We start from the raw sequence: 141,183 nt of genomic DNA on the forward strand, positions 1-141,183 counted from the left end.
GACTTTGGATATGGACTATGTAAATACCATAACCCATAATATAGAACTTTTGATAACAAAACATAAAGAAATCAAATAAAACATTTACGAGAGATACTCGTGAGAATATGAGTTGAACGGCAGAGCAAGCAGTAAGGGACTTGGATTTACTTTGTATTTATTATTATTATTATTATTATTATTATTATTATTATTATTATTATTATATTTTTTAAAAAAATCAAACAGTATTCGGTTCAGTTTAATTTTTTACCGAACAATTTGAATCGGTTTTCTATCGAACCGTTCGGTATACAAAAATCTAATACGTTCGGTATATTACCGAACCAAATTAGTTCGGTTCGGTTTGGTACGGTTCAGTTCGAGAAAACTAAACCGAATCGCCCACCCCTAAAGTTAATTACCAAAATGGTCCCTTGACTACAGCGAAATTACCAATTTGGTCCCAAGTTAACGGTTGACTAATGGTCAAATAAACAGAGGACCAAATTGGTTAAGATTTTTAAAGTTGAAGGATTTAATTGGTTAAAAAAAATAGTCAATGACCAAATTGGTAATTTTGTTATAGTCAAATGACCATTTCAGTAATTAACTCTATATTTTAGGATATAACTTATATAGTACTTTAATATATAATGTCTATATAATATTACCATTGAAGAAGATAATAAAATGTATGGTGGATGCATGTACATGACAACAATAGTTGGAAAAGAAAACGCAAGTTATAACGGTAGGGGTATTATTTACCAAAATATTGTATAGTACAACTCTTATAGCATAATGTATTTTTTTTAAGGACATAAATGAAGAGTATAACTTTCATTCACACTTATTACTTATTAGTTTTTAGATAATACATGTTCGACCTACTCTACTTAGCACTAGTGAAATACAAATTAAATACAATAGGGCATAATGAGGTCATGAAGCCGACTAGTGGTCCAATCACACAAAGTCGTGACTCGTGAGGCTCCGAATTGCGTGGTACAAGTTGGAAGTAAAAGCCCCCCTCAAATTAGGTATAATGCTATATGTATACTAAGTGGCAATAAGACATAACGATGGTAAATACTAACATAAGTGATGTGACATCCCTTGATTGGACACTCAGATCAGTCATGATAAGTGTAAGTTGTTGAGGTGACGATTGGTGATGTGACATCCAAGTTGGCCTATCTAGCTATGATGGTCAGGAAGTACACTGATATTTAAAGGTCGGTCAATATATTGACGTAGAGGTTAGTATGTCTATTGATAAGGAGGGTCGGCAAGTACACAAACACTTCGGGTCGGGAAATACATTAGGTCATGAAGTGCACTTGTAGACCTTTATGAGGTCAGGAAGTGTATTTGTAACCCCTTTTGAAATCGAAAAGTGCACTTGTAAGCCCTCTAGATGTCGGGAAGTACACTTGTAGACCCTTTTGAGATCGGGAAGTGCACTTGTAAGCTCTCTAAAGGTTGGGGAGTACACTCGTAAGCCATCCAAAGGTGGAAGTACACTTGTAAGCCATCTAGAGGTGAGGAAGTGCACTTGTAAGCCCTCTATATGTCGGGAAGTGCACTTGTAAGTCACGTAGGGCAAGTAGGGTTGCCCTATAACCTTATCAAGAGTCTTACTTAAAACTTGCTCCTAACAGCATGGTTGATGTTAAATCTCAGTCTCATTGTGTACAAAAGTATAAACCTTTGGAGGCGAATTCATGAGATCCAAGATATACTTCAACGAGGTCGAAAAACTTGAAGTCCCATTACAAAGTAACTTTATATAGAGTTAATTCTAGCAATGGTCCTCTGACTATATTGATTTTTCAAAAGAGTTAATTACTGAGTTGGTCCCTCGACTATGAGGATTTCACTAAGTTGGTCCTCGACTTCTAAAATTTCTCAATTTAGTCCCCCGACTATGTTTTTTTTACCCGAAATGGTCCTAACCGTTAGACGTCCGTTAACTCGGGACCAAATTGGTAATTTTGCTATAGTCAATGGACCACTTCAGTAATTAACTTTTGGATAAAATGGCTCACGTGATGACCGAAATGGTCCCTTGAATATAGCAAAATTACCAATTCGGTCCCGAGTTAACGGACATCTAACGGTTAGGACCATTTCGGGTAAAAAAAAAGCATAGTCGGGGACTAAATTGAGGAATTTTAGAAGTCGAGAACCAGATTGGTGAAATCATCATAATCGAGGGATCAAATCGGTAATTAACTCTTTTCCAAAATTAGTCCCCGACTTTTAATTTGGACACTTTACGTCTATTGACTTTCAATTTCTTTCCAATTGAGGTCTTTTCGTTAGATTACGGTAAGATGGACTTTAAATGAAAGGGTAAAGTAGTCATTTCATCTGCCTAATATATAATTTTTCGTATTTCTCCCTTGTATACGTGACTTCGGACATCAGATTCACTTAATTGCTTAATCCCTAAATCCACTTGAAGAACAAATTCCATTTGGGATTAGTTTCTTTTCTAATTTAACCAGGCCTTTGTGATACACTATGCAGACTGCAACTATACCGAAGGGGGTCTGTCAGAAGTTGGAGTCTATTACCAGGCAGTTTATTTGGGGAGGGGATGGGACTTCGCGACGTATTAGTCTCGTAAACTAGGAGACGGTGACAAAGGCAAAAGCCGAGGGAGGGCTTGGCTTGCGAAGTTTGCATGAGGTGAATATGGCCTTCATGGCGAAGCTGTGATGGCGTTTGCGTACGGAAAAAGATAGCCTATGGGCGCAAGTTCTAATGAGCAAATATGGAAACGATGATGGCATGCGGGCTGTAGGCATAACGCGACGCGCCTCGGGCACGTAGAGATGAGTGTGCAGTGCAAACCATCTTCTAGAGAGCGAGCTAACGAGGATTGTTCGAAGTGGAAGGGAGACAAGGTTTTGGATGGATAGTTGGATACAGGGGCGGCGATTGTTTGATTATATGTAGAAACCGATGAGCTTGTTGGAGTTGTATGCAAGTGTGGCGGATTACTAGGAATGAGGGAGAGGATGGAAGTGGGAACGGCTTCAGAATGTGTTGAGTGATTAATGGAGAATCAAACTCCACGTGCATGTGTTGTTAGACGAAGAGGAGGTGGAAGACGAGTGGGGCTGGGGGGATGGAATTAGATGGCAGGATTTCCAAACGATCAGCCTACAATGCTTTACATATGGAGGGTGAAGCGGATGTGGACAAGGACTGGCAAAAATTAAGGAAGCTTAGAGTCCCAAACAAAATAAACCACTTTATGTGGCTGGTGAAGCAAGGGAAGTTAATGTCTAATTGTGAACGTGCCAAGCGGGGATTTACAACAGACTCATGGTGTTTGTCTTGTGCAGGTACGCCAGAGACGTTGGATCATATCTTTTGAGCATGCGGGGAAGTTGCTGGTTTCTGGGAGTTGTTTCTGCCTCGAGGGGTGACGCAAATGCTTCAGGCGCTGGATTGGAACGACTGGTTGTCCGCTAATCTTGTCGTAGATGCCAAACTAGGTTTCGGAGAAGGCTGGCCAGAGAAGTTCGAGGTTGGCCTATGGTGGTGCTGGAGATGGCGGAACATGAAGATATTTGAAGGGAAACGCTTGAACCTTGAGCAGAAGAGGCATGGATCTTGAACCAACACGGCAATATCAAAGAGACTTTCCAGAAGAAGTGGATGCTGAGGGTGGCAGCTAAGGCCGATGTGACACCGACTGCATGGACTAAGCCGCCGCCTAGGTGGTGGAAAGTCATCGTGGATGAATGCTGCAAATGCGTGAACAAAAAGGCGGGATGCGGAGGAGTGTTGCGCGACCACCTGGGGCGATGGCTACATGGCTTCACGCACAATATTGGATTGTGTTCGGCTGAAGATGCGGAGGCTTGGGCGATCCTGTTGGGGTCCGGATGGCTGCTAGACACAGCGCGAGGAACCTCATCGTAGAAAGCAACTCCTTATCCATGGTCAAGTGCATCAACGAGAACCTTAGAGTGGGACGGGGAAGCAACATCGTTCAACTTTGTGTCAAGGAAATTGGCAAGTTTCAGGATGTGGAATTCAGGCATGTCGTTCGAGAGTGTAACAAAGTAGCTGACAACCTTGCGTTGGCTACCTTGGCACACGAGATGGGGACGCGGGTTCTTGAGCGTCAGCCGCCATGCGTTGAGGAGTTACTTTGGAAGATAGGGTCAGGGCCAGAGCTCGACGCGGGGGTGGACATGCTATTATGCTTCTTAGTGTTTCTCACCGGACTTGGTCCCTCTCTTTGTATCCAAAAAAAAATAAAAAATTAAGTCTATAGTTAATAGTCCTGGACTTTCAACTTGACCAAAACACATACCTTAACTTTTATTTTTGACAAAAAATGTTCCTTCCTTTAAAAATTATGTCAAAGGAGCGTTAAAAGCAAGGGTATTTTTGTCAAATCCAAGCATATGATGCCAAAATTGACTCGGAAAAGTCATTTTTTTAGGACTATTGACCCTGTTACATGTACTGAAACCCAACGAGACCAAACGAGTCAATACCATCTTCACGGAAACTCAAATCCATGAGTTCCCACTTGAAAGAGTCACTCCTTGACCACAAGGTCTCTGATGACTCAAAAAAGTCATATATTAACACATTTTCAGCACAATAGCACCAAGAAAGTTCTCAAGGGTAGTTTTATCAAATACAAACATATGCGAACGGATTTGACGAATCCCGGAATCCGTACTCACCCCTAATATATACTCCGTATCTATTAATAAATAATTCATGATTTTCCTCGGATCCGTATCTCTTGTCTATCTCTCTATTCTTATATTCGACTAGAGGACCGTCTTAATTCACCTCCATCAGTTCTCGGTGAACACCGATAGGATAGCGAGAATTGGTCGGGCTGGGGTTTCTGCGACTCCGATCCGGTTCTGGAGCCCGGCGACGAAGTCAGAGTGATGGTGACGTACTGCAAGTCTCAGATCGTCGAAGTCGTCGGCGGCGGCTGTGGCGTTTTCTACATCAAGCAGCGGCGGCCGCTTCAAATCGTGGTTGTGGCGACGGCGGCTTCCTATTCCTCAACGAGCGGCGCTAGCGTTTTCCTCCACGAACGGCGGCAGCGCTCGATCATATCGCCTAGTAACCTAGCCAACGCCCTGCAGCAGTCCGGCTATTTTCTTCTAAACCAATCATCCATCCCGGTGAACGGCAAAGAGATCTGAGGCCTTGAGATCCGAAAACGAATGGTACGGTGGTGGTCGACACCTCCACCGGCCGTGCACGTACAGCATCCCCGTCCACAAATCCAACTAAGAACGGGTCGGGATGTAAGACCCTTAGGGTCGGGATTCAATCTTTTGGGAAGAAAAAAAATGGATCCTCGGATTATTCTCACAAACTTATGGCCGGGTGCCACCAACGAGTGCTGCATTAGTTGATCTATTGGAGTTTGTACACGAATGGGTTTTTCATGCATGGTTAATATTCTAGGTCTTGCTGTTATGAGCTCAATCTTGGATTCTTGGAGAATAACTTATTCACATCCTCATTTACTCCCGACTATATTGAGAGCTAAGTACTTTACTTTTTAAGACATGTTATTTCAATGTCTTGCATGTCATATATACATATGCATAATATTAAATTGTATTTGATATATCTACATATAACGAAGTAATTTAACGTTGTATCTTAGCAGAAATAAGCTACTACAACAGTGATTCGTGAGAAGCGGACTTGTTAATCCTTTAAAGGTAGCAAGAGATCAGACCTAGCTAAAGTACAAGCTTGTATCTTGCAGGATATGCAAACTAGGTATCGCTATACGATATTTTGCGGGCTTAGCTCACTAGTTCAGTAGGTAGTATCTGACAGAAGAAATCAAGGTTCGAATCTCGATAGCGGTTAGTGTGAAATTATGCCCAAAGTGAACACATCTCTTGTACATTGTGTCCAATTTTAAATACAGTTTTGCCTATAAAGTAAATTAAGAGGCACTATTTTCCTTTGTCACCCCATTGACTAACATTGTCTTACTCTAGTAGTACTACCTCATGACAAAATTAAATCATATTAAGTAGTGTGCGAGTCTTATTGTCTTATAGGCTAGTCACCTAGTACACTAGTCGTAGTACTTAGACAAAATTATAGTAATGAGCATTTTGAGTGTCATTGATATTTGGAAGAAATATCAAATTCTATAAGTTCTAAACCTTTCATACTTGATAATGTGCCTGGCCATCATTAGAATATTAGTGTTTCTACATGTTACATGTTTTCCGTTAACAGTGTGCAATCTATATTCCTATATCACCACTATAGCGTACATCTAAGGGTGTCGAGGAAAGCCTACACTTTTTCAGCCACCCTCATCTACTACACCGCTATAAGTGTAGTGGAAACACTTGTACAAGTGTAGCTTATGTGCACCTTTGTACTAGTGTCTCTTTGAAGGAATTTTATGCACCAATTAGCTTATCTTAAAAAATGTCTTAGTGATGTTTTATATGAATAAATATCATTTACTATGGGCACTACTGTAGGACCAGAAGTTCTATAATCATATCAAGTTAAACCTTATATTATATCTCTGATGAACTTGCTAGCAACATTATATTTAGTGTTTATTTTACAATGAAACATTAGAAAAATGTTGAACATATCCTTAGTTATCTTTGAGGTGCAAGAGATTTTAACATTTTTTATGTAAGAAACCATGATATAGTTTTGGTGAGCTACTTGGATACTAGCTAGCTACTTGTCCAATCTCCATTAGACTACGTTCCAAACCGGTTTTGCATGTGATAGATTACCACCATTCTCAATAATGTTTTCCATTCCCAACCTATTTCATAAGCCAGCCTGTTAAATCTTTTACCGTGATATTGTCAATCCAATGATATCTTTAAATTTAATATTAAAAAATATAATAAATATACTTTTTTAAGAAAGTATTTAACTTTAAATTTAAACTTTAGTAATATATGATTTTGTTTATGATACACCCATATTCTAGAATGTTAGCCAGCTAATTTCTTTATACTTTTGAAATTAATAAAATCAAGAACGTTGATACGGCACTAAATGTTAAAATCTATTAAGTGACAATAGAGGTGGTTTTACCATATTGGCATATATTGAATTAGTAAATGCATGGTAACAAAATTATATTATTCTTATAATAAAAGGAATTAAAGATAGATGAAATCTTTCAATAAATACTGCAACCGATTTATGTCATAAGATCGCAAATTAAAATGTACATTCCAAAACACAAAAATAGTCAAATCTGGGGAATCGTATGATATCAAATAAGATTTGGTTTTGCCTTGAATGCATGCTTTTCATTTATCAACCCCGGTGAAACACCAGATTTGACATTAAATTTTTTGGACCCTTTTTACACCTGGATATCTTCATCGTAGATTATATACTAATTTTTACTGGCATTGTTATACACTCTGTGGTCCATTTCTCCAACCTATTTAAACCCCTCGCTGTTTCTTGTTTTAGTCATCAATTCATCAATTCTCTCTCTCTCTTGCACTTCATTTCCTCCTGTTGTCATCAAGTGTGGTACCATTTCTCTCTTTACTCTCTTTTTTCCGATGACGGAAAAAATTTGTAGTCATTATCAGAAAATGTGTATCGGGTAAATCTTACTTTGTGAACCTTAGTCGGCCACAAGGGAATAAAACAACCTAGGTTGTTTGCTGGCTCAAACCAGAAATGTCAATAGACAGTTTTAGTTGTGTTGAAAAAACCCCGCCTTTGACCGTAGCCGGTCACCGGCTCAAACCGCAAAAAGGTTAATGGGATAAATTTCTGTTTGTGACCATAGCCGGTAAATGACACAATGAACCAAACGAGTTTAAGTTGTCTATACCGGTTTAGACCAATAAGACCGCTCCGATTGAGAGTGGAACGTGTAACCTAAAGATTACCAAACTAACCGCCTGACCAATTTGGCGGGTTGCCCCCCTCTTTCCTTATTTGTTATTATTATTGCAGCGTTGCATGCAGGGATTATTGCGCAAGATTGGGGTGTTATTAATGTTTTCTTCTTTTTCTGGAATGAATTTATGTGTTTAGTTTAGGTTGCTGGAAATGGACATGGATTCGAAGAATGTTGGAAAGGGACTGACGGCGCTCGTGGTTGAAGACAGCCCCATTTTGCAGCTGGTCCACAAGACGCTGCTGAAGAAGTACGGAGTGGAAGTTCAGGTGGTCAACAACGGCGAGGAGGCGGTGGTGCTCCACCGCTCCGGCGCCCGCTTCGACCTCCTGCTCATGGACAAGGAAATGCCCATCAAGGATGGCGTCAATGTAAGCCCACTCTTCTTCCCTTTCAATTCCCTCTCACTCGATCTTGTTGAGCATGAGCATATAACTATTAATGTGCAATCCAACTATTAAATATATTATATTTAATATATCTTACAGATCTTATACATCTATTATTCCTAACACTAAAAAGGAAACTATATATGTTTGAATTAGGCAACCAAGGAGCTCCGTGAAATGGGGGTGAAGAGCATGATAGTTGGCGCGACTTCGCACGGGCCAGGTCCGGTGAGGGACGAGTTTCTGGCTGCCGGACTGGATGAGTGTCTGGTGAAGCCGCTGCGTGCAGAAGTGGTTCTGGGCGTCATTAACAAACTTGTTGCCTAAAATGAGTTTGATTTGAAGAGTATTTTCCTATCTTATTATGCCTTAGTGTGCTTAGCTGCAAATTGGGAAAATACTAGTGTGTGTTCAGCTTGATTGGTAGTTTCTGTGTAACTCCAATTATAATAATAAATGACATAGTCATATGTGATTGGTTAAAAAATATATTGTTATCTAATATGATTTGAATTTCTCTAATTCGATCTGTACCTCGATGGAAAACAACAAAGTCGATGTGCACCTCTTTCGCACGCCATCCAAAAAAGGATATATATATATATATATATATATATATATATATATATAATAATAATAATAATAATAATTAATGTATTAATTTGGATTATTAAAAATTCATTAACCTCAAATAAATGGTGATGCATTTGTGTATATGACAATTAATCAACTGACACCCTACATGGTCTGATACAATTTGTTTAAATTGAAATATTAATTTAACAAAATTATTGAATATATAGTTAAACTGCTAAAATCATTTTAAACTTTAATATATACAAAATGATCAAAATTTTCTTCCTAGGGTGGCTGAGTTTAATTCCTCCACAAATTTGGTGTGGTTGGGGTTTTCTTCCATTCTAAGGGGCGGCTGAGTTTAACTCTTCCACAATTCATATATGTTTGGGAGGGTGGTTGGGGGAGGGATTAGCGAACGTTAAAATTAGGGATGGCAATGTGCCCCGTCCTTGTCAGGAACGGGGACGGGAAAAAATTTCGAAAATCGGAGACGGGGACGTCGGTTTCGGAGATTGGAGACGGGGACGGGGATACCCCGTCCCCGATTAATTATAATAATAATAATAATAAATAATAATAATAATAATAATAATAATAATAAATAAACACACACACACACACACACACACACACACACACACACACACACACACACACACACACACATATATATATATATATATATATATATATATATATATATATATATATATATATATATATATATATATATATATATATATGTTAATTTTTTAAAATTAAAAGTTTAGTTTTTAAAATTAAAATTTACAATAAATTAAAATTTTGACTAAGAGTTGATCGGGGACGGAGAATCCCCACCCCCGCTTAATTCCCCGCGGGGCAGAGATATGGACAATTTTCAATTTTCCGTACGTCGAGGATGGGAACGGGGTCAGGGGTTTGGGGACGGGGACGGGGAGTGCTATCCCTAGCTAATTAAATGGAGTAAACACAATTATCAAATTGCCTACTGAATTAAAATGGCGTGCATGATATTTTTAACATGCATTAATTACATACAAAATTGTACTTAGGGCGGTTAGCGAGCTAAAAAATGGGGTAAACACAATTATCAATTGATGTATGACCGTTTCATGGATCCTTATTCATGAGATGTGTCGGATCGGGTCGGGTTGGTTTAATATATAAATGTAATACTAAATTATGAATAAAATGCATGTTTATTACTTATAAGGGAAAACATAATACGACAAATGTAATACTTTTATATTTTGAAGTAAAAATATTACTTTTTTTTTTATTATCAAAAGTATGACTGAATTGTAGACACATCTTTTGAGGGGGACAACTGACCTGGAGATTTAAGGCTTCTCCATACCCAAAGTCAAAGATCAAACCCTTAACCTTTGGTTAAGACTAAATAAGTCCTTTTTACTTAACCACACCCCCAAGTTATAACTATAGATTCTTGTAGATCGTGGACACGTATTTTAATTTGTTTTGGTTAGATTTTACTGTAAATGAAGCTGATAATTTTTTTCAAGACTTTAAGTATGTTCTTTTAATGTATTTGTATTCTTCAAAGTTAAAGACATATTTTCACTTTCATCTATTAATCAAGACTTGGTAATTAGTTTATCACAATTTGGACTCACGAAATTACGAGTGAGTTAATTTTGCTGAATAAATTGATAAATGTTTTACTGACGAAATATTAGAGTAAAGAAATACTAAAGTTTATATTTTTTGGTTTAAAAATAATGTATATATATAAACATATGTACGTACATGTGATTAGTCTTTGATTAATCAAATATTTAATTAATCCGTGATTAGTCTAATTTGGACATAAAATTAGACATTAAGGTGTATTTGGTTCATGGCTGGGTCACACAAGAAATGATAATGAAAGTCATAAATATTGTTTAGTGGACAATTTTTTTAAAACACATGGATAAGATTTGATTACCTCTATAATTAAAATAAAAAAGGGAAAATGACACTTTTTCCCCCTGAGTTATATACTTATAGCACTTTTTCCCCCTGAATTATTTAAGTGGCTCTTTTTCCCCCTGAAATGTTAAATGGACATATTTACCCTTAAAAAATATTTAAAAAAAAAATATTTCATTTATTTTTCTTCTCCAACAAATTATTACTATATTTTGGTTCAAACCAAACAGATACTATATCAACCAAACCAAAATATCCCAATTACAATTTATAATCAAAACGCGATATTTAGAGTTTATTAAAATAGTGAACCAGAATTGTCGGTTCATGTTCCGAACTGAAAAATAAAATACATTTATTGTTGAATTTAGACTATTTTAAAATAAAAAATAAAATTTTAAAATAAAAACGGTTCAAAATCGTGAACTGGATCCGGAACCGCCGGTTCACGGTTCATGATCAAGTTTTTTTATTCTTAAATTTAATAAATTGAAATCCAAATATTGGGTTCTAAATCCGAATCATAACCGAAAATTTTTAATTCGATTGCTATATTGTCTGGTTCAGTTCGTACCGAACCGTGGTAATCGCTACATATACGCAATAATTTGTTGGAGAAGTAAAATAAATAAAATGTTTACTTTAAGGGTAGAAATGTCAATTTAATATATTATGGGGAAAAACCACCACTTTTAAAATAATTGAGGGGGTTAATGTGTTTACATAAATAATTGAAGGGGAAAAAGTGCTATAAATATATAACTTAGGGGGAAAAAGTGCCATTTTCCCAATAAAAAATAAAAAGCAAAATTCATTACCTAATTTAAATAAGGTATCATTTCTTTGATTGAGCCTTTATCTCTACTCATTTCATCGCTTCCTCATTTCGTCGCCTCCCCACTGGCCACTACACATGATTAGTGGTTTTAGATTTTTGTTTTGATTTTTTTTTTTCATATTGGTGCTTTGGATGTTATTATAGTAGGATCAATTGTATTGATTTTTTGTTTTGTTTTTGTTTTTTGTTTTTTGTTTTTTTTTTTTTTTGTTTTTTGTTTTGTTTTGTTTTGTTTTTTTTTTTGGTTTTTTTTTAACATTTATTTCAATTATAGGGCCATACATAACTAAACAATCATTGGTAATCATCCCAATTCCACTCTACTACTAAACATGTAAAATATTTTCACCAAAACCTATTTCAATTACCAAATATTTAATTACAAACACGCTCTAAATCTGTCCAGAATTAGACATTCTAAGCAAATAATTTCTCCAAATTTGACAACTTGTAGTATGTACAATTTCACAGATTTTGGACAAATGGATAACTCCATGTCGATTGAACATTAAGGGTAAAACTTATCCTTAATTAAAATTCAAATTCGAATTTGTAACTTATCCATGTTGGTTGACATCTTAACTAACACTTTAGATTCCCTAAAAAAAAAAAGTAATAAAATAAAAAACTTTAGACACCTATTTGGCACTTTTTCCCCCTATGTTATATACTTATAGCACTTTTCCCCCCTTAATTATTTAAGTGGCTCTTTTTCCCCCTGAAATGTTAAATGGACATATTTACCCTTAAAATAAATATTTCATTTATTTTTATTCTCCAATAAATTATTACTATAATTTAGTTCAAACCAGATACTATAGTAACCAAACCAAAATATTTCAATTACAATTTATAATCAAAATGCGATATTTAGAGTTTATTAAAATCGCGAACTGGAATGGCCGGTTCATGTTCCGAACTGAAAAAATAAAATACATTTATTGTTGAATTTAAACTATTTTAAAATAAAAAATAAAATTTTAAAATAAAGACGGTTCAAAATCGCGAACGGGATCCGGAACCGCCGGTTCATGATCCAATTTTTTTTTATTCTTAAATTTAATAAATTGAAATCCAAATATTGGGTTCTAGATCTGAATCATAACTGAAAACTTTTAATTCGATTGCTATAGTGTCTGGTTCAGTTTGAACCGAACCGTGGTAATCGCTACATATACGCAATAATTTGTTGGAGAAGTAAAATAAATAAAATGTTTACTTTAAGGGTAGAAATGTCAATTTAATATATTAGGGGGGAAAACTACCACTTTTAAAATAATTGAGGGGCTAATGTGCTTACATAAATAATTGAGGGGGAAAAAGTGCTATAAGTATATAACATAGGGGGAAAAAGTGCTATTTTCCCTTCCCTAAAAAAAAAAAAAGTAATAAAATAAAAAACTTTAGACACCTATTTGGCAATATGCCTTAAAGAGGAAATGATCCTTCTATAGTTGCTCATCTTCACACATGCAACTTGTTCATCTTGTTGTTTATGGAATGGGATGCTGAGTTTAACTCTTCCACAATCTATGTATGTCCCGAATGCACTACTACAAAAGTAATTTAAGTAACATATAATGTTAAACTTATCTCGTCAATTTTAATAAAATCGTCATTAAAACATTAAATAAAATTATAATTAAAAAATGTTTTAACGTCGATTTATTAAAAAAAAATCGACATCGTTAATAATTACAAAACTTTTTTGTTTAAAATTTAAAAAAGATACAGCGTCCGTTAAACAACTACTTAGTGTAGTGGGAATGGGTGGTTGGGGGAGGGGTTAGCGAACTCTAAAATGGGGTAAACACAATTAACAATTTGCTTATTGAATTAAATGGCGTGCATGATATTTTTAACATGCATTACAAAATTGTACTTGGGGCGGTTAGCCAACTTTAGAATGGGGTACGTAAACACAATTAACAATTTGCTTACTGAATTAAAATGGCATGCATGATATTTTTAGCATGCATTACAGATTTGTACATTTTTTGGGGGGTAGGGTGGTGGGGAGTCGGTGGTTGGGGCCAGTTAGCGAACTCTATTATGGGGTAAACACAATTATCAATTTTCTTACTGAATTAAAATAATGACGTGCATGCTATTTTTAACATGCATTACAGAATTGTACATTTGTTAGGTTGTAATTTATGTCTAAAGTATAATTTTTTTAAGAGCATTTTTAAAAGAGATTTAAAAAAAAAAATTGAGAGGAGAAAAGATTTAGAGAGAATAAAATGAATTTGTAAGTAAATATATTTTGAGTAATAATAATAATAATAATAATAATAATAATAATAATAATAATAATAATAATAATAATAATAATAATATTATGCAATTTTATAATTTTTGAAATTTACTTTTAAATTACATTTATAAATATCGTAGTTTATTATTTGTATGATGCACTTTGAAGTATTAAAAAATACACTTTATAACTCCACGTAATGCACTTTATAATGCTGCCGTGCTGCACATTATCTTACCCATATATACCACCCATGTCACATAGGGATGACAATTCTACTCGCACCCAATAAATTTTCCGGACATCTCCACTTCTACGGGTTTTAAAATGCCCGCATAATTTGAGTAATGAGTGCAGATATGGGGAAAATTTTGTATACCCGCGCGGTGCGGGGGAGGTATCCCCGCCTCACACCCGCACTTTTTTTTTTTTTTTTTGGAAAGGAAAAACGAAGATATATTAATTAGCAAAAGCTAAATGTTGAATACAAGTAGGATAGAGTGAAAACCAACTACGAGGACCAGACTGGGAAGAAGCCTCCCTTGCCAATGCATGAGCAAACTTATTCGCGGATCTACGAACAAACCGAAACGACACATAATCAAATTGTCGTTTAAAATTGAGACAATCCTTGAGCACACAACCTGCATAAGAGTTATCCGGAGCAGAAGATATTAAGGATGCGCACATTAATTGACAATCCGAGAGAATCACTAGCTCTCTCCAACCACATTCCATTGCCCACGATAGAGCCTCCTTTATAGCCATAGCTTCAGCAAGATGCCACACCCGCACTTATATATATTGTTATTTGTATTTATTTATTATATAAGTTTATGTATATTTTATTTATAATTAAAAATGCATATTGCATTAAACTCTTAGTTTTTTTATTTATGAAAATTGAATAAGAACAACACAAATAACATAATGAGTAAACACTTAATACAATTTATACTATCAACACAATTTTAGTTCCAATTAAGGACTAACTTCATTAGCTCTTATTAAATTTTAGAGTTATGTTCAAACTTATAAAAAAATTCATGTGACAATTAAAATTGTAGTATAAAATTTTTATTAGATTTAAGTGAAATATTAATAATTATAGTTGCGGGTGGGGTATTACCTGCACCCACAAAATCTCTGCGGAAACAAATATGGGGCAAAAATCTCATTACCCGTGCGAGTGTGGGGAGTGAGTTGGGAATGCGGGGATATATACCCCGCACCATTGCCTGTCACATTAAATGTGTGTACACATACTCAATGTGACAAAATGAACATACAACTTTTGTCTTTTTTTTTTTTTTTTTTTTTTTTTGTTTTGTTTTTTTGGTAAGGACTAACCATTTGATCCAATGTTAGGAAAATCTTGTAGTTGAACTTTACTAATTCGATAAAACCTTCATTGGTTACCTACTCATTCCATCATACACTACTTCAAACTACAAGGAAAAAGGGGAATGAAAGGAATGAGACTAGTGTATGCTTAGTTTCTCATAGAAATGTATATACTAGTGGCTCCCCAATTCCAGTTTAAAAAAGGATGAAAGTTCCTCCATTCTCCTATCATCTTTCAATCTACACTATTGTTCCCAAACTTCACCCATGTGACCAATTGAGCTGCCCCTGCAGACTTCAGTCTACAAACATGACCACACTAAAGGAACACTATATTGAGCCAGCAGTTCCAAACCTTCACTAAAACCACAGCACCTATCAGAAATCAGTAGAATCACATGAAAAATAAAGATAAAAAGATACTCCCTCAAAATGTAAAGCATCACTTCCAGAGAACACTCTGCAGCATTTTGACCAAACTACCAATCTTCCAAGTGTCCCTCCTAAGCCTATTTCTGATTTTTTACATCTTGGGCTAAAGTAAAAGAGTGTGCCTCATCTCTAGCATGCTGAAAGAAGAGTAGGAGTTTGAGTGTTTAAAGTGAACAGTGCTATTTTCGATTCTTCACTATTATGGGATGCTTCCAGTGTTGCACTTTGGGTAGGATCAGGATGCAAATTCTGAGCCGTTATCACTACTTTCAGAATTCAGGTTGACATTGGGTGGTGATTTATGGCCCGATCCCTCCTGTTTCTGCTGCTTCTCGTTTTTCTTTGAAGTAAATCGACCACCACATCCTCTAGCTCTCCTTAGTGCATGCAAATGTCGCGATTCATGCAAGTAGGGCTGCAAATGAAAATATCAGTGAGGTGGTGGCCGTATAATTGATGTAGGTAATTAAAACACCCAAAAAACGTGTAGATAAGATTACCTTCCTAGCCTTGAGAAGTTTATTTTCCGACTCGGCTTTTGCACGAGATTGTCGGCGCCTCAAGATGCCATGATATTGTTTTGCATTAACAAAGACAGGTTCTTCAACTGCATCTGATGGCAAAGGAACGCCAGCTTGTTGAGTTCCCATCAATTGAAGATGGACCTGAGAATTCACTGTATAATTACAACTTCCGTAACTATGCAAAACAATTGCCCCACCTACCAAATCAACAATGTTATTAACAAGAAAATTTGTACCATTGGTTGAGATGGATAAGGCTGTGCAGCATAAGGCTGTGCATCATAAGGGGCAAAGATGCTTCTGTAATAAGGATCTGGATAAGGATACACAGTATGTGCCTGCAATGTATGACAAAAGAATCCCCACATACTCGTCATTAGTTCTGCCTGTAGTTAAATGCAAATAATATAGTAATCACCAAGAACTATAGGTCACATCTTCTAAAATGAAAAACGGATTCAAATAACATTATACCTTATGATGTCAGTGCCATTCATGTTCTTAGCTTACTGTGTATTTTTTTAGAAAGGAGACAAAACTATATATATAGGTCATGGTCATTAGTATGCAAAAAGTGGAGAGAACACAATCTGGACTCCAGTATGCAAAATTATCAAATTCAGAGTTCAGACAGCATTAGATATCAGAAGAAAAGGTAATGGTCCTTTCAGACCTTGGCGCTGGAAAATGTTGAAAACGTCAATTCTTTAATTAATATTTCAGCATAAATATGAAAAGGTTCTCTTGGCACAAAATAGTGTCTACCCACAGTCAGACAGTCTACAATGCAATAACAAAGTTGCTTAGCATCATACTCTTCTCAATATGATTTTGACGTTGATAGCTTTTTCATTGCATCTATTACCAGGAAGGGAACATTCTAGAGAGGATGAATGACTTCTTTTGCTGGAACTTAGCAATAGCTAATCTGAGTTTCTATGTAACATGTCAGGTTGGTCCTTCAAATGGAATCTGGAAACAATATGATGCCTTGGGAATCTTGAGAAGCTCTATTTTAATCAAATGTTGGCATAAGTTTGAAAAGAAAGGGGTAAAAAGAGATTATAGTTAATTTGTATGCCTGAATCAGACTCCTTTGGTTATGGAAATTACCAATTAAACAGCAATCAAGTGTGCAAGCATCTCTTCGTTTGATAATTTAGAAGTTATCTGAAAGTGAAAAAAAAATAAAAAATAATAAAAAATAAAAAATTCATGTGTCACAAACATTTTATGTACAAGTAGTTTTTATGTTTTACACAGCATTTATTTATATTTTTTAGCATTATTCTGCCATAGATTGATCTATAAATCAACATAACCAATTTTAATATCAATTCACAAAAATACTAACAAAGCATGCCCAAAAGTTCTTAAATCATTACAAATAAAAATTTATTCTAAAGGGGGAGCAGAAGATTGTGTTCCACGCTTCCACCAAAATTTTCCTATATTTGCAAATTAATAAGGTTAGCTACTAGGAACAACATCTGGCAATTTAATAGGATGGCCATCAGCAAGCATCATAGATTTGCTTGCACCCAGCACCACTACTACAGTAAAGCAAGAGCAGAACCATACTAGTAAAACTGAATATACCAAATAAGGATAGGGTAGTGTAAAGCTTAAAACAATGTTGTATCAGGGATATATTAAAAACATTGTGTTACTAGATTCTTATAATACCATAGCATTTCCATTTCCGTTTTGTGGAGGTATTCCATAATGCATAGCTGGTGCGATAGTCGCAGAATGAGGCATCAAATTTGACGGTGATGAAGACTGAATTTCATGCTCTGAGTGCTTTTGTTGCTGTTCAGTCTCACTATTATCTAAAATTCCACCAAATTAACAATAGTTAGAAACATGTCATAAATTGCACCTGAAAAAAGAAAGTAAGATAGGAACAACAGTATAACTTAACAGTCTAATTCACATTAAGAAGATCAACCCCAATATTTTTTACAAATGTCAAAATACCTCAACCCAACAAAACCAGAGTAATGGCAGCATAGTTGCCTGAATGGTTTCTTGTTTGTAGAATCTTAGTCAATGTTAAGGATCTTAGCAGAGAACATAGATTGATTGAAATTTTTAAAAGGTTAAATATTTAAGTTAAATAAGAATAAGGGATAATTGCACTGGATATGTGCTAGCATAATGAATTGTGGATAATAAGTCACACAAAGGTGACTTTTTCTTATTGATACACCTTGGGTAGAAAAGGCAACTATAACTTTAGAACACAGTGTTTCAATATTCAATAGCATACTTTCTGCATTTCTATTTGTTTCATAGATCACAGTAAGGGATATGGGAAAAACCTGAAAGCTCATGAACTGAAGAGGAAGTCATAATGCTGCTTGTCTCGAGACCCTTGAATTGATAACAGACCTAGGAACACACAGTTAAACGTGGGGCAACAATACATCTAAACAATATATATCACCCACCATAAATTATTATATGCCTGCAACCATTTATAGACACAGAATTATCACACTGCTAAACATATATAGCTTTTTATAGATATTTGGCAGCAGAGCACATCATTACCAAAAAAAAAAAAACTAACTGAATTTAGGCATTAGCAAATCACTTACAGAATTATGTTAAAACCAAATAACATTGATATACCATACCAACAGAGCAATGATAAGCTAAACAGACTCACTCAGCTTTTAACATAATCAGCTAAAATAAAGTTAAAAAAAAAAAACCCAATCAATCAGAAACTAAACTGTTACTCTGCATGTGGTGGAACAGCTGAAGTTCAGTAAAGAAATTGTGTCCGGAATTGCCAGAGAGAACAGAAACCTGAGTTATACTGAATTTTCACTCATTTTTCATTTTGAAATTCAATCTTGTTCAACGACACAAATGACCAAAAAAAAAAACAGCAAAGCATTGAAATTAGGGTTTCGGATATTCAAAAAAAAAAAAAAAAAACTACCTTTTTGAAAGAATTTTCTTGCCGTTTTGCACTGGAATCAGCTAGCACCTACCATTCCAATTCTCATCGCATCTGAATAATGTGAATATAATAGAATGAGAAAAACAAAAGGAATTAGGGATTTAGGATTGGATTGGGAAATTGAACAATTGTGTGGGGAATCAAAATTCTATCCCTACTGGATTGCTTACTGGAAACTTCTTATAACCCTCCAGAGAATCATGAATAGAGGGCACAATTTAAAATCAATAACAACAAAAAAAAAAAAAAAAAAAAAAAAAAAAAATAAAAGTCTGTGGATTGGAGTTGAAGAGGGCAAAGTGGTCCATAGCTTTGGACAGATAGTCTCAATCTGAGCCAGAAGTTTTTATGTTGGGCCCCTTTTGTCAGTGAAAATTGTTCTTTATTTAATGGTTTCAAATGTTTCACTAAAGCATTCATCATTGTGGCCCGTGGGTTCTATTTGGGCCACGTGACGTTTAGCGAAGCCCGCCAGTAAATTAATAAAAAATTATCTCAACTTTTTTGAAGAAAAGTTATCTTAACTAAAAATAGTGATTGACTGAGTAGTTGAAAATTGAAATAGAACGAGTGCGATTTACCTAGATTTAATTCAATGGTTTAGTAAATAATTAATGTTTGAATCTTAGCTGCGTAATGTGGGATTATGTTTATAATAGATAAATCTCTTGTGCGCATCGATATTTACAGGGCGTTTGGTTGGAGGGGGAATTATATGGGAAAAGAATTGTAATTCCATGGGAGTTGAATTACTATAAATAAAGTGAGAATTTAAATTCCAGTGTTTGATTGACAGGAATAGAATTACTGGAAATTTCAATTCCAATGTTTGGTATACATGGGAATTGAAAGGGAATAAGTAGTATAAAGTCAAAAATGTCTATTATTGTTGTTAGACATTAATTTTAGGTTAAAATAGGAATGGGTAATTTTAACTCATCACTATCTTTTTTTCCCAGGAATTAAAATCCCAGGGGGGACATGGGATTTTAATTCCATGAAAATGAGGGAATTGCAATTCCCTCCAACCAAACTACGGAATTTAATGGCCTTTGGAATTATGTGGGAATTAAGTGGGAAGGGAATTTAAAATCCCTCCAACCAAACGTCCTGTTAGGGTGTGTTTGGTTCGCACATGGGAATCAGAATCGGAATCGGAATCGGTATCAAATACTTAGTAATGGTAATGAGTTTTGGTGAAAGTATTTAACATGTTTGGTAGTAAGGTGGAATGAGAATGGTTACTAATAGTAGTGTTTGAGAATGAATAAGGGAATGAAACCCTTATTTTATTTGGGTATGGATTTTTCAATTGATGGGGTATTCGAAACCCATAGTAGTGTTCTAAAAACCTATCAACCAAACAACAACAATCACTTTCATACTCATTCCTATGTGCAAAACCCACCAACCAAACACACCCTTAGCCATGTCTGTTGTTTTTAATATGATTTTTTTTTTTTTTGGTGAGGAAAATTTAATACTCCGTATGATTTATTAATTATTGCATATAAATTAGAAAAGAAAACATTAGATTTCTGTTTATTAACTTTCTGACCAGAGGCCCTGCAGAACATGTCAAGACAATTCATGATAGTTCGCATTTGGTCCTCATTAGCTTCGGCAAACAGGACCATGTCATCCGCAAAAAATAGATGCGATATAGTAGGGCCTTCTTTGTTCACTTCTATTCCTTTCCAAAGGCCTTGGACCACCGCATCATTTATGATATGGCCCAATTTTTCAATACACAAAACAAAAAGATAAGGGGAAATAGGGTCTCCCTGTCTTATTCCTCTTTGGGGTTTAAAAACCTCAAGATTTTCTCCCTCCCAAAGAGCAGACATTGTAGGTGATTCCACACACTTCATTATGTTGCGGACCCAATCATTGTTCAAACCAATATCGCTGGAATCCCGATAACTGATGATCTCGGGAGATATCTTGGAGTTCCATCTCTTCATGGACGAATTACAACAGATCATTGCAAAGGCATCCTGGAAAGAGTTCGAGGACGGTTGGAGGGCTGGATGTCGAGACATCTAACCCTTGCAGGTAGACAAGTTCTTATTCAATCGGTTATTAACGCTATCCCTTCATATGCCATGCAGACGATGTACATCCCGAAGGGAGTCTGTGATGCAATTGACAAACAAACTTGCAGCTTCCTTTGGGGTGGGGATGGTCAAACAAGGAAAACAAGCCTCGTGAACTGGGAGATTGTGACACAACCAAAAGAGGAGGGCGGTCTAGGAATAAAATCCATGCGCCATATGAATGAGGCTCTTCTGGCAAAGATGGGTTGGAGAATATTAAAGGAGCAAGAGACGACGTGGGCTAAGGTGCTTACTAAGAAATACATGAAGGAAGGAGCTTGCATTGCAACAATGAAAAGGAGGAGAAATGACTCAAAATCTTTGGAAAGGAATTTGTGCTTCGGCCAAAATTCTTAAAGAGGGGTCGAAAAAGATTGTTATAAATGGAAAAGATACCCTATTCTGGACTGACTGTTGGTTAGGAGATTCGAATCTCCGATGCTGGGCAATTGGCCCTTTAAACAAGGATGAGGAAAGCTTGAAAGTGGCGGATCTTTGGGAAGAAAATGGAACGTGGAATTGGAACCGTGTAGGAAATGTTCTTCACCATGATAAAAGGAATCAACTAGCAGCCTATGTGTTACCGCAAGACAACGTGAAAAGGGATATGTTGGGCTGGAAACAAAGTGAAACAAATATGTTTACTACTAATTCTGCCTACAAAATGGCGAACCGAAAGAGAAACACGGAAGAAAGAATTGGCTGGGAAAAGGTTTGGAGTTTAAAGGTGCCAAGTAAGTTTCGAACTTTCATTTGGCTGGTAAAACATGGCAGAATAATGTGTAATGCGGAGAGGAAAAAACGTGGTTTCACGAATGATGAACACTGCAGTTTTTGCGGAGAAGAGAAGGAAGATGTGGAACATGTTATTAGAAGCTGCCCAGCTGCTAAAGAAGTCTGGAAGAACATTAACATTAACGACACACGAGGTAATTTCTTTTCCCTTGTTTTTAATGAATGGTTAGACACTAATTTGACAGGGGACAAGAGGGGAAGCTTGAGGAAGAATCAGAACGCAAGGTTTGCGACGACCGCCTGGTGGATATGGAGATGGAAGAACGCCCGAGTTTTCAACGGTGAGGAGATACATCTGCAAGATAAGATTGCCTGGCTAAAGACGCAATTCAGGGACATTGAGAAAGCCTTTGAGATGAGTTCGAATCCAGGAGTTTCGAATGAGGTAGAAGCAAGGAGATGCAACCCATGGTCTGTGCCACCTAGAGGGTGGATGAAGGTCAACACTGATGGGGGCAGTAGCAAGAGAAGTAGAACAGCTACATGCGGAGGAGTCATCAGGAATGACAAAGCTGAGTTCATGGTGGCTTTCTCAAAGAAGCTTGGAGCGTGTGACCCTCTAGAAGCGGAGCTATGGGGCGTTTATCTCGGCATCAACCAAGCATGGAGATTGGGATTCAGGTGTGTCATCCTTGAGACAGATAATGCCAAAGCAATCGAGCTGATAAATAAAGATGAAGACTATGTTGGTGCAGGAAGGAATCTGGTCGATCTCTGCAAAGCAGCCAAATCCTGGCACTGGGAAGTTATATTCAGGCATATTCCGAGGGAACAAAATAGAGTAGCCGATCTTATTGCCAGTCTGGCTTTCGACGATGCAAGAGATGAATGCTTTTATGATCATGCTACGGAAAACATGCAAAGATACCTCCGTCAAGATGAACTTGGTATTCTGGGTAGTAATAATACTGTAAGGGTCAGATATTGACCTGGGTTTCAACCCTCCTTTTCTTTCAAAAAAAAATTAGTGCATATAAATACTATTTACTGAATGTAAAACTTTTGATAATGATTGTAAATTTTTTTTCGTTTCAAAAAATAATAATAATAAAATAAAATTATACGGAAATTTAAATTCATATAAATGTTTGTTAACTCAATAAAATTGTACAAAATTTTAAAATTTAATATTCCATGTTTTTTTTTTTTTTTTTTTTAGTACCATTGACTCTATTACAAGTAGTATAGAATCATGTGACCTCCTTCAAGGAGAGTCACAGAGGTGTCATCTTAGTCTTTTAGATAGGGCGTACATTATTGAATTCGATTTTTTTTTTTTGAAAACTATAATTTTTTATTTTTAGTGGGTCATGAGTTATTGTATGTGAAATGTTTTGGTTGTTTTAATTCTTGATAAATTTCTACTTTTTAGATTATAAAAATTACAATTATCACACAAATGTACGAGTATATTAAATCTTAAATTAAAATTATAATATAATTAACTACATAAAGTTTTTTGACACTTAGTAATAACCCACTAAAGCTCAGTTTAAAAGTAGGAATAATCACGGTTCAGTTTTAACCAAATCGGATATTATAGAAATCAAACTGAAATTCAAAAAATTTCGATTTGTTTTATTTATTTTATTAATATAAGCATCAAAGCAAACGCATGCAAAAACACCAGAAAGTGTGTGTCAATTGTCAAAATGCCTCCATTGCAATACATTGTAGATGATTAATAAAGAAACTCCAAATTCCCTTGAAGCTACATTTCAATGCTCTTCATACTCAATGGATGACAATGGGTCGGGGAGAGCTACATCCATCACCCGAACCACCTTATATTTTCTCCACCCACCTCCATCCTCAACTCGCATTGAGTAGACTTTTTCAAAACACAATCCATTCTCACCGGGTGTGGATGCCCACTACGGGTACCCACCACTTATCATCTTATTATTATTTTTTAAAAAATATAATATTTAAATTACTTATACATAATAAAATAATAAAATTCATTAGTTATACTAAAACATAAAATAATAGAAATATTTAAATATAATAACTAAAATTTTAATTTTTAAAAGTAAACTTAGTTGTTTATTTAGATATAAAATAGTAGAAAGTTACATGAAGTTATAGAAACTTTTATAAATAACTAGGTACTAGTACTTATTTTAAAATTATTTATATATATACACACACATGGTGAGTCGGGTGGGGTTTTAAACGAGTTTTGTACATAGAATCCGAATATAACTCGACCCCACCGCGGGATTATTTTTTTAAGACCCACCACCCACTACCACCCAAAAAAAAACTGATCCATGCGAGGATGTATTCACGTGGATATCCGCAGGGCGGATTAAAATTGACACCCCTAATAGTCATGCATGCATTTAGATATAAAAATAATGAGTTAATACCCAAAATCATCCTCGACTATAGTGGTTTTTCTCAATTTCATCCTAAACGACTTTGGTGACCTAATATCGTCCCAGACTTTTGTGTGTTCGCTCAATTTAGTCCTCTATTTGTTATTCCGTCAAATTGGTGTTAAATTTAGGGACAATTCAATAATGTCAATATTGATCTCTCTTTACTTTCAACTTGTGAAGTGGGAAATTCCTCTTTCTTGTACGAATTACACCCAGAATTACTCCCGGACCTGCAAATCAAATTTTATATTCGCAGTTTTAGGAGTAATTCTGGGACTAATTTGTAAAAAAAAAAAATGGATTTCGCAGTTCACATGTTTATGAGTAAAGAGATGCCAATATTAAAATTACTTAATTGTCTATTCATTTAACACCAAATGGATAGAATAACAAATGAGGGACTAAATTGAGCAAAAACACAAAAGTATGGGACGAAATTGAGCGAAACATAAAAGTCTGGGACGATATTAGGTCACCAAAGTCGTTTAGGACAAAATTGAGAAAAACCACTATAGTCGAGGACGATTTTGGGTATTAACTCTAAAAATAATGGTGTCATTTGACATCCTGGATAAAGAGATGATAAAACTCATATTTGAAGATGTTAAATAGAGAACTCTATATGTTTTTCATATATTTCAGACTCAAGAATACACATATTTATATAATAAGATATATACTAAGGTAAGGATCAGAATTCAATCCCTAAGAATATGCACATTAGTCCCTAATATCATGCTAAATATAATCCTCAAGTGTCTCAGCAGGCCTTGTTAGTGAGGTAAGGGTAAGTTTGTAGCAATAGGCTCTTAAATTATTCAAATATGTCGGTGAACTTTAGGACCCCTCCCATTTGTCTAAAAAAGGTGAAATCCTCCATCACAAAAACCCCCCCATCCCCTCCAAATCCCCTACAAACTACCTCAGCAAATGCAACCCATTGAAATGTCCTTCCCAGGCCATTCAAATAACCATCCATCCATAACCCTACTTTTCCAGTAAGATTAACATAAAGCACATCTAAAATTTCATTTATAGGAATATGAGACATGAGGAAAAACCTTTAATACCTATTAATCCATAACCTAGGTTGTTCATAGTCAAATGGAAGAACTCAGCTTCGTACTTCATAAAGTGGTGATATGCAACTAACCTAGGTTGATGATCCTGAAATTGGCCCCTCCTTGGTGCCCAATCCCTGTTAGCTCCCCTAGGATCGGAACCACTCCCCTGCGGATTCATAAGCAGAGTTATCTTCCTCCAGATCAACCATGACACATGTACGATATGATCTTTGCCATTCCTCCTTCCTGGATGGACTTGATCCTGATGAGAACTAGTTGGGGAAACTTGGCCCCTATCATTGACTTAGGAACCATCTGGAGCTGAATCACAAGAGGTGGAGGTCTGTTGAGCCAAATAGTCTCAATCATTTCATTCTTCCAGCTAGTCACCCTGTTTTTCAATCTGAGCCACTAGTTTCTCCATAATTTCTTGTGTTACTTGCGACCTCACCTCTATTTGATTTCCTAGGTCGGCCACCATAGTCTCCAACTTGCTTACCCGTGCCTTCATAGATGGGGCTCTGATACCATATGGTATAAGAGCTTTACTCCATGGATGCGCGTATAGGTGTAAATGAGCCGAGCCGCTCGAGCGACTCATTTAATAATCGAGTTCGAGCCGAGCCTAAATATTTTAGGCTCGTGGCTCGTCAAGCCGCTCGCGAGTCGTGTAATATATATATATATATATATATATATATATAATGATTAGAAATTAAAATTTTGAATAGTCAAAATCCATAAAAAAATTAAGGGGTCGTTTACTTCATTTCTCTGTTTTTCCATTTCCAGTTTTCCATTTCTCCATTTCTCCAATTTTCCTTCTCCATTTCTCCAGTTTTCCATTTCTCCAATTTTCTAATTTTCATTCCCCATTCCTCTAGTTCTTCATTTCTCTAACTTTTTGTTTTTATTAAATACAATCATCTCATATATCATTTTTACATTTCTACAATAAAATAATAATAATAATAATAATAATAGTAATAATAATAATAATAATAATCTTCTGAAGAAGGGGGAAACCTGAAGCAATAATAATAATAATAATAATAATAATAATAATAATAATAATCTGAAAAAGAGGGGAAAAACTGAAGCATTAATAATATTATTATGAACTGGGAAGAAAGTCAAGAAACTGAAGGTGAAGAGGCGGAAAGCTAAAGGAGAAAAATTCAAAACAAAGAGCAAGGCAGGGTTCGAACTAGCGACATATTGGCCAAAGTTACTGTTCACCCGTTTTTTTTTCCATTCTTCCATTTGGAGATATCCAAATTTGCTTTCTCCAAAAATGTACATGAAGTGGAAAAATAGAGAAGAGTTAGGCAATTAGAGAATAGATTTTAGTAAACAAGTTTTCCATTTTCCATTTTTCCACTTCTCCAATTTTCTGTTTTTCTAGAAAATTTTCCATTTTTCCAGTTTGGTAAACGACTCCTAATCTTCCAAACCGTCGCGACTCAAACTTCAGACTTCAAAGACTTCGCCGACTGCAGAGAGTCATCGCCGCTATCGCGAGTCCAGACCGCCGTTAGTAATTGCTTCAAGCCACCATTGCGAGTTTAGAGTTTAGAGTCCGCGGTTGCTCCAAGCTGTCGTCGCTAGTCCAAACCTTCATATCGTCGTCGCGGTAATGACTTCTTCTTCATACTGCGATTACTGCCTACCTTTTTTTTTTTTTTTTTTTTTTTGAGATCAAGCTCAAGATCGAGCTCGAGCTCAAACTCGAACAATCGAGCTGTTCAAGCCGAGCTAGAGATCGAGCATCAAATCTCGAACTCGAGCTTACCCAAGTTCGAACTCGACTCGTCTACACCCCTAGATGCACGCATAAACAAGCTGGAAGATAAGCGAGTCAAGGTACTCAGTGGGTTCAACGACATTCATACCGTACTTCATTTAACATTAATTAATTAACTAATTACCCCTCACATAAATAACGTTATCCTCTCTCCATCCTCTTTGAAAACTATAATTTTTTATTTTTAGATGGTCATGAGTTATTATATGTGAAATGTTTTGGTTAATTTTAATTCTCGATAAGTTTTTACTTTTTAAATTATAAAAATTACAATTATCAAATGAGTATATTAAATCTCAAATTAAAATTATAATATAATTAATTACATAAAGTTTATTGACACATGTCTTAGTAACCCACTAAAGCTCGGTATAAGAGTAGGGATGACGGTTCGATTTTAACAAAACCGGACATTATAGAAATTAAACTGAAATTCAAAAGATTTCGATTCCGTTTTATTAAAATTAAGAACGGGTCGATTCTGATTTTGAATTGGAAAAATAAATTTTAAAAATAAAAAGTCTGGTTTTTAAGAGTTTTTTTTTTTTTTAATTTTTTAAAAGAAGAGTTGAACTAGGGCCGTCAAAGAGAACTGATAGCCCCGCAGTTTAGCGGTTTATAATGCCTTATTGCATACAAGAAGGCAATATAGAGTCAATAGCATTAAAAAAAAGTCATTTGTTAATGTAAAAAAGTGACGTGTATATTGGCAAAATAAATTAATTACATATTTTTGTTTACATGTTTTTTTATATAGTAATTTAAAAATATTGTACTCGATAACTTAATTATATAAATTTCGATTTATAAAAAAGTTTGCAACCGTCATTTGCAAGGACGCTCAAGAAGAAGTTCACATTTCATAGAGGCACTTTGAGTGTAATATGTTTTGTGATCTAAATACGTAAATGAAATAAATTAACTTATATTATTTATAGATAATTGAGTGACATTTAAGAAATTATTTATTCCACATCTTTTATTAAAATAAATAAATAAATATAAGTAATAGATGCTTTCAAAAAAAAAATAAATATAAATAATAGATGAGCGAGTCCGTGGGTTCAACGGCATTGCATGTGAATGATGATCATAAATCATAATCATTTAACGAGTTAATGAGCATTTCTTAACACGCAGAGTTTTAAGCATAATTACATTGTACTTCATTCAACATTAATTAATTAATTACCCCAACGTAACTAACGCTCTTCTCTCAGTCTTTCCGCCGAGTACGAGGAGGAAACCCAATCTCTCTCAACATTCCATTCCAACTGATAAGGTGCCACGATTCTCCACACTCTCCTCCGATCTTCAATTCTCTCATTTATGATTTTGGGATTGAATCACTAGCTGTGCATACTCACAATTCCAATTTAGTTTTTCCCTATTCCCGTTGAATTTTGTTAATTTTCGAATTTTTGATTTGAATAATTATTTGCTTGAAATTTCAGTTTTCTGAAACAGTTGGTGGTGATTTGGTTAATTTTTATAACTTCATTTTGTAAAAGTTTGGAGCTTAATTGTTGCACTGCAATTCTTATGCTTCTATTAGCGTGGCTAAATGCTGAAATGCTTTTTATGTGTTTGTTTTGGAATAGATTTGATGTTTTTGTTCTTGAATTAATGCATCTTACTAACTTATGCTTTGTGGGTGAGAAGCAGCTTTATTGGATTGCAGAAGCATATTGGCAGAGCGTTGAGCAAAAATCCATCCGGGCTTAGTAGACCAGCTTCCAGTATGGGCTTTTACTGTTTTTTTTTTTGAAATTATGTTCATGAACAATCATAATGTTGTCCTAAAATGAATTGTAACTGGTTATGATTTTTTACAACCAAGCTCCCCAAATTGCGTGGCTGGGGCACAATGTAACCAGTTTAGTGTTATTTTACAAAGTTCTCGTTTTATAATAAGTAGCAATATCATGGATACTAAATGGTTGAGAAATAATGGGAAGAAAATGTAAAGAACTTGGCACTGGAACCATCCATTTGTTGTTGAAAGGTGCCACAGAAATTATTAAATTATGCCAGTGAAAGCTTGCATATAAGGTTTTTGATTAGTCTCTGGGATTCATTTTGACAGCCACTTCTAGTGTGCAAAAACACGTTGTTCTTGTAATATTCAATGCTTTGGAGTTATAGCTTATACATTTCTCGTACTGAAATTCATTCAATTATGCTTGTCTAATTCTTTTATGTAACAGAAGAAAGACAGAATCATTGTTAGGGGGAACATACGAGAACGATTTAAAGTTGGCTTAAGTGAAATTATGTCCAGATATTGCAGACCAGATATTGTAGAAGCTTGCTACAAATTCAGAAAATTCTACTTATTGTAGGAAATAATCTTTGCTCTCCCATTGCCTTGCTCGTTTAAAGTGTGCTTGTGGAAGTTGGAAACAGAGCAAGTCGTACACTCAATTTCACATAATGAGTAATCAAGTTTTTGTGTGAATTCCTCCATTTCTCCAACCGTTTTACAATTTTACTTACTTATTTCTAATAAGAATAAGTTTTCTGTTTGTCCATGGTATTCAAATAGGTAAAAGAAGATTAAACGAACTTCTGCGCCAAAGTGATAATCGTGTATGTGCTGATTGTGGTGCTCCTGACCCTAAATGGGCGTAAGTTCTTGTACCTGGATGCCCCTTGACTTTGTTAATTTGTACACACACGATACATGGTTGGATTATATTTGGCATGATATTAGGGATTAATGTGCATATTCTTAGAGATTGAATTCCGATCCTTACCTTAGTTAGTATATATCTTCTTGTATAAATATGTGTATTCTTGAGTTTGAAATATATGAAAAACATACGGAGTTCTCCATTTAACATCTTCAAATATGAGTTCTATCATCTCTTTATCCAGGATGTCAAATGACACCATTATTTTTATGTCTAAATGCATGCATGACTATGAAGAGCATTGAAGTGTAGCTCAAGGGAATTTCGAGTTTCTTTATTAATCATCTACACTGGATTGCAATGGAGGCATTTTGACACGTTTTTGCGTGTGTTCTGTGTTTGCTTTGATGCTTATATTATTTTCTTCACTTCTAGGTCGGCCAATATTGGAGTATTTATATGCTTAAAGTGCTGTGGCGTGCACAGAAGCCTTGGCACTCATATCTCAAAGGTAAGTTTCATTGTGCCGCTCCGTTTTCCTCATTTCCTTCTAGAATTGAGAATATAATAAAAAGTGGATGACATGCCATGCAACTGGCTAGCATAGAAACATGTGGTATGCCTTATGTTTACGTGCTTTTCTTGATCGTGAAGTTGATGTGACTATGCACCTTAGTTTGATAAGTGTGTTTCTTCATTTTGACATATTTATTCCATGTTAATGAGGAAATATGACCTGAAAACTCATATTTGGTGCTTTCATTTTCTTCATGTCAGGATTTTTACGTACTAATAGTGCAATCTGGAAAATTTGTGAATTCATTCTTCGACCTTTCTTTTTATGAATTCATAAACATTAAATTTGGCTATAGCTTTAGATTCTCCTTTGTATTAAGTCACCTCCTAACTGAAGCTGACTAATCTAGATCCCCCAAGATTCTACTTACAGAGTATACCTTTACATTTCAAGCAAGGTGTGTTATTAATAAAGCTCTGTTTCCTTCCCTTGTGAATACGTATCACAGAAATATGCAATTCTAAGTTTATCTATTTTTTTTTTCCTTCTCCATCTTAGAACTGCAATGCTGCAGGTTTTGTCCGTGACTCTAGATGAGTGGTCTGATGATGACATTGATTCAATGGTTGAGGTTGGAGGAAACGCATCTGCAAATTCAATTTATGAAGCATATATCCCAGATGGGATTAGAAAGCCTAGATTAGATGCAAGTCACGACCAGCGTTCTTCATTTATCAGGTTAGATTATGGCCCTGTTTGGTAAATCTGATAGCGGTTAGCTGATTGTGTTATTAGAGAGTATAACTAGTTGATAACATTAGCTGTTGTAGAAAAGTGTTTGGTAAATTAGCTGTTAGCTGATAACTGTTTGATATAATTTCTTTTCTAAAAAAGCTAATTGAAAAAGTTGCTTGGAGTAGCTTTTTGAATTTTAGCATTTTGGAGTTGCAAAAAGCTAATTAAGCCAAAATTGGCCTATAGGCCAATTTTTTACCAAACAGGGCCTATATGAGGAAATGTTGCTTTTGATGCATCTTTACTTTTGAGCAGACCCTAACTATAGGAGGCACCTTTAAGCCCGTACCATACTCAGATTAATCCCCATTCGCACCGGGACAGCCTAATTAAGGGGCAAAGTGCTGGCCAGATTGGTTTTTCCATATGAGAGGGGGTTCGAACGCCCGACCTCTCTTAAGGGATGATAGTGCACGGCCACTCACGCCAACCAAGCTGGTTATACATATTTATTTTGATCAACTAAATATCATTCTGCCCTTTGATTTAAATTCATCACCTGTTATTTCAACCTTTGAATAATGATTAAAATGAAGCAACAAATACACAAGTTTTATCTAAACTGCACAGCATGTGATGTAGGCAGTCCACTGTTTATTGATTTTTAGGTCTAAATATGAGCTTCAAGAATTTCTGAAGCCTAGCTTGCGGATATCATCAAAAGATTCAAAACAAAAGAAGCAGTCCCTTCCAACTGATGGTTGGAGTTCAAGTCAGAAATCTGTAAGTTCTTTTTTGTTTGTATGGACACGCACCAAATTTTGTATTGGCCGAATGAAAAGAATCATTAATTTCTCTCTGCTTAGGTCTTGACTTCTATGCAGCTAATATTGAACTTTCTCACAGGAAGGCATGGTGGAGTTCATTGGAGTCTTGAAGGTTAAAGTTTGTAAAGGGACAAATTTAGCTGTCCGAGACATGCTCTCAAGTGATCCTTATGTTATTTTGAGTATTGGGCAACAGGTTAGTTATTCTCTACTATGGGGACACACAATTTCAATGAGGAATTATTGACGTAATTAGTTATTGAGAATTTGTCTCATGTCCAAACGAAGAAAAAGTAGACTTAATCTTTGTGACTCTATTTCTTCTTTGGCTCTCTCTCTTTCCCTTCTTTTACTTAAAATGCCTCAGCTCCTATTAGCTATATGAACTTTGCTAGACTGCCTAACCAATTATAACCACCTAGGTTTGTTTTACTAGTTGTGTTGTCGTTTATGTTATGTGTTCCATGACTCATGCTTGGGTCTTTGGTTCCTAGAAAGCACAAACAACTGCGATGAGGAGCAATTTGAATCCAGTTTGGAACGAAGACCTCATGCTTTCTATTCCTCAAGATTATGGACCATTAAAGCTGGTAATAGTTTTCCTTCCATCTTCTTTTTACAATCATGATTTATTTTCAAATTATTACAACTTTTGGTCCCTTGGTTTTGCCAAAATTGACTAAATTCAGTCCAAAATACCCTCATTCTCACCAAACGTCCCCCTTCTTCATATTAGGACATTTCAAACATTTTAGACTGAATTTGGTTAGTTTGAAAAAGTTGTAAGATCAAAAGTGGCTGAATTGATAGGTGATGACTAAAAGGGGAAGTGTTATTATAGTCAAAGTGGATTTTTTTTAATTTTTTTTTTTTTTTTGACAATTTCATACCGGACTTTTATATTTTGTGACAATTATATCAATTTATACTATTCTTCCCAAAAAAATTGACCTGACCCGACCATGTTGAGTTAGCTATTAGTTGACAAGCAAATTATTTTTTAAAAATTACATCACATAAGCTAAAGGTCTAATAGTAATAACAAAAGGAATAATTCAAATCTCTACACATTGTAATAATTATGTCCAAATTATTTTACATTTGATAAATAAATTCTAAACTACTTTTTTTAAAAAAAAAATCTTTTATTTTAATAATGAATATCAATTTTCTTTAATTTTTTCAACATAATGTATCAAAGTGGTTGTGTGATACATTTAAAATTTTTAAACTAACTCTCAAAAGTGACATTCATTGTATACTAAATTAGGTTTAAACATTGTTGTCGTCAACTCTAGCATAGTAGGGTCAAGTCAAGTAGAGTTTTTAAGGTCAAAGTATAATATAATTGGATAGGTTTGAAGTGTCCCACATTGAAAGATTAGAGAGGCAGAAATGGTTTATAATGCTATGGGTTCAAGATTCGATTCAACCTTTTAATTTTGGTTTGACTTAAATGTGCTATTATCCATTTTGTTTTGTTAAGCTGAGATTGGATGTTGGAGTTTTCCATAAACTTTTATGCCTATGCTGTGTAGTTATTATACATTGATCACATAGGCACATAGCCTCAATATATTATTGCATTCTTAAAGGTCCATGGACTCGTGTATAACTTCATCACCACTTTAATGAACCTTCTAATTTATATGCATTTCAGGAAGTTTATGACTATGACACATTTTCTGCTGATGATATAATGGGTGAGGCCGAGATCGATATTCAATCTCTGATAACCTCCGCAATGGCATATGGAGATCCCGGAATGTTCAGTGATATGCAGATAGGGAAGTGGCTGAAATCACATGACAATGCACTGATCGAGGACAGTCCTATAAACATCGTCGATGGGAAGGTGAAACAAGAAGTGAAGCTCAAGCTGCAGAATGTAGAATCGGGCGAGCTTGAACTAGAATTAGAGTGGATGCCTCTTGATCATTAGGTGTATATAGATTGTTTCATTTTGACTTCCCCATCTTTCACTTGGCCATTTGTAATAAATGCTTTGCATGGATTTTGATTCTGAATTACTGCACCATAACTTGCTGTGTTGTACACTTATTTTTTCATTGTCCACAGAAATAGCTGTGTTGTACACTTATTTTTTCATTGAGACAGAAATGACTGTAGCTTAATTTTATGCGGACAGAAACAACGGTAGCTTAATTTTATAAAACAATGGAGTAAATGTTTCATCTCTAGTCTCTGTATATTAATTGCCTAAATCTTCTATGCCTTACTGCAAATGGTTCATTGTCGCAAATGTATTATATCTCTACTTTACTCCAAATGATTCATTATCTTTGACGCAAAAGTATTATATCTCTACTATTTTTAGGTATTAGTTACTTTGTGCATCATGAGAGAATTATTAAAAACATCTAACCATGCCTTAAAACCCAATTATGAAAACTTTTGTATCTCTACTATTTTTAGGTATTAGTTAATTTGTGCATCATGAGAGGATTATTATGAACATCTAACTATGCCTTACAACCTAATTATGAAAATTTTTGTGTAATGGTGCACCATCAGGAAAAGGTATGATTGAGTGTCGAGTCTAAGTTCGTAGTTATATATAAAAGAAGTGTGATTAGTTCAAACTGGGCTAGTCTCGATAGTAATTGATAGAGAATGCCACGTGGACATGTGGTCTTTCAAACATGGTTCCTGCATGGACTCGTTAAATGGTATATCTCAAAGCTAACACTTAACTTTGTTGGATGGATTACAAATGAGTCCCTTGAGGGGTATTTATACTCATTCCACCTCCTCAATGGATGGTGGAGATCTATTTGATCTTATGGCTAAGATATGTTCTCTAGAACAACCAAAAAGATTCTATAGGGTTCTAGAATATTCTAAGTATCTCTACATCCTCTAGTGTTGTGTACATGCCTCTAGACTTTTCTACAAACTATGAGATGCTATGTACAAGTGCTAGAAAGTTCTACTAGAGTGGCGTAGCGTAGCAAACCTCGGAATCTCGCACGAATGTTGTCCAGGCGCTACACAATGCTCTATAGATTTTTTTTAAAAAAATAAAAATCAAAATCAAATTTCAAGTACACAATAAAAAATGGTGGGAAATACACAACAATAATTGCATTAATTCACAACTCGAACAGAGTACCATGATTTACAAGACCAACCACAATGAACAAGAAGGGTCTACCAAGAATTTTATGAGAAATTTAGAGCATTGGACCATTCCCAAATGCAAAGAAAAGAAAAGCCCTGGCAGCTCGTTAACTCACAAAACCAAAATTATTGTGGCAATTCAAGGTCTGGTCTGCTGTCAAGTGCTTGAGCTGTTGAATCATCTGGAAACGCATCAGGATAAGTAGCCAAGATCTTGGCCTTCATGCTCCTAAATATTACAGGAGAGAAGCACGTAAAAATGATTTTCATAATGACATTCCCCAAAAAAATTAACACTCAAATATTATCTTCAACATGCAACTCCAACTTTAAAGTCTATGATAAAAGATGCACAGTAATTAAAAGGTTTTAAAATCCCATTGCATATCAAAGGTCCTAATCGTTTGAGCATCAATGTTATAACATCACATTTTCAAGAAAAAGTTTGGAGCAAGCAAAATCCATTTAGATATTCTATCTGGTTATATTTCAAACCATACAAAGATCCTCTTGGAGGCAATAAGCAAACTCAATCATCAGTTAGAAGAAACTATGATTATTACTCCGTAGTCTATAATGGATAATATACTATAGCTACAGCTAAACAAACATGCAAAATTTCTTAGCAGTACAGTCTGCAAGCAGGAGGAAAAACAAATGAAAGAAAACGTCTCATTAAAACTGAAAAATTCTTAAATAAATGAAAATGATCAGATGCTGAAATCCAGTTCGCAACTTGCAACTACCTGCCATATGCATCTAAATGGGTTACTCTACGTGAGGTATACCTTGCACCTATATGGTGTACACAACCCATTTTAACCGGTTCACTATTACACTGTCTTAGATGCAAAAAAACATACCTCAACTTCAGAAATACGTAATCAAGATCCGACTTCATAGTTTTCAAGAGGCGTGTATTTCTCGAGAAATCAGCAGAGACCTCACCAAAACAATGCTCTGAATAATCATTAAAGTGGGAAAGAACTGCATTGCTGTCCTGCAACCGGCCCAATCTGCAGTTCCAAAGTCATAGTTTCAAAAATTAAAAGTATCATGGAAAAAAACAAACAAGAACAGAAAACATATCATTTACCAGACATTGGCCAGATTTAAAGTTAAAATGCTATTAAAAAATTGAGAAACAGTAGTGGGGGGAAAATGTCCAAACACATTTTGCCAAGTTTATCCACAAAAGGACTCATGATCATGATCCTTCCACCTCATACCCAATACACTGTAGCTAGTCAAAATAACAATTCTTTACTAGTAAGCTTTGAATTTTGTTTACTGGAGGGAGTTGTTTCCATCATTCCTATATCTAGCATTAATGAATGCAGTGTATACCGATGAGTGGAACCTTAATTCATCAAAACTTGACATTAGGATCATAGTGAACAAAAAGTTCCCAGAAATTCATCCCAAAAAAACAAAAAAGGATCAGCCTTTAGACAAATCCGAGGAAGAAGAATTAACAAAAATAAATAAATTCCAAACGCTGAAAGAAATGGGGGTTAAAAACTGAAAAAGTACATGAGAAGCTGCAACTGCTTGAGAGAATCCAAATCATGGGAATCGATTAGGGTTTTGACCTCTGTGGATATCTCTTCCGACGCCGTTTTGATTGATTCTTTCTCCCATTCCTCCATCACTTTCCTCTTCTCAATCTCAGTTGTGTGAGAGAGAGGGATGGAGGAGGGAGACAGACGTCATACACAAACGATATTGGGCTTTTTACTAGTAATGGGCTTAATTTAATAATACCGGCCTTTAATCAAATGGTCGCCCTGACAAGTGACAACCCATTATAGGCCCAAAAGTAAAGCCCAACAAAAAAGAGTTGTCATTATTCTCTTCTTATTTTATTTTTGTTTAGAATAAGGAAGTTCACCCTTATTAATCGATTGTAGTGGTGTTTTTTTTTTTTTTTTTTTTTTTTTTTTTTCTATACTTATTTTTATTTTAAAAACATTTTCATATAGTTGAGCTCTTCAATCCAAAGCAGGTAATTGCTGGGCACTACACCCACACTCAAACTTTCGACCACTGAATTGTGTCCTAGGGCCGCAATAACGCCTACGAAGATAACACAATATATATTTTTCCACGTACTTGTCTAGAAATAGACTTACAACTGTACCTGCTTGTTTGAATGTTTCGTTACTGAGATACTTGTAATTTGCATGACAATGAATTTATTGGATCTGTGCCAAAAGTTGTGTATTTTTATATAAAAGTACATTGAGATTTAGATGACTGAGTAAGAAGTTTATTATTAACTTACACACAAATTAAAAAGAGAAAATTATTACAAATTTTGCTCGAACATACATAAGCAGCCGTTCTGAATAATCAGTACAACATAAGAAAACAATAATAGAAGCTATAAATGCTACAATATATGATGCTATAAAACTCCACAAAAATGTCTCTTTGAATGGATCATCATTATTCTGTATAATTGGCTCTGAAGATAGTTCTGTGCTAGAGTTGCTGCAGCTTTTCTCCAACAGGTGTCCACAAAGTAAAGGGTTACCTTCATAACTGCTGTTGTTGAACGTTAAGAACTGTTTCTTGTCTGGTATTCTCCCTGATAAATTGTTGAATGCCACAGAAAATATTGCCAGAAAGTTCAACTCTATCAAGTCTTGAGGTATTTGGCCATTCAATTTATTGTGAGACAGGTCTAAACATTCTACCTGCTTTAAGTTGGAGAATGTAGTTGGGATAGAGCCTGCGAAGTGATTGTTTGATAAGTTCAAAGTGTGAATATCACTCAGGTAGCCGATCTCATAAGGAATTGAACCAGTAAAATTGTTGAAGGAAAGATCCATTCCAGACATGTACTTCAGTATATTTCCTTTGTATGATTCAGACCTGCTTTTTGTTACAAATTTCACTTCTTCCTCCTCATCCGATGATTCATAATCGTAGTGCAAGTATGGACTTATTTGAAGCCGGCTTTCATATGAGTATGTAAGTAAAGAAAGATACAAAACCCATCCGTATCCATTAGGCTCAAGTAGAGTGGCATCAAAGGTTCTTTTGCTCCCAAATAGTACGTTGTGCAGGCAAGAAGGCAGAAATGATGAAAGATTATTTGAGGAAAGATCAAGCATGCTGACATTTTTAAGGTCACAGAGTTGGGAAGGGATAGAACCTTCAAGTTGATTTCCACCAAGGAGAAGAAACCTTAAATTTGAGAGTGAATTTATCCAACTAGGAAGTCTGCCAAATAAGTTATTGTCCCTCATGTCTAGTGTCACAAGTGAGGAAGCTTGAGACAAAACTTTTGGCACAAATCCAGTAAATTTATTATCATGTAAATGCAAGTATCTCAGTGATGAGACATTCAAACAAGTAGGTATAGACTCAGTAAGTCTATTTCTAGACAAGTCTATAAAGCCCAATTCCTTCACTTTGCAAAAGCTCATTGGTATAGGACCTTGTAGAAAATTATCAGATAAAACTATTGACTCGAGGTTTGAAAGGTATCCAATCCAGTCAGGAATCTTGCCTGTGATTGAGTTGTTGCTCAAATCTAAAAATCCCAAAAACATGCTATTTAGTAGGCCACGAGAGAGCTCACCCGAAAAACGGTTGTTTGCCAAATGTAAATACTCAAGGCTACTTAAGTTTGAATGTGTAGGAAGAACTTGACCATGCAAATTGTTATTTGCTATCTTCAAAATTTGCAAATCAGTACATCCTTGGACAAAATCTCCTGGCAATTCTCCTGTCAAATTGTTGTTTGACAAATCTAACAATCTTAGTTGTTTCAATTCCCCCATAGAGGGAGGAATACCACCTTGTATTGCATTTGTAGACATGTTCAAATAGGACAGAGTTGGAAAAAAAAACCAATAGAATATGGAAGTACCCCCTGGATTTGATTCATAGAAACATCTAACCAACTGAGATATTCATTCTTCGTTTGATGGTTGTTGTATGTAAAAGGCCCTGTTAGGAAATTGCCCGCAAGGTTGAGAAATTCCATATTTGAGTTATTGATGAGCAACCAAGAAGGAAATATTTCTCTCACCCCTGTATGGCTAAGGTTAAGAATTCTCAACTCACGTTGCTTTGACAAGAAACTTGGTAGATTCCCTCCTGCAGGTTCATTGAGTTTACAGTTTGATAATCGAAATATTTTGATTTGAGGTTGAGGCATCCAAGGTGGATTTTCTGTGTCTACTGTCAAGTTACTATGAAGGTTGTCAAGTTCAAAGACCTCAAGTTTGGAATTGTTCTTGAATGAGTTGAACGAGAAATAACCTTCAAAGTAGTTGAAAGAAAGGGAGAGATATTCGAGTGAATTCAGAGTAGAAAAAACAGTAGAAGGAAGTGTTCCAGTCAAGTAATTTGATTCAAGAACAAGGGCACGAAGAGATGTCAAATTTCCAAGACATGAAGGTATTCTTCCATCAAAACTATTCTGAAACAAATCCAACTCCCGAAGGTTCCTCAACTTGCAAAACCCTGCAGATCGAATTACAAGTCAAGAAAAAAAAATATTCCTGTTTTATTTATATACTAGTATTAGTCCGTGCGATACACGGACTAAATATTAAAGATTTGTTTGTAATGTTAGAATAGGTAAAAGATGTTTTTAATAATGGTATTTGAAGTACAGAAGAAGAAAACATGAACCACAATTTAATTGTTTAAAATTACATTTTTATTATGTATATGACAAAATAATTATGATATTGTATTTACAATATTTAATTTAATAATTAAAAATAGTATGATACAAAAAGTTACTATTATTAATCGCAGCTAGCGGTATACATATTTGATCTTGAGTATGTCTACTCCTAGTATGCTACCCATGGCCCCATGCGATGCACGGAATGAATATTAGACAACATTATAATAATATTATTTATTAAAAAATACATAACCTAATATCAACATAGTTGCAATTCATATTCATATATATATATATATATATATATATATATATATATATATATATATATATATATATATATATACCATATGGTCTTGTGAAAATTAAATGTTGTTAATTAATATCAACATTTAATTTTCACATGACCATATGACTTTATTATAATTAAGATATAATATAATATAATAGTCTAGAACTTGAGAATGAAATGGATAGGCCCGCAAATCATGATTAGACGTATTCAATGAGAAAGGAATTGAAATTCACAACACAGATTAATGAAATACCTCCGTCTATCAATGACCCATTTACTAGATGATTGTCTGTGAACGACAAAAACTTTAAAGATGTCAATGACCCAAGTGAACCAGGAATTTTTCCGCTCAGATAATTATAACCAAGATTCAGCAACTCCAGATGTTTCAAAGTTGTTAGCTCTACAAAAACAGGCGGATTATTGTGTTATATATGCATCAAAATGCTAAATTAGAAAGTTAGACCATCAAAACAAATTGAATCAATAATTAAAATATTTGATGCACCTTCAAAGTGAGACCAAGTATTGATGTTGTTTTCTTCCATATTAAGGATCCTAAGTGAGCGCAATAAACCTAAACTTGGAATTTCATCAAACCAATTGAAACTTAAATCCAAAACCTGCAACTTGCTTAAGTTTAGTACCTCATGGAATCCTCGTATGGTGTTACCATCTAAGCTCAGATTCTGTAGTTCCCGGAAGGGAAGAAATAGCGAAGCATTTACGAAAAAACCATCAAAACTCCATAGCCTAATATCCCCAAGGGAGAGTTGTGTGACATGGTGATTGGATTGGTCACAGTTGACTCTTTCCCACATGCAGCAATCCGTTTCTTTTCCATTACCCCAAGAAGAAAGGGCAGTGGTTCCGTTAAAGGCATCTCTTAGTCTCAAAAGTGCTCTTCTTTCTTCTTCATCGCACCCCTGCACCTGAATTAGCAGCACGGAGGTTAACAATAATATCCACAAACAAAACACACAAGGATTCTCCATACAAATTATATTAATAACTAGAATTATTACAAGACCGAATATAATTCTGGTGGTACTTAAGGATGTATATGCAAATATATATATGCTAACAATAACACCAAAAGTTGGCATGTTTCTCTTTCTTTGATTTTTCTTTGATGTTGACAAATCAAAGTAGCGGGGGAAATTCATTCCAATAGTTTAATAAAACAGTTTGTAAGCAGATTCAACTTTAAAATTATTGTTTTACTTTACTAGTGAGCTAGAGTGGTACTTCTAAGCTTGCTAGCTACGGAGTATTTTATTTACAAGCAGTGGCGAGATATTGAACTCTTCTGTCTGTGCATCAAATTTAAATTACTCTAACATTAAAAAGAAAACAGTGAAAATTCAATTATTTAAAGTCGTAATTGAAATCACATTCAATATTCCGAAACCAATATTTCTTAGTTTCAGTTTTCAATTCGTTTGTTTGCAAAGAAAAGTTATAAATTATAAGCAGTATAAGAATTAATCACTTACCACGTACTACGTTAAAATCTATAATATAAGCGGTAAGAATTAAGCGCTTAACATTTTACTCCTTAATTGGGCGGGTTCGGTGCAAATGAAAATTTGCTCCTTAACATTTAACGTACCACGTACTACGCTAAAGTATATATGTACTGCATAAATTTGATATATACGGCGGTTATTATTCAGAACCGCCGTGTAAAGTACACTTTAGACGGCGGTTATTATTCAAAATCACCTTATAAAGTATATATGTAATGCATAAATTTATTATATACTGCTGTTATTATTTGGAACCGCCTTATAAAGTATGTTGTTTTTAAAAATCGTTTATACGGCGTGTATGCTTATAATTATACGGCGATTTTTTAACCGCCGTATATAGGTAACATACACTACAGTTAAGTATTTATTTACCACGTCAGTCGCTTAATTACACAACACTTCAAAAATTGTCGTGTATGTGTAAAAAACCGTTGTAGTAGCTATGTTTTTTTGTAATAGTGAGTTAGTAGCAAATACATAACTTTATTTTCTTATATTTAATTTGTTTACTAGTTACCAATTATTAGGATACCACTATGACAACAGTTATATATAGCTACTAGAGAATATGCAAATTAAATTTATTTTGTTTATACTTACATGACAATCACCGCCACATTTCAATTGATTAGTACAGAGTATTAGTTATGTAAATTTTCTTTTGTTAAATAAGATTTCTAAAATATAATCAAGCTGTTAGAACTAGTCAAATATGTCGATTGATTGACTAAGTCTAATAACATTAATGATCTTCAACAACGGACAAATTAATTTGTTGACCCACACTCCACATCATAGTTTAGTCCAAGTTATGATTGTGACTCTTATTGATCGAGTTCAATGTTTACATGGTTTAGTGTTATTATTAGATAACATTTTTGTATAAAATAATGAGATTTGCCATATATTTTTTTTATAAGAGTTTATTCAATTTTTTGTCTTAAATTTATAAGTACGTTAGTCCATTTTTAATCTTTTTTTTTTTAGATAAAAGTCAAATAGACTCTCCACTTATATCTCAAAGTGTAATTAGCCACCGAACTAAAAAAGTCTTCAATTAAACCATAAATTAACTTGTTAAAATAGTGCAATTAACATATTTGACATATAATAGCATGTTACCTTCAAGTCACCTGCCACGTATGATTCCACCTAACGCGCATGAGCAACTCAATTAGTCATAGAGGTAAAGTTTAGAAAAAATTATCAGAGATCAAATCTCACCATCGACGGGGCCAGATACTCTGTTGGAGATTCAACCTTTTTGGCATTAATGCAGTGTATACCGATGAGTGGAACCTTAATTCATCAAAACTTGACTTTAGGATCATAGTGAACAAACAGTTCCCAGAAATTCATCCCAAAAGACAAAAAAGGATCAGCCTTTAGACAAATCCGAGGAAGAAGAATTAACAAAAAATAAATAAATTCCAAACGCATAAAAGAAATGGGGGTTGAAAAAACTGAAAAAGTACATGAGAAGCTGCAACTGCTTGAGAGAATCCAAATCATGGGAATCGATTAGGGTTTTGACCTCTGTGGATATCTCTTCCGACGCCGTTTTGATTGATTCTTTCTCCCATTCCTCCATAACTTTCCTCTTCTCAATCTCAGTTGTGTGAGAGAAAGCAATCGTTATGCGTTGGACCCGTGTCCAGCATGCATGCTGGACACGGGTAACAGTGCCGTTAGGCACTATTATCTCCTTTTTTCTTTTTAAATTTCAGACCGCTTCGTTATAGGAGTATATGTTCATAATTTTATTACTATATGTTAATAACTGTACAGTCATAACTCAATAACTGTACATTCATAACTCCATAATTGTACATTCATAATTTTCGAAGCTCTATGTTCACAATTTTAGAGCTCTATATTCATAATTTTATCATTATATGTTCATAATGTCAGAGCTCTTTGTTCATAATTCGATCAATAACTGTACATTCATAATTTCATAACTGTAGATTCATAATCTCATAACTGTAGATTCATAACTCCATAACTGTAGATTCATAACTCTATAACTGTACATTCATAACTCCATGTTCATAATTCGATCAATAACTGTACATTCATAATTTCATAACTGTAGATTCATAATCTCATAACTGTAGATTCATAACTCCATAACTGTAGATTCATAACTCTATAACTGTAGATTCATAACTCTATAACTGTACATTCATAACTCCATAACTGTACATTCATAATCTTCAAAGCTCTATATTCACAATTTTAAAGCTCCATGGTCATAATTTTATCACTATATGACTATATGTTCATAATTGTAAGTTCATAATGTTAGAACTCTGTGTTCATAATTTCATAATTACATAACTGTACATTCATAACGGCATAACTGTACATTCATAATAAAAAAAAAAAAAAAAAAAAAAAAAAAACGCCGTTAACGGCAAAACGCGCGCGAACTTATTTATTTTAACTAAATGACACATTTTTTATGAAAAATGACGTCGTTTTAGGCCCGTGTCCACAATTTATTGTGGGCATAATTTGCCGAGAGAAAGAGACAGACGTCATAGTGAACAATATTGGGCTTTTTTTACTAGTAATGGGCTTAATTTAATAATACGGGCCTTTAATCAAATGGTCGTCCTGACAAGTGACAACCCATTCTAGGCCCCAAAATAAAGCCCAACAAAACTTTGAGAATGTAATATTACATTACAATTCACTAACCTTTGGACTTGAGAGAATATAATTGTATTGTATTGTATATATGTTAAGTAAATTAGTTCCCAGTCCTTTACATCTCTAACCTTCCAAGGTTTGTTAATTGTAATGGCAAATTATGCTGTGTATCCGTATGCATCATGCATGGTGCATACGAATGCAAAAACGACGTCGTTTTAATAAAACGCACGTCTCCCTTTAAAAAAAAAAAAATCAGGTTCGATTCTCAGCAACAACATATGAACTAAAATTCCATAATCGATGGACTATAATTCCATAATCGATGAACTATAATTCCATAATCTAATCTATGAACTAAAAATTCCAGAATGAATGAACTAAAGTTCCATAATCTATAAACTAAAATTTCAGAATCGATGAACTACAATTCCATAATCGATGAACTATAATTCCATAATCAATGAACTATAATTCCATAATCTATGAACTAAAATTCCAGAATGAATGAACAATATAATGTTGTTGCTGGGAATTGAACCTGAATTTTTTTTAAAGGGGAGACGCGCGTTTTTTAATAAAACGACGTCGTTTTGGCATCCGTATGCACCATGCATGGTGCATACGGATGCACAGCATAACGATTGAATTGTAATTGGCAACTCTAATCTAGTTTATAGGGGTTATAGTGCATTTAATAAAGGATCAATTATTTTGAGAAAATGAAAATGTTCCTAGTTATTTAGGGTGTGTTTGGTTCGCACGTGAGAATCAGATTCGAAATGAGAATCAAATATTTGGTAATGGTAATGAGTTTTGGTGAAAGTATTTTGCATGTTTGACAGTATGTTGGAATTTGAATGATTATCAATATTGATGTTTGGTTGTGTATGACCACGTATGATGGGAATAAAGGTTTTAAAAGTACAAAAACAAAAAAATAAGACAATTGATCCTAATATAATAACATCCAAAGCATCAATATGAATAAAAAAAAATTAAAACAAAACTCTAAAAGTACTAATCCGTACTTAACAATTAGATTACCAATAAAATAGAATGATACCCATTTTTAATTAGGAAATGATATTTTTAATTGAAGGGGTAATAATTCTCATAGTTGTGTTTTAAAAAATTGTTAACCAAACACTAATTATAATTTTAATTTTCATTCCTAATATGTAAACCCATGAACCAAACACACCCTAATTTAATTAGTAATATAGTCATAATCATAACATTGGACTATGGCTAAAGTATGCTATGGGTCAATAAGTCAATTTGCCCAGTGCAGACGATTACTAATGCTATTTGACTTGACTAATTCAATCAATCAACATATTTGACTAGTTAAAACAATTTAATTTCTACGAATCTTATTTAACAAAAGAAATTGTAAATGAATATATTATAGAGATTATATATGTTGGGATCCCTTGACTATTGTGATTTACTTATAAAAGTCTTTTGTTTAATTTTTTGTTCGATTTAATCTCCTAAAATCTTACCTTTATGAGTCCTCGGTTACATTTGTTGTTAACTCTCCGTCAAAGCCAGCAAAAGAAGGGGGAAGGATATACTTATCCTTTCGACTTCTTTCTCAACTTCCTATTTTCTAGGTCTTCCTAAGAAGAAGACCAATGCCTCACCGATGGCGAAGGCGGCTGACAATCTCTCCCTAAAGCCGCAGGTTTATACTCTGATCTCTCATCTCTTCTGGGTTCATTTTTTCTTTGATGGAGAGTTAACATAAAATGTAACAAATGATTCATTTAGGTCAGATTTTAGTAATTAGGAGATTAAATCGAGCTAAAAGTTAAACAGAAGACTTTTACAAATAAATCACATTAGTCAAAGAACCCTTGTTTGTATAATACATATTATTTTTTATTTTATTTTATTTTATTAAAATGATGAGTTAAAATTTCAAGTATTGTTATTTAAAAATTTTAACTTAACGTAAAAATGATCAATATGAATTATATTGGCTTATATGCTTGTGGTAAATAATAAGGATTGATTTATTTTTTAATTTTTAAGTTATTTGATATTTAAATGAATAAATTTCACTTTTAGTCATCAACTATTCTGATATTGGAAATGATGAGAAACGACATGAGGGATAATGTGAAATGGGTATAGTAGAGAGGAAGAATTGAAGTATATAGTAGTGGTGGTTTCCTTATCCGGACCCATGAAATCGACCCGACCATGAAGTCCGAATATAATTTTGTACTAAGCAGTCACTTCCAAGCTCCAAACGGGTCCCCACTCCAAGACTCATACCATCAAGCATTAAATTGTATCACACCAACTTGGTCAATATAATGGATTCCTCTTCTTAATTATTTTCACTTTCATACCCAATGGCCAATTCGATCAAGCTACCGCATATATCCTTTCAAACTATTGATACCCAATTATACTCTATGGTCCAGGCATCAAATATGCACTGCAGTTTCATTTCAACGCAACTACAATATCATTTTGATATAATTACAATTTCACTAGATAATATACACTCAAATATGAGAAATTGTTATTCAGTTTCATTTTGTATATACTACAGTTTCATTTGATAATATAATAAAAATAATATGTGAGACAGTGTTAGTTTAGATACACTATAGTATCTGTCGTTTTGGACCATGGTCCACAGTATAATTGCTGGGGGCTTTCTTTCTAGGCTTAATTCCATCTTTATACAACTTCAATCATTATTACGTGGACCGTGGTCCACAAAATTGTGTGAACCACGGTAGAAAAACACAAAGTACATTATTTTAACTCAAACTACATTATTTTAACATATAAAGTACATTATTCTAACTCATAAAATACATTATCTTATCCCATAAATTTCATTATTCTAACGCATAAAGTGCATTATACATTATTCTAACTCATAAAAAACATTATTCTAACACATAAAGTATAATATTTTAACCCATAAAATACATTATCCTACCCTAGAAATTTCATTAAACACATAAAAAGTATATTATTCTAACAAACAAAGTACAATGTTCATTATTGTAACATGCGAATAGAGTAAGGATTTTTTTTTAAAAAAAATATCAAAACGATGTCGTTTTGAACCGTAGTCCACACGGTCCACATAATAATTTGCTATACAACTTAAAAGAATGTAAATCAAGTAATGTAACAAAATTAAAAGAATATATCGGACTATGTCACAATGTTACATTAACGGGGACTAAACATGAAATTTGCTCATATGGATAGAAATTATTATAATAAATAACCATTATACATAAAAATAACTTAGTTTATAAAATTAGTGCTGGATTAATGGAAAACAAACGTGCGATTATAAAATGAATTCTACTGATTTTTAAATAAAAACGTAGACTAATTTAAGTTGGATGAAATCTTATTTTTATCAATTAATTAGTTTAAAAATTATACTCCGTATTAGTTAAAAATCAACAACAGCCGCAGCGCACGAAAATTTCCACTGCTTTCATTCGTCAACTTCAAAGAAAAAGAAAGAAAGAGAAAGATGACAATTTTTCCAACTTCAGGAAAAACCGATCTATCGAAGCATTGAATCGACCCCTAAACCATATGCTCAGATCACTCCTAATATAATATATTGGTGCTAGTAGGGACGGAGCCAGAAATTCGATTGAGGGAGTGAAGAAGTACGGACTGATTCAGAATTTTTTTTTAGTAAAGGCAAAAAATTAAAACAAAAGAGATAATTTAAAAATAAATAAATTACGTAAGAAATATAATTGTAAATATTATTGGATATGGGCAAAAAATACACATCGAAACTTTATAAAAATATTTATCTAATGAAACACAAAGAGTCACCAACACCTCTATTAAGATTCAATCTCATGACCTCCCACACAAGAGAGATCAGTACATACCATCCAAGTACAAGGTGTTTGACATGCTTTGCCAACTAATATAACTCATTTCTCATTGACATTTAATAATTCTTTTATATTAATATTAAAACATGTACTATATATACATACAAAGATTATATATGAGATGGAGGTGTGGTGGGATGAAGGGACAGGTACCCCTGCCCCCTTTGGCTCCCTCCCTGGGTGCTATCTATTGTTAGCATTATATAAATTCAGATACATCCTTATCACTAAAATATATAATATTCCATCTTGTAACACTGTACTTCTCATTATTATTATTATTTGTTTAATTGATATGGATAACCCTTGTATGTTTTGTTTATGGATATTATTCAGCTTTGTGCTACTTCATGGAAGTGGTGGGTGTGAGGAAGAAGAAAGAAGTGCACTTTTGAGGCTAAGAGATGCCCTCAACTATCCAAACAGAACCACCGCCCTTTCTTCCTGGGGTGATGATGAAGAAGAAATGAATTGCTGCAAATGGGAAAGTGTCAAGTGTGACCAATCCAATCACCATGTCACCCAACTCTCTCTCGAGTATATTAGGCCAGATTTCCCGGTTCCTGATCATTTCTTTCTAAATGCTTCGCTATTTCTCCCCTTTCGGGAACTGCAAAATCTGAGCTTACATTCTAACAGCATTCGAGGGTTCCATGGAGTACTAAATTTGAGCAAGTTGCAGGTTTTGGATCTAAGTATCAATTGGTTTGATGAAATTCCACGTTTAGGTTTGTTGCGCTCACTTAGGATCCTTAATATGGAAGTTAACTCCATCAATACTTGGTCTCACTTTGAAGGTGATCTGAATCGATTCAATTCATTTTCATTTTCATTTTCATGGTCGTCGTCTAACTTTCTTAAGTTTGCCTTTTGATTTGATGCATAATAACACTGCAATCTACCTATTTCTGTAGAGATAACAAGTTTGAAGGATTTGGAGTTGCTCAATTTGGCTTATAATTATCTGAGCGGAAAAATTCCTCACTCCCTTGGGTCCTTGACATCTTTAAAGTTTTTGTCATTCGAGCACAATCATCTAATAAATGGCTCCTTGACAGATGGAGGTACGTATTTCATTAATTTTAGTATGTTTTGGATCTCCTTTCTCATTGAATCCATTATATTCCAACTTTATTTGTCTAATTTCCATTTCCCAAATTCTAAAGTATATAAATTAAACAAGAAAATTTGTTATTGATTGGGCGGGTTAAATTTTATTGAAGTATTATCATTCTTAACTCTGCTGCAGGCTTCTGCAAGTTGAAGAAGCTTGAAGAGTTGGATTTAGAATTGAATAGGTTTCAAGGAAGAATACCTTTGTGTCTTGGCAATTTGACATCCCTTCGTGTCCTTATTCTTAAATCAAACAATTTGACCGGGCCACTTCCTTCTACTGTTTTTTCAACTCTGAGTTCACTCAAGCATCTCTCTCTTTCTTTCAACTACTTTGAAGGTTCTTTCTCGTTCAACTTGTTTGGGGAGAATTCCAAACTTGAGATTTTTGAACTTGACAACTTTAATAGTAACTTGATAGTGGACACTGAAAACCCACCTTGGATGCCTCAACCTCAGATCAAAATATTCCGGTTATCGAATTGCAAACTCAATCAGCATACTGGGAATCTCCTACCTAGTTTCCTGTTAAAGCAACGTGAGTTGAGAATCCTTAACCTTAGCCATACAGGGATGAGAGAAATATTCCCAACTTGGTTGCTCATCAACAACTCAAATATGGAATTTCTCAGCCTTGCAAGCAATTTCCTAACCGGTCCTTTTGATTGCAATCATCAAGCAAAGAATGAATATCTGGTCTGGTTAGATGTATCCATGAATCAAATCCAAGGGGTACTTCCACACTCTATAGGTGTTTCATTTCCAAGTCTGACCCTTTTGAACATGTCTATGAATGCAATACAGGGTGGTATTCCTCCCTCTATGGGAGAATTGACACAACTGTATCAACTTGACTTGTCAAACAACAATTTGTCAGGAGAACTGCCAGAAGAATTCGTCCAGGGATGTATCAAATTGGAAATTTTGACGTTAGCAAACAACAATTTGCAAGGCCAAGTTCTTCCTACAAATTCAAACCTGAGTAGCCTTCAGTATCTACGTCTGGAGAACAACCACTTTTCGGGTGAGCTCTCTCGTGGCTTGCTAAATAGCATGTCTTTGAGATTGTTAGATTTGAGCAACAACTCAATCACAGGCAAGATTCCTGACTGGATTGGATACCTTCCACAACTCAAGTCAATAGTTTTGTCTAACAATTTCCTACAAGGTCCTATACCAATGAGCTTTTGCAAGGTGAAGGAATTGGGGTTTTTAGACTTGTCTAGAAATAAACTTACTCAGACTATACCTGCCTGTTTGGATGTCTCGTCACTGAGATACTTGCATTTGCATGGCAATGAACTTATTGGATCTGTGCCAAAAGTTCTGTCCGGAGCTTCTTCACTTGTGACACTAGACATGAGAGACAATAACTTATCTGGCAGAGTTCCTAGTTGGATAAGTTCACTCTCAAGTTTAAGGTTTATTCTTCTAGGAGGAAATCAACTTGAAGGTTCAATCCCTTCCCAATTCTGTGACCTTAGGAATATTAGCATGCTGGATATTTCATCAAATAATCTTTCATCCTTTTTGCCTTCTTGCTTGCATAAAGTACTAGCTGGGAGCAAAAGAGCCCTTGATGCCACACTTGGGCCTCATGTATACCAACAGATTTATTATATTCCTTTAAGTACATACTCGTATGAAACCCGGCTTCAAATAGACCTATACTTGGCGTCCATTTACAGAGCTTCAGATGAGGAAGAAGAAGTGGAATTTGTAACAAAAAGTAGGTCTGAATCATACAAAGGAAATATATTGAACTACATGTCTGGGATTGATCTTTCCTTCAACAACTTAATTGGTTCAATTCCTCAAGAGATCGGGTACTTGAGTAATATTCACACTTTGAACTTATCACACAACCACTTCACAGGCTCTATCCCGACTACATTCTCCAACTTAAAGCAGATAGAATGTTTGGACTTGTCTCACAATAGATTGAATGGCCAAATACCTCAAGAATTGATAGAATTGAACTTTCTATCAATATTTTATGTGGCATTCAACAATCTATCCGGTAGAATACCAGACAAGAAGCAGTTCTTAACATTCGAAAACATCAGTTATGAAGGTAACCCTTTACTTTGTGGACAATTGTTGGGGAAAAGCTGCACCAGCTATAACATTGAGCCATCTTCAGAGTCAATTATAGAGGAGACTGACCCGTTCAAAGATACATTTGTGTGGAGTTTTATAGCATCATACATTGTGGCATTTATAGCTTCCGTTATTGGTTTCCTATGCTGTAGTAACCATTTAGAACGACTGCTTAGGTATGTTCAAGCAAAATGTAATTGTAGTTTTCTATTTCCAGTTTGCGTGTAAATTAAATAACAGTTTATGTAATGTGGTAATATAGTGTATGAATAAGGCTCTGTTTCCTTCTCTTGTGAACCCGTATCACAGAATATGCAATTCTAAGTTTATTTATTTTGTCCTTCTCCATCTTAGAACTGCCATGCTAAGTACGAATAGTGAAATACACATCAGATTTCTAAGTCAAATTTTGTTTTGCAAGTCCTAGAAATTTTGTTTTATTTCAATTCTTTTATCAGTGAATTTAGTATAACTGCTTTAAAATTTTCTTGTCCAAATTTTTTAAATTCCTTCCGTGGTATCGTTTCTTTTATCTTACAATTTTTTTGGAAATTACTCATAAAATTTAAAACTCTATACCACAAATTTAACTTTAATCTAACAGAAGTCTTACACTAAATACCGCTACATAAATAGTATTGGCTAAACGAGGCCTCAAAGGCAACGGCCCGAGATGGTATATAGGCACTCTTCTTTGAAAGTTGTGTTGTGCGTGTACATATGTTAATTTTTCTAAGAATTAGTACAGTTCCACCCTTTAGCCACTCAACAATAATTGTAATTTCTTTCGATCATATTGGGTGCTTAAGTTTCAATTTGGCCATGTGTAGTTTGCAACGATTAGTGGTAAACCCAATAGGAAAATGATAAATATATCATTATTGTATAAGTACATAGATTTAGTGGACTGAACAGGAAATGTTTTATTATATCACATACACTGTTATTAACTTACATTAGAAAGAGAAACTATAAATTTTGCACGAACATACTCAAGTAGCCGTTCTGAATAGTCAGTACAACATAGGAAAACAACAACAGAAGCTATAAATGCTACACTATATGATGCTATAAAACTCCACAAAAATGTCTCTTTGAATGGATCATCATTATTCTGTATAATTGTCTCTGAAGATGGTTCTGTGCTAGAGCTGCTGCAACTTTTCCCCAACAATTGTCCACAAAGTAAAGGGTTACCTTCATAACTGATGTTTTCAAATGTTAAGAACTGCCTCTTGTCGGGTATTCTACCTGATAAATTGTTGAATGCCACAGAAAATATTGTCAGAAAGTTCAATTCTATCAAGTCTTGAGGTATTTGGCCATTCAATCTATTGTGAGACAAGTCTAAACATTCTATCTGCTTTAAGTTGGAGAATGTAGTTGGGATAGAGCTTGTGAAGTGATTGTTTGATAAGTTCAAAGTGTGGATATCACTCAGGTACCCGATCTCTTGAGGAATTGGACCAGTAAAATTATTGAAGGAAAGATCCATTCCAGACATGTAGTTCAGTATGTTTCCTTTGTATGATTCAGACCTGCTTTTTGTTATAAATTCCACTTCTTCTTCCTCATCTGAAGCCGTATAATCGGATTCCAAGTATATGTCTATTTGAATTTGGCTTTCGTACAAGTATGTTCTCAGACCCCAAGTTCTGGTCCATCCGTAGACCCTAGGCTCAAGCATGGGATTAAAGGTTGTTTTGCTCCCAAACAGTAATTTATGCAGGCAAGAAGGCAAAACCGAAGAAAGATGATTTGAGGAAAGATCTAGCATGCTAACATTCCTAAGGTCACAGAGTTGGGAAGGGATAGAACCTTGGAATTGATTCCCACCAAGGAGAAGAAACCTTAAATTTGAGAGTGAACTTATCCAAGTAGGAAGTGTGCCAGATAAGTTATTGTCTCTCATATCGAGTGTCACAAGTGAGGAAGCTTCCGACAAAAGTTTTGGCAGAAATCCAGTAAATTCATTGCCATGCAAATGCAAGTATCTCAGTGATGAGACATCCAAACAAGCAGGTATGGTCTCAGTAAGTTTATTTTTTGACAAATCTAAAAAGCTCAGTTCCTTCATCTTGCAAAAACTCATTGGTATAGGACCTCGTAGAAAATTATTAGACAAAATTATTGAGCTGAGTCCTGAAAGGTTTCCAATCCAGTCAGGAATTTCGCCTGTGATTGAGTTGTTGCTCAAATCTAACAATTCCAACCACATGCTATTTAATAGGCCACGAGAGAGCTCACCCGAAAAGCGGTTGTTTTCCAAACGCAAATACAGAAGGCTACTCAGGTTTGAATTTGTAGGAAGAACTTGACCTTGCAAATTGTTGTTTTCTAACTTCAAAAATTGCAACTTGATACATCCCTGGACAAATTCTTTTGGCAGTTCTCCTGACAAATTATTGTTTGACAAGTCTAACAATTGTAGTTGTTTCAATTCCCCCATAGACGGAGGAATACCACCTTGTATTGCATTCATAGACATGTTCAAGAGGGTCAGATTTGGGAAAGAAACACCAATAGAATATGGAAGTACCCCCTGAATTTGATTCATAGAAACATCTAACCAACTGAGATATCCATTCTTTGATTGAATATGGTTGTTGTATGTGAAAGGTCCGGTTAGGAAATTGCCTGCAAGGCTGAGAAATTCCAAATTTGAGTTATTGATAAGCAACCAGGTTGGAAATATTTCTCTCACCCCTGTATGTCTAAGGTCAAGGACTCTCAACTCACGTTGCTTTAACAGGAAACTAGGTAGATTCTTGTCAGGCTCATTGAGTTTACAGTTGGTTAATCGAAATACTTTGATCTGAGGTTGCGGCATCCAATGTGGGTTTTCCGTATCTATTGTCATGCTACTAATAAGGTTGTCAAGTTCAAAGATCTCAAGTTTGGAATTGTTCCCAAATGAGTTGAACGAGAAAGAACCTTCAAAATAGTTTAAAGATAGGGAGAGATATGCGAGTGAAGTTAGAGTAGAAAAGACATCAGAAGGAAGTGGTCCGGTCAAGTGATTTTGTTTAAGAACAAGGGTACGGAGGGATGTCAAATTGCCAAAACATAAAGGGATTCTTCCTTCAAAAGCATTTACACTCAAATCCAACTCTTCAAGCTTCCTCAACTTGCACAAGCCTACAGAGTTACAAGTTAATTAGAGCTAATAAGAAACTACTGAAATAGAATTTTAACCCCTAGCCTTCAACAACAACAACAAAACAAAACAAAAAAACTTGGGCAACGGAATGAAGTACTATTCAAGTTGGGATGCAGAAAGGAAACCCACAACTAACACAGATACATACTAAGATTAATGAATTACCTCCATCTTTCAAGGAGCCACTTATTAGCCAATTGTTCTGGAATGACAAAAACTTTAAAGAGGCTAAGGATCCAAGGGATTGTGGAATTTTTCCGCTCAGATCATTAAAAGCAAAATTGAGCAGCTCCAGATGTTTCAGGGTTGTTAGCTCTACAAAAATATATATGTGGATTATTGTGTTATTATGCAACAAAATACAAAATTAAGAAAGCTAGCTAGACAGAGCGTACTATCCATGAATTGAAAATGAATTATAATAATATTTGACGCACCTTCAAAGTGAGACCAAGTATTGATGTCGTTTTGTTTCATATTAAGGATCCTAAGTGAGCGCAGTAAACCTAAACTTGGAATTTCATCAAACCAATTGGAGCTTAAATCCAAAACCTGCAACTTGCTTAAGTTTAGTACCTCATGGAATCCTCGTATTGTGTTTAAACGTAAGCTCAGATTCTGTAGTTCTCGGAATGGAAGAAATAGCGAAGCATTTAGGAAAAAATCATCAGAACTCGAAAGCCAAATATCGGCAAGGGAGAGTTGGATGACATGGTGATTGGATTGGTCACAGTTGACTCTTTCCCACATGCAGCAATCCGTTTCTTTTCCATCACCCCAAGAAGAAAGGGCAGTGGTTCCGTTAAAGGCATCTCTTAGTCTCAAAAGTGCTATTCTTTCTTCTTCATCACACCCCTGCACCTCAATAACTACCACACAGCTTAACAATAATATCCACAAACAAAACACACAACGATTCTCCATACTAATAATATTAATAACTAGAATATTATTACAAGACCGGATATTATATTGGTACTTAAGGATGTATATGTAAATATATATATATATATATATATATATATATATATATATGCTAACAATAACACCAAAAGTTGGCATGTTTCTCTTTCTTTGAATTTTCTTTGATGTTGACAAATGAAAGTAGCGGAAATTCATTCCAATAGTTTAAATCACTTTGTAAGCTGATAGATTCAACTTTGAAATTATTGTTTTACTTTACTAGTGAGCTAGAGTGGTACTTCTAAGCTTGCTAGCTATTTTATTTACGAAGCAGTGGCGGGATATTAATTGGACTCTTCTGTGTGTGCATCAAATTTAAATTAGTCTAACATTAAAAAAAAAAAAGAAAAAAAAAGAGTGAAAATTCAATTATTTAAAGTCCTAATTGAAATCACATTCAATATTCCGAAACGAATATTTCTTAGTTATAAATTATAAGCAGTAAGATTTAATCACTTACCACGTACTACTTTAAAATCTATAATATAAGCAGTAAGAATTAAGCCCTTAACATTTTGCTCATTAAATTGGGCTAGTTTGGTGCAAATTGAGATTAGTTTGAGTACATTACGAGCTTAAAAATATCTCCTATAACTAAGAACTACTCTGGACACTCTGTGATCTAACCAAAAAATCTATACTTACATTACTATAGAAATGATATACTACGTCACTTAATAGACGACGTTTTTTAAATAACAGTCATCTAATATATTTTGTTATACTTACGTCACCTTAAACGGCAGTTATTATTCAGAACCGCCTTATAAAGTATATATGTAATGTGTAAATTTGCTATATACGGCAGTTATTATTCGGAACCACCTTATAAGGTATGTCGTTTTTTAAAATCATTTATACGGTATGTATGTTTATGATTATACGGCGGTTTTTAACCACCATATATAGATAACATACACATCGATTAAGTATTTATTTACCACGTTAGTCACTTATTCAACACTTCAAATTAAAAACTACCGTGTATGTGTAAAAAAAACCATCGTAGTAGCTATGTTTTGTAGTAGTGAGCTAGTAGCAAATACATAACTTTATTTTCTTATACTTGTGTATTAGTTACCAATTATTAGGATACCACCATGACACAAATTATATATAGCTAATATAGAATGTACAAATTTATTTTGTTTATACTTACATAACAATCAACGTCACGTTTGAATTGATTTAGTATGAGTGTTACTTATGTAAATTTTCTTTTGTTAAATAAGACTTCTAAAATATAATTAAGCGGAACTAGTCAAATATGTCGTCGATTGACTTAGTCAAGTCTAATAACATTAATGATCTTCAACGACGGACAAATTAATATGTTGACCCTCACTCCACACCATAGTTTAGTCCAACGTTATGATTGTGACTCTTGTTGATCTAGTTCAATATTTACATGGTTTAGTGTTATTATTAGATAACTTTTTTGTATAAAATAATGAAATTTACCATATATTTTTTTATGAGAATTAATTCTATTCTTTATCCTAAATTTATAAGTGCCAGTTCATTTTTAATATTTGTTTTAAGATAAAAGTCAAATAGACTCTCCAACTATATCTCAAAGTGTAATTAGCCCCTCGAACTAACAAAAAAAATAAAAAATCTTCAATTAAATCCTAAATTAACTTGTTAAAATAGTGCAAATGTGCAATTAACTTATTTGACTTATAATAGCATGTTACTTTCAAGTCACCTGCCACATATGATTCCACGTAGCCCGCATGGGCAGCTCAAAGTGTCATAGGGGTAAAATTTGAGAAGAATGACCAGCGATCGAATCTCGCCAGCGGCAGTGTGGGAGCAACTAACCTTTCAAAGTGAGGGGGCTCGGTGTGCGTAGTAAAGCAAAGGTCTAGTCTCTGTGCTTTAGCTGAGTTACCATGGTTTACAAGTCAGCCTCTCAAAGGTCTAGTCTCTGTGCTTTAGCTGAGTTACCATGGTTTACAGGTCAGCCTCTCAAAGAAGTGAGGGAGTTAAGCAAAGGTCTAGTCTCTGTGCTTTAGCTGATTTACCATGATTTACAGGTCAGGGAAAACGCGATATATTGGTCGGAAATGACATTTCCATCCAACATACCGACCAAAAGGAACGTTCAAAAAAAAAACCTCCGTTGGAAATTCCGTCCAACTACGATTTTTGGTCGTAAATAGCAACCAACAAACAAAAATTGGACGGAAATTCCGGCGAGTAACCCACCATTTTTAAAACGTGGGAATTTCCGTCCAACCACGTGCATTGGGCGGAAATTCCGTCCAACTACGTGCATTGGTCGGAAATTCCGACCAATGTTGGACGGAAAACTCATATTATATTTTGTAATTTTCCTTCCAATTGTTGGTAGGAAAATCTTAAATCATATGGAATGTTTTTATTATTTTTATATTACCATAATTTTATTTATACCTCTTGTAAATAAATTATATGTCATCAACAAATTAATGGACACACTAAATTTCAAATTGAAAATATATTTAAACATCAAAATTCTTTACAACAAAAATTATAGTCATGTTTGATGGGGTGTGAACCCCATGGGCTCGGGGCCCAAGAAGAAAGTAGATAAATCCCAAGAAGAAGAGAAGCCCAAGAAGAAAATGGAGCAAACCCAAAAGGGATACGGGTCAAACCGAGGAGTCGGCGGCGAGTGTGGAATCGACACAGGTAGAGGGTCGGCCTAAAACTAGCCGTTAGCCCCTATTAAATTCCTAATTATCTACCCTTAAGATCCTATTTACTACCCCACCATTCCTAACCTCCCACTTATTACCCCACTTATTACCACTAGTCAAATATCTAATTATTATTATTATTATCCATAACCCCCCACTTAAACCCTTACTTACTACCCTAATTATCACCCATCACTACCCTACTAAATGTCCAACGGACACTTTTGGGATGGGCCAGCTATAAAAAGGAAGGGAAGACAAGAAGAAAAGGGGGCATCCACTCATTCATCTATATGTGGGAGGACTCTCCCAAGTACTATTCTCCCACTCACTATTCTTTCTTCTCTAACGAAACACATCATTCATTCATATGTACAAGCACTCTTCCTACACCACTCTCCCAAGAGAAGGCAATTCACATACACAACAAGAAGATTATCAAGAAGACTCCATTTTACCACAAAGAAGCATACTCCATCTCTATATACAAAATAGCCATACAACATGTACAAAGACACCTACAAAATACATAGTGGAATTAGGCTTGGCACCGCCCAAAAAGACCCGTGGTTTTCACCTTTCGGTTTCCACGTAAAAATCATCGAGTCATATTTCTTCTATTTTAGTAGCCTTATTATGAAAGGTGAATCCACCAACCACAGGTTGTGTTGGACCTCCTTGGGCCCGAAAACCCAAAAACCAACAATGTTCTTAAAAAAAAAAAAGTCATGAAAATATATACTACTTAAGTATGTTGCACCCAAATAAGCCTTCAAATCCAACACTACTTCATTAAAAAAAAATCATGAAAATGATGCTACTAACTTTAAAATCCTTCTTTTTTTCTTGGTAATAGACATTGGCGGAGCCACAATGGCACCCCCCCCCCCCCTCAACTCTTTCTACTAATATATAAGTACACAGATAAGTTATTAAAGTGTTTAGTAGATCAGTGGGTTGAATCTTAAACATGGAATGGAGTGTTTGAGGTTCAAAACTCACCCATAGCATTTTTATATGTTTTAACTTGTCTTTATTTTAGCTCTTCCTACCTTTCAACAAATTAAATGTATTTTTTAAATTCTATTTTTTTTCATGTATATTTTAGCTTCTTTTCTTTATTTTAACTCTTCTCACCATTCAATAAATTAAATATTTTTGTAAGTCTGCTTTTTTGTAAATCATTTACTTAATATAGTCAACAAGTTTATATTATACTACATCGTATTCAAATTAATTTAGAATAATTTAAAGTTAATCTAATTAAAAGAAAATTAAAATTAAAGTATTTATGAATATAATGTCTTTTCTATTCAAAGAAAATTATCTTGTAGTCTATCATAAATATTGTATTATAATTTATAATGTATTTGAATCATATTATAGATGTTTGGTATTTTGCCATTGACAATTCTAAAGTCGTGGTGAATTCTTCAAACAAAATTGTGAAAGATGCAATTTTTTCTTAGGAATGAGATCTCAAGTTAAGTACGCCCCCACTCACATTATTTTCTGGATCCGCCACTAGTAATAGAACCACAAATCTTGTAGATTTTTATAAATAGACTTATACACTAAACTTAGGTTTGTCACAATTCTCAATACTATTGTTCTCATTTAAAAGTTGGAAAATTCAAAATTGTCATGTTTCTCTTTCTTTGATTTTTCTTTGAGGTTGACAAATGAAAGTAGTGGAAAGCCGGAAATTCATTCCAATAGTTCTCTTTCTTTGATTTTTCTTTGAGGTTGACAAATGAAAGTAGCGGAAATTCATTATATTCCAATAGTTTAAAACTGTTTGTATGCTGATTCCAACTTTAAATTGATTTACTTTACCAGTGAGAGTGGTACTTCTAACTTCTAAGCTTGCTAGCTATTTTATTTACAATCCGTGGCTGGATATTTGACTCTTCTATGTGTGCATCAAATTTAAATTAGTCTAACGTTTAAAAAATTGAGTGAAAATTCAATTAATTAAAATCCTAACTGGAATCAAATTCGATACCAAAACAAATATTTCTTAGGGTGTGTTTGGTTCGCACATAGGAATCGAAATCGAATGAGTATCAAATATTTGGTAATAGTAATGGGTTTTGGTGAAAGTATTTAGCATGTTTGGTAGTAGGGTGGAATAAGAATAGTTACTAATAGTAGTGTTTGAAAAAGAATAAGGGGATGAAACCCTTATTTAATTTGGGTATAGATTTTTCAATTAATAGGGTATTTGACTTATAATAGTGTTCTAAAACCTATCAACCAAACAATAACAATAACTTTCATGCTCATTCCTGTGAGCAAAACCCATCAACCAAACACACACACTTAGTTTCAGTTTTGGTTTGTTTGAAAAAAGAAAAGTTATAAATTATAAGCACGCAGTAAGAATTAAGCACTTATTGTTAAAATATATAGCTAGTAATAAATGCGTAATTTTATTTTCTTATACTTGTGTAGTAGTTACCAATCTAAGATGTACCTCAGTGACACAAGGTCGGAGTGCTTTGCTTTTTTCCCAAACTAAGATCCGCAATCCGAACCCGAGTAATTGCTCGGCACTACATGTCTACACTCACACTCAGACTTTCGATCATTGAACTATGCCCCAGAGACGCATAAAAAGATTGGATGAGAAGATGATATAACGCCTACGAAGATAAAGCAATATATATTTTTTCAATGTTTCGTCACTGGTAAATTCCCATCAGGCTTATTGAGTTTACAGTTGGTTAATCGAAATACATTGATCTGAGGTTGCGGCATCCAATGTGGATTTTCAGTATCTATTGTCAAGTTACTACTAAGGTTGTCAAGTTGAAAGATCTCAAGTTTGGAATTGTTCCCAAATGAATTGAACGAGAAATTAAAGAACCTTCAGAGTAGTTTAAAGATAAGGAGAGATGTGTGAGTGAAGTTAGAGTAGAAAAGACAACAGAAGGAAGTGTTCCGGTCAAGTAATTTTGTTTTAAAATAAGGGCATGAAGGGATGTCATATTGCCAAGACATGAAGGTGTTTTTCCTTGAAATCCATTTACACTCAAATCCAACTCTTCAAGCTTCCTCAACTTGCACAAGCCTACAGAGTTACAAGTTAGTAGCAAATCCGTAATTTTATTTTATTTATATTTATGTATTAGTTACCAATAGTTAGGATACCATTACGACAAAAATTATATATATCTAGTAGAGAATGTGCAAAATTATTTTGCTTATACTTATATAACAATCAACGGCACGTTTCAATTGATTTAGTACATAGTATTACTTATATGTAAATTTTCTTTTGTTAAATAAGACTTATAAAATTAAGAATTAATTTTATTTTTGGTCCTAAATTTATAGGTGACAGTCCACTTTTAGTTCTTTTCTTTAAAACATCAACTTTTAGTCCTAGTATTATTGTGACATGATCATTTTTTCATCTATCAACAAAACAATTTAAATTTTGTTAAATACAAGGACATTTTGGTCTTCAATTATGAATATTTTCAAAAAAAATAAATGTAAAAAATATAGAGGGTAACATACTTTGTATAAAAAATAAAAAATAAAAAATAAAAAAATAAAAAATAAAAATAAAAAAAGATCAAAATGTCCTTGTATTTAACGGTATTTCAATAATTTTATTGACGGAGAACGAAAAATGGTCATGCCACAATAATACTATGATCAAATGAGTTTATTCTGATAAAAAAAATTGACAAAAAATCAACTGTCACCTATAAATTTAGGACAAAAATATAATTATCTCTAAAATTAAGCTGTTGGAACTAGTCAAAAATGTCGATTGACTGACTCAGTCAAGTCTAATAACATTAATGATCTTTAACGACGGACAAATTAATTTGTTGCCCACACTCCACATCATAGCTAGTTTTTTCCAACAGTATGATTGTGACTCTTGTTGAGTTCAATGTTTACATGGTTTACTCGTTTAGTGTTATTATTAGATAAATTTTTTCTATAAAATAATGAAATTTACAATTTTTTTTTATAAGAGATAATTCCATTCTATGTTTTAAATTTATAAGTGTCAGTTAATTTTTAGTATTTTCTTTCAAAAAATATATTTTTGGTCTTAATATTATTGTGACATGATCATTTTTTGTCATCTGTCAACCAAACTATTTAAATGATCTTAAATATAAGGGTCTTTAGTCTATTTAGTTCTAAGTGTTAAGTCATTTTTTGTCCTAAATTTATATATCATTTCATTTTTAGTTTTTTTTTTTTTCAAAACATCCCTTAACATTTTTGTGATATGACCATATTTTGTCATTCATCAACAAATATGTTAAAATGACATTGATAATGACGTTATAACCTCAAAATCCTCTTCTTTTTTTTTTTTTTTTTTTTTTTTTTTTTTGGGTGATAGAACCACAAGTCTTGTAGATTTTTATAAATAGACTTAAGGTTTGTCACAACTCTCAGAACTATTTTTCTCATATAAAAGTTGGAAAATTCAAAATTGTCATGTTTCTCTTTAATTTCTTTGATTTTTCTTTGAGGTTGACAAATGAAAGTAGCGGAAAGTTGGAAATTCATTCCAATAGTTCTCTTTATTTGATTTTTTTTTGAGGTTGACAAATGAAAGTAGCGGATGGAAATTCATTCCAACAGTTTAAAGCAGTTTGTAAGCTGGGTCCAACTTTAAAATTCATTTACTTTACTAGTGAGATCAGAGTGGTACTTCTAAGCTTGCTAGCTATTTAAATTAGTCTAACGTTTGAAAATTGAATGAAAATTCAATTAATTAAATTAAAGTCCTAATTGGAATCAAATTCGATATTCCAAAACAAATATTTCTTAGTTTCAGTTTTGGTTTGTTTGAAAAGAAAAGTTATAAATTATAAGCTGTAAGAATTAAGCACTTATTACTATGTTAAAATATATAGCTAGTGGAATACTTATGTAGTAATTACCAATTGTCAGGATAGGATAAAATGTTTATTACTACGACAGAAATTATAACTAGTAAATAAAGCGCAAATTTATTTCGTTTATACTTACATAGCAGCCAACGCCAAATTTTGATGACAATATATTGAACCCGATCCTTCAAATATCTACCAATTATTTCTATTTTAATTTCATACAATCTTTACAAATTAAGCATGGAATAATAGCTACGTACTCTTGAATTTCTGGTTCAATTCACTTTTTCGTGATTCAATAAAGATATATTTAGAAATAATGAAAAATAAAATTTTAAAAATACATATATATATATATATATATATATATATATATATATATATATATATATATATATATATATATATACTATCTACTATCTACTATCTACTATACTAATAAGAACCCAAGAGAGTTAGCCCTATAATAGGTAGAAAAAATGGCGGTCATGTTTTTTAATCAAATGAATGGCTCAGATTGATCAGATTTTATTCTTGTTCTTAAAATTTCCTAATTTATCCTTAATGAATATGATTTTCCGTTAACTTTTCCGTTAAATATTATCTTTTCCGTTAATTTCTGTTAGTTCACCGTTAACTTACTCATTGATTTCGATAAGAAAGGTCTTAGGTTCGAATCTCATCCTAATCAAAGTTGGCATAATTAGTACTCTATTTTACTCTTATTAAATTATAAATAATAATTTAGTAGCTATAACAAAAAATAATACATATGCATTTCTTTAATTTAGAATTATGTGTCTACAATGTCTTTATTCAAAACAAAGTATTATCAATAAATTAAATAAGAGAAATAATTCCATTAGTTATATTGTATTTATTTTTCTCCAATATAAAAATTCGTTACATTCAAATTCATCAATTGATTATATTTGCTACATTGTCCCTAAATGCCTTTACTAAAAAAAAATTATTCACATTATCAATAAATTAATTAAGAGAAATAATTTTATTAGTTATATTGTCTTTATATTTCTCAAATGTAAAAAATTCTATACATTCAAATTCATCAATTGATTATATTCACTACATTGTCTATTATCTTTTTTGTGCACTATTTTTTAATTAAATATCAAAGTTATAATACAAAATAATGCTATATATTTATTTACCAAGTATTTTATTAATACAATGAAAAATTTTTTAAAATATAATTAATAAAGTCAATCATATTAACTACTTGAGTGATTTGTTGACAAAGAGAATATTCAAATAACACAACAATTTGAAATGAGAACTACCTCGCAATGTCCTTGTTTGACAATCAGCAGTTAGCGGTTAGCGTTAGCGAATTTAACCAGCGAATTATATCAACAGTTGATAAAAAGATATTTGAAAAAAATAACTGTTTATATTAACATGTAAAATGACCTAAGGGTATACATAATAATAATAATAATAATAATAATAATAATAATAATAATAATAATAATAATAATAATAATAATAATAATAATAATAATAATAATAATAATTTTAAAAAAAATTAAAAAAATTAAGCCAATCATATTAACTACTTGGGGATTTATTGACAAAAAGAGTATTCAAATCACACAACAAATTGAAGTGAGAAAATATCTCGCAATGTATTTGTTTGGCAATCAGCAGTTAGCTCTTCAATATTAGTATATATTTAATATTTTATGCCCTAATTTTTATTTGCTCTCCCTTATGTCCCGTATTTGGTTTCAAGTATACCTATACAATTATTTTATTGACAATTATAATCAATCTTGACTATATTAACTTGCATTTGTAAACTTAGAATTGCCTATTTAAATATTCAAATTTAATATTCAATTATCTATGCATGAACAATCTAATATAATCTTGCCTTAATATACTTTAAAGTACTTATTTAAAAAAAAAAATATTGGGCATTATCCCAATCGCGCAAATGCGCGTAAAAAACTAGTATATACACACACACACACACACACACACACACACACACACACACACACACACACACACACACACACACACACACACACACACACACACACACACACATATATATATATATATATATATATATATATATATATATAGTGTTGCTATTTTTCATATTAGAAATAAAAGTGTTTGAAGTAGTGAAACGTGTTGATTGATTAGGCTTTCAAAGATGAAATTGTTTGATGATGAGTAGGTCAAACATATTCACTGTTGTGAATCTTTTTTAACTGTTATTAAGAATTAGAGTAAATACCACAAATGGTCCCTCGAGTTTGGTGGCATCACCATCAATGGTTCCTAACTTCCGTAATTATCATCCATCATCCTCAGAGTTGTGAAAAGTTACCTTCTAGCGTCCTTCCATTACTTCCTCCCGTCTCAGCTGTCAAAATGGAGAGTAATATTGTCATTTGACTTATACGAAAAGAGTTAATACCAGCCAAGGTCCCTCGAGTTTGGTGGTTTGGCCATCTTTAGTCCCAAGGTTGGGTGCTCAAGGATGGAATTGGATATCTTAGCAAGATTCTATTGTCAAACCAAGGTCCTTCAAGTTTAGGCACGACCTCTCAAATCGACCGCCTCCTCTGTCCACCTACGCCTCTTCATTTCCTCCGCGACTATGTTTCCCCCAACAAGTCATGCCTCATCTCCTCCGCCATCAACCACTGGCCAGCCACCACTCTCTGGCACTCTACCCAGTACCTCCTCGACGCCCTCTCCTCCTCCACTGTTTCCCTCCACCTTACCCCAACCGTCCGAGCTGACTCCGTTACCTCCCTTCCTACCTCTCCTTCTTCCCTCTGCTTCGCCTCAGCACATGTCGAGCAGCTTTCTTTCCCTGACGCTCTGTCAAAGGTTCTCCAATCAGACAACAGTTCCACCATCGCTTACCTGCAGCAACAGAATGATTGCTTCCGTTCGGAGTATGAAGCTCTCGGTTCGGACTGTGAGCCCCATTTTTCCTGGGCATCCGCGGCCCTGGGATGCCTTCCTGATGTCGTGAACCTCTGGATTGGGAATGATTTGTCGGAGACAACATTCCACAAGATCATTATGAAAATCTATACAACGTGATCACTGGGGAGAAGCATTTTCTGCTTCTTCCTCCCACGGATTTCCACAAGATGTATATTAAAGAGTATCCGGCTGCTCAATACCACTATTCCCAGGTTTAAATTTCTTCTCTCATTATCATATCATAAAAAAATTTGTGTGAATATATATGAATTCTAGGGGTGTGCAAACTTCGGATAATTTTCGGTTAACCGACTGAACCGACAAAGTTCGGTTAACCGTTTTCGAACCAAACTTTTTCGGTTAGGTTAATGGTTAAAGGAATTTTAAAACTTCGGTTAACGGTTAATTCAGTTCGAAAGGTCGGTTAACCGAAGTTTTTAATATATATATATATATATATATATATATATATATATATATATATATATATATATATATATATATATATATATATATATATATATATATATATATATATATATACTAATTTGAAGTTATGGATGTTTGGAGTTTATAATTAATGTTTTTGTATATTTTGTTATGAATTTATTATGATATGTATTTTATTTTAATTGGATTTATTATTTTAGGTGTTATTTTTAGAATTTTAAATTTTAGCTTTAAAAAGTTCGGTTAACCGGCCGATTAATCGAAAAAAATTTCGGTTCGGTGAATTCGGTAGAGCAAACTTCAGTTCGGTTAAAGAAAAAAAATTCGATTAATTCAGTTCGGTTAACCGAACGGTTAACCGATAGAACACCCCTAATGAATTTTGCTAATATGTAGGTAATGGCGTTGAGAGAAATTGAAGAGGAGAATACTATACATTTGTAAATTTTCTTTAATATTGTATATGAGAAGAGGGAGTTCGAGTTGGAAGTTGAGAAACCACCAACTTTCTTTAATATTGTTTGGGACTAAAGATGGCCAAACCACCAAACTCGAGGGACCTTGGCTGGTATTAACTCTTTTCGTATAAGTCAAATGACAATATTACCCTCCATTTTGACGGTTAAGACGGGAGGAAGTAACGGAAGGACGCTAGAAGGTAACTTTTCACAACTCGGAGGATGACGGATGATAATTATGGAAGTTAGGGACCATTGATGGCGATGCCACCAAACTCGAGGGACCATAGGTGGTATTTACTCTTAAGAATTACTAGGAATGGTTGACTGATGCTGGTGAATATAATATAGAAATAAGGGTCAAATAGGTCACTGAACTGTACATCAAAGTGCAATTAGGCCATTTAACTCAAAAATAATGCAATTGGGTCCCTAAATTACACAAAATCATGCAATTAGGTCTAAAATGACATGTTGACCTGAAATTGTGCTGACGTGACGGTTACCAATTTTAAAAATAAATTTTAAATAAAATAATTAATTAAAATTAAAAAAAAAAAAACTAGAACTGTCGGAGACAAAGCTTTCGTCTTTGGCAGTTTTTTTTTTAATAATTTAAATTAATTATTTTATTTTAAAATATATTTAAAAATTATTTTTAAAATTAGTAACCCGCATTTCAGGTAAACAGGTCATTTTAGACCTAATTGCATAATTTTGTGTGGTTCAGGGACCCAATTGCATTGTTTTTGAGTTCAATGACCTAATTGCACTTTGGTGTGCAGTTCACTGGCCTATTTGACCATTATTCCTATAATATATAAAAAGCTACGAATTATTTACACTTAATAGTGCAAGTAATTTACATTTTAATGATAATATTTGACGCAAATAAAACTAACGTTAAGTGCACTTAATATTGTTGCTCGATATACATATTTGTTAAATTTTTAATACATTTTACTTACACTTAAGTGCACCTTATAAAAACTATTACTTACACTTTTAACACAATTTACTTGCACTCCAAAATTCAATTATTTACAAAAATGTCTATCTCATTTTTTTTTTTTTCTAAAAAAGTGTTTCTTCCGTTGGATCTATCCAGATGGACCATTGCAATGAATTGTATTTCTTTGTTAGGCATGTGTTCTCAATTGATCCGTTTCCCCTCTCTCTATATATATACGCACAGACACATCCTTCATTACCACTAAGATAAAATATAATATTCCATTATCTTCTAATAGTTCTCATTATATATTATTTCTTTAATTAATTTGTATGGCGAATCCTTGTTTGTTTTGTTTATGGTTAATGTTAAGCTTTGTGGTAGTTGAGGTGCAGGGTGATGGAAGTGTTGGGTGTGAGGTAGAAGAAAGAAGAGCACTTTTGAGACTAAGAGATGTGTTTAAGTATCCAATTCCTTCTTGGGATGAAGAAATGGATATGGATTGCTGCAGGTGGGAAAGGGTCAGCTGTGATCAATCCAATCACCATATCATCCAACTCTCTCTTGACAATCTTGAAGAATCAAGTTCTATTTTCCTAAATACTTCGCTATTTCTTCCATTCCGGGAACTACGGAATCTGAGCTTAAATTCCAACTACATACATGGATTCCATGGAGTACTAAATTTAAGCAAGTTGCAAGTTTTGGATTTAAGTCAAAATATGTTTGATGAAATTCCACGCTTAGATTTGCTGCGCTCACTTAAGATTCTTAATATGGAAGGCAACTTGGTCAATACGTGGTCTCACTTTGAAGGTTTGTCAAATATTAGAATTATTATAGTTGAGGTCTTCAATCCGAACCAGGTAATTGCTGGGCATTACACCCACACTCAAACTTTCGACCACTGAACTATGTCCTGGTGCCGCATAAAAAGATTGAATGAGAACATGATATAACGCCTACCAAGATAACACAATATATATTTTTTTCAATTGTGTTTTCCATAAATGTAATTTGTTTGTTTCATTTGCACAGGCCATTAATTGCTCAAACTGGAGTTCATAAATCATAAGAAGCAAAGTAATCCAAGGGCTTTTGTTGGCCACCTTACAGTTGGCTAAACGAGGCCTCAAAGGCAACGGCCAGAGATGGTATGTAAGCAGTCTTCTTTGAAAGTTGTGTTGTAATTTAAGAATTAGTTCCACCTTTAGCCACTCAACTATAGTTGTAATTTCGTATAATTGGGTGCTTGAATTTCAATTTGGCCATCTGTAGTTTGCAACGATTAAAAAATGGACCATGTTTGGTCTTTAATTTTGGGTTAGCCTTATGGTTAAATATAAACGAGAAATGGCGCATACTTGTCTTGTGCTAGAGAAACAAGTGTGATAATTTTCTACGAGGTCCTATACCAATGAATTGAGTTTTTGCAAGGTGAAGGAGTTGAGACGTACTTGTCTAGAAATAGACTTACAACTATACCTGCTTGTTTGAATGTTTCGTGACTAGATACTTGTAATTTGCATGACAATGAATTTATTGGATTTGTGCTAAAAGTTGTGTATTTTTATATAAAAGCACATTGAGATATAGATGACTGGGTAAGAAGTTTATTATTAACTTACACACAAATTAAAAAGAGAAAATTATTACAAATTTTGCTCGAACATACATAAGCAGCCGTTCTGAATAATCAGTACAACATAAGAAAACAATAATGGAAGCTATAAATGCTACAATATATGATGCTATAAAACTCCACAAAAATGTCTCTTTGAATGGATCATCATTATTCTGTATAATTGGCTCTGAAGATGGTTCTGTGCTAGAGCTGCTGCAGCTTTTCCCCAACAGTTGCCGACAAAGTAAAGGGTTACCTTCATAACTGCTGTTGTCGAATGTTGAGAACTGCTCATTGTCGGGTATTCTACCTGATAAATTGTTGAATGCCACTGAGAATATTGACAGAAAGTTCAATTCTATCAAGTCTTGAGGTATTTGGCCATTCAATCTATTGTGAGACAGGTCCAAACATTCTATCTGCTTTAAGTTGAAAAATGTAGTTGGAATAGAGCCTATAAAGTGATTGTGTGATAAGTTCAAAGTGTGGATATCACTCAGTAACCCAATCTCTTGAGGAATTGGACCTGTAAAATTGTTGAAGGAAAGATCCATTCCAGACATGTACTTCAATATGCTTCCTTTGTATGATTCAGACCTACTTTTTGTTACAAATTCCACTTCTTCCTCCTCATCTGAAGCCATATACTCGGATTCAAAGTATATGTCTATTTGAAGTTGGCTTTCATGCGAGTATGTTGTCAGACTCCAATAACTAGCCCATCCGTAGACCTTAGGCTCAAGCATGGCATTAAAGGTTGTTTTGCTCCCAAACAGTAATTTATGCAGGCAAGAAGGCAAAACCGAAGAAAGATGATTTGAGGAAAGATCTAGCATGCTAACGTTCCTAAGGTCACAGAGTTGGGAAGGGATAGAACCTTGGAATTGATTCCCACCAAGGAGAAGAAACCTTAAATTTGAGAGTGAACTTATCCAAGTAGGAAGTGTGCCAGATAAGTTATTGTCTCTCATGTCTAGTGTCACAAGTGAGGAAGCTTCAGACAAAAGTTTTGGCAGAAATCCAGTAAATCCATTGCCATGCAAATGCAAGTATCTCAGTGATGAGACATCTAAACAAGCAGGTATGGTCTCAGTAAAATTATTCTTTGACAAGTCTAAAAATCTCAGTTTCTTCAGCTTGCAAAAACTCATTGGTATAGGACCTTGTAGAAAATTATTAGACAAAATTATTGAGCTGAGTTGTGAAAGGTATCCAATCCAGGCAGGAATTTCACCCGTGATTGAGTTGTTGCTCAAATCTAATAATTCCAAAGTCTTGCTTTTTAGTAGGCTACCAGATAACTCACCCGAAAAGCGGTTGTTTTCCAAACGCAAATAGTCAAGGCTATTCAAGTTTGAATTTGTTGGAAGAACTTGACCTTGCAAATTGTTGTTTTCTAACTTCAAAAATTGCAACTTGATACATCCCCGGACAAATTCTTTTGGCAGTTCTCCTGACAAATTATTGTTTGACAAGTCTAAAAATTCTAGTTGTTTCAATTTCCCCATAGAGGGAGGAATACCACCTTGTATTGCATTCTTAGACATGTTCAAAAGGGTCAGATATGGGAAAAAAAGGCCAATAGAATATGGAAGTACCCCCTGGATTTGATTCATAGAAACATCTAACCAACTGAGATATTCATTCTTTGATTGAATATGGTTGTTGTATGTGAAAGGTCCGGTTAGGAAATTGCCTGCAAGGCTGAGAAATTCCAAATTTGAGTTATTGATAAGCAACCAGGTTGGAAATATTTCTCTCACCCCTGTATGTCTAAGGTCAAGGACTCTCAACTCACGTTGCTTTAATAGGAAACTAGGTAGATTCCCGCCAGGCTCATTGAGTTTACAATTGGTTAATCGAAATACTTTGATCTGAGGTTGTGGTATCCAATAATGTGTATCTACTGTCAAGTTACTACTAAGGTTTTCAAGTTCAAAGATCTCAAGTTTGGAATTGTTCCCAAATGATGAATTGAAGGAGAAAGAACCTTCAAAGTAGTTTAAAGATAAAGAGAGATGTGTGAGTGAAGTTAGAGTAGAAAAAACAGCAGAAGGAAGTGTTCCAATCAAGTAATTGTCTTTAAGAATAAGAGCACGAAGGGATGTCATATTGCCAAGACATGAAGGCATTTTTCCTTGAAATTCATTTGAACTCAGATCCAACTCTTCAAGCTTCCTCAACTTGCACAAGCCTACAGAGTTACAAGTTAATTAGAGCTAGTGAAATAGAATTTTAACCCCTAGCCTTCAACAACAACAACAAAAATAAAAAAATAAAATTAAACTCTTGTTTTATGTACTATATTGTTTAGAACTTGGGAAACGGAATAAATACTATTCAAGTTGGGATGGATAATGGATTCAATGAGAAAGGGAACCCACAACATACATACAAAGATTAATGAATTACCTCCATCTTTCAAGGAGCCACTTATTAGGTCATTGCCCATGAATGACAAAAACCTTAAAGAGGTTAAGGATCCAAGGGACTGTGGAATTTTTCCGCTCAGATCATTAAAAGCAAAATTGAGCAGCTCCAGATGTTTCAGGGTTGTTAGCTCTACAAAAAAATATATATTGTGTATGTTATGCAACAAAATGCAAAATTAAGAAAGCTAGCTAGACAGAGCGTACTATATATCCATGAATTGAAAATGAATTATATATAATAATATTTGACGCACCTTCAAAGTGAGACCAAGTATTGATCCTGCTGTTTAGTTCCATATTAAGGATCCTAAGTGAGCGCAGTAAACCTAAACTTGGAATTTCATCAAACCAATTGGAACTTAAATCCAAAACCTGCAACTTGCTTAAGTTTAGTACCTCATGGAACCCTCGTATTCTGTTTGAATCTAAGCTCAGATTCTGTAGTTCCCGGAAGGGAAGAAATAGCGAAGCATTTAGGAAAAAATCATCAGAACTACTCCATAGCCTAATATCGCCAAGGGAGAGTTGGATGACATGGCGATTGGATTGGTCACACTTAACCCTTTCCCACATGCAGCAATCCGTTTCTTTTCCATCACCCCAAGAAGAAAGGGCAGTGGTTCCATTAAAGGCATCTCTTAGTCTCAAAAGTGCTCTTCTTTCTTCTTCATCACACCCAACACTTCCATCACCACCCTGCACCTGAATTAGCACAGAGGTTAACAATATCCATAAACAAAAGAGACAAGGATTCTCCATACAAATTATATTAATAACTACAATTATTACAAGACCGAATATAATTCTGGTGGTACTTAAGGATGTATATGCAAATATATATATGCTAACAATAACACCAAAAGTTGGCATGTTTCTCTTTCTTTGATTTTTCTTTGACGTTGACAAATTAAATCAAAGTAGCGGAAATTCATTTCAATAGTTTAAATCACTTTGTAAGCTCATTCAACTTTGAAATTATTCTTCCAAAAGGTTGAACACCAACCCTAAGGGCCCACACTCTGACCCGACAGAACATTTGAAAGGATGTAAATCATGATAATTCAACTGAACATGAACCACAGAAGTTAGACTTATGCTCACTGCGCACAAGGAACCCCTCACTTTGAAATTATTGTTTTACTTTACTAGTGAGCTAGAGTGATACTTCTAAGCTAGCTTGCTAGCTATTTTATTTACAAGCAGTGGCGGGATATTGGACTCTTCTGTGTGTGCATCAAATTTAAATTAGTCTAACATTAAAAAAAAAAAAAAAAGTGGAAATTCAATTATTTAAAGTCCTAATTGAAATCACATTCAATATTCCGAAACGAATATTTCTTAGTTATATATAAATTATAAGCAGTAAGATTTAATCACTTACCACGTACTACTTTAAAATCTATAATATAAGCAGTAAGAATTAAGCGCGCTTAACATTTTGCTCATTAATTGGACTAGTTTGGTACAAATTGAAATTGAGTTAATACCCAAAATCGTCCTCGACTATAGTGATTTTTCTCAATTTCGTCCTAAACGATTTTGGTGACCTAATATCGTCTCAGACTTTTGTGTTTCGCTCAATTTAGTCCCGGACTTTTGTGTTTTTGCTCAATTTAGTCCCTCATTTGTTATTCTGTCCATTTGGTTTTAAATAAATAGACAATTCAGTCATTTTAATATTGGCATCTCTTTACTCATAGACATGTGAACTGCGAAATCCCATTTTTTTTTACGAATTACTCTTAAAACTGCGAATATAAAATTTGATTTGAAGGTCCGGAGGTAATTCTGGGTGTAATTCGTACAAGAAAGAGGAATTTCGCACTTCACAAGTTGAAAGTAAAGAGATATCAATATTGACATTACTGAATTGTCCCTTTATTTAACACCAATTTGACGAAATAACAAATGGAGGACTAAATTGAGCGAAACACAAAAGTCTGGGACGATATTAGGTCACCAAAGTCGTTTAGGACGAAATTGAGAAAAACCACTATAGTCGAGGACGATTTTGGGTATTAACTCAATTGAAATTAGTTTGAGTATATTACGAGCTTTAAAATGTCTCCTATAACTAAGAACTACTCTGGACACTCCGTGATCTAACCAAAAAATCTATACTTACATTACTATAGAAATGATATACTACGTCACTTAATAGACAACGTTTTTTAAATAACCGTCATCTAATATATTTTGTTATACTTACGTCACCTTAATTAAACGGCGGTTATTATTCAGAACCGCCTTATAAAGTATATATGTAATGTGTAAATTTGCTATATACGGTAGTTATTATTCGGAACCGCCTTATAAAGTATGTCGTTTTTTTAAAATCATTTATACGGTGTGTATGTTTATGATTATACAACGGTTTTTAACCGCCATATATAGATAACATACACATCGATTAAGTATTTATTTACCACGTTAGTCACTTATTCAACACTTCAAATTAAAAACTACCGTGTATGTGTAAAAAAACCATCGTAGTAGCTATGTTTTGTTACTGTGATCTAGTAGCAAATACATAACTTTATTTTCTTATACTTGTGTATTAGTTACCAATTATTAGGATACCACCATGACAAAAATTATATATAGCTAATATAGAATGTACAAATTTATTTTGTTTATACTTACATAACAATCAACATCACGTTTGAATTGATTTAGTATGAGTGTTACTTATGTAAATTTTCTTTTGTTAAATAAGACTTCTAAAATATAATTAAGCTGTTGGAACTAGTCAAATATGTCGTCGATTGACTTAGTCAAGTCTAATAACATTAATGATCTTCAACGACGGACAAATTTATATGTTGACCCACACTCCACACCATAGTTTAGTCCAACGTTATGATTGTGACTCTTGTTGATCGAGTTCAATGTTTACATGGTTTAGTGTTATTATTAGATAACTTTTTTGTATAAAATAATGAAATTTGCAATTTTTTTAAAAAAATTAATTCTATTTTTTATTCTAAATTTATAAGTGTCAGTTCACTTTTAATATATATTTTTTTATAGATAAAAGTCAAATAGACCCTTCAACTATATCTCAAAGTGTAATTAGCTCCTCGAACTAAAAAAAAAAAAAAAAACCTTCAATTAAACCCTAAATTAACTTGTTAAAATAGTACAATTAACCTATTTGACTTATAATAGCATGTTACTTTCAAGTCACCTGCCACATATGATTCCACGTAGCCTGCATGGGCAGCTCAAAGTGTCATAGGGTTGAAATTTGAGAAGAATTACTAGGAATCGAATCTCACCAGCGGCAGTGTGGGAGCAACCTCTCAAAGTGAGGGGGCTCTATGTGCGTAGTAAAGCAAATGTCTAGTCTTTGTGCTTTAGCTGAGTGGCATTCAACCTTTTGGTCAGAAACGACATTTCCGTCCAACATACCGACCAAAAGGAACATTCGGAAAAACCTCCGTCGAAAATTCCGTCCAACTACGATTTTTGGTCGGAAAGAGCATCCAACAACAAAAATTGGACGGCAATTCAGGCGAGTAACACACCATTTTTAAAACGTGGGAATTTCCATCCAACACGTGCGTTGGACGAAAATTCCGTCCAACTACGTGCATTGATCGGAAATTCCGACCAATGTTGGACGGAAAACTCACATATTATATTTTGTAATTTTCCTTCCAATTGTTGGTAGGAAAATCTTAAATCATATGGAATGTTTTTATTATTTTTATATTACCATAATTTTTGAACTTGACAACTTTAATAGTAACTTGATAGTAGACACTGAAAACCCACCTTCGATGCCTCTACCTCAGATCAAAATATTCCGGTTATCAAATTGCAAACTCAATCAGCATACTGGGAATCTCCTACCTAGTTTCATGTTAAAGCAACGTGAGTTGAGAATCCTTATCCTTAGCCATACAGGGATGAGAGAAATATTCCCAACTTGGTTGCTCATCAACAACTCAAATATGGAATTTCTCAGCCTTGCAAGCAATTTCCTAACAGGTCCTTTTGATTGCAATCATCAAGCAAAGAATGAATATTTGGCCTGGTTAGATGTATCCATGAATCAAATCCAAGGGGTACTTCCACACTCTATAGGTGTTTCATTTCCAAGTCTCACCATTTTGAACATGTCTATGAATGCAATACATGGTGGTATTCCTCCCTCTATGGGAGAGTTGACACAACTGTATCAACTTGACTTGTCAAACAATAATTTGTCAGGAGAACTGCCAAAAGAATTCGTCCAGGGATGTATCAAATTGGAAATTTTGACGTTAGCAACAACAATTTGCAAGGCCAAGTTCTTCTTACAAATTCAAACCTGAGTAGCCTTCAGCATCTACGTCTGGAGAACAACCACTTTTCGGGTGAGCTCTCTCGTGGCTTGCTAAATAGCATGTCTTTGAGATTGTTAGATTTGAGCAACAACTCAATCACAGGCAAGATTCCTGACTGGATTGGATACCTTTCACAACTCAAGTCAATAGTTTTGTCTAACAATTTCCTACAAGGTCCTATACCAATGAGCTTTTGCAAAGTGAAGGAATTGGGGTTTTTAGACTTGTCTAGAAATAAACTTACTGAGACTATACCTGCCTATTTGGATGTCTCATCACTAAGATACTTGCATTTGCATGGCAATGAACTTACTGGATCTGTGCCAAAAGTTCTGTCTGGAACTTCTTCACTTGTGACACTAGACATGAGAGACAATAACTTATCTGGCAGACTTCCTAGTTGGATAAGTTCACTCTCAAGTTTAAGGTTTATTCTTCTAGGAGGAAATCAACTTGAAGGTTCAATCCCTTCCCAATTCTGTGACCTTAGGAATATTAGCATGCTGGATATTTCATCAAATAATCTTTCATCCTCTTTGCTTTCTTGCTTGCATAAAGTACTAGCTGGGAGCAAAAGAACCTTTGATGCCACACTTGGGCCTTATGTATACCAACGGATTTATTATATTCCTTTAAGTTCATACTCGTATGAAACCCGGCTTCAAATAGACCTATACTTGGTGTCCATTACAAAGCTTCAGATGAGGAAGAAGAAGTGGAATTTGTAACAAAAAGTAGGTCTGAATCATACAAAGGAAATATATTGAACTACATGTCTGAGATTGATCTTTCCTTCAACAACTTAATTGGTTCAATTCCTCAAGAGATCGGGTACCTGAGTAATATTCACACTTTGAACTTATCACACAACCACTTCACAGGCTCTATCCCAACTACCTTCTCCAACTTAAAGCAGATAGAATGTTTGGACTTGTCTCACAATAGATTGAATGGCCAAATACCTCAAGAATTGATAGAATTGAACTTTCTATCAATATTTTATGTGGCATTCAACAATCTATCCGGTAGAATACCAGACAAGAAGCAGTTCTTAACATTCGAAAACATCAATTATGAAGGTAACCCTTTACTTTGTGGACAATTGTTGGGGAAAAGCTGCACCAGCTATAACATTGAGCCATCTTCAGAGTCAATTATAGAGGAGACTGACCCGTTCAAAGATACATTTGTGTGGAGTTTTATAGCATCATACATTGTGGCATTTATAGCTTCCGTTATTGGTTTCCTATGCTGTAGTAACCATTTAGAACGACTGCTTAGGTATGTTCAAGCAAAATGTAATTGTAGTTTTCTATTTCCAGTTTGCGTGTAAATTAAATAACAGTTTATGTAATGTGGTAATATAGTGTATGAATAAGGCTCTGTTTCCTTCTCTTGTGAACCCGTATCACAGAATATGCAATTCTAAGTTTATTTATTTTTTCCTTCTCCATCTTAGAACTGCCATGCTAAGTACGAATAGTGAAATACACATCAGATTTTTAAGTAAAATTTTGTTTTGCAAGTCCTAGAAATTTTGTTTTATTTCAATTCTTTTATCAGTGAATTTAGTATAACTGCTTTAAAATTTTCTTGTCCAAATTTTTTAAATTCCTTCCGTGGTATCGTTTCTTTTATCTTACAATTTTTTTGGAAATTACTCATAAAATTTAAAACTCTATACCACAAATTTAACTTTAATCTAACAGAAGTCTTACACTAAATACCGCTACATAAATAGTATTGGCTAAACGAGGCCTCAAAGGCAACGGCCCGAGATGGTATATAGGCACTCTTCTTTGAAAGTTGTGTTGTGCGTGTACATATGTTAATTTTTCTAAGAATTAGTACAGTTCCACCCTTTAGCCACTCAACAATAGTTGTAATTTCTTTCGATCATATTGGGTGCTTAAGTTTCAATTTGGCCATGTGTAGTTTGCAACGATTAGTGGTAAACCCAATAGGAAAATGATAAATATATCATTATTGTATAAGTACATAGATTTAGTGGACTGAACAGGAAATGTTTTATTATATCACATACATTGTTATTAACTTACATTAGAAAGAGAAAACTATAAATTTTGCACGAACATACTCAAGTAGCCGTTCTGAATAGTCAGTACAGCATAGGAAAACAACAATAGAAGCTATAAATGCTATAGTATATGATGCTATAAAACTCCACAAAAATGTCTCTTTGAATGGATCATCATTATTCTGTATAATTGGCTCTGAAGATAGTTCTGTGCTAGAGTTGCTGCAGCTTTTCTCCAACAGGTGTCCACAAAGTAAAGGGTTACCTTCATAACTGCTGTTGTCGAACGTTAAGAACTGTTTCTTGTCTGGTATTCTCCCTGATAAATTGTTGAATGCCACAGAAAATATTGCCAGAAAGTTCAACTCTATCAAGTCTTGAGGTATTTGGCCATTCAATTTATTGTGAGACAGGTCTAAACATTCTACCTGCTTTAAGTTGGAGAATGTAGTTGGGATAGAGCCTGCGAAGTGATTGTTTGATAAGTTCAAAGTGTGAATATCACTCAGGTAGCCGATCTCATAAGGAATTGAACCAGTAAAATTGTTGAAGGAAAGATCCATTCCAGACATGTACTTCAGTATATTTCCTTTGTATGATTCAGACCTGCTTTTTGTTACAAATTTCACTTCTTCTTCCTCATCTGAAGCCCCATAATCTAATTCTAAGATTATGTTTATTTGAAGTTGGCTTTCGTACAAGTATGTTCTCAGACCCCAAAGTGTGTTCCAATTGTAGACCTTAGGCTCAAGCATATCATTAAAGGTTGGTTTGCTCCCAAACTGTAATTTATGCAGGCAAGAAGGCAAAACCGAAGAAAGATGGTTTGAGGAAAGATCTAGCATGCTAACATTCCTAAGGTCACAGAGTTGGGAAGGGATAGAACCTTGGAATTGATTCCCACCAAGGAGAAGAAACCTTAAATTTGAGAGCGAACTTATCCAAGTAGGAAGTGTGCCAGATAAGTTATTGTCTCTCATGTCTAGTGTCACAAGTGAGGAAGCTTCAGACAAAATTTTTGGCAGAAATCCAGTAAACCCATTGTCATGCAAATGCAAGTATCTCAGTGATGAGACATCCAAACAAGCAGGTATGGTCTCAGTAAGTTTATTCTTTGACAAGTCTAAAAAGCTCAGTTCTTTCACCTTGCAAAAACTCATTGGTATAGGACCTTGTAGAAAATTATTAGACAAAATTATTGAGCTGAGTCGTGAAAGGTTTCCAATCCAGTCAGGAATTTCACCTGTGATTAAATTGTTGCTCAAATCTAACAATCCCAACCACCTGCTATTTAATAGGCCACGAGAGAGCTCACCCGAAAAGCAATTGTTTTCCATACGCAAATACTCAAGGCTATTCAGGTTTGAATTTGTAGGAAGAACTTGACCTTGCAAATTGTTGTTTTCTAGCTTCAAAAATTCCAAAAAGATACATCCCTGGACAAATTCTTTTGGCAGTTCTCCTGACAAATTATTGTTTGACAAGTCTAACAATTGTAGTTGTTTCAACTCCCCCATGGAGGGAGGAATACCACCTTGTATTGCATTCATAGACATGTTCAAAAGGACTAGATATGGGGAAAAAACACCAATAGAATATGGAAGTACCCCCTGGATTTGATTCATAGAAACATCTAACAAAATGAGATATTCATTCTTTGATTGACTATGGTTGTTGTATGTGAAATGTCCGGTTAGGAAATTTCCTGCAAGGCTGAGAAATTCCATGTTTGAGTTATTGATGAGCAACCAGGTTGGAAATATTTCTCTCACCCCTGTATTTCTAAGTTCAAGGACTCTCAACTCACTTTGCTTTAACAGGAAACTAGGTAGATTCCTATCAGGCTCATTGAGTTTACAATTGGTTAATCGAAATATTTTGATCTGAGGTTGCGGCATCCAATAATGTGGGCTTTCTGTATCTATTGTCAAGTTACTACTAAGGTTGTCAAGTTCAAAGATCTCAAGTTTGGAATTGTTCCCAAATGAGTTGAACGAGAAAGAACCTTCAAAGTAGTTTAAAGATAGGGAGAGATGTGTGAGTGAAGTTAGAGTAGAAAAAGCAGCAGAAGGAAGTGTTCCGGTCAAGTAATTTTGTTTAAGAATAATGACACGAAGGGATGTCATATTGCCAAGACATGAAGGTATTTCTCCTTGAAATCCATTTTTACTCAAATCCAACTCTTCAAGCTTCCTCAACTTGCACAAGCCTAAAGAGTTACAAGTTAATTAGAGCTAATAAGAAAATACTGAAATAGAATTTTAACCCATATCCTTCAACAACAACAACAAAAATTAAAAATTAAAAATTAAAAAAAAAAAAAAAGCTTGTTTAATTGTATTTATATTGTTTAGAACTTGGGAAACGGAATGAAATACTATTATATATTCAAGTTGGGATGCATGGATTCAATGAGAAAGAAACCCACAACACAGATACATATTAAGATTAATGAATTACCTCCATCTTTCAAGGAGCCACTTATTTGCCAATTGCTCATGAATGACAAAAACTTCAAAGAGGTTAAGGATCCAAGGGATTGTGGAATTTTTCCGCTCAGATCATTATAAGCAAAATTGAGCAGCTCCAGATGTTTCAGGGTTGTTAGCTCTACAAAAAAATATATATTGTGTATGTTATGCAACAAAATGCAAAATTAAGAAAGCTAGCTAGACAGAGCGTACTATATATCCATGAATTGAAAATGAATTATATATAATAATATTTGACGCACCTTCAAAGTGAGACCAAGTATTGATCGAGTTGCCTTCCATATTAAGGATGCTAAGTGAGCGCAGTAAACCTAAACTTGGAATTTCATCGTACAAATTGAAACTTAAATCCAAAACCTGCAACTTGCTTAAGTTTAGTACCTCGTGGAATCCTCGTATGTTGTTTGAACCTAAGCTCAGATTCTGTAGTTCTCGGAATGGAAGAAACAGTAATGAAGTATTTAGGAAAATAGGATTATCAGTATTCAGCCTAATATCGGCAAGGGAGAGTTGGGTGACATGGTGATTGGATAGGTCACACTTAACCCTTTCCCACATGCAGCAATCCGTTTCTTTTCCATCACCCCAAGAAGAAAGGGCAGTGGTTCCATTAAAGGCATCTCTTAGTCTCAAAAGTGCTCTTCTTTCTTCTTCATCACACCCAACACTTCCATCACCACCCTGCACCTGAATTAGTACCACAGAGGTTAACAATATCCATAAACAAAACACACAAGGATTCTCCATACAAATTATTATAGAAATAATAATAATAACTACAACTACTACAAGCTAAGACCGAATACTATATATATATTAGTGGACTTAAGGATGTATATGTAAATATATATGCTAACAATAACACCAACCCATCAATGCACAATTAGTTGGAAAATTCAAAGTTGTCATGTTTCTCTTTCTTTGATTTTTCTTTGATGTTGACAAATGAAAATAGCGGAAATTAATTCCAATAGTTTAAAACACTTTGTAAGCTCATTCAACTTTGAAATTATAGTTTTACTTTACTAGTGAGCTAGAGTGGTACTTCTAAGCTTGCTAGCTATTTTATTTACCAGCAGTGGCGGGATATTGGACTCTTCTATATATGTCTGCATCAAATTTAAATTAGTCTAACATTGAAAAAAAAAAAAAAAAAAAGAGTGAACATTCAATTATTTAAAGTCCTAATTGAAATCACATTCAATATTCCAAAACAATTACTCCGTATTTCTTAGTTTCCGTTTTGGTTTGTTTGAAAAGAAAAGTTATGCCAAGCACCTTGGAGTCAGATGATAAATAGTGATCTCTTTTATGTGGGAGGTCATGAGATCGAGCCTAGTAGCATTCAAAAAGTTATAAATTAAGCGCTTAACATTTTGCTCTTTAATTGGGCTGGCTCAATGCGAACAGAAATTAGTTTGAGTATAGTATGAGCTTAATGGTATCTCCTATAATTAAGATATACTCATGAGTGAATACCAATGCGAACAGATGATAAATAGAAATTAGTGAATGCGCAACTTTATTTTCTTCTACTTATGTACTAGTTACCAATTGTTAGGATACCACTACGACAAAAATTATATATAATTAGTAGAGAATGTGCAAATTTATTTTGCTTATACTTTTTTTTTTTTTTTTTTTTTTGAAAACCAAACTTTTCCATAAAAATCAACGAGTTATTTTGCTTATACTTAATCAACAATTGACTTAGTACAGAGTATTACTTATGTAAATTTTCTTTTGTTACATAAGACTTATAAATTAAGCTGTTGGAACTAGTCAAATATGTCGATTGATTGACTCAGTCAAGTCTAATAACATTAATGATTTTCAACGACGGACAAACTAATTTGTTGCCCCACACTCCACAATTCCACATCATAGCCAGTTTTTTCCAACAGTATGATTGTGACTCTTGTTGAGTTCAATGTTTACATGGTTTACTCGTTTAGTGTTATTAATTATTAGATAAGTTTTTTTGTATAAAATAATGAAATTTACAATTGCTCTGTTTGGCAAACCTAGCTGAAAAGCTATAAGCTAGGAGCTGATAGCTAAAAAGGAGCTGAAAGCTGAAAAATTATAAGCTCGGAGTTGAAAATTGAAGAGCTGTTAAGCTAGCTGTTATGATTGAAAGTGTTTGGTAAAATTAGCTTTTTGATAAGCTGATAAATTTAAAAAGACTAAAAAGGACATCTTCATAAAATTTAAATTAGTTTGTTTACATATTAAAATTTAACATTTCGTCTTCCAAAAAAAGTAAACACTTTTTAAAATAAAACTATTAGCATGATCATGATCTAGCATCCCATAATGAAGTAGCAATATTGTTGCGAATCTCATTCATCTCCATAGAGGTGTGACTTAAATTTTCGTTGATGAAGATATTACTACTTGAATCTTGAAGTTCATCGGGCGGTCTGTAATTTGGATGCTGCTCAAGCACATTAAACATCATGTCACTTGTGAATTCTTCCGAATATAATTATGTAGTGCAAATGTGGCCATAATAACATCAATTTAGGTCTCCTCACTAAATTGCGGCATTTTAGCAAGTATCTTCCATCTCTTATTCAATACTCCAAACGATCTCTCAATACAACTTCGAAGAGAAAAATGTGCACGATTGAATGCTTCATGAGCATTAGTTGGCAGCTCTTGTTCAAATTGAAATTGAAGCCATATTGCTAATTTAACAACAACAACAACAACAACAACTAAAAACAAGAAGAAGAAGAATAAGAAGAAGAAGAAGAAGAAGAAGAAGAAGCTAAAATTTCAACATAATTGTTTAGCAGGAAACAAGACTAAGGAAGGGATTGACGTGAAAGTTGGGATAGGGGAAGAGAAAGAGTTTTAATTCATAAGGTTAAAATATGTCATTACTTTAAAATAATAAGGGTAAAAATGAAAAAAAAAAAAAAAAGTTAGGAAGCTAGTAGCTTATTTTGAAACGTTACCTAAAGTAGTGTTCCAAAATAAACTCTTATTTTAAGCTAGGAGCTTATTTTGGGAACATTACCAAACAGAGCTTATAGCTTATTAGTAGCTTAAAATAAGCTATAAGCTCCTAGCTTAGCGTTGCCAAACAAAGCCAATATATTTTTTTTTATCAGAGATAATTCAATTTTATGTTTTAAATTTATAAGTGTTAGTTAACTTTTAGTTTTTTTTTTTTTGTTTCAATTTTTTTTTTTTTTGGGTCATAGTATTATTATGGTATGACCATTTTCGGTCATCTGTCAACCAAACTGTTTAAATGACCTTAAATACAGAGGTCTTTAGTCTATTTAGTTCTAAGTGTTAAAGTCATTTTTTTTTTTTGGGTTCTAAATTTATATATCATTTCATTTTTAGTCTCTTTTTTTTTTTTAAACATCCCTTTTGTTCCTAATATTTTTGTGACATGATCATTTTTGGTCATTCATCAACAAATATATTTAAATGACATTGAGAATGCCATTATTAACCTCAAAACCCTTCATTTTTTTTATTTTTTTTTGGGTGATAGAACCACAAGTCTTGTAGATTTTATAAGAAGACTTAAGGTTTGACACAACTCTCAGAACTATTTTTCTCATATAAAAGTTGGAAAATTCAAAATTGTCATGTTTCTTTTTAATTTCTTTGATTTTTCTTTGAGGTTGACAAATGAAAGTAGCGGAGAGCTGGAAATTCATTCCAATAGTTCTCTTTCTTTGATTTTTCTTTGAGGTTGACAAATAAAAGTATCGGAAATTCATTCCAATAGTTTAAAACAGTTTGTAAGCTCATTCCAACTTTAAAATTGATTTACTTTACTAGTGAGATCGAGTGGTACTTCTAACTTAAGTCCCCGTTAGTGTACGACACTGTTAAGTTGGAGTAAATATGTAATTTAGTTGTTTTTTCCCTTCCTCGATTCGAAGTACCAGCAATGGACAGCAGTGAGGAACTACAAGTCCGTTACGGGAGGGGCTATATGTGCACCATTTTGATAATTGAGGGGCAACATTTACACCACTCATAATTCAGGAGTGACATTGATAATTGGCATATTATAGAGGGACATTTTTTACAATTTTCCCTATATATATATATATATATATATATATATATATATATATATATATATATATATATATATATATATATATATATATAGTGTTGCTATTTTTCACATTAGAAATAAAAGTGTTTGAAGTAGTGAAACGTGTTGATTGATTAGGCTTTCAAAGATGAAATTGTTTGATGATGAGTAGGTGTAGGTCAAACATATTCACTGTTGTGAATCTTTTTTAACTGTTATTAAGAATTACTAGGAATGGTTGACTGATGCTGGTGAATATAATATAGAAATAATGGTTAAATAGGTCACTGAACTGTACATCAAAGTGCAATTAGACCATTCAACTCAAAAATAATGTAATTGGGTCCTTAAACTACACAAAATCATGTAATTAGGTCTAAAATGGCCCGTTGACCTGAAATTGTGCTGACGTGACGGTTACCAATTTTAAAAATAAATTTTAAATAAAATAATTAATTAAAATTAAAAAAAATAAAACTAGAACTGCTGGAGACGAAGAGCTTCGTCTCCCTAGCCATGGAGGCGAAGGTCTTCGTCTCCATGGCCGGAGACGAAGGGATGGTCTCCGGCCATGGAGACAAAGACTGCCGGCAGTTTTAGTTTTAGTTTTTTTTTTTTTCTTTTTTAAATTTAAATTAATTATTTTATTTTAAAATATATTTAAACATTATTTTTAAATTGGTAACCCGCATTTCAGGTAAACAGGTCATTTTAGACTTAATTGCATGATTTTGTGTGGTTCAGGGACCCAATTGCATTGTTTTTGAGTTCAATGGCCTAATTGCACTTTGGTGTGCAGTTCAGTGGCCTATTTGACCCTTATTCCTATAATATATAAAAAGCTACGAATTATTTACACTTAATAGTGCAAGTAATTTACATTTTAATGATAATATTTGACGCAAATAAAACTAACGTTAAGTGCACTTAATATTGTTGCTCGATATACATATTTGTTAAATTTTTAATACATTTTACTTACACTTAAGTGCACCCTATGAAAACTATTACTTACACTTTTAACACAATTTACTTGCACTCCAAAATTTAATTATTTACAAAAATGTCACCTCAATTTTTTTTTTCTAAAAAAAAGTTTCTTCCGTTGGATCTATCCAGATGGACAGTTGCAATGAATCGTATTTCTTTGTTGGGCATGTGTTCTCAATTGATCCGTTTCCCCTCTCTCTATATATGCACGCACACACACATCCTTCATTACCACTAAGATAAAATATAATATTCCATTATCTTCTAATAATAGTTCTCATTATTATTTCTTTAATTAATTTGTATGGCGAATCCTTGTTTGTTTTGTTTATGGTTAATGTTAAGCTTTGTGGTACTTCAGGTGCAGGGTGATGGAAGTGTTGGGTGTGAGGTAGAAGAAAGAAGAGCACTTTTGAGACTAAGAGATGTGTTTAAGTATCTAAACGGAACCACCCCTCTTCCTTCTTGGGATGAAGAAATGGATATGGATTGCTGCAGGTGGGAAAGGATCAGCTGTGATCAATCCAATCACCATATCATACAACTCTCTCTTGGCGATCTTAAAGGACCAAGTTCTAGTTACTTTTTCCTAAATACTTCGCTATTTCTTCCATTCCGAAAACTACAGAATTTGAGTTTAAATTGGAATGGCATAGATGGATTCCATGGAGTACTAAATTTAAGCAAGTTGCAGGTTTTGGATTTAAGTTACAATGAGTTTGATGAAATTCCACGTTTAGATTTACTGCGCTCACTTAAGATCCTTAATATGGAAGGCAACCGGATCCATACGTGGTCTCACTTTGAAGGTTTGTCAAATATTAGAATTGATTCAATTTGTTTTGATTGTCTAATTAACTTTCTTAATATTGTTACCTTTTCTATAGAGCTAACAACTTTGAAACATCTGGAGTTGCTCAATTTTGCTTTCAATGATCTGAGCGGAAAAGTTCCCAATGCCCTTGGATCCTTCACCGCTTTAAAGTTTTTGTCATTCAAATACAATAATCTAAATGGCTCATTGATAGATGGAGGTATTTTATTAATTTTAGTATGTATTTGTACGTGTTAGTTGTGGATTTCCTTTCTTATTGAAACCATGTATGCATCCCAACTTGATTTGCCTTTCCATTTCAGTTCCCAAGCTCTAAACTTATATAAATAAAACATATAAGAAATACATTTTTTTTTTATTAATGATGGAATTAAAATTCTATTTCAATATTTTCTTATTAACTCTTTCTTGTAATTCTGCAGGCTTCTGCAAGTTGAGAAACCTTCAAGAGTTGGGTTTGGAATCCAATAGCTTTGGAGGAAGAATACCTTCATGTCTTGGCAATTTGACATCCCTTCGTTTCCTTAATCTTCGATTCAATTGCTTGACTGGAACACTTCCTTCTACCATTTTTTCTACCCTGAATTTACTTCAATTTCTCTCCCTTTCCCTCAACTACTTTGAAGGTTCTTTCTCATTCAACTCATTATTTGGGAACAATTCCAAACTTGAGTATTTTGAGCTTGAAAACCTTAACAATACCATGATTGTAAACACAGAAAACCCCCCTTGGATGCCTCAATCTCAAATCAAAGTATTTCGATTTCCAAACTGTAAATTAAATGAACCTAGCGGGAATCTACCTAGTTTCCTATTAAAGTAACTTGAGTTGATACTCCTTGACCTTAGCCATACTGGGGTGAAAGAAATATTTCCATCCTGGTTGCTCATCAATAACTCAAATATGGAAGATTTCAACCTTGCAGGCAACTTCTTAACAGGATCTTTTACATACAACCATCAATCAAAGAATGGATATCTCCATTTTTTAGATGTTTCTATGAATCAAATCCAGGGTGTACTTCCACACTCTATAGGTGTTTCATGTCCAAGTCTAGCCATTTTAAACATGTCTATGAATGCAATACAAGGTGGTATTCCTCCCTCTATGGGGAAATTGACAGATTTGATTTCGCTTGACTTGTCAAACAACAATTTGTCAGGAGAACTGCCAGAAGAATTTGTCAAGGGATGTATCAATTTGCAAACTTTGAAGTTAGAAAACAACAATTTGCAAGGTAGAGTTCTTCCTACAAATTCAAACATGAGTAGCCTTAAGTATTTGGGTTTGGCAAACAACCGCTTTTCGGGTGAGCTCTCTCGAGGCCTACTAAATAGCATGTCTTTGAAATTCTTAGATTTGAGCAACAACTCAATCACAGGTGAAATTCCTGACTGGATTGGATCCCTTTCACAACTCCACACGATTGTTGTGTCAAATAATTTTCTACGAGGTCCTATACCAATGAGCCTTTGCAAGGTGAAGGAATTGGGCTTTTTAGACTTGTCTAAGAATAAATTTACGGAGACTATACCTGCTTGTTTGAATGTCTCATCACTGAGATACTTGCATTTGCATGGCAATGAATTTACTGGATTCATGCCAAAAGTTTTGTCCGAAGCTTCTGCACTTGTGACACTAGACATGAGAAACAATAACATATTTGGCAGAATTCCTAATTGGATAAGTTCACTCTCAAATTTGAGGTTTCTTCTCCTAGGAAGAAATCAACTTGAGGGTTCAATCCCTTCCCAACTCTGTGACCTTAAGAATGTTAGTATGCTTGATCTTTCCTCAAACAACCTTTCTTCCTTTTTGCCTTCTTGTCTGCATAAAGTACTGTTTGGGAGCAAAATAACATTTGATGTCACAATTGGGATTAATGAATACAGATGGGTTGTTCGTTATCCTCTTAGATTATACTCGTATGAAAGCCAATTTCAATCCTATTATACAGCTTCAGATGAGGAAGAAAAAGTGGAATTTATAACCAAAAGTAGGTTTGAGTTATACAAAGGAAACATATTGAAGTACATGTCTGGACTTGATCTTTCCTTCAACAATTTTACGGGTCCAATTCCTCATGAGATCGGGTACTTGAGTGATATCCACACTTTGAACTTATCACACAATCACTTCACAGGCTCTATCCCAATTACATTCTCCAACTTAAATCAGATAGAATGTTTGGACTTGTCTCACAATAGATTGAATGACCAAATACCTCAAGACTTGATAGAATTGCACTTTCTATCAGTATTTTCTGTGGCATTCAACAATTTATCAGGGAGAATACCAGACAAGAATCAGTTCTCAACATTCGACAACAGCAGTTATGAAGGTAACCCTTTACTTTGTGGACAACTGTTGGGAGAAAGCTGCAACAACAGCTTTAGCATTGATCTATCTTTAGAGCCAATTATAGAAGAGAATGACCCATTATTCAAAGATACATTTGTGTGGAGTTTTATAGCATCTTATATTATAGCATTTATAGCTTCAATTATTATTTTCTTATGCTGTACTGACTATTCAGAACGGCTACTTATGTATGTTCGGACAAAATTTGTAGTTTTCTCTATCTAATTTGTGTGTAATAAATTTTCTATTCGGTAGTATTTAAAATTTATATACTTTTACATTAAATATCCAGTAATCAATTTCTTATTGGGATTGTGTGTGGTGCACTTTAACCAGGCCTGGGAATTTAGTATTTTGGCTAAACTAGATTGATTAATTGTTTGAATAATTTATTTTAGTCATAGTACTCCACTACTCCATATCTTTAATATAAATTTAGTTTGTATATCATATATTAAAGTCAATTTCATTTATATTTTTTAAATAAGGGAAAGACAATGACGGCACATGTGTGATCATTGTAGATTTATAGTGAATATACAATTGATGTGATTCTTCCACCTCATACCCAATACACTGTAGCTAGTCAATATAACAATTCTTTACTAGTAAGGTTTGAACAGGTCAAGGTAAGAGGGTAAGAAAGTTAATTTTGAATTTTGTGTACTGGAGGGAGTTATTTCCATCATTCCTAATTCCTATAGCATTAATGAATGCAGTGTACACCTACCGATCAGTGGAACCTTAATTCATCAAAACTTGAAATTAGGATCATAGTGAACAAACAGTTCCAAGAAATTCATCCCAAAAACAAAAAAAGTATCAGCCTTTTGACAAATCCGAGGAAGAAGAATTAACAAAAAATAAATAAATTCCAAACGCATAAAAGAAATGGGGGTTGAAAAAACTGAAAAAGTACATGGGAAGCTGCAACTGCTTGAGAGAATCCAAATTATGGGAATCGATTAGGGTTTTGACCTCTGTGGATATCTCTTCCGACGCCGTTTTGATTGATTCTTTCTCCCATTCCTCCATCACGTTCCTCTTCTCAATCTCAGTTGTGTGAGAGAGAGGGGTGTGAGAGAGAGAGCGAGGGAGGGAGGGAGACAGACGTCATACACAAACGATATTGGGCTTTTTACTAGTAATGGGCTTAATTTAATAATACCGGCCTTTAATCAAATGGTCGCCCTGACAAGTGACTGTGACAACCCATTATAGGCCCAAAAGTAAAGCCCAACAAAAAGAATTGTCATTATTCTCTTCTTATTTCATTTTTGTTTAGAATAAGGAAGTTCACCCTTATTAATCGATTGTAGTGGTTTTTTTTTTTTTTTTTTTTTTCTATACTTATTTTTATTTTAAAAACATTTTCATATACTTGAGGTCTTCAATCCTAACCAGGTAATTGTTGGGCACTGGTCACTACACCCACACTCAAACTTTCGATCAATGAACTATGTCTTGGGGCCGCAATAACGCCTACGAAGATAACACAATATATATTTTTTCACGTACATGTCTAGAAATAGACTTACAACTATACCTGCTTGTTTGAATGTTTCGTCACTGAGATACTTGTAATTTGCATGACAATGAATTTATTGGATTTGTGCCAAAAGTTGTGTATTTTTATATAAAAGTACATTGAGATTTAGATGACTGGGTAAGAAGTTTATTATTAACTAACACACAAATTAAAAAGAGAAAATTATTACAAATTTTGCTCGAACATACATAAGCAGCCGTTCTGAATAATCAGTACAACATAAGAAAACAATAATGGAAACTATAATGCTACAATATATGATGCTATAAAACTCCACAAAAATGTCTCTTTGAATGGATCATCATTATTCTGTATAATTGGCTCTGAACATGGTTCTGTGCTAGAGCTGCTGCAGCTTTTCCCCAACAGTTGCCCACAAAGTAAAGGGTTACCTTCATAACTGCTGTTGTCGAATGTTGAGAACTGCTCCTTGTCGGGTATTCTACCTGATAAATTGTTGAATGCCACAGAAAATTTTGACAGAAAGTTCAATTCTATCAAGTCTTGAGGTATTTGGCCATTCAATCTATTATGAGACAGGTCCAAACATTCTATCTGCTTTAAGTTGGAGAATGTAGTTGGGATAGAGCTTGTGAAGTGATTGTGTGATAAGTTCAAAGTGTGGATATCACTCAGTAACCCAATCTCTTGAGGAATTGGACCTGTAAAATTGTTGAAGGAAAGATCCATTCCAGACATGTACTTCAATATGCTTCCTTTGTATGATTCAGACCTACTTTTTGTTACAAATTCCACTTCTTCCTCCTCATCCGATGATTCATAATCGTAGTGCAAGTATGTATCTATTTGAAGCCGGCTTTCATATGAGTATGTAAGTAAAGAAAGATACAAAACCCATCCATATCCATTAGGCTCAAGTAGAGTGGCATCAAAGGTTCTTTTGCTCCCAAATAGTACGTTGTGCGGGCAAGAAGGCAGAAATGATGAAAGATTATTTGAGGAAAGATCAAGCATGCTGACATTCTTAAGGTCACAGAGTTGGGAAGGGATATAACCTTCAAGTTGATTTCCACCAAGGAGAAGAAACCTTAAATTTGAGAGTGAACTTATCCAACTAGGAAGTCTGCCAGATAAGTTATTGTCTCTCATGTCTAGTGTCACAAGTGAGGAAGCTTCAGACAAAACTTTTGGCACAAATCCAGTAAATTCATTATCATGCAATTGCAAGTATCTCAGTGATGCGACATTCAAACAAGTAGGTATAGACTCAGTAAGTCTATTTCTAGACAAGTCTATAAAGCCCAATTCCTTCACTTTGCAAAAGCTCATTGGTATAGGACCTTGTAGAAAATTATCAGATAAAACTATTGACTCGAGGTTTGAAAGGTATCCAATCCAGTCAGGAATCTTGCCTGTGATTGAGTTGTTGCTCAAATCTAAGAATTCCAAAGACATCCTATTTAGTAGGCCACGAGAGAGCTCACCCGAAAAACGGTTGTTTGCCAAATGTAAATACCAAAGGCCACTTAGGTTTGAATGTGTAGGAAGAACTTGACCATGCAAATTGTTATTTGCTATCTTCAAAATTTGCAAATCAGTACATCCTTGGACAAAATCTCCCGGCAATTCTCCTGTCAAATTGTTGTTTGACAAATCTAACAATCTTAGTTGTTTCAATTCCCCCATAGAGGGAGGGATACCACCTTGTATTGCATTTGTAGACATGTTCAAATAAGACAGACTTGGAAAAAAAACACCAATAGAATATGGAAGTACCCCCTGGATTTGATTCATAGAAACATCTAACCAACTGAGATTCATTCTTCGTTTGATGGTTGTTGTATGTAAAAGGTCCTGTTAGGAAATTGCCCGCAAGGCTGAGAAATTCCATATTTGAGTTATTGATGAGCAACCAAGAAGGAAATATTTCTCTCACCCCTGTATGGCTAAGGTTAAGGATTCTCAACTCACGTTGCGTTGATAGGAAACTCGGTAGATTCCATCCTGCACGTTCATTGAGTTTACAGTTTGATAATCGAAATATTTTGATCTGAGGTTGAGGCATCCAAGGTGGATTTTCTGTGTCTACTGTCAAGTTACTATGAAGGTTGTCAAGTTCAAAGACCTCAAGTTTGGAATTGTTCTCGAATGAGTTGAACGAGAAATAACCTTCAAAGTAATTGAGAGAAAGGGAGAGATATTCGAGTGAATTCAGAGTAGAAAAAACAGTAGAAGGAAGTGTTCCAGTCAAGTAATTTGAGTTAAGAACAAGGGCACGAAGAAATGTCAAATTTCCAAGACAGGAAGGTATTTTTCCTTGAAACCCATTTTCACTCAAATCCAACACTTCAAGCTTCCTCAACTTGCACAAGCCTACACAGTTACAAGTTAATTATTTGACGCACCTTCAAAGTGAGACCAAGTATTGATGTCGTTTTGTTTCATATTAAGGATCCTAAGTGAGCGCAGTAAACCTAAACTTGGAATTTCATCAAACCAATTGTAACTTAAATCCAAAACCTGCAACTTGCTTAAGTTTAGTACCTCATGGAATCCTCGTATGGTGTTACTATCTAAGCTCAGATTCTGTAGTTCCTGGAAGGGAAGAAATAGCGAAGCATTTAGGAAAAAACCATCAAAACTCCATAGCCTAATATCCCCAAGGGAGAGTTGTGTGACATGGTGATTGGATTGGTCACACTTGACTCTTTCCCACTTGCAGCAATCCTTTTCTTTTCCATCACCCCAAGAAGAAAGGGCAGTGGTTCCGTTAAAGGCATCTCTTAGTCTCAAAAGTGCTATTCTTTCTTCTTCATCACACCCCTGCACCTCAATAACTACCACAGAGATTAACAATAATATCCACAAACAAAACACACAACGATTCTCCATACTAATAATATTAATAACTAGAATATTATTACAAGACCGGATATTATATTAGTACTTAAGGAAAGACCTGCAAAAACCATCGTATAGTAGTAGTTATGTTTTGTAGTGAGCTAGTAGCGAATACATAACTTGATTTTCTTATACTTGTATACTAGTTACCAATTATTAGGATATCACTATGGCAAAAATTATATATAGCTAATAGAGAATGTACAATTTTATTTTGTTTATACTTACATAACAATTAATGCCTCCCAAATTATACTCTCATTTTGCACTCCTATAATATGACATGCCTTGATTGCTTAATTTAGTAAGGGGCCATATGATGTTTATCTATTCTTTTTCTTTCTTCCTCCAATCAAATTTGAACATAAGTAAGAATATAAATTGGAAGCTGAGTATGATTTTGGGAGTACATATAGTATTTTTTGTAAAATATAATTAAGCTGTTGGAACTAGTCAAATATGTCGATTGATTGACTGATTGACTCAGTCAAGTCTAATAATATTAATGATCTTCAACGACGGACAAATTAATTTGTTGCCCCACACTCCGATCCACATCATAGCTAGTTTTTTCCAACAGTATGATTGTGACTCTTGTTGAGTTCAATGTTTACGTGGTTTACTCGTTTAGTGTTATTATTAGATAATTTTTTTGTATAAAATAATGAAATTTACAATATTTTTTTTATAAGAGATAATTCCATTATATGTTTAAATTTATAAGTGTCAGTTAATTTTTAGTTATTTTTTTAAAATATTTTTTTGATCGTAGTATTATTTTGGTATGACCATTTTTAGTCATTTGTCAACCAAACTATTTAAATGATCTTAAATACAAGGGTCTTTAGTCTATTTAGTTCTGAGTGTTAAAGTCATTTTTTTAAATTCTTTTTTTAGTTCTAAATTTATATATCATTTCATTTTTAGTATTTTTTTTTCAAAACATCCATTTTGGTCCTAATATTTTTGTGACATGACCATTTTAATTTGGTCATTAATCAACAAATATGTTTAAATGACGTTATTAACCTCAAACCTCCACCCCCCCCCCCCCCCCTTTTTTTTTCTTTTTTTGTTATAGAACCACCTCAAGTCTTGTAGATTTTTATAAATAGACTTAAGGTTTGCCACAACTCCACTACTGGAAATTATGAAATTTCCGACCACCTGAAAGTGATCTTAAATCAAATTGATACCAAAAAGTGGTCGGAAATAGCAACAAAGGTTTTTTCGGACACCAAAAGTGGTCGGAACAAGGCTTTTGACTTGATTTAAGATCACTTTCAGGTGGTCGGAAATTTCAAAATTTCCAGTAGTGCTCTCAGAAGTATTTTTCTCATAGAGAAGTTGGAAAATTCAAAACTGTCATGTTTCTCTTTAATTTCTTTGATTTTTCTTTGAGGTTGACAAATGAAAGTAGTGGAAAGCTGGAAATTCATTCCAATTGTGTCTCTTTCTTTGATTTTTCTTTGAAGTGGACAAATGAAACTAGCGGAAATTAAGCTGGAAATTCATTCCAATTGTGTCTCTTTCTTTGATTTTTCTTTGAGGTGGACAAATGAAAGTAGCGAAAATTCATTCCAATAGTTTAAAACAGTTTGTAAGCTGATTCCAACTTTAAATTAAAATTCATTTACTTTACTAGTTAGAGTGGTACTTCTAAGCTTGCTAGCTATTTTATTTACAAGCAGTGGCTGAATATTTGATTCTTCTATATGTGCATCAAATTTAAATTAGTCTAACGTTTAAAAAATTGAATGAAAATTAAATTAATTAAATTAAAGTCCTAATTGGAACCAAATTCGATATTCCAAAACAAATATTTCTTAGTTTCAGTTTTGGTTTGTTTGAAAAGAAAAGTTATAAATTATAAGCTGTAAGAATTAAGCATTTATCACTATGTTAAAATATATAGCTAGTAGAAGATGTGTAACTTTATTTTCTTATACTTGTGTAGTAATTACCAATTGTCAAGATAGGATAAAACGTTTATCACTACGACAGAAACTATAACTAGTAAAAAAGACGCAAATTTATTTTGTTTATACTTGCATAGCAGCCAACTCCAAATTTTGATGACAAGATATTGAACCCGATCCTTCAAATATCTATCTAACATGACCAATTATTCCTATTTTAATTTCATACAATCTTTACAAATTAAGCATGGAATAATAGCTACGTACTCTTGAATTTCTGGTTCAATTCGATCACCTTTTCGTGATTCAATAAAAATATATTTAGAAATAATGAAAAATAAAATTTAAAAAATACATATATTTTTTTTTTTTGAATGCAAAAAATACATATATATAGTGTTGCTATTTTTCATATTAGAAATAAAAGTGTTTGAAGTAGTGAAACGTGTTGATTGATTAGGCTTTCAAAGATGAAATTGTTTGATGATGAGTAGGTCAAACATATTCACTGTAGTGAATCTTTTTTAACTGTTAATAAGAATTACTAGGAATATTGGTTGACTGATGCTGGTGAATATAATAGATAAAAGGGTAGGAATCATTTACACTTAATAATGCAAGTAATTTATATTTTAATTTTACATTGGTGCATTTAATGATAACATTTGATACAAGTAATGATAATGTTAAGTGTACTTAATATAGTTGCTGGATATACATTATTTGATGCACTTTTAATACATTTTACTTACATTTAAGTGCACTCTATAAAATTATTATTTACATTTTTAACACAATTTACTTACACTCTAAAATTCAATTATTTACAAAAATATCACCACATTTTTTTTTCTAAAAAAGTGTTTCTTTCGTTAGATCTATCCAGACGGACATTTGCAATGAATCGTATTTCTTTGTTGGGCATGTGTTCTCAATTGATCCGTTCCCCCCTCTCTCTCTCTATATATATACACACACACATATCCTTCATTACCACTAAGATAAAATATAATATTCCATTATATATCTTCTAATAGTTGTCATTATTATTTCTTTAATTAATTTGTATGGCTAATCCTTGTTTGTTTTGTTTATGGTTAATGTTAAGCTTTGTGGTAGTTGAGGTGCAGGGTGATGGAAGTGTTGGGTGTGATGAAGAAGAAAGAATAGCACTTTTGAGACTAAGAGATGCCTTTAACGGAACCACTGCCCTTTCTTCTTGGGGTGATGGAAAAGAAACGGATTGCTGCATGTGGGAAAGGGTTAAGTGTGACCAATCCAATCACCATGTCACCCAACTCTACCTTAGGGGGATTAGGCTATGGAGTAGTTCTGATGATTTTTTCCTAAATGCTTCGCTATTTCTTCCCTTCCGGGAACTACAGAATCTGAGCTTAGATTCAAACAAAATACGAGGGTTCCATGAGGTACTAAACTTAAGCAAGTTGCAGGTTTTGGATTTAAGTTTCAATTGGTTTGATGAAATTCCAAGTTTAGGTTTACTGCGCTCACTTAGGATCCTTAATATGGGAGACAACTCGATCAATACTTGGTCTCACTTTGAAGGTGCGTCAAATATTAGAATTGATTCAATTTGTTTTGATTGTCGTCTAACTTTCTTAATATTGTTGCGGGCATAACACAATAATCTACCTTTTCTGTAGAGCTAACAACTTTGAAACATCTGGAGTTGCTCAATTTTGCTTTCAATTATCTGAGCGGAAAAGTTCCCAATGCCCTTGGATCCTTCACCGCTTTAAAGTTTTTGTCATTCGAATACAATAATCTAAATGGCTCATTGATAGATGGAGGTATTTTATTATTTTTAGTATGTATTTGTACGGTGTTAGTTGTGGATTTCCTTTCTTATTGAAACCATGTATGCATCCCAACTTGATTTGCCTTTCCATTTCAGTTCCCAAGCTCTAAAGGAATAAGGGTCAAATATGTCATCAAACTGCACTAAATAATGCAATTAAGTCACTGAACCTAAAAAATTAACAATTAAATCCCTAAACTAACTAATTTCAAACAATTCTTTCAGTTTCAAGATTTCGAACCGGTCATCCTCTCAAATTAATTATTTTTAAAAAATAATTATTTTTAAATTAAAAAAAAAAAAAGACTCTGTCGTCTCCGGCCATGGAGACGAAGAGTTTCTCTGTCTCCAGCCATGGAGAAGAAGAAACTCTTCGTCTCCATGGTCGGAGACGAATAAACCGGCCGGGGACAGTCGTCTCCGGCCAGTCCTGTTTTTTTTTTAAAAAAAAAAATTAGATAATTAATTTTAAAAAGTTCTTTTTTAAAAAATAATTAATTTAGAATGATGACCTGTTGACCTGTTGAAAACCTTCAAATTGAAAGAATTGTTTGAAATTGGTTAGTTTAGGAATTCAATTGTTGATTTTTTAAGTTCAGTGGCCTAATTGAATTATTGTGTGTAATTGGATGACCTATTTGACCCTTATTCCAAACTTATATAAATAAAACATATAAGAAATATATATTTTTATTGATGATGGAATTAAAATTCTATTTCAGTATTTTCTTATTAACTCTTACTTGTAACTTTGCAGGCTTCTGCAAATTGAGAAACCTTCAAGAGTTGGGTTTGGGATTCAATACATTTGAAGGAAGAATACCTTCATGTATTGGCAATTTGACATCCCTTCGTACCCTTGATCTTCAATCAAATTACTTCACTGGAACACTTCCTTCGGCCATTTTTTCTACTCTGAATTTACTTGAATATCTCTCCCTTTCCTTCAACTACTTTGAAGGTTCTTTCTCGTTCAACTCATTTGGGAACAATTCCAAACTTGAGGGTTTTGAACTTGAAAACTTTAACAACACCATGATGGTAAATACAGAAAACCCACCTTGGATGCCTCAATCTCAGATCAAAATATTTCGATTACTAAACTGTAAACTCAATGAGCCTAGCGAGAATCTACCTAGTTTCCTGTTAAAGCAACGTGAGTTGCTTGTCCTTGACCTTAGCCATACTGGGGTGAGAGAAATATTACCATCCTGGTTGCTCATCAATAACTCAAATATGAAAGTTCTCAACCTTGCTGGCAACCTCTTAACAGGATCTTTTACATACAACAACCATCAAACAAAGAATGAATACCTCAGGATGTTAGATGTTTCTATGAATCAAATCCAAGGGGTACTTCCACACTCTATAGGTGTTTCATGTCCAAGTCTCACCGTTTTGAACATGTCTATGAATACAATACAAGGTGGTATTCCTCCCTCTATGGGGGAATTGACAGATTTGATTTCGCTTGACTTGTCAAACAACAATTTTTCAGGAGAACTGCCACACGAATTTGTCAAGGGATGTATCAGTTTGCAGATTTTGAAGTTAGAAAACAACAATTTGCAAGGTAGAGTTCTTCCTGCAAATTCAAACATGAGTAGCCTTGAGTATTTGGGTTTGACAAACAACCGCTTTACGGGTGAGCTCTCTCGTGGCCTACTAAATAGCAAATCTTTGTTAGTATTAGATTTGAGCAACAACTCAATCACAGGCAAGATTCCTAACTGGATTGGATACCTTTCAAACCTCAAGGCAATAGTTTTGTCTCATAATTTTCTACAAGGTCCTATACCAATGAGCTTTTGCAAGGTGAAGGAATTGGGCTTTTTAGACTTGTCTAAGAATAAATTTACGAAGACTATACCTGCTTGTTTGAATGTCTTATCACTAAGATACTTGCATTTGCATGGCAATGAATTTACTGGATTCGTGCCAAAACTTTTGTCTGAAGCTTCTGCACTTGTGACACTAGACATGAGAAACAATAACTTATTTGGCAGTATTCCTAATTGGATAAGTTCACTCTCAAATTTGAGGTTTCTTCTCCTAGGAGGAAATCAACTGGAAGGTTCAATCCCTTCTCAACTCTGTGACCTTAAGAATGTTAGCATGCTTGATCTTTCCTCAAATAATCTTTCTTCCTTTTTGCCTTCTTGCCTGCATAAAGTACTGTTTGGGAGCAAACCAACATTTGATGTCATGGTTGGGCTTAATATATACGAATGGTTTCCTGGATATCCTCTTATTAGTACATACTCGTATGAAAGCCAACTTCAAATAGGCCAATCCTTGGAGTACGATTATGACGTTCCAGTTGAGGAAGAAGAAGTGGAATTTGTAACAAAAAGTAGGTCTGAATTATACAAAGGAAACGTATTGAAGTACATGTCTGGACTTGATCTTTCTTTCAACAATTTTACGGGTCCAATTCCTCATGAGATCGGGTACTTGAGTGATATCCACACTTTGAACTTATCACACAATCACTTCATAGGCTCTATCCCAACTACATTCTCCAACTTAAAGCAGATAGAATGTTTGGACTTGTCTCACAATAGATTGAATGGCCAAATTCCTCAAGACTTGATAGAATTGCACTTTCTGTCAATATTTTCTGTGGCATTCAACAATTTATCAGGGAGAATACCAGACAAGAATCAATTCTTAACATTCGACAACAACAGTTATGAAGGTAACCCTTTACTTTGTAGACAACTGTTGGGAGAAAGCTGCAACAGCAGCTCTAGCATTGAACCATCTTCATCTTCAGAGCCAATTATAGAAGAGAATGACCCATTCAAAGATACATTTGTGTGGAGTTTTATAGCATCTTATATTGTAGCATTTATAGCTTCAGTTATTATTTTTCTATGCTGTACTGACTATTCAGAACGGCTACTTATGTCTGTTCGGGCAAAATTTGTAGTTTTCATTTTCTAATTAATGTGTGTAATAAATTTCCCATTCAGTATTCTAAATCTATGTACACTTACATTAAAGATAACAGTAATCAATTTCTTATTGGGATTGTGTGTGATGAACTTTAGCCTGGCCTGGGAATTCAGAATTTTGGCCAAATTAGATTGAATAATGGTTTGAATAATTTTTTTAGTCATAGTACTCCATGTCTTAATATAAATTTGGTTTGTATATCGTATATTAAAGTCAATTTCATTTATATTTTAAAATAAGGGAAAGACAATGACGACATGTGTGACCATTCACCGTTGTAGAATTATAGTGAATGAACAATTGATGTGAACACCTAACAAAAACGTCTAATTCATACTAATTTTGACGATGATAATGCTGACCGTAAGGACCACTTTAAAGTTAAGAAATTAGTAGAACATTGAAAGTTAAAAGATAAGTGTGTTTTTGCCTAAGAAGCAAGAGCTGTTGGAAAGAATAGTTTAAAATGATATGTTAAATGATAATTTTGTGGTACAATTATTAGTGGAGTTCATTTTTGATTTGGGTCGAATTAAAGTGGAGTCAGATTTTTCGTAGTGAGACGAAGAGATTGATATATTGTATGCTCGAAACGGATAATGGGTGAATGAGATATTGATTCTCAAAGTAGACTCATTTGAGTTGGAAAAATGAAAGGAAAAAGTGAGCTTTTGTCTCACTATTTATACAAGAGCTCTTTTTAAACTTATTGAATTGTATAGCATAAAGACTTTCTCTCGCACGCAGGGGCGGAGTGCAAATCAAATCGCAAAGTGACATCAAAAAGGTTTGGCTTAAGCCTAATCTCGTTTGCGCGGGTACAGCCGAACATGTGTGTTTTAATGTCATTTTTGAATGTTATTGAATTCCATCACCCCTATATAAGAGAGGGTAGAGCAGCAGATTTTTACAACATAGAAAATCGTTTTTTCCAGCCTCAAAAACTCTTTGCTTCTACTCAATTCTTAGCCTAATTGTGTTTATCTCGTTGCTCTAGTTCACCGGATTCCTTATTTGAGTGCTCAAACATTGAATCGTAGCAAGTTTTATACTGGGAAGCCTAGGCTACAACGCTCCTAGCACTTGTGGGAGGTAGCAAATAAGGTTTTAAGGAAAGAGTGATTGTTTGACTCTTGTTAAAAATCCAACACCAAACACGAGTCAATCTCTTCATCTTTCATTCCCCTTCTCTACAAAAAATAATAATTCTTATTATTGTGGGATTATTATTCAGTTTTACCAACGAATACCCAACAAGAGCATCTCCAACCCACATATCTCATAAAATGAATATTTTTAGTATACTTTCACACATAATTTTATTCATCTCTAACTCATTATAGCAAAATATCACATTTCTGCACAAATAATTTGATTTTTTAATTATTAGTTTGAATTTAATTAGTTTAATACAATTTAGTTAGAACTTAATTAGTTGAATATAAATTATAATTTGTGATGTAAATAATATTTTTTATTATTAATTTTATTGCCGCCATGAAATAACAAATTGCATAGTACAAAAGAATGTTCGAACACAATTAAGAGTTACTCTAAAAACAGTATGAGCTTGATTTGTTTAAAGCTCAAACTGCAGCAGACAAAGTAGCATTGTCAAACTGAAAAGAAGAAAATAAATTCTTAAAAACTTTTGGGTATAACTCAAGGTTTTTATCATCAGACACAGTGACTAATTCTATCATTGGATTGTAGACACTTCTATTACGCAGAACATCAGACTTGGAGATTTTTGGCTAAGTCTTAAAAGAGATTATGAATGTGCTCTTGTTGTTTGTGGAAGGTGATTGTGCTCTTGTGGTTGTGAAAGGTAATTTTTAGGCCGGAATGTTTCAACCAAAAGAAGCTGAAACATTTTTAATGGATTATTTATATGGACACATTTTTCTGTTTAAAAAAATAAATTTATACTTTATATAAATTTAAAAAATATTTAAATTTTGACTTTTTATTTTATTTTATTTTATAAAAAAAAAATAATGGGGGAAGAAAATGACAAAACAGGTGTCGTTCTCTCGGACATTACGCGTTTCGTGAAGTCCGGAGTGTCCGATCAGAGTTACTCCCATTCCGGCGTGTCGGAGTCTCTGCTCTTCTCTGCTTCTTCCCTCATCTCTGCTTCTCTTCATCTTAAAGTTGTTTCCGGAGAGTAGGAGACGCCTGAGCTCTACAGAAAGCACCGTCACAACGAGCCGACGGTAAGGTTTCTGTTTCTCTCTCCCCTTTCATGTCTCCTTCTTCCGGCCGGAGTTCACTGCGTTTTTCTTTTCATCTCTCTCTCACTATGGCTACATTTTGGGCAATGTTACTGTACACCGACTCCGAAACCGGTTTTACGAACAGGAAAATTTCCGGTTCGTCGTTGTTTATGTTCAATCAATTGATATATATTACGCTGTAAACTTCATTGTTTGTTCGCGGAGTTTAAGTGAATTTGCGATTCCAGAGTTAGATTATGGTTTTTATGTAATTATATTTTCTTCGATTGGTTTCTAAAGGGCTTGAATATGTTGCTCCCTCAAGAAGTAAATGAGAAAGGAGGAGGAGATAATAATGAAGGTGAACTTCAGTTTAATTGGGGTCGCAAAACGGGAGTTCAGTATTACTTGTCATTCACCTACAATGGCGTTCACTATTCTCTCTATGACTGCGTGTATATGCGGCGGTGCGATGATGAGCCTGAGCCTGGCATTGGCAAGCTCGTAAAGATGTTTGAAACCGCGACTGGCATTAAGAAAGTTAAGGTTGTCTGGTTTTTCAGACCAGCCGAGGTACAAAACTTGTTAGGCGACATCAGAATTCTCCCAAATGAGTTGTTCTTGGCTTCTGGAGAGGGGAAAGGGGTTTTCAGTTTGAATCTGTTGGTAATGTAGTTTTCCCCAGCAACTTCACATTTATCATTTCCCTTTTGTGCAAATTTCCAGTAGTTTCCTCTAGCTATAGCTTTTGGCGTAGTGAATTATATGTCTCTTTTTAGGAAAACATATGTGGAAAATGCTCTGTAATCTGCATATCAAAAGACAGGAGAAATCCTCAGCCAACAAAAGAAGAGTCAAGAAAAGCCAAATATGTTTTCTTCCGTGCATTTGATGTTAAAACTTGCAGAATATCAAAGATCTTTCCAGATGTTATTGCAGAAGTTGAAGGTTAGTATCGTCCTAATTACCTTACAATACTTTTAAGTTGAGAGGATACAATAATTTTAGAGTTTAACTTCTTTCATAATTACTTCAATGGCTGCAGTGAAGAACTACTTTAATCAAAGGAAAGATTCAGGTGCATCTGATACATCCCCGCTAAGTATGAGGAAGATTGAAAATATTTCCCTGCTAAAGAAGAAGAAGCGTGAAAGTGCCCTTGATACTTCCTTACCAAAGAAGATGAAGGTTGAAAAGCATTCAGGTGTATCTGATAAATCCCCGCTAAGTATGAGGAAGATTGAAAGTATTTCCCCGCTAAAGAAGAAGAAGCGTGAAAGTGCCCTTGATACTTCCTCACCAAAGAAAATGAAGGTTGAAAAGCATTCAGGTGCCTCTCGACTTAAACTTGATGTTGAACTTGTAAAAATGACTTGGACATTGAATGGATCGCTAAAATCATGAAGCTGCAGGACCTTCGTCTCGACCAAAAACTAGCCAAGGAAAAGATTCAGTTGGAATGGGAGTGAATTTGGACCGCAAAGTCAGTAAGTTTGCTGCAAGAGCTGATCATACGGAAAAGAAGAAGGGCGTGATAACTAATTCTCAAACGACAGGAGTTGCAAGAAGACCAGATGAGGTAATTAATCGAGAAAAAGAAAAAAAATTGTAAGATCAACACTGCTGTAAACTATGAAATATGTGTGAACGAATCTTGTAGCATTGATTTTTTGGAAACAGAGTCGTTTATGGAATCATCTTGAAAGCAAACATTTTGGTTCCTCGGGCTATTTGATATCCGTTTTCCATTTGTTCTATTAACTACTTTTATATTCTCTTATTTTGCTCTAATAGTTCAGATGACGAGTTTGTGATGCTATTTGGATTTTAGTGAGTTTTTTTTTTTTTTTTTTTCATCTTTGTTATTGTTGTGGAATATATTTAATATATGGAATCTCTAGATTAGGCAGTCTTAGGAATTTAGGTAGGTAGGCATATGGAAACTTGTTTCCTATTCGAAGTCTTCTAGCATGTATTTTCCCTTTTCTACAAGACAACTTAGGACAGTATATTCATAAATCTCGGCTTTACTTGTGTAACAGTTATTAGGTTTTTTCCTTGGTAGTTTTTAGCAGTTTTTCCTTGGACAGTATATTCATAAATCCAAATGGTTTGGATTTAGCCTGTCCAAATTAGTGGTGTGAGATGTGTATGCTATATGCAAATTTTTAACTGAGATTTTGTCTTGATATTTTATCTTTTATGGTTACAGGACTCAATCGAATGGTTCACGGAACAAGTAAGTCGCCTTTCTCACTTCATACTAATAGAATATCTTCTTTTAGGATATGGCTAGGCATACTTGGTCGAGATTTTGTGTAACAGTGTCAGTATTGGCTGGGAATACTTGTAATAATAGGCTTATTTGGTTATTCGTTTTCGTTTTCGTTTCAGCCTTGGGAGATAAAAATGCCTATGGCTCAAGAAAATGGAACACTCGTTTTACTTGAGAACCTCGATCCTTCATTCAATTCAAAAGATGTGGAGGTACGCCTTCTAATGTATATTCAGAATAGCCTAAGCACTCTGCAGTCTGCAATTTATCTATGCAGGTTCACCGTTCATGCATGAGAATTGGAAAATGAGATCGCAACATTTTTTTGGGCATGTTATTTGCTCGTCTCACAATCATGTATATTAACATTTTAAATCAAAACTTACCCATCTCAAACTCTCAGTACAGTATGTTTCGGAATTTTTTACATTTTTATTTTTCTTGAAACGTAAGAGTAATAGACAGTGACTGTTCCCCAGGACATTCTTTGGCATGTGTTCAAGATGAAGGTTAGCGCAAAGATAGAACGCAGCACCTTCTCTACTCCGCACTCTGGTATTTATCAATAATGCCTACCAAGCCATATATTTTTTGAACTATGCGACAACTTTTCACTCGTAAAATGGTATTTTATCGTTCAAATATTTCCCCTAGCAGGGAAAGCTCTTGCCATATTCAAATCGAAGGAAGCTGCAGAATCTGTTATTTCTGACTTAAAGACGAGGTGTCTTGTGCTAGGTGATGGAAGGTATTTAAATTACCTTACAAGTTTTTTTTTACTTTTTTGGCTGAGTGGTTAATTTTCCTGAGCATTGTCGGTTCAAAAAGTTACTGTTCCGTCTACTTTTTCTGTGTTTGCAAGCCATACGAAACACAGATGATATAGCGCCTACGAAGATAAAGCAATATATATTTTTCTATTGTATTTTCCATAAACGTAATTTGTTTGTTCCATTTGCACAGGCCATTAATTGCTCAAACTGGAGTTCATAAGAAGCCAAGTAATCCAAGTGTTTTTGTTGGCCACCTTACAATTGGCAAAACAAGGCCTCAAAGGCAACGGCCAGAGATGGTACGCATTCTTCTTTGAAAGTCGTGTTATGCACTTATGCATGTATATGTGTTAATTTTTCTAAGAATTAGTTCGACCATTAGCCACTCAACTATAGTTGTAATTTCGTATTGGGTGCTCGAGTTTCAATTTGGCCATGTGTAGTTTGCAACGATTAAAAGTTGACCATGTTGTGAAAAAAGCTTGTGAAACTGGGGAGATTAGGGCAAAGGTTGTGAAAAAAGTGTTATATGCCCTTGATTGGCCGTGTCATTTTCCATTTCTTTTCGACCCTTAAGTTTGTATTAAATTTGGCCAAATTGAAAGTTTAGTACCTAAAAGAGAAATGCCATTATAGTTGAGCGATTAAAATTCTTTTTCAAAAAAAAAAAAATTGTACTCATGTTATTGTCTTTTTGACCAAAAGAGAATGGCACTGTCGACATCCCACCACTCTCAGAGCAATACAATTGAATATGAGATGGCCATCGAATGGTTTGTACTACAACAACAATCAGACAGATGGTGGAAAACATTATACGAGGTAATTATCGAAGTTCTAGGATTTGTCCTTTCTTACCTTGTTTACCCTGCAAAGCCTCTCCCTTCTTCATCAGTGATAAAAATAACGTTCTTGTGTGATTCACTTTCCTGGTTCTAAGAAACACGCAAAGGAGATTGCTGAGCTTAAGAACAAAGTCAAGATCCCATCGTGAACAATGTGATATGAGAGGATCGAATGTCAGTTTCCTAGTTCAAATTTCACGTAAGGCCGTTTTACTTTTTGTTTTCTATAATCTTTGTTATGTTTTTTATGTATCTTCTATCCTCCCAGACTTCTGCTCTTTCCCCTCTTCTCAGGAAACACTTTTTGTTTGGCATACATTGGAAATGGCTGCACCAGTTACAGAATGGTATAGTGGTATATATACCTAGTTTCATAGGAGGGAAGAAAATGGCAGGTTTTTGTTTCACATTTTGTTCCTACATTCTAACACTTGTGTGCCAGTTTGGCTCCAATGAATACTGTAGTCCTATGTTGCTGGTTCATGATGTTGGAGAGATGTCTGCTAATATAGAAAACTTATCATATTGCAATATTACCATCATTTCGAACTTAGTCAGCTATGACTAACTTAGGTTAGTTCACTTCTGTGGCCTTTTATTAGTTAAGGTCATAATGCTAAATTTACCTAATAATAACTGTAGATTTCCATTAGTAAAAGAAGAGCAACACCCATGAGTCTTGTCAAATTATTTTGTTAGATTTGAATTATTTTACTCCATAAATCTCATAAAAATCAACGTTTTATACATGAAGCAATTATTGAAGATTTGAAGTATATAAAAACGAAAAAATGTGGACCAATACAAAAGGATAACCATGAAATTTTCCACAGTAGATGTCCACGCATATCCCAACTTGCAAGTCTAGAGACTACGGTAGCCTAACATTTTCCAAAGGAAAATACTATTCTCGAGTTAATTACTGTGAAACGGTCCCTACATTATAGTGAAATTATTAATTTGGTTATTGATTATTTTTTTGCTTAATTAAATTCTTAACTTTAAAAATTTTAACTAATTTGGTCCTCCGTTTGTTTAACCGTCAGACATTCGTTTACTTAGGATCAAATTGATAATTTTGTTATAGGAATCATTTTGGTCATCTCATATTCACATGCACCATTTCCTCTCCTATTAAATAGAAGTCTAATAACTAAAGTACTAAACAATCTATAATTAACTCTCTCAAATTTTATTTTCAACTTTTATTTCCTTTTACAAAATTTTGATGTTAACATTTTTATTAGGACCCACAATATGAAAATAACTAATCATAAATTGACACATCATGGAGTAAAAGTGATGAAGTAAAAATAGGTAATACATATAGTAAAACTCTTTTTAGAATTTCATTTTTGGTCGAGTAATAGTGGATTTAATTATTGTGTGTAGGTGTATCTACTTTTTTTTTTCTTTTGTCAATATTAATAATTTACTTTCTACGGAGTATTTCTAAACTTCTTCCCAAGTCACACTCTAACTTAACAACATATTGGTTGTAAAGTAAAATATATATAAACCACTGATCTCCACTAAATTAACAAAACATGAAAAAAAAAAAAAAAAAAAAAAAAAAAAAAGTACAATAGATGTCAAATAGTAAATGATTTGATAGTATATAAAATGATGTACATTCAGTACTCAAATAATATATTTTTAAATAATGCATATTCAATACACAAATAATATACATGTAATTACATAATATTAAAAATGTACATTTTATTCATGATCCATACACGTGTATATACCATGATCCATTGAATAATGATTGCTAACAAACTATCCGTCTATCCACATGCTGGTGTTCATAACATATGTACTGAAGACAAACCAGAAAATATTCATTACTCAATATCAGCTAATAACGCATTACAAAAATCATATTTAAATGCCTTATAATTCTGGGAAAAAAGGGTACAGATTTTTATTTTTCTTTTGGTGGCCAATGGAGCCAAGAAAGCGGGGGTGCGGCCCGTGCCGGGGGTGGGGGGTGGGGGGGCGTTGCTTTTCGTTTTTCACGTTTCAGTGTTTTTTTTTTTTTCAAACCAAAACAAAAAAACAAAAAAACAAAAAACAAAAAAAACAAAAAAAAACGAGGCAAGGAAATAGCTTTGGCTTTTACAATGTTTTTTCCACTGCCTAAAATGTCCATTCAAAGCTTGCATTTTTTTGTTTGTTTTTGAAAGCAAAAACCCTATCAAACTGTATTAATAAACGGAACCTACTGTGGAATACACAAAGGAGGTAAGTCTAACCATTCTACTGAATTAGTTTGAGAGCTCGATGTATTGGCTCAACCGTGTTAAGAGTTCGCTAATTGTCTGAAACTTCCTAAAAGAAAAATCTAAGGGCATATAATCGCTAATAATGCTGCCAACGTAAGAATAATCAGTGTGCCTTGAATTGATATCCTGAACCACGTTGAAGCAATCCGTCCAGGGACGGAGCCAGAAATTTGGTTGAGGGAGGGCGAAGAAGTAGAGACGAATTCAGAAATTTTTTTCAGTAAAAGCGAAACATTAAAATAATGAAATAATTTAAAAAATAAATAAATAAATTATCTAAGAAATATAGTTGTAAATATTGTTGGATATGAGCGAAAAATAAAAACTTTATAAAAATATGAAACATAATTAATTTGAATAAAAAACACATTATTGATTTGAACCCTTGACCTTTACTATTACTAAACATATACTCTACCAACCAATCTAACTCCTTTCTTATTGACATTTAATAGCTTTTTTATACTAATACTAAAACATGTGCTATATATACATATATACATACAAAGATTATATATGGGGTGGGGTGAGGGGGGCAGCTGCCCCACTTTGGCTCCATCCTTGAATCCGTCTCCACCACAACTTCCCTGTATCCCTAGTTCTTAAGATAAGAAAGAGCTTATTTACATGCCATAGCTTCGGCGATGATTGAGTAAGTAAAGCATAATTTATTGTACTAGCTTTGAGACTCAAAATCAAGTTGTACATTTATATGCACAATCTAGGAGTCCAACCCAAATTAACCCCAAGTCTGATCTTAAATAAAAAAATTTATCCACTAGATTAATGTCCTTAAACTGTTATGAATTTAATTTTTATCAACACTTTTTAGACGTGAGCGTAACTTACCCACCTAATACACATCTTTGACTTCATAATTATATTTTCCCGTCTATTTCTATTACTATTATTTTTATTTTTATTAATCGTGGAAAACGAAGCCAAAGAAACAAACAAAACAAAATGAAGACTAAGAAAAAGAATAGCTTTGTAATGCTATAGCTTTTTTCCATTGGAGTTTCCCTTTACTTTCCGTGCCTTTTCTCATCACTTCAATCCCTACCAATTATATATATATTTTTTAAATAAATAAATATGTCTTTGTAAATTGTAATACCGTAGTTACAGATTACAAACAAATTTGTCTTGAAACTTCTACTTACCTTCCCTGCTTTTTCTGTGTCTTTAATTTATTGACCAGCAGTCAACCATTCCAAGCACACATGACAACATCTTTTGATATTCCACTTTACTTTGGAGGTACGCATTTTCTCAATTCATTCCCTTTGTTATGTTATATTTTATTAATTTTTAGTCACGGTTAAAAATCTTGTTGTTTTCCTCCAACATTTTTGTGATTCTGTCCAATTATAATGTTGGTCGATATTTTAATAAAAGTTTCAACTTTTCACCGTTAAAGATTAGTGGATGAAAAGGTTGTCGGAAGTTCCATCCAATTTAAGAATGTTGGACATAATTCTAGTCCAACGTTCACTATTGGAAGGAAATTTCGTCCAATATGTAGTATTTGTGAGTAAATCCGAATTAATTGGTAGGTGGAAAGGAAAAATGATAGGTATTTTAACCTAAAATATTTCTTTTAATGTTAGACGGAAACAACGAAATTTTTCAATTCGCAATGAGTTAATTCTATCTTTTGTTTTCAATGTTTTCATCTACTCCATTATTTTGTTACCATCGCTAACTTTTTATTCAAAAAAAAAATATTTAATTCTGTAATTTTGATTGACTACCGGTAAATATATAAAATAAAAATATCAAAATTTTCAACTCTGTGAGGTAACAAAAAAAAATTGTAACAAATTCAGTCCAAATATAAATATGAGAGTTGAACATACATATTTATACAAAACATATAAGTGGCCATGTATATATGGAAATTTAATATGCCTCTATTAGAGCATCTTGCTAAAGTTTGACAGGTTTTTTGCCAACTATAAGAGGGAGGGGAGGGGAGGGGGGGGGGGGGGGTTGGAATTGCCCATTCTTGCAACTTGCAACAACAATCTTTCTTTTTTTATTTTTTCCTCTAATGCTAGTCTCGTAAAAACCCATTTACTTAAAAATTCATATCTTTCTTGGAGATGCTCTAAGGAGCATCCTTAATATTTGTAGTTTTTTAGGAGTCTTTTTTGCAGGTGTGATTATAAAAGAGAAGGATGTGAGGAAATATAAAAGAAAAAAATGAAAAACACAAATTTGAAAAAAAAAATCATATTAACGCGTTCGGCTGGGCGCTATGATTGTTCTGCACGCGACCAAATACAAGTCATATTTACATATAGTGAGACTCATTTTTCTGAATAAAAATCTACTCCCTACATGAGAGTTTTTTTATCTCTCTCCGTCTCTCTCTTCTCCATATAAATTTGCTATCCTCAAAAATCACACCAAAAATTATAGATAAAGACGCCCTTAAATTATAGTTTAAACATTAAACATAAATTACAACTCAACAAAATGTATAATTTTTTAATATATGCATGTTACAAATATCATGCACTACATTTTAATTGAGTAAGCAATTTGATAATTATACCCCATTTTAGAGTTCACTAACCGCTCTAACAACCCACCCAAAATACTTATACCCAACCATTATAAATTGTTGTGAACCTTGCCCACCCTCATATATCATCACACTCTATCAAATCTTCCCACTAAACTAAGTAGTAAGTAGCAGCCAGCCATGAACACTGTTCAAACTTTTGATTCCTTCCCGACACCTAAAAAGCAAAAGCAGGTTGTCGAGGAGGTTTCCGGTTGGCTGAGGGTTTACGATGATGGCTCCGCCGACCGGACTTGGACCGGCCCGCCGGAGGTCAAGTTCATGGCTGAGCCTGCCCCTCCCCACCTCAATTTCGTCGACGGCGTCGCCACCAAGGACGTCACCATCGATGACAACTCCGGCCGCCGTGTCCGCATTTACCTCCCCGAGAAAGACTGCGCCGCCGCCGGCGACAAGTTGCCCATCATACTGCACTTTCACGGCGGCGGGTTTTGCATTAGCCAAGCTGATTGGTACATGTACTACGCCGTTTACACCCGCCTAGCGCGTGTGGCGAACGCCATAGTCGTGTCCTGTTATCTCCCACTCGCCCCGGATAACCGCCTCCCCGCCGCCACTGAAACCGGCTACGCCGCCTTTCTCTGGCTCCGAGCCCTGTCCCGCGGCGAGGCGGCGCGTGAGCCGTGGCTCAGCGATCGCGGCAACTTCGACAAAGTATTCCTCGTCGGGGACAGCTCCGGCGCTAACATAGTTCACCACGTGGCGGCCCGCGCCGGAAATGACGATCTTGCCCCGCTGAGGCTCGCCGGCGCAATCCCGATCCACCCGGGATTCTGCCGCTCTTCTCGGAGCAAATCCGAACTCGAGCAGCCGGAAACGCCGTTCCTGACGCTGGCTATGCTGGACAAATTCATAGCCTTTGCTCTTCCAGAAGGTTCCACGAAAGACCACCCCATCACGTGCCCGATGGGGAGCGCGGCGCCGCCGATCTCCGGCCTAAAACTGCCGCCGTACTTGTACTGCGTGGCGGAGTACGACCTTCTAAAGGACACGGAGATGGAGTTCTATGAAGCCATGAAGGAGGCCAACAAGGACATTGAGCTGCTGGTTAACTCCGGCGTGGGTCACAGCTTTTATCTGAACAAGATCGCCGTCGACATGGATCCGGTCACCGGTTCCGAAACCGAACGGCTTCTTGCAGAGATCGCGAAATTCGTCGAAAAACATTGAATTATATTAATTCCGTATAGTACGATAAATCCGTTCAATAAATGTAGTCATTTTCGTGAATGGTGTGTGGTATATTGATATGCATGTATGTATTTGTTGAGGTTGACGTCAAGTATTTCCTTATACAGTATTGTCCATTTTGATTGGTTCACACTTCACAGTAGTCTTCAATTCTTCATGTCTTTTGTTATATTTATTTATGGATCGTGATACACTATTTTAAATTATTTTTTACACAATTATTTTTTGGTGCGATTCACCTTTCATGTCTGATATACAACGTTTACTTAGTGCATACTCGATCTCGAATAGTATCTACTAATTTTTTTTATCATCCAAAAAAAATACTTTGACAAATCAAACTTTTTTCGTTTGGTGGGGTTTTATAGCTTAGTACTATCAATGAGAGATGGGACACTGTAAACAAAGTGGAGAAATTAACATTATTCTATATTTATTTATTGTTTGAATAATTCTTCTTCCTCATTTTTTTTAAGACTTCCCCACTTAACATGGATATGCCATGTAGACCTTGTTTATTATCTTTTATTTTTTAATCAATTTTGACTTTTGAACTAAATAAATGAATGAGTATACTTCTTCTTCCAAAAGTTGAGGAATTGCAAATAAAATATTGAGGAATTGTAAATATCGGGAGTGTTTGGTAAATAGTTGTTAGCGGATTAGATTAGCTGGTTTGACTAGCTGATAGCATTAGCTGGTTGTAGAAATATGTTTGGTAATAGCTTATTACAATACAAAATGACATTTTAAGGATATAATTTATTTTATCAAAAAGCTATTTTGAGTAATAAGTAGTTGTTAAAAAAAAAAAAAAAAAAACTAAAACTGATTAAACAAACAACCATGTTGACTTTTTAACCAAGTCAAACAACTAATAGTGGTCAAACAACTTACAATTGACTGATAAGTTAACTATGTTACCAAATAAGGTCAATATGGGTAGGCCTTTCAACAATCATTATTCCATAGACCATAATTCATACAGCTGTGTGGACCATAAATAAAAAAAAATATATTTTAATATACTAAAAGTACATTATTTGTATGCGTAAAGTACATTATTTGAAAAAATATTATTAAAGTACTAAAAGTACATTATTTTGTATACTATCAAATATGATACATTCAGTAAACAAATAATATTTATTGATTGATTAGTTAGTATTGTAATGATAATAAATAAGTTGAATAAGCATAATTTTCGATTATATTTTTTTAACATGTAGTAATCATTGTCTCATTTTTAATTCATTATCAGCCTTAATTATAAACGTCAATTGATTGGATCTAAACAGGAAGGTTGGTGGGAGGCAAACGACCCTACATTTGCAATTATATCATGAAAGCAAAAACATGTCTAGAATCGTCTTAATTACGGTTATCTGTGAAATGAGTCGGATGAAAATGAAAAATATAATACTTATATTAACAAATATAATACTAATTAGAAATTAAGTGTTTATTACTTAGGGCATCTCTAAAACTCCAACCATAGGAGAGATTAAAAAAAAAATTGATTGAAAGGGAAAAGAGATTATTCTTTGAAGATAAAGTTGTCTTTGGAGAAAAAGGGAAGAAAGCCTCGGACGTCGTGGCGCGTGAGGGCCACACACACACACACACACACACACACACACACACACACACACACACACACACACACACACACACACACACACACACACACACACACACACACACACACACACACACACACACACACACACACACACACACACACACACACACACACACACACACACACACACACACACATATATATATATATATATATATATATATATATAATTTCAATCTGAAATAGGCAGCCTCAACGGCTAAAATGTTTAGTTTTTTTTTTTAAACATTATTGTATTGTATTTTTATTTAATTTATGGGATTATATTTTTATTTGTATTAAATTTGTATTTTAATTTAAATTTCATACACATAATTTTATTTAGTTTCGAATTTAATTGCTTGAATTAAATTAAATAAATTAGAATATATTTTATTTCGTTATTTAAATTTAATTTATTTTAATATGAAAATTATTAATTAAAATTATTAATTATAGAAAAGTGAATAAATAATAATAATATGTATGGTCAACCACCTTGTGCTCAAATGGCATGTAGTGACCTTTCCCATGTGGGAGGTCATGAGATCAAGCCTCAGTAGAGGCCTCTTTATGCCTTCATTAGGTTGAGAATGTATGTTTGAACCGATACTACAATGTAATAGAGTCGAAAATGCCTTTATAAGAAAAACATACTATTTTGATGTACAAATATTACTTTTTCCATCAAAAGTACCATGTATTATATTTTTCCTTATAAGTAACGATTATTTTTTTTAGAAGGAAAGTAATGATTATTATAATTATTTATGTGGAAAAATATAATATTTTTGATATTAAAAAAAAAAAAGTAATACTTTTACATTAAAGTGTAAAAGTATTACATTTATGATAAAAAATATTATGTGTTTCCTTATAAGTAACAAACAATTTATTCCTAATTAGCATTACATTTGCATATTGAGTTTGGATGGTAGACATCTTCTCTTTGGCTCTCTGAATACCTTCACCAATCCTGCTAAGCTCTCCCTCAACATCAAACCCGACACGTCTCACATATCGTATTTTTCTTTATAAGTAACAAGCATTTTATTCATATTTAGTATTACATTTGCATATTGACCCGACCCATCTCACGAACAAGGATCAGTGAGACAGTCTCACACAAGTTTAACGTAAGAAACCGTTAGTCTTGTGTAAGACTAGATCCATGAGACATATTACCACTTTGTTCAAAAAGTGACAAATTGCAACATATGCACCTTTTTTTTTTTTTTTGTTAAGATCTCGGCCAAAAAATAAAAGTAAAACAAATAGAAAATATGCAAAAGTATTATGGTCCGTTTGAAAAGTAGGAAAATGACTTATAGAAATTGTTTTCTGAAAAATGAGTTATTTTTCAGAAAATATTTTCCTTTCCCGTGTTTGATTGCATTTTGGAAAACTGTCTGGGTGCGTTTGGTTCATTTTCTAAAAATAAGTAAAATTGTATAATTAAACATTTTAATTATTTTATTTAGAATATAAAACATTTATAATAATATTAAATATACTTTTATTTATTAAAAATTATTTTAAAAAAAACATCACTAATTTCCGCCGAAAACCATTAAAAAAAAAAGTCACTGGTTTCTGACGCCGAAACCTTTAAAAACGAGTTAATACCCAAAATCGTCTTCGACTATAGTGGTTTTTCTCAATTTTGTCCTAAACGACTTTGGTGACTTAATGCAGTCCCAGAGTTTTGTGTTCTTACTCAATTTCGTCCCAGACTTTTGTGTTGCTCAATTTAGTCCCCCATTTATTATTCCGTCCATTTGTTGTTAAATAAATAGACAATTCAGTAATTTTAATATTGGCATCTCTTTATTCATAGACATGTGAAGTGCGAAATCCCTCTTTTTTTACAAATTACTCCCAGAATCACTTCTAAAGCTGCGAATATAAAATTTGATTCGTAGGTCTGAGAGTAACTCTGGGTGTAATTCGTGTAAGAAAGAGAGATTTCTCACTTCGCATGTTGAAAGTAAAGAGATGTCAATATTGATATTATTGAATTGTCCCTTTATTTAACACCAATTTGACGGAATAACAAACGGAGGACTAAATTGAGCGAAACACAAAAGTTTGGGACTATATTAGGTCACCAAAGTCGTTTAGGATGAAATTGAGAAAAACCACTATAGTCGAGGACAATTTTGGGTATTAACTCCTTTAAAAACACATGTTTTGGTTGTTTGGGGAAAATTACTTCCACCAAAATGCCTTCATTTTTCCCCGTCAACATAACGAAAAATGTTTTCCATTTACTGAATTTTCCTATTGCATCTAAATATTAAAAATCCAAAAAATATTTTTCAAAAATCAATTTCCCCGAATTTCCAAAACATACCTTAATCTACTTAAACAGAAAAAAATAAAGTAATTGAAAAGTGGCTAATTACATGAAATTGGTGAGTAACAACTAACAACCCTACCAAGGAAACGTGATATATCGGCTTAGTTTTCCAAGAGTTCACACACAACTAATAAATATATATAATTGGGATTTGGGAATATAATATATATTTGGTTTTCAAGATTCATTACACGTACAACGCAAAGAACATGTCGCCAAATGACATATCACTTGTTGGAAATTGATCGGGAAGACTTAAGGTTGTTGTCAACCATATTTTAATTTACGGCCGCCACAAAATTAAATTTCTTTCTAAAAGAGGAGTAATAGATTATTGTGTGGTTTTACAAGTTTAACTTCTTTTTTTTTTTTTTTTTTTTTGATAAGCGAAACTCGTTTCTATTATAACTTTTTTTTTTTTTTTTTTTTTTGTGTAATAGTATGTCACAAACTATACATAAAAGATAAACATGACAAATTATATCATGGACCAGATTTATATACCTGCAAGATACATAAAAAATAATATTGTAGATGCATTAAAAAAAATTAAACACATAAAAGCAATATTGTAAGTACATAAAAATAATGTTGTAATTGCATATGCATTGATGAATTTGATGTAGTGATTTTATGAACATGTAATAGTGACTATGAACTTGTAGTACTTAATTAATAAATATATAGTAGTCATTTTATGAATTTGCAAGAGTAATTTTATGAACCTACATCAGTTAACTAATGTACATATGAATTCAGTGGTGGACCCAGAAAACTTGTTCAGTGGGGGCGAAACGCATTAAAACAAAAGAGATAGTTTGATAAAAAAAAAAAAACTTAAAAGTATAGAATAAATATTGTTGGGTGTGGACGAAAAATAAAACACATCAAAACTTTATTAAAAATATTCATAACAAAATATGAAACATAATTAATTCGATAAAATAATTCGAATAAAAAATACATTATAAATACATCTCATTATTAATATAAAAGAAAATTATATATATATGTGTGTAAATCTCACAATTAATTAATACCAAGTATTTAAAAGGTCAAAAAGAATATAACGTAAATCCTTGCCACCTAAGTGATACAAAATAAATGTACACACACACTAAAGATTCGAACCCTGACCATTTACAAACACAAGAAACACGCCTTGCCACTTAGTCTAACCACATTTTGTTAATTTTTATCTATTTTATTATACATATACTAAAACTTGTACTATACATACATATATACATACAAGGATTATATATGGGGTGGGGGTGGGGGTGGGGGTGGGGTGAGTGGGGGCAGGTGCCCCCACTGTCCCCATGTTGGGTCCGCCTCTGCATATGATAGAGAATTTATATACTAATATACTTTCATATGTGGCTTTATGAACTAACATCAATATAGTGATTTATGTACTTATAGATTTATTTTTAAAAAAATTGAGAAAAAAAAACAATGAGTCTTATTTAAAATATGTCAATTAGAACTTTTAAATTATATGATTTTTTATTTATTAATTTTATTTGTACAAAAAAATAGAAAAATAAATTTAAGTTGGAAAGAAATTTAAAGAGAACAAAATATGAATGTCTTAATTACATGTAGCAAAATGGACCCTAGTCCATTATATAAGTACCAGCTAAACATCTTTAGGAAGATATGTGTAACCGACTCGACTAAGAGGTGTTAGCACATAAAGTTTAACTCTTACTCAAAAAATAATTGACACATCAATCTTTTAAGATATGTTTTAAGAAAAATATTACATGTACTTCCATTTTCTACTCTTAACCTTTATTTCTACACACAAAATTTTAATGTTGACACTTGTATTGAGATCCACATAAAAAAATAGACAAATAGTGTTCACCATATCAAGGAATAAAATTTAGGGAGTGTAATTTGAGAGTCTATAGTAAAACTTTATGTCTTAATGTGTAATATACAGCTATGTGGACCAATGATTACCAAAGAAAAACCAAAAGCAGATCTGACGTGGGTCAGACGTGATGTATATATAGTTGTATACATGCTTTCGAAAAGTACTTAATAAATTGACTTGTAGTTAATAATGGACACGACGAAATTGATCAATAGCTGTGGCGGCTATGCTGTGCAAGCTGGGCTACTGTATACGGCCTCAAATTTTAGAGGGGTTCTCAAATTTTAGAGGTCTAATATTTAATTTTTACCTAGTTAATTTAGAAATAAAATTAATTTTTTTTTAATTAAACTTAAAAGTTTTCATAAAAAAATGATAAGAATGTGTGTTTATTGTATCATACAATTTAACTCTTGGTATTCAAACCACCCCCGTACGGCAAATTATGTTGTGCATCCATGGTGCATACGGATGCAAAAATGACGTCGTTTTAATAAAACGCGCGTCTCCCCTTAAAAAAAAATCAGGTTCGATTCCCAGCAACAACATATGAACTAAAATTCCATAATCGATGAACTATAATTCCATAATCTAATCTATGAACTAAAAATTCCAGAATGAATGAACTAAAATTCCATAATCTATAAACTAAAATTTCAGAATCGATGAACTACAATTCCATAATCGATGAACTATAATTCCATAATCAATGAACTATAATTCCATAATCTATGAACTAAAATTCCAGAATGAATGAACAATATAATGTTGTTGCTGGAAATCGAACCTGAATTTTTTTTTAAAGGGGAGACGCGCGTTTTTTAATAAAACGACGTCGTTTTGGCATCCGTATGCACCATGCATGGTGCATACGGGTGCAGTGCATAACTATCCCCCCGTACCCAGTGGCGGACTTAGAAATTTTTTTCAGTGGGGGCGAAACGCATTAAAATAAAAGAGATAATTTGATAAAAAAATAAAACACTTAAAAGTATAGCCATAAATATTGTTGGATGTGGACGAAAAATAAAACACATCAAAACTTTATAAAAAATATTCATAACAAAATATGAAACATAATTAATTTGATAAAATAATTCGAATAAAAAATACATTATAAACACATATCATTATTAATATAAAAGAAAGTTATATATATAGTGTGTAAATTTCACAATTAATTATAAGTAATAAAAACTACAACTTGCACGCTAAGTCAGACAGTAAAAATGCGTGTCCCTGGAGAGGGATTTGAACCCTGGTATTTTTGAAAGATAGCACACACGCCGTGCCACCTGATCTACTCAACTTTTGTTTACCTTTATCTATTTTATTATATTTATACTAAACTTATACTATATATACATATATACATACAAGGGTTATATATGGGGTGGGGTGGAGGTGAAGTGAGGGGGGCAGCTGACCCCATGCTGGGTCCGCCTCTGCCCGTACCCCACTAATGGGCCGGACAACATTAAATTATAGTCCCACCCACTTGGTTGTCCCCATAAATCCATAATGATCGAATGAGAAACATTAAATGATGCATCATTATGCATAGTGAGATTTTGTCTCATAATGCACTAGTTGCTTCGAATATGTTTTACTTTTAAAATCTTATAAAAATATTTTGAGATTATTTTCATAGTTAAAAAAATTCTCGCATTCCTATTACATATCTCTTTCTCGTATCCCTGTTACATATCTCTAATGTCTAGTATAACAATGTTAGTCCTTCAACTTATACCATTAACGTCCTCATTAAATTGTTAATAGTGTATTACAAACCTACTGACTCAAATCACATCCAAATAAATTATATCTAGATATAGTTGATGAAATTATTTAGTTGTGATTGGATGAACTTTCACAACCCACCGAGGGAGGTTCGCAACTTCTTGAGTAAAGAAGCTGTGACAACAATTGACAATAATACTAGCCGATAGACTAGTTGGGTAATCCCCCATCTCCTCCCAAAAAAAAATAAAAAATTATTTAGTTGTAATTTACCTATTATTGGTTAGTTGATAGTTGATAGTGAATCTTATCTAAATAATTAAGATCAATATTAAATAAGTTGCAAATAAATAAAATGAATTCAAGAAATTAATGGATGATAAATAAGGCACATGTTCGTTGTGAATCGATACTCAACATATATTGATTATATTCAATCATGGAATTGAGACATTAACTTAAATTTTGGGCCATCCATGATTTATTTCGTACACATGATTAAATAGTAAGCAAACCCATAAACAAAACAAACTGAGTTTTATAAACTTATATATGTAAGAGCTAGCAATAACAAGCACACTTTTCATACATGAAAATGTATTATTTTCACTCATCAAATGCCCTTTAGAGCACCTCAATGGAGGTTTTAGTGACTTAAAAAAAAAAAAATTGTGGAAGAAAGAGAAGATGATGTATACGAGAAGAGATATGGTTAAGGCTTTTCTACAATGAGAATCACACTTTTTTTTTTTTTTTTTTTTTTTTGTATGAATAAGAAGAAGAAGAAAAAAATAATAATTACGAGTAATACTCACACAAAGCGCTCAACGAGCACATATTTTGCACTCCAATTCATTTTTCATTTTAATATTATTTTTAAATTCCTTTATTAACAAAAAAAATAAAAATAAAAATTGGGAGCTACAAAAAATCTTAAAGTCGTATTTACTAGCCGTTAGTCCCTATTAAATTCCTAATTATCTACCCTTAAAGTCCTATTTACTACCCCACCATTCCTAACCTCCCACTTATTACCCCATCTTATTATTATTATTATTATTATTATCCATAACCCCATAACATAAACACCTATTCACTACCCTCTTGAAACCACCTATAAATCCTCTACTAAATGCCCCAACGAACACTTTTTGAGGAGCTAGCTATAAGAAGGGGGGGAAGACAAGAAGAAAGGGACCATTCATCCATCCACATGTGGGAGGACTCTTCCAAGTACTATTCTCCCACTCATTATTCTTTCTCCTCTAAGAAGACATATCATTCATTCATACATACAAGCACTCTTCCTACATCACTCTCCCAAGAGAAGTCAACTCACATACACAACGAGAAGACTATCAAGAAGACTCCACTCTACCACAAAGAAGCATACTTCATCTCTATATACAAAGTATAGCTTTTTCCCTACACAATATTTTCATACTACATATACAAAATAGCCATGCAACATGTACAAAGACACCTACAAAATACATAGTGGAGTTAGGCTTGGTACCGCCCAAAAAGGCCCGTGGTTTTCCTTTCGGTTTCCACGTACAAAAAGCATTGAGTTATATTTGTTCTACTTATTTTTCTATAAGCTACATGTGAAAGGTGAATCCACCGACCAAGGTTGTGTTGGACCTCCCTGGGCCCGAAAACCCAAAAACCAACAGATATGATTAAGGCTTTTCTACAATAAGAATCACACTTTTTTTTTGTAAATGAATAAGAAAAAGAAGAAGAAAAAAAAAGAATAATTACGAGTGATACTCACACAAAGCGCTCAACGGGCACATATTTTGCACTCCAATTCATTTTTCATTTTAATATTATTTTTAAATTCCTTTATTAACAAAAAAAAAAAAAAAAAAAAAAACATGGGAGCTACAAAAAATCTTAAAATCTCATTAATGGTTGCTCTTAGTGATAGGCCTTGCACAAATGAAAATTTTCAATCCCTACCACTTATTGTAGGAGCGTTATGCCATGGAACTCACGGTGTTAGTATACCGTTATCTTTTTTTCTTAATTAATTGCGTGATTTTTCTTCTTCATTTTCACATTTTGCGATTTCACTTTAATTTGAGGTGAACAATGATTTCGGACATTCATAAATTATGAATTCATGCCTGCACATTCACTTTGGAACCATGCCTATACATTCCCGTGCGAAATCACGGACATTCATAAATTATGAATCCATGCCTGCACATTCACTTTGGAACCATGCCTACACATTCACTTTGGAACCATGAGATTATGAATTTTCTGTTATAAGATTATGAATTTTCAGTTATGAGATTATGAATTTTCAGTTATGAGATTATGAATTTTCTGTTATACGATTATGAATTTTCTGTTATGCGATTATGAATTTTCTGCTATGCGATTATGAATTTTCTGTTATGAGATTCTGAAAATTCATAATCTCATAACAGAAAATTCATAATTTGATCAACGCGCGCCGTTAACTCTACATCTGTAATTTTTTTTTTTTTTTTTTTTTTGCCTAAAAACGATGTCGTTTGACATTGTGTTCACCATTCACGGTGAACACGTTTCCAGGGTATAATTTGCCCTTATTGTAATAGTGATGTTAAATGGGTTAGTCAAACTCAAGTCTACATGACCCAAATACTACAATGGGCTGTTATAGTCCACATTTTAAAACTATAATAAATTTAATTTTTAAATTATAAATTTAAAATCTTAATTAAAATTATAAATTTTTATTACATATTTTTAGGATTATTATTAAACTATATATTATTATATATTCATAAATTTAAAATTTGTACTTTTGACACTAGGAATTTACAACTTCATAAATTAAAGTTAAAACAACTTAACTAATAAATTTTTCAAGAACATATATCATATGGTATCAAGTTGGTATCAAGTCGGTTGAAAACTTGAAATGTTGTAGGCTTACAGTTGTAATACCTTTTTTTTTTTTTTTTTTTAATAATTATATTATATTATATATATATATTTTGTCATTACAATGAACCAATGGTTTATTACGTTACAAATATGTTTTGTATTTTTATGAAAGCTAAAAAATAGATAAATATTACTCAATTAGATGACAAATACTGTTCAGGGGCACCGTATCTCATAGGCCAAGATTCAACTGACCATAAGCTAAAGAAGGTAATGTATGAGCAACCTTGTGTAATATAACCGATTCAAATGAAATTGAAGTTTTACAAATATATTTATTATCAAATGAAATTGTAATATAGTTAAAATGATACTTTACTGTTGCTATAATGAAATTAGTATGTGAAAATTAAAACTAAAAACAGAATTCGTGTAATAATGTATATTTTTTAATGAACTTAACATGTAATTAAAATGATACTTCAGCATTACTATAATCAAAATAGTGTGTGGAAAATGAAACTAAAAAATAAATATCATGCAATAACATATATTATCAAATAAACTTAATTAAAATAATATTGTATCGTTCGTTATTATAATAAAACTAATGTACGTAAAGAATGAAATTAAAAAATAAAATTCATTCATACATGTATATAGTGAAATAAAATTAAAATGTAATTAAAAGGGAAAATGACGGTTTTGGTCCCTCAATTGTTTTACTTTTAAAAATTTAGCCCCTATCAATTGATTTGAACAAATTTAACCCTTTAATTGTTCATAACGTGGTACATTTGGTCCCTCATATTATATAATTAGAATCGTTTTTAATAATTTATATAATTTATTTATTCAAAATTAAAAATATTTTTTATTATAAATAAATACATACATTTTTTTTAAAAAAAAAAAGAAGAAGAACAGCCCCCGGCTGTCCTCGCCGGATAGTCGATGGCTGCCTTCTTCATGGAGACAGCCATGGCCGACGAAGGAAGACGGCAATGGCCGTCTTCCTTCGTCTGCCATGGTTGTCTTCCTTAGACGGTTATGGCTGTCCGGCGCAGACAACCGGTGACTGTTTTTTTTTTTTTTTTTTTTTTAAATAAAAAATTGTTTATATTATGTATTTATATATAATAAAAAATATTTTTAATTGTGAATAAAAAAATTATATAAATTATTAAAAACAATTATAATTATATAACATGAGGGATTAAATGTGCTACATTATGAACAATTAAAGAGTTAGATTTATTCAAATCAATTAATAGTTCAAAAATAAAATAATTGAGGAGGCAAAAACGCCGTTTTCCCTAATTAAAATAATATAACATCATTTTTCTTCATGATCCCTACTAGTTGGCTGGGATGTGTATACAATTTCACAAACTTTGAAGGTCAAAAATAGAAAATATAGCAATTAGCAAACCTTATTCGTTCCCCTTCCATAAACCCTTGCTCTGATTCAACGGAGACAAAGCCACCATCTCCGGCTGAACCGACCGAGTTTCACAGCGTACGGCTCTCTAGAACTCACGATGCGCGGTCTTCAACGACTGCTACTTACTCGTCTCTCTGCAAGCCCTGCCGGTAAGCATCTTTCAGCGCCACTGAAGAGCCTCGGCCTTTTCTCGTCGGACAGGCCATTCTCATCCGGACCCGATAAAGGACCGGACTCTGGAGATTCGAAGTCCGGTGATGGCCTGGGTTGGGACGTCGGGTCATCCTGGTCCGTCGGCTTAACGAAGGAGCATTTTGATGGGGAGGTTGTGGGGAAACAAGCACAGTCCGACTCTGGGCGCTCGAAATCCGGGTTCGGGTCGGCCCGGATGACGGATGAGGAAATGGACACGCTGAGGCAGCTGGAGGAGGAGACACGCAAGTCGAAGGCGTTCGTGGGTGGATGGGATGCGAGGATGCAAGACATTGGCCTGATGATGAAGCAGGTGATAGCTAATCCCACATTTCTTGCTTCTTTATTACTGTAGGAGTTTAAAAAGTTTTTCCTTTTTTAATTTTGAATTGTTTTGCGGATTAATAATTAATAACAAGATGAATTCAGTTTGTCATGGAATAGTATCTGAATAAGTTGCTTTTAAGAAAGAGAAATTATATTTGTTTTGCTTTTGCAATGCAAATTTGCTTGTGGAATAAAATTTTGAAGGTGAGAATTTGTTTGGTAGGTTATGGAGCCAGGGGCAAGGGGTTCGTATTTGAAGGATTCAGAAAAAGCAGAAATGTACAAGAAACACAAGGAGAAACCTGAGGAATACACAATTGAGAGGCTGGCCAAGGAGTACAGGATCATGAGGCAGAGGGTGCATGCGATTCTGTGGCTGAAGGAGCTCGAGGAGGCGGAGGAGAAGAAGTTAGGACAGCCACTCGACAACAGCATTGAGGTCTTGATTGATAACAACCCGGAGTAAGTTCAAGTCGATCCATGGCATTTATTTTCTATTGGGGAAATTTCTTCATCTAGCTTAAGTATTTTATGGTGTTCGGGAGGAGGTAGAAATTGTGTTTTGATGCCTCAAGGTAATAAAGATTTAAAATTTAAAAAAAGTCTTAGAGCATTATGTTTACCATTTGCTTGGATAAGTATGTTGACAACAGGTGCTTAGGTTACTTTGATTAGCTACTCCCTTCTCTTAATTGTTTCAGCTTCTTTAGAGAAATTAACTGTGGAAGTGTTTATTTTTGGGGCACTGATCCTAGTTATACTTTGTTCTTTTTACTGTAGTCCCTATGTGTGTTGATTGCATTTTCTTTGACGTTTAAGAGAACCTATGAATTCTTTTAGCAAATATTAGAATTAGAATTCTCGTTTGGTTTGCGGAAAATATTTGAAAGGAAATGGAATTGAAATTCCATGGAAAAGTAGTTATTGGGAATATGGATTCCATTGTTTGGTTGGTGGAAAATGAGTTACTGGGAATATGGATTCCATTGTTTGGTTGAATTTGTGATTGTAAGGAATAATGTGTATAAAGACCTAAATGTCCCTATACAATAATAATACTTAATAATAATTAAGAAGAAAGCATAAGGGTAAAATAGTCCAATCAACTCAATCTTTCTTCCTTCCCCCCTTGGAAAACAAAATACCAACCCTTTGCTAAGATTTTGTTTTCCTCATATTTGAGGAATGAGGAATTAGTTTTCCATTGGAAAACAATTTCCATGAACCAAACATCAAAAAACTCTTGTTTTCTTCAAATTCTAGGAAATCATTTTCCTTGGAAGTTCTTTTCCATGAACCAAACATCCCCTTAGAGTTTTGAGAGGGAGAGGGCTACTTGTTAGATCAAACTTTTGATTTTGGTTTCATCAGTTCTACAATTTTTGGTTTGCAACATGTATCACTTAGTCAACAAAACTAGTTTTCAAAACATGCCTGGTGCAGTGGTGCTGTTGTGAAACACTAGATAGGTGCCATAGTCTGGTTGGAGACTTTTTTCTAGAACTTGCATTCCGGAAGTGCTAGTAACCTTAATAAACTCTTAGTATCAAATTCCATCAACTAAACAAGTTACAAATGAAACCTTTTGTGTTAAACATTTTGCCAAAACTTATTTTCTCCAGCTGGTTAGGAAAAGTCCGAGTCATGTTACCATGCGAGTGAGCTACTTCAAGGAAATGATAACAATGCGTTGCGACCGAGTTGGAAGTATCTTTACTGGGGTGAAGAATTGTTTTTGTTCTTTTTCCAAAGTTGATGGTACTGTTTGGGTTATGTTAAGCTAAGATAATATCATACCGATTAGTTGCTTTGCACTAGTTGATCTTGCAACGGGTGTTTGCTATGCAAAGATCATACTGATTGGTTGGTTTGCAGTGGTTGTTCAAAATGCAAAATAGATGTACTGAATTAAATTGGGATATATTTACCAGGAATAAAAGGTTAAATTGAGATATGGATGTCTATGTACAGAGTTCAAGTATATAATCTTCATATGGTAATAACTTGTACCTTTTGCAGATTCTTCAATTCCCATGACAGAGAATTTCACATTGCATCCCTTCCTTACAAGCCGGACTTCAAGGTTATGCCCGAGGGTTGGGATGGCACCACTAGGGACCCCGATGAGGTGCACTATGAAATATCAATGAAAGAAGATGAGATGTTGTATCAGGAATTTGTCCAAAAGTTCAACTTCAACAAAATGAAGGTGAAGGCTCTAAAACAAAGAACTCTATACCTGATCATTGTTTGCCACATAATAGGTGTTAGATTTGATGTGTTTTACTTCACTTGATCTGAAGTGATTGTGCTTCCATGTGCAGATGGAAAAGAAAGTTAAGTGCCACAAGTACAGCCGGATGCGCCCAACGCAAGGATGGAACTTCACAGTCGAGAAGTTAGGACATCGTGGGAAGCGCGGGAATGGCGGTGGGTGGAAGTTCGTTAGTGTTGCAGACGGATCTAGTCGCCCTCTTAATGATTTTGAGAAGATGTTTGTGAAGAGGGAAACCCCTCGACGACGCAGAAAGATCCTCCCATGATTCAACTCACTGCTGCGACCTGGGGCTGAAATATTTGAAAGGCTTACATTTCTCTGTAGTGTCTGCACAATGCTGTAGGCTTAAGTTCCTGGATCTTTAAGGATTCAGACTAAATTGTTTGAACATAGTAATTTTTGTAATGTTTTGCTGGAATTTAAATATCTTTTCTCTTTACTTGCATTGGCTCTTTTGGTTGAATGTTGATTAGAGATAGTGAGATTACATGTACGGATGTACCTTTTCATCATTGGCTAATGAAAATAATTGACACTCTTTATATTTCTTAAATTTAAGAGATGAAAAGCAACTAATTTTTCATCAAAAGGTTTGATCATAGTATCGTTGGGGTGTGCATAAGATGGTGTAAATCTTTAATCAAAAGTTGAGTTTGATTCTTAACCGAACTTATAAGATGAGTAGATGACAGAGAAAATTAATGATAAGATGAAACTGTATGATCTTGTGGTCTAGTGGTACGAAGTGATTCATAGGTTGACCTTGTGGTCTAGTGGTACGAAGTGACTAACAAAGTTAGTAATACTAAAACAAACTTATTAGTGTCATTTTTAAAAATCTGCGATATTATTTTAATGAATATGAATTTGATTTTATAAATTTCTTTCTATGATTTTTTTAGGTGTAACTCAGAGTTTCTATCCTTCGATAAGGACGATATTGACTAACATATACTACACTGTAACAGAATCAGTAATACTAAAAAAAACTTACTAGTGTCATTTTTATAAATCTGCGATATTATTTTAATGAATATGAATTTGATTTTATAAATTTCTGTCTATGATTTTTGTTCGGTGTAACTCAGAGTTTCTATCCTTTGATAAAAATAAGACAACTAGTGGAGATTTAAGGCTCCTCTAACGGCGAGTGATCGTAAGATTTTTGCTTTCAAGTGGTGCAATAATCTATTTTTCAAACTATGAGGTAAGCACTGATATATTCCAAAACATCAAGGACATAATAGCTATTACACTAAAATGCCTCCTCACAAAACCACCAATTTAGGCACCAAAACCCCAATTCCTGAGAAAGCATAAACAGCAAAACAAAGTACGTAATGGACGACGGAGAAGGAGGTCTAAGCTTCGACTTCGAGGGAGGTCTGGATACGGGCCCCACTCACCCTACTGCCTCCGTGCCGGTGCTCCAGTCATCGGACCAGAATGCTGCGATTGCTGGTCCGAACTCTATTAATCCCTCAAACGTCGCTTCAGCCCCTGCCGGCGCCGCCCCCGACGGTGGTGGAATGGGCGGAAACCGCCGGAGCTTCCGCCAGACTGTGTGCCGGCACTGGCTGCGGTCTCTCTGCATGAAAGGCGATGCCTGCGGCTTCCTACACCAGTACGACAAGTCCAGGATGCCCGTATGCCGCTTCTTCCGGATTTATGGCGAGTGCCGCGAACAGGACTGTGTTTATAAGCATACCAATGAAGACATCAAGGAGTGCAACATGTGAGATTCTCTTCTTATCTATCTCTCTAGTAACTCGCCGAGGATTTTTTTTTTTTTTTTTTAAAGATTATTACGGAGTACACATATCGTACATAATATGTTGTAGTACTATTATACTGTTATCCATTATGATATGATAGAACCATAGAAGGAATGAAGTAATTCGAGATTTCGAGCTGATAATTGATTTTTCTTTTTGGTTTATTATTGTTTTTTAAATTTTTACTGAAGTTAATATACATTTTTATCTGCACCTGGTAAACAACTCGTTTTCAGTTACCGAATTGGATTCATACATGGTTGAGTACTTTTTATGATCATGATTTCTTTTTCTTCAAAGTGAATGCTAATTTGAGGGAATAGAGTCACTAGTATAGTTGCACACTTCTTTTTCCAGAAAACCATTTTCTTGTTTCTGAAAGTTTGTTTTCACTAGCATAGTAATTATCATTCTCCCATAAATTTGGACTATGCCTCTGTAGTATTGCAGAGAGTTTTTCTGATGGATGGTTATGCATTCAGGTACAAATTGGGATTTTGTCCAAATGGTCCTGACTGCCGGTATAGGCATGCTAAACTTCCTGGACCTCCACCTCCTGTAGAAGAGGTTCTTCAAAAAATTCAACAATTAGTATCCTACAACTATGGTTACTCAAACAAGTTTAACCAGAACCGGAATGCAAATTTTGCACCCCAGGCAGAAAAATCTCAGAATGCACAGGGACCTACTGGTGCAAGTCAAGCCATTAAAACTTCAACTACAGAATCAGCTTTTCCTCAACAGCAGCCAAATCAACAAGTTCAACAGGTCCAGCAACAGGGCAGCCAGGGTCAAACACTTTCCACTGGACAGCAAAATCAAACCAATAGGAGTGCAATACCCCTACCTCAAGGAACATCTAGGTGTGTTTAGAGTTTCAAGATCTTTAATTAGGTTATATAATAAATTAATGTACTTAACTTGTGAACATGATTCAGTTCTCTGTCGGTTGTAACTAGGTCTAATTAGTTCTTCAAGCTTTCATAGAAACATAACATTTGTTCTACATCTGTTCCTAATATACCTGTTTTAATGGACATGTAATAACATAATATTCATTGAAGTGGTAAATTGACTGAATTCTCCATAAATATGACATAGATTTTGTTTTTTTAGTTACTTTAGGAAAAAAAGAAGAAGAAGGAAAAACCTTTTTGCTGTGATTTATTTATTTATGTTGTTACAACCAGAACAAAATCATTGAATTTCTATTTGTTATATCCACAAGGGATTTTGTGCTCTTTGATTGGGATGGCACAGGATTTTTGGAGTTATTGTCTTATTGCTATGGTTTCTTGTCTGCAGTGATTTTGGACATCATGGTGTTTGTGTGTCTATATATATATAACTTTTATTTACTCTCTTTCTTTTAATGATTGGCAATTCTTCTCCACAGCTTTTCTCTCTCTCTCTCTCTATTTTTTTTTTTAAAGATAAATTTTTGAAGATTGGACTTGGTTTAGTGATCAAGTCATTCAAGTGCTCATCTCTTGTTATCATTGATTCAATCCTCGTAAAACTCCTCTAGAAAATAGAGGTAAGGTTGCATTCATCTTCCTTCCAAGACCCCTACTTGATGTTGGTTCTGGGTATCATCATATTTATTTAAAAATATGTTTTCGTCCTTATCTAAAACTAACAACGAAAGAGGGAGAGTTTTTGTCCCTACAGAAATTGAATTCATTCTTCTTCTATTTCATTTTACTTGGTTTCCTGACCACTGTGAAACTGGTCTAAGAAAACCTATTATTAGCTGCTTTGGTATGGAATAAGACTAAATCACTGAACCGTAAGGCATATATTTTCAAACACCCATTTTCTCTGTTTTCATGCATTGACTCATGTTCGTGCTCTACTTTTTAGCCCCTTTTTGCTTTTGTTTTCAACCATTCCGAACAAGAAGAAATATACTTCTATAACATTTTACATAATATATTGCTTACTTATCCAGTTGTTGCTTATTGCTTATTTGATGTCATTACATTAAATTAGGTACTTTATAGTCAAAAGTTGCAATCGTGAGAATCTGGAATTGTCAGTACAACAAGGAGTATGGGCAACTCAAAGAAGCAATGAGGCTAAACTAAATGAAGCATTTGATTCTATGGAAAATGTCATTTTGATCTTTTCAGTGAATCGAACTAGACACTTTCAGGTAGTCAGGATATCCACTATCCTGTTTGTGCATTCCAAGTCATGATGCCAACAATTAATTTTATAGTTAAAAAGATGAATATCAATGGTTTATTAGGTCTTTGATAGGAATTGAAAGAATCTAAGTTATGAGGCTAAACCCAATTGTTGTTTATCTAAAGAATTAGAATTAGACGAGCCATTTGACAATTTGTATGTTTTTTGTTTGATTAGGGTTGTGCAAAGATGACATCCAGAATTGGTGGTGCTACTAAAGGAGGAAATTGGAAGCATGAGCATGGAACTGCACATTATGGACGAAACTTTTCTGTCAAATGGTTAAAGGTACTTCCTTTTGTTTTCCCATGGTCAAATGGTTAATGGATACTGGCTTTTTGCTGACTTATATAGTTATATGCATGCACTTTTTCATTTTCTTGTTTCTCAAGTATCTCAACTCTCTTGATCTTGTATACTAGCTAATTCTTTGAACCTTTTATCCTTTGTGCTGTTCGTTGGGAATCATTGCGTTCTTACATGTTTATAAAAGAAAATATATACCCAGACACATGCTCTTATTCTGCGTACTGGTATATTGGTAATGATTTATTCAACCTAATATACAATATTCTTATTTTTGTGTCTATATTATGTGGGCCTATTTGGTAACATCTTTACTTTATGCTTGTTTACTCTGAAAACAAAAATTTTGCTTTATTTTATTTATTCTTGTTTTCTTTATGGAATGGGATGGAAGGTGGGGTGGGGTGTGGTCAATGAGATATGGGGTTCTGCGGATCATTTGGTATGTAGGTAGTCAGAGATGAGCTGAGAGATGGCTTGGATGAGGTAGGGTATTATGGTCAAACAGTGGGATAATATGGGTCAAGAAAAGTTGGGGAAGTGGGGGTAGGGCAACTGGGCAACGGAGGTTGGAGGGAATGGAATGGGGTGGTGAGTGTGGGTGTATGATGTGAGGAGATGTTGAAAAAACTTTTCTGTTTGAACAATTATCTAGACTTGGTCGATTCTATTACATCCATAAAAGTTACCATTCTTTGCAGTTTGGACTCCTATCTGATTCTATACTTACCATCAATTATCCAACCAGGAGAGCTTAATGTCCTGCATGCAGCATCTGTAGAATATCTATTTTTTTTTTCACTGTGAGGATGTTCAGTGTGGTAATTTGTTACTTTGTTTGGATGTATTCAGTTATGCACTCTTGCCTAAAACTAGGGTTTTCTATTGGCTTGGAGTTGATGCAAGGTAAAGAAAAAAAAAATCTACAAATGAAGTTTGTGATGCAACTTGCTACTTCTCTACAAATGAGGAACTGTGGCTTTTTTATTTTAATGTTTGAGTCCTTCCCTTGTAGAGTCATTGTTTTCTTTGAAATATGCTTTGCTGGACTAAAGAGTATGTAGAGGGAAGGTATATTCATTTTAATTGTTATTTTGTGTTCTGATTTTCCATTCTCTAAGCATTATGCAATCTTGCACCTTTTCCCTAAAACTGTTTCATCTCTTTACTTGTGAATCTTTTGTGCATTCAAACAAGCTTCTGCTTACCTGGAAGTCTACTGCTTTCCTTTCTGGATTGAGGCTTGATATGTAATTTAACTAACTAGACACAAAACTAGAAGAACAAATTCATGGGACTGACGCCCTGAAAGTTGAATGTACTGTTGTTTTAGTGGGATTTTTTGAAATTTGAAGATGATAACAAGGCTGGCCTCAACCGAAAGGAGTAAAGGGGACTGCATATACTCAACATTTCACTGTCTGAGATTAGCCGATTTCTCATTGTGTATTCTTACTCCTTAGGTTTCACCAGCAGAAGTTGCGCGAGTGTTTTTTGAAACTAAGGTCATCTAAGTTTAAGTTCTACTGACTTCTTTTGCTTTTCTTCAGCTTTAGTTGCATACTTGCATTTATATTTTAGATGGTGCATCTTTCCTGCAGTTGAACTCATTATTGCACAAGAAAATCTCCATTTAAGTACACATGATTGAACAATGTGTTTTTGTGGGTTCATTTTATTAATCTTGTTTACTTTTTTTGAATTAAGGATCTTAGTTACATGTTCTATACTTGCACCTTACTAATATCTCAGTGGTTCCTGGTATGTTCTTGTTCTAATTTGTCCCTATTTTTCAGACTTTATAACTCATACGTGTGCTACATCGATTTCTTTAATGCAGCTATGTGAATTGTCCTTCCAGAAGACTCGTCATTTGAGAAACCCATACAATGAGAACTTACCAGTGAAGGTACAAAGTGGAACTTTGAATAACCAACAATTCCCTTGACATGTTTTAGTATGTTCATTTTCTTGTGGCATTGAATGCCAAGGTGTTTGGCAAAAGATGTAATAGAAAGGGTAAAAAAATAAGTATAAATCGTAGTTTCCAGATGGAACCAAACTGATGGTTGTAACATAATGTAGAGGAAAGGTAAAAATTATATAGTTGCTTCAATTGAATTTGGGAATTTCCTTTAAGAATATATTAGGCAATAATTTTCCCTTGACCAAACTGGCTTCAACTGATTTCTTTCTTTTGGTTTCAAGCAAGTGCAACTGCTGCAGAGATTTGCAGAATGACAGCTATTAGGCATTCGTCTAAAATCCTACTCTGCAATTTTCTCTCAAGAATATCAAAGTATATTATGGTTCTTTATTTAGTAAGAAGATGTGTGAACTTGTGGAGCTTAATTGTTATTCTTTAGCAATGATATACTGTTTCAACATGATAGAAAATGTTTTTTTTTTTTTTTAAAAAAAAAAATTTATACAGAGTAACTTTCATGGAAACCTTGATGTACAAGAACACATTTATTAGTCCAAGACTTAAAGACACAAAAAGAAGGATATTTTCCTTTTCTGGTTCCAACTCTCTAACACTCTTCAACAAAGTTAGCAACTATTAGTCCTTTTATCATGGATTCTCTCCAGGACTAAGAAAGAATAAAGCTTGTCACTGTTGGTCCCTCAACTACACAAACATAACCACCTTAGTCTATCCAAAGCTAGATGGTAGAGGGATTCAAAGTTGTTAACTTTGTGTAATTGAGGTATGATGGGGGTCACTCTTACTTAAGGGGTTAACTGTCAAAGTGGTTAAAGAATAGGACTATAACATAAGTATCCTTGTGAAAGAAGTATAAAGCACAACGTATGAAGGTGAGAGATTACTTGTAGAAAAACCTCATATACAGGTTTACCATAGTCCATCATTGCTAAGCTTTCTCTGAAAAAATGATTATTATGACCTTTTCTTTCATGAAATAAATAAATGATCAGTGATGCACTGATTGGCTAATTCCAATGTTAAGTCAGCTGAAAATATTTTGATATTAATTCTCGGTATATCTGATTTGCCTCAATAATTTGACTTTCTCTGATTTTTATAACCAACTTCATTTGTTCACAGCAGTTATCTTCATGTTATTGCAGATTAGCAGAGATTGTCAAGAACTAGAGGCCTCTGTTGGGGAGCAGTTGGCTTCCCTGTTGTATCTTGAGCCAGACAGTGAACTTATGGTACAGAATGCTTTTCGTTCTTTTTTAATTCCTTTCTGTAAAGTGTCTTTCCTGTTAGAGGTAGAAAACATGTCTATTTTACATTTGTCACTGTGTCTGAAAACTGGAGCCACTGGTATAGTATTCTTTGCCACCTGTTTTGCAATCTTGCACTTAAAAACAAGAAAGACGAGACTGTATGGCATGGTGTTGCGTGCCTGGAGGTCTGGGAACGCGTCACTGGACGATGAACAGGGCTGGAGGGACGTGCCGGAGGAATGGGGGAAGATGGTTATCTACCTATGGTTGCAAATAGATAAAAGAAAATGAAGCAGTAAAACAATGAGTTGAAGAGTTCTGGAGTTCTTCCTCTCCCAAAAGTCATTAATCCAAATAATTCTCAGATGATTATTCTCAACCTAGCCAAAGCTCTTAACTACCTATGGAAGCCAACGGTAAAAAGCATGAAAATAGGAAGTAAAAACAAATTAACAGCCTAAGTGGAAATAGGAAAAAGAAATAACTAATTTAATGAATAATTAGCTTATTGAATGAGTCCATGCGTTTGCATCTTGTTCCTGACTTCCTGCATCTGTGATACGATCCCACATCGGCTCCACAAGAGATTGTGGAGTGGTACTTAAGTTGGGGCCAAACCTCCACTCATGAGCTAGCTTTTGTGGTGGAGTTAGGGTCTTGGCTTGAGTACCGTATCATTTGGTGCTCTTGTTGAGAGGCTGGAGTGTGGTGGGAAAGGGCTACCTGAAGAGGGATACCCGATGCTTGATAAGGTTCAAAGGGAACCGAGAAGAGTCTGGAGTGAAAGCTATCCAGAGTGAAGCCGTCCACTCATCCGGTGTCGGCCTAGAAAAGGGATAAGGTCCGGAGTGAAGCCATCCAAAGGGGAAAAGGGCTACCTGGTGCCGAGAAGAGTCCGGAGTGTGAGCCATCTAGAATAAGCCGCCGCGGACGTCGGCTACTCAAGGGGTGGCAATGATACGATCCCACATCGGCTCCACAAGAGATTGTGGAGTGGTACTTGAGTTGGGGCCAAACCTCCACTCATGAGCTAGCTTTTGTGGTGGAGTTAGGGTCTTGGCTTGAGTACCGTATCACATGGATGAATTGGATATCTATCTATATATTTTGTTTAAATCAGCATATAGCATCATGATTGTGTTGAAGACACCTGGTGCCTGCATGCATGTTTCGATTGTTTTCTGTCATATACTCATATAGCCATTGTTTATTATATACAGAGTAATACAGAAAGAGAACTATCTTTTGTGGTTTTATGCTTAGTGTTTGAGCCTTTTGCTTTCTTTGATTTTTAAACAGTTTCCAATGTGTGGACCCTGTCGGTTCTTGTTAACTTTTAATTTTCTCATGTTTGTGTGTTAATGACAAGTTTGTTGCATTACCAATTGTTAATTTGATGCATTATATTCACTGTCAAGATAAGTGGGCTTTGACTATTGAAAGTACACAGATAATGAAACCCTTTGCATGTATCTACACAAGGAATTTATTTGTTGATTAGTTGAAGCTTTACAGTTGCACCTACTATTATGTCGTAGCAGATATTATTATGAAATGCTCAGATTTTTGTAACATATTTGACTTCCCTATTTAGGACTGCATAGTTCATTTTGTTGAAATATTTTGCATGGCTGAACTACATTCTGTTATTCATAGGGCATCTAGTTCTTGACAGCGTACACTATTGGGAAAGCATGCAGTTTTTGTACAGTATGATTTCTAAATAAAAGTTATAACATTGAAAATAATTTGGTGAATTGGATTATTATTCTTTCAGGCAATCTCACTCGCAGCAGAATCAAAACGAGAGGAAGAGAAGGCAAAGGGTGTGAATCCTGAGAGAGGGAATGAGAATCCAGATATTGTACCATTTGAAGACAATGAAGAAGAGGAGGAAGAAGAAAGTGAGGAAGAGGATGAGAGCTTTGGTCAAGCTTTTGGACCAGTGGCCCTAGGCAGAGGAAGGGGCCGGGGAACAGCTTGGCCTCCTATGATGCCTTTAGGACGTGGTGCCTGGCCACTCCCTGGAAATCCTGGGATGCGGGGGTTTCCCCCAGGGATGATGGGTGAAGGGTTTCCCTATGCTGGAGTAACACCTGATGGTTTTCCTATGGATGTATTTGGCATGGGCCCACGTCCTTTTGCTCCATATGGTGGTCCAAGGTTCTCCGGTGATATGATGTTTCATAATCGTCCGCCAAGTGGTGGATTTGGAATGATGATGGGTCCAGGAAGGGGGCCATACATGGGTGGAATGGGTCCCGGATCTGCAGGCCCACCGAGACCTGGTCAACCAGTTGGGATGGCTCCATCATTCGCCCCACCTCCATCACAAGCCCTGCAAAATTCTTATCGGGGTAAAAGAGATCCGAAAGCACCAGGTAGTGATAGAAATGATAGATTCAGTTCAGGGTCAGATCAAGGTAAGGATAAAGAGATGGCAAGTTCAGCCGGGGGACCCGATGACAAAGCTCCTTATCTGCAAAATAGTCTTAGAAATGACGAAAGTGAAAGCGAGGATGAGGCACCAAGAAGGTCAAGGCACGGTGAAGGAAAGAAGAGGCGTGGTAGCTTGGAGGCGGATGCAACAACTCCCCCCGAGAAATAAATGGAGTGCAATAATCGAGTTTGGAAGTTATCTTTCCTCTACAGTCATTCTAACAGGACTCAACAGTATATATGCTACAGAAGGCAAAACATGGAAGCCAAAGAGATCCATTTGGAGGGAAAAACAGAAACGCCCAACATTCTCTATAAAGATGAAAACGAGCCGGCAAAGAACGTTGCAGCTCAGTCAAGTCTGAGAAAACTGCTCCATTTTGGATTTTGCTTGCACTGAATTGTGTATATTATGCCCAAAAAAGGGTAGATGGGATAGAATTCAGATATCTAACTCATTTAAGTAAAACTAGCAAATTATTTTGAGTGATTTTTGAGTTATAGACGTGACCCACAATTTATGGGATTGGATTATTTTGGCTTAGGACTTATTGATCCCCATTTTAAGTTTTTAACTCTACCATGATTCTTTACTATTATTATTATTAAACAAATTTAATTAAGTTGTCACAGGAAAGAATTATTGCAATCCAAGGTTGTGCGTAATGTCTTCATAAATGGCACAACTTTAGAGGTTTTTTTTTTTTTTCTCAAAAAAATATATTTTTAAATCTTATTTTTCAAATAAAAATACTTTTAAACTTATTTCTCAAATGGTAAATGTTTTTATATATAATCTTATCAACTATTTACAATTTTACACGTTATCATTGTCACATCATTATTGCCACTAAAATTCTGGGTATACATGTATTTACCCAACAAAAAAAGTAATATAAAAAATCTGGCCATACGTGTGTATACTTATATATATAATTACTACAATAAAGGGAGTTCTGTGATTGCAAAGTTTCGGCATTAAATTTAGGAATAATTAATTCTGAGATACTACACAACAGTTAAATACGGAGCAGTAGACATTGAGGTGATTGATGATGATGCGATCTGTCTGTATTTCTTCCATATTCACCAGTCTGTACCCAATTCTTTTGAAATGAAAAGTTTGTCAATGTAGGTGACGATGGGAGCTGCCGAGGCAACATAACATTCCATGTGAATCTTTGCAGAGGCTTCTGAAATGGCACAAGAAGAAATAGATTAACAATCAGATGAAAACAGGTGCCCAAGATTAGGTATGAACATTTACAAGACAAGAGAGACCTCAACAGAACAATGAGCAAATTAACTGTGTAATTGAGAAAATCGCATAATCAATCCAAGCGCAAAAACAATAAACACAAAGCTCAACCCAAAAAAAAAAAAAAAAAAAAAAAAAAAAAACAGTTGTGACTTTTTGTATGTACACATATGTTATGTCTTCCTTACTCTTCCCCACATAAGACTTGGCCATATTACACATCAATTGTGATTAGTGAATGCCCTTCATTTGAGATGGTTGATGGAGTTAAATACTTGGAGGCTTACAAAACCAGTTCACATGTTACATCCAGAAAGAGTGCCAGTGTGTTTACTAACTCACTAAGTGGAAAATTTTCCAGTTTTACAAAAAATTGGAGAAGGGAAATGGAAAAATGGAAAATATGTTCATGTTGATAATTTTCCACTTTTTCAACATGAACATATTTTCCATTTTTCCATTTCCCTTCTCCAATTTTTTGTAGTGGAAAAGATAATATAAGTAAACGGAGAAGGGTTATCTAAATCGAAAACTCCATGGCACTGTTCACCCATGTTTTTGGTTACTTCTTTACCCTTTTTCCATTCACCATTCTCCATTTGGAGAATTCTTCAAATGGAATATTCACCATTTGATGTGTCCCACTCCAGCTACTAATGAATCTTTGGGCCATAATATAAGAAATGGACCAAACATACACTCGTGAGCTAGCTTTTGTGATGTAGTTAGGGTCTGAGTTTGTATCATTTGATACTAAGGGCACAAGGGCGGAGCTAGCTTAGACAATGTAGTTAGGGCTTAGATTTGTATCACCATTTTAGGGAAAAGGAAATGGAGGATTTACATTCACTACACAGGCAAAAGTTTCTGGGTATCCAAACAAAAGCTTCATATGTTGAAAGAAGTTGAATGGGATAGTAAAGCATTATAAGATCTACCAAGATAAAGAGGAACTTTATTGTCACATGATGCAAAAAGGAACACTAGTTTTGATGATTGAACAAAGTCACTGAAGTTGAGAAACAAGACTAAAACTGAATTTATCTCACCGTCTTCATTGAGCTTGTTTAACAGCTGTGCCTTAGTGGGAAGAGCATACATTCCTGCAGCTACAGCTTTCCTTATTACCCATCCATGGTAAGGAGCAAACACCTGCTCATAAGCATTTGAAGCTGGATCCTTCAGAGAGTTTCCTCTGTCAAAATAGAAAAAGTCTGTTACTAGTTTCACCATAAGCAGTGTAAGGAGAGAAACAACCAGAAAATTATTGTTTTCATGACAGAATTCAGTTAATCATAGAGGATGAACATACCCAGTGGCCAGAATTTGCTCAAACAAAACTTTAACCATATCTATCCCACGCTTCACTCTTAACAGATTCCTTGTATGACTGCCAGCTCTTCTCACACAATTTCCGTCAATATCTAAATCCATCATTGCTCTTAATGTTGAAATCGACTTTGATGCCTCTGCAAGATCATCAACCTGCCACCATCATCATGGAACTCTAATTAGTATATCCAATCTCTAAAGCCATACTTGCACACTAATTTGTCTACCATCTAAACAGTCACAGAACCAAATAGAAACAACAGTCATTGATTGCAGACTTCTACAGGCAAAAGTGCTACACTGCTACCTAATAAAAGAACTAACAACTCAGTTGGGTAATCAATGTACACCTCAAATTTCACTTACTAGTTTGTATAAATTACAAATACAAATCAATAAGTAAAATTTTACCAAAGAGAAACAAAACTATGAATGTCTATGAAGCAGACCATACACAGATACCTTAATGCCACTTCCTAGTAGTGATCAACCTCCATTTACAGAAACTCTGTATAAAAACGAATAAATAAAATTGCCACAGAAAAAAGGTTAATTTTACTTTCAGTTCCGAAATTAGAGCTTGTTTTGCAATTGTTCCTCTTCCCCCTTTGATCAATCAATTTCGCAGTGAAATTCAACAAGGAACTTTAATCAATCTGGCTATCGAGAGATGGAGAATCGAACCGTACAAGTTGAGTGCATATACAATCACATATACCTTGGCGACATAGTCGAGCTCGGCGAACTTGAAGGCGATGCCGAGGCAGCGGAAGAGAGGGGAGACAAGTGAACTGGCGCGAGAGAATGCGCCGACTTCTAGCTGAGCTTCTTCAGGTGATTGCGAAGTGATGATGGAGTTGGATAGGTTCTTGAAAGCCTCAGCCATCTTCCTCAATGGCTTTTCTTCGTCCGCCATTGAAGAATCACTAAGCTCTTTCTCGTCTCGTCTCTTCTCTTCTCAACTCTGAAGACTAGCGTGTCATCGAACTCCACGGATCTATTTTCTCTATAGTTTGAGTACAGAATATTACGGAGAGTTTTATTATTATTTTTGATCTACAACTATGCTTATACCCTTGTAATTCATAATTCATTCATTTAGGCCCCATGATATTTGAAAATTACACTTTCATACCTTGAGAATTACATACTCGTATTTGATTTAAATATGGGAATTGGAATTGACAATGAGGTAAACCATAGTTTCCCCTATTTATGGGCATGCTATTCTTTTTTTTTGAATGTCACTGGCTCTATTACAATGTAGTATCTGTTCATATACTTTCTCAACCTATTGAAACACAAAGAACCAATAACGCCTCCACTAAGGCTCAAACTCACAACCTTCCAAATGAAAGTCCAACCCGAATACCATTAGACCACATAGTCTTGGTGGGTATGCTATTCAATTAATGTGTTTATATATATAATAACTCAAAATTTATAGATATTTATATAAGAAGATAACTAAGTGACTCTTTAGTTAATGTATTATTTATATTTGATATTTGATATTATGATGGGTTATATAACATCTCATCCATAGA

The 141,183-nt window shown here is 34.2% G+C and overlaps 16 protein-coding genes and 1 pseudogene across 35 annotated transcripts; 10 read left to right on the plus strand and 7 right to left on the minus strand.

Moving 5' to 3' along the window:
• The first annotated feature begins 7,490 nt into the window (after positions 1–7,490).
• On the plus strand, positions 7,491–8,782 carry LOC109164997 (two-component response regulator ARR22-like). 2 transcript variants are annotated; one of them, XM_019313571.1, is made up of 3 exons: positions 7,491–7,533; positions 8,055–8,283; positions 8,458–8,782. In XM_019313571.1, the coding sequence occupies exons 2-3, from the start codon at positions 8,065–8,067 to the stop codon at positions 8,626–8,628; spliced, it is 390 nt and encodes a 129-aa protein (XP_019169116.1). In that variant the 5' UTR covers positions 7,491–7,533; positions 8,055–8,064; the 3' UTR covers positions 8,629–8,782. The 2 variants fall into 2 exon arrangements, with proteins under 2 accessions (XP_019169116.1, XP_019169115.1); XM_019313570.1 differs by lacking the exon at positions 7,491–7,533 and adding an exon at positions 7,562–7,609.
• Positions 8,783–15,614: 6,832 nt separating this feature from the next.
• Positions 15,615–19,410, minus strand: LOC109165845 (nuclear transcription factor Y subunit A-7-like). 6 transcript variants are annotated; one of them, XM_019314800.1, is made up of 7 exons: positions 19,355–19,410; positions 19,164–19,235; positions 18,535–18,604; positions 17,897–18,042; positions 16,447–16,548; positions 16,187–16,351; positions 15,615–16,101 (listed from the first exon to the last, which is right to left on the minus strand). In XM_019314800.1, the coding sequence occupies exons 3-7, from the start codon at positions 18,563–18,565 to the stop codon at positions 15,922–15,924; spliced, it is 624 nt and encodes a 207-aa protein (XP_019170345.1). In that variant the 5' UTR covers positions 18,566–18,604; positions 19,164–19,235; positions 19,355–19,410; the 3' UTR covers positions 15,615–15,921. The 6 variants fall into 6 exon arrangements, with proteins under 6 accessions (XP_019170345.1, XP_019170347.1, XP_019170346.1 ...); XM_019314802.1 differs by having other exon boundaries at positions 18,535–18,680; XM_019314801.1 differs by having other exon boundaries at positions 19,343–19,366.
• Positions 19,411–28,499: 9,089 nt separating this feature from the next.
• LOC109165875 (ADP-ribosylation factor GTPase-activating protein AGD12-like) lies at positions 28,500–34,215 on the plus strand. 5 transcript variants are annotated; one of them, XM_019314847.1, is made up of 10 exons: positions 28,500–28,609; positions 28,993–29,066; positions 29,535–29,764; positions 29,873–29,954; positions 30,396–30,471; positions 31,052–31,215; positions 31,881–31,995; positions 32,119–32,235; positions 32,534–32,629; positions 33,700–34,215. In XM_019314847.1, the coding sequence occupies exons 3-10, from the start codon at positions 29,761–29,763 to the stop codon at positions 33,979–33,981; spliced, it is 936 nt and encodes a 311-aa protein (XP_019170392.1). In that variant the 5' UTR covers positions 28,500–28,609; positions 28,993–29,066; positions 29,535–29,760; the 3' UTR covers positions 33,982–34,215. The 5 variants fall into 5 exon arrangements, with proteins under 5 accessions (XP_019170392.1, XP_019170395.1, XP_019170396.1 ...); XM_019314850.1 differs by having other exon boundaries at positions 29,538–29,764; XM_019314851.1 differs by having other exon boundaries at positions 29,670–29,764.
• A 904-nt stretch (positions 34,216–35,119) lies between these two features.
• Positions 35,120–36,881, minus strand: LOC109164670 (kxDL motif-containing protein 1). Its single transcript, XM_019313199.1, has 3 exons — positions 36,714–36,881; positions 36,044–36,196; positions 35,120–35,409 (listed from the first exon to the last, which is right to left on the minus strand). Exons 1-3 carry the CDS (start codon positions 36,827–36,829, stop codon positions 35,307–35,309), a joined length of 372 nt encoding a protein of 123 aa, XP_019168744.1. The 5' UTR covers positions 36,830–36,881; the 3' UTR covers positions 35,120–35,306.
• Positions 36,882–37,427: 546 nt separating this feature from the next.
• On the minus strand, positions 37,428–41,184 carry LOC109165313 (leucine-rich repeat receptor-like serine/threonine-protein kinase BAM3). The gene is made up of 3 exons (XM_019314019.1): positions 40,635–41,184; positions 40,380–40,529; positions 37,428–39,659 (listed from the first exon to the last, which is right to left on the minus strand). Exons 1-3 carry the CDS (start codon positions 41,119–41,121, stop codon positions 39,013–39,015), a joined length of 1,284 nt encoding a protein of 427 aa, XP_019169564.1. The 5' UTR covers positions 41,122–41,184; the 3' UTR covers positions 37,428–39,012.
• A 7,258-nt stretch (positions 41,185–48,442) lies between these two features.
• On the plus strand, positions 48,443–51,764 carry LOC109165308 (probable LRR receptor-like serine/threonine-protein kinase At4g36180). Its single transcript, XM_019314012.1, has 3 exons — positions 48,443–49,015; positions 49,133–49,282; positions 49,468–51,764. Exons 1-3 carry the CDS (start codon positions 48,514–48,516, stop codon positions 51,657–51,659), a joined length of 2,844 nt encoding a protein of 947 aa, XP_019169557.1. The 5' UTR covers positions 48,443–48,513; the 3' UTR covers positions 51,660–51,764.
• A 525-nt stretch (positions 51,765–52,289) lies between these two features.
• Positions 52,290–55,582, minus strand: LOC109165309 (LRR receptor-like serine/threonine-protein kinase FLS2). Its single transcript, XM_019314013.1, has 3 exons — positions 55,029–55,582; positions 54,757–54,906; positions 52,290–54,569 (listed from the first exon to the last, which is right to left on the minus strand). The coding sequence occupies exons 1-3, from the start codon at positions 55,513–55,515 to the stop codon at positions 52,378–52,380; spliced, it is 2,829 nt and encodes a 942-aa protein (XP_019169558.1). The 5' UTR covers positions 55,516–55,582; the 3' UTR covers positions 52,290–52,377.
• Positions 55,583–57,449: 1,867 nt separating this feature from the next.
• LOC109164793 lies at positions 57,450–67,030 on the plus strand (annotated as a pseudogene).
• A 2,550-nt stretch (positions 67,031–69,580) lies between these two features.
• On the minus strand, positions 69,581–72,764 carry LOC109164794 (leucine-rich repeat receptor-like protein kinase PXC2). Its single transcript, XM_019313340.1, has 4 exons — positions 72,256–72,764; positions 71,982–72,131; positions 71,095–71,763; positions 69,581–70,731 (listed from the first exon to the last, which is right to left on the minus strand). The coding sequence occupies exons 1-4, from the start codon at positions 72,758–72,760 to the stop codon at positions 69,581–69,583; spliced, it is 2,475 nt and encodes an 824-aa protein (XP_019168885.1). The 5' UTR covers positions 72,761–72,764.
• Positions 72,765–78,340: 5,576 nt separating this feature from the next.
• LOC109165307 (probable LRR receptor-like serine/threonine-protein kinase At4g36180) lies at positions 78,341–93,565 on the minus strand. 2 transcript variants are annotated; one of them, XM_019314010.1, is made up of 4 exons: positions 93,461–93,565; positions 81,105–81,549; positions 80,831–80,980; positions 78,341–80,579 (listed from the first exon to the last, which is right to left on the minus strand). In XM_019314010.1, exons 1-4 carry the CDS (start codon positions 93,521–93,523, stop codon positions 78,394–78,396), a joined length of 2,844 nt encoding a protein of 947 aa, XP_019169555.1. In that variant the 5' UTR covers positions 93,524–93,565; the 3' UTR covers positions 78,341–78,393. The 2 variants fall into 2 exon arrangements, with proteins under 2 accessions (XP_019169555.1, XP_019169556.1); XM_019314011.1 differs by having other exon boundaries at positions 81,105–81,243; positions 93,176–93,565.
• LOC109165306 (LRR receptor-like serine/threonine-protein kinase FLS2) lies at positions 86,144–100,297 on the plus strand. Of its 4 annotated transcripts, none has more exons than XM_019314007.1 (4): positions 86,144–86,618; positions 96,903–97,017; positions 97,116–97,262; positions 98,028–100,297. In XM_019314007.1, exons 1-4 carry the CDS (start codon positions 86,229–86,231, stop codon positions 100,214–100,216), a joined length of 2,841 nt encoding a protein of 946 aa, XP_019169552.1. In that variant the 5' UTR covers positions 86,144–86,228; the 3' UTR covers positions 100,217–100,297. The 4 variants fall into 4 exon arrangements, with proteins under 4 accessions (XP_019169552.1, XP_019169553.1, XP_019169550.1 ...); XM_019314008.1 differs by having other exon boundaries at positions 86,144–86,402; positions 96,687–97,017; XM_019314005.1 differs by having other exon boundaries at positions 86,144–86,401; positions 96,683–97,017.
• Positions 86,612–89,351, plus strand: LOC109165310 (LRR receptor-like serine/threonine-protein kinase ERL2). The gene is made up of 3 exons (XM_019314014.1): positions 86,612–86,733; positions 86,812–86,958; positions 87,182–89,351. The coding sequence occupies exon 3, from the start codon at positions 87,664–87,666 to the stop codon at positions 89,344–89,346; it is 1,683 nt and encodes a 560-aa protein (XP_019169559.1). The 5' UTR covers positions 86,612–86,733; positions 86,812–86,958; positions 87,182–87,663; the 3' UTR covers positions 89,347–89,351.
• Positions 100,298–102,246: 1,949 nt separating the features above from the next.
• On the plus strand, positions 102,247–106,722 carry LOC109165312 (protein ANTI-SILENCING 1-like). 6 transcript variants are annotated; one of them, XM_019314016.1, is made up of 13 exons: positions 102,247–102,600; positions 102,745–103,110; positions 103,224–103,392; positions 103,490–103,774; positions 103,857–104,023; positions 104,657–104,683; positions 104,839–104,931; positions 105,199–105,274; positions 105,374–105,467; positions 105,683–105,791; positions 106,198–106,314; positions 106,433–106,511; positions 106,606–106,697. In XM_019314016.1, the coding sequence occupies exons 2-12, from the start codon at positions 102,754–102,756 to the stop codon at positions 106,484–106,486; spliced, it is 1,548 nt and encodes a 515-aa protein (XP_019169561.1). In that variant the 5' UTR covers positions 102,247–102,600; positions 102,745–102,753; the 3' UTR covers positions 106,487–106,511; positions 106,606–106,697. The 6 variants fall into 6 exon arrangements, 3 of the variants coding, with proteins under 3 accessions (XP_019169561.1, XP_019169560.1, XP_019169562.1); XR_002051525.1 differs by having other exon boundaries at positions 102,248–102,600; positions 106,433–106,536; positions 106,632–106,722; XR_002051526.1 differs by having other exon boundaries at positions 102,248–102,600; positions 106,433–106,536; positions 106,606–106,660.
• Positions 106,723–111,282: 4,560 nt separating this feature from the next.
• LOC109165314 (probable carboxylesterase 17) lies at positions 111,283–112,532 on the plus strand. Its single transcript, XM_019314020.1, has one exon. It carries the CDS (start codon positions 111,336–111,338, stop codon positions 112,383–112,385), a length of 1,050 nt encoding a protein of 349 aa, XP_019169565.1. The 5' UTR covers positions 111,283–111,335; the 3' UTR covers positions 112,386–112,532.
• Positions 112,533–124,310: 11,778 nt separating this feature from the next.
• Positions 124,311–127,687, plus strand: LOC109165799. The gene is made up of 4 exons (XM_019314737.1): positions 124,311–124,846; positions 125,084–125,322; positions 126,880–127,069; positions 127,185–127,687. Exons 1-4 carry the CDS (start codon positions 124,439–124,441, stop codon positions 127,401–127,403), a joined length of 1,056 nt encoding a protein of 351 aa, XP_019170282.1. The 5' UTR covers positions 124,311–124,438; the 3' UTR covers positions 127,404–127,687.
• A 728-nt stretch (positions 127,688–128,415) lies between these two features.
• LOC109165497 (30-kDa cleavage and polyadenylation specificity factor 30-like) lies at positions 128,416–137,639 on the plus strand. Its single transcript, XM_019314293.1, has 7 exons — positions 128,416–128,873; positions 129,396–129,776; positions 130,906–131,068; positions 131,281–131,391; positions 133,250–133,318; positions 134,503–134,589; positions 136,385–137,639. Exons 1-7 carry the CDS (start codon positions 128,479–128,481, stop codon positions 137,213–137,215), a joined length of 2,037 nt encoding a protein of 678 aa, XP_019169838.1. The 5' UTR covers positions 128,416–128,478; the 3' UTR covers positions 137,216–137,639.
• A 263-nt stretch (positions 137,640–137,902) lies between these two features.
• Positions 137,903–140,647, minus strand: LOC109165499 (accelerated cell death 11). Its single transcript, XM_019314297.1, has 4 exons — positions 140,355–140,647; positions 139,617–139,789; positions 139,354–139,499; positions 137,903–138,239 (listed from the first exon to the last, which is right to left on the minus strand). The coding sequence occupies exons 1-4, from the start codon at positions 140,550–140,552 to the stop codon at positions 138,133–138,135; spliced, it is 624 nt and encodes a 207-aa protein (XP_019169842.1). The 5' UTR covers positions 140,553–140,647; the 3' UTR covers positions 137,903–138,132.
• Positions 140,648–141,183: the final 536 nt, after the last annotated feature.

The sequence above is a fragment of the Ipomoea nil genome, unplaced genomic scaffold, assembly GCF_001879475.1.
Source record: "Ipomoea nil cultivar Tokyo-kokei standard unplaced genomic scaffold, Asagao_1.1 scaffold3069, whole genome shotgun sequence".
NCBI lineage: Eukaryota > Viridiplantae > Streptophyta > Magnoliopsida > Solanales > Convolvulaceae > Ipomoea > Ipomoea nil.

Bases quoted from the DNA above. Each gene is read 5' to 3' on its own strand.
- LOC109164997 (XM_019313570.1), top strand. From the start codon at position 7,566: ATGACGGAAAAAATTTGTAGTCATTATCAGAAAATGTGTATCGG. The intron at 7,610-8,054 runs GTAAATCTTACT...TGTTTAGTTTAG, and splicing joins TATCAGAAAATGTGTATCGG to GTTGCTGGAAATGGACATGG. The intron at 8,284-8,457 runs GTAAGCCCACTC...TGTTTGAATTAG, and splicing joins CCATCAAGGATGGCGTCAAT to GCAACCAAGGAGCTCCGTGA.
- LOC109165845 (XM_019314800.1), bottom strand. From the start codon at position 18,565: ATGACTTCCTCTTCAGTTCATGAGCTTTCAG. The intron at 18,043-18,534 runs GTTTTTCCCATA...GTGGAATTTTAG, and splicing joins TTCAGTTCATGAGCTTTCAG to ATAATAGTGAGACTGAACAG. The intron at 16,549-17,896 runs GTATTATAAGAA...CATACATTGCAG, and splicing joins ACGGAAATGGAAATGCTATG to GCACATACTGTGTATCCTTA.
- LOC109165875 (XM_019314847.1), top strand. The intron at 31,996-32,118 runs GTAAGTTCTTTT...ACTTTCTCACAG, and splicing joins GGAGTTCAAGTCAGAAATCT to GAAGGCATGGTGGAGTTCAT. The intron at 32,236-32,533 runs GTTAGTTATTCT...TTTGGTTCCTAG, and splicing joins TTTTGAGTATTGGGCAACAG to AAAGCACAAACAACTGCGAT.
- LOC109164670 (XM_019313199.1), bottom strand. From the start codon at position 36,829: ATGGAGGAATGGGAGAAAGAATCAATCAAAACGGCGTCGGAAGAGATA. The intron at 36,197-36,713 runs GTACTTTTTCAG...TTGGAACTGCAG, and splicing joins AAGCAGTTGCAGCTTCTCAT to ATTGGGCCGGTTGCAGGACA. The intron at 35,410-36,043 runs GTATGTTTTTTT...TGTAATATTTAG, and splicing joins TACGTATTTCTGAAGTTGAG to GAGCATGAAGGCCAAGATCT.
- LOC109165313 (XM_019314019.1), bottom strand. From the start codon at position 41,121: ATGGAGAATCCTTGTGTGTTTTGTTTGTGGATATTATTGTTAACCTCC. The intron at 40,530-40,634 runs GTGCATCAAATA...CTGTTTTTGTAG, and splicing joins TACTTGGTCTCACTTTGAAG to AGCTAACAACTTTGAAACAT. The intron at 39,660-40,379 runs GTATTTCATTAA...TTCGATCTGCAG, and splicing joins TGGGTCATTGATAGACGGAG to GGTTTTGCAAGTTGAGGAAC.
- LOC109165308 (XM_019314012.1), top strand. From the start codon at position 48,514: ATGGATAACCCTTGTATGTTTTGTTTATGGATATTATTCAGCTTTGTG. The intron at 49,016-49,132 runs GTGATCTGAATC...CTATTTCTGTAG, and splicing joins TACTTGGTCTCACTTTGAAG to AGATAACAAGTTTGAAGGAT. The intron at 49,283-49,467 runs GTACGTATTTCA...ACTCTGCTGCAG, and splicing joins TGGCTCCTTGACAGATGGAG to GCTTCTGCAAGTTGAAGAAG.
- LOC109165309 (XM_019314013.1), bottom strand. From the start codon at position 55,515: ATGGAGAATCGTTGTGTGTTTTGTTTGTGGATATTATTGTTAAGCTGT. The intron at 54,907-55,028 runs GTGCGTCAAATA...ATATTTTTGTAG, and splicing joins TACTTGGTCTCACTTTGAAG to AGCTAACAACCCTGAAACAT. The intron at 54,570-54,756 runs GTAATTCATTAA...GTAACTCTGTAG, and splicing joins TGGCTCCTTGAAAGATGGAG to GCTTGTGCAAGTTGAGGAAG.
- LOC109164794 (XM_019313340.1), bottom strand. From the start codon at position 72,760: ATGGAGAATCCTTGTCTCTTTTGTTTATGGATATTGTTAACCTCTGTG. The intron at 71,764-71,981 runs GTAATTCATTAA...GTAACTCTGTAG, and splicing joins TGGCTCCTTGAAAGATGGAG to GCTTGTGCAAGTTGAGGAAG. The intron at 70,732-71,094 runs GTGGTATTCCTC...ATTTTCTACAAG, and splicing joins GTCTAAGAATGCAATACAAG to GTCCTATACCAATGAGTTTT.
- LOC109165306 (XM_019314005.1), top strand. From the start codon at position 86,229: ATGGCGAATCCTTGTTTGTTTTGTTTATGGTTAATGTTAAGCTTTGTG. The intron at 86,402-96,682 runs AATGGATATGGA...TTGGGGTGATGG, and splicing joins CTTCCTTCTTGGGATGAAGA to AAAAGAAACGGATTGCTGCA. The intron at 97,018-97,115 runs GTGCGTCAAATA...CCTTTTCTGTAG, and splicing joins TACTTGGTCTCACTTTGAAG to AGCTAACAACTTTGAAACAT.
- LOC109165310 (XM_019314014.1), top strand. From the start codon at position 87,664: ATGGAAGATTTCAACCTTGCAGGCAACTTCTTAACAGGATCTTTTACA.
- LOC109165307 (XM_019314010.1), bottom strand. From the start codon at position 93,523: ATGGAGAATCGTTGTGTGTTTTGTTTGTGGATATTATTGTTAATCTCT. The intron at 81,550-93,460 runs GTGCAGGGGTGT...GTACTAATTCAG, and splicing joins TCTCTGTGGTAGTTATTGAG to GTGCAGGGTGGTGATGGAAG. The intron at 80,580-80,830 runs GTAATTCATTAA...GTAACTCTTTAG, and splicing joins TGGCTCCTTGAAAGATGGAG to GCTTGTGCAAGTTGAGGAAG.
- LOC109165312 (XM_019314016.1), top strand. From the start codon at position 102,754: ATGTTGCTCCCTCAAGAAGTAAATGAGAAAGGAGGAGGAGATAATAAT. The intron at 104,024-104,656 runs GTAATTAATCGA...TTATGGTTACAG, and splicing joins TTGCAAGAAGACCAGATGAG to GACTCAATCGAATGGTTCAC. The intron at 105,275-105,373 runs GTATTTATCAAT...TATTTCCCCTAG, and splicing joins CTTCTCTACTCCGCACTCTG to CAGGGAAAGCTCTTGCCATA.
- LOC109165314 (XM_019314020.1), top strand. From the start codon at position 111,336: ATGAACACTGTTCAAACTTTTGATTCCTTCCCGACACCTAAAAAGCAA.
- LOC109165799 (XM_019314737.1), top strand. From the start codon at position 124,439: ATGCGCGGTCTTCAACGACTGCTACTTACTCGTCTCTCTGCAAGCCCT. The intron at 125,323-126,879 runs GTAAGTTCAAGT...TACCTTTTGCAG, and splicing joins TTGATTGATAACAACCCGGA to ATTCTTCAATTCCCATGACA. The intron at 127,070-127,184 runs GTGAAGGCTCTA...TTCCATGTGCAG, and splicing joins TCAACTTCAACAAAATGAAG to ATGGAAAAGAAAGTTAAGTG.
- LOC109165497 (XM_019314293.1), top strand. From the start codon at position 128,479: ATGGACGACGGAGAAGGAGGTCTAAGCTTCGACTTCGAGGGAGGTCTG. The intron at 131,069-131,280 runs GTAGTCAGGATA...TTGTTTGATTAG, and splicing joins ATCGAACTAGACACTTTCAG to GGTTGTGCAAAGATGACATC. The intron at 133,319-134,502 runs GTACAAAGTGGA...ATGTTATTGCAG, and splicing joins ATGAGAACTTACCAGTGAAG to ATTAGCAGAGATTGTCAAGA.
- LOC109165499 (XM_019314297.1), bottom strand. From the start codon at position 140,552: ATGGCGGACGAAGAAAAGCCATTGAGGAAGATGGCTGAGGCTTTCAAG. The intron at 139,790-140,354 runs GTATATGTGATT...TGATGGTGGCAG, and splicing joins AGCTCGACTATGTCGCCAAG to GTTGATGATCTTGCAGAGGC. The intron at 139,500-139,616 runs GTATGTTCATCC...CTATTTTGACAG, and splicing joins GAGCAAATTCTGGCCACTGG to AGGAAACTCTCTGAAGGATC.